At 40.6% G+C, this 144179-nt stretch overlaps 1 protein-coding gene and 1 long non-coding RNA gene across 5 annotated transcripts; one reads left to right on the plus strand and one right to left on the minus strand.

Annotated features, from left to right (window-relative positions):
• Positions 1-3569: 3569 nt before the first annotated feature.
• Positions 3570-79616, minus strand: SNAP25 (synaptosome associated protein 25). Of its 4 annotated transcripts, none has more exons than XM_084886793.1 (8): positions 79459-79616; positions 32695-32830; positions 30915-30956; positions 23900-23948; positions 17177-17294; positions 13129-13254; positions 10287-10431; positions 3570-4773 (listed from the first exon to the last, which is right to left on the minus strand). In XM_084886793.1, the coding sequence occupies exons 2-8, from the start codon at positions 32764-32766 to the stop codon at positions 4705-4707; spliced, it is 621 nt and encodes a 206-aa protein (XP_084742919.1). In that variant the 5' UTR covers positions 32767-32830; positions 79459-79616; the 3' UTR covers positions 3570-4704. The 4 variants fall into 4 exon arrangements, with proteins under 4 accessions (XP_084742919.1, XP_084742917.1, XP_084742918.1 ...); XM_084886791.1 differs by lacking the exon at positions 17177-17294 and adding an exon at positions 16892-17009 and having other exon boundaries at positions 79459-79615; XM_084886792.1 differs by lacking the exons at positions 17177-17294; positions 79459-79616 and adding exons at positions 16892-17009; positions 69368-69497.
• Positions 79617-107308: 27692 nt separating this feature from the next.
• Positions 107309-108939, plus strand: LOC311624031. The gene is made up of 3 exons (XR_014795237.1): positions 107309-107678; positions 108133-108266; positions 108568-108939. It is a non-coding gene; the product is annotated as an uncharacterized lncRNA (long non-coding RNA).
• The last annotated feature ends 35240 nt before the right edge of the window (positions 108940-144179 follow it).

The raw sequence follows: 144179 nt of genomic DNA on the forward strand, positions 1-144179 counted from the left end.
TTGACTGAGTTGCAGAGGAGGTACCCCAGCATTACTTAATGAAAAAAAATATAAGTAGCTTGTACATTGATTGCTTCATCAATCCTGGCCCCTGCTTCCCAAATGCATTAACTCTGGACATATCATTTTAGTTATCCCCAAACATGAAGAATTCTCTGCTTAAACTTATCTCATCTGTGAGATCTTTCCCCATCACTCTATTTTAAAATAACACCCTCTTGCCTATGCCTCCACTGTTTATCCCCTTCATCCTACATAATAAGAGTAATATGCAAATTAACCATCACTCCACTATGCTCACAAGCCACTAAGAGTGAGTATGCAAATTAACCCCAGCCAAGATGACTGCCACCACAGAGAGCAGGAATGAGGCTTGGGTTTCCCCAGGAATGGAAGGAAGCCAAGCTTTTCACACACCTTGGCGGGCCCAGGCCTCCACTCAAGGATACAAAGTTTCAATTATAGAAGATAAGTCCCAAGAAAAATGGCTGCAGCCATGGAGTTGGAGACTTATTTATTTATATATTATTAAAGAATAAAGTTATTGAAGGGAAAAAAAAGTTTCAATTATAGAAGGTGAGTAACTCCCAATAGAAATGGCTGCAGCCACAGAGTGAGCAGAGGGCTTGGCTTTGCTCCAGGCTACAAAGTTTCAATTGTAGAAGATAAATATATTCCAGATACCAGGGCCTCCGCTTGGGTCGCTGGGAGCATGGCCAGCCTGCAAATCACCACAGGCCCCTTATCCAGGCCACCCCATGCCCCAAGGGAACCCCCACCCTGATCTGGGACACCCTTTAGGGTAAACCAGCTGGCCCCCAACCATGCACCAGGCCTCTATCCTATCTAATAAATGAGTAATATGCAGATTGACCATCACTCCAACACACAAGATCAAGATGGCTGCCCCCATGTGGTCAAAGATTCTGCCTCTATGTAGACACAAGATGGCCACCACAAGATGGCCAGCAGGGGAGGGCAGTTGGGGGGGACCAGGCCTGCAAGGGAAGGCAGTTGGGGGCAATCAAGCCTGCAGGAGAAGGTAGTTAGGGGTGGCCAGGCCAGCAGAGGAGGGAAGTTGGAACAAACAGGCTGGCAGGGAGGCAGTTAGACATCAATCAGGCTGGCAGGGCAGTGGTTAGAGAGTGATCAGGCTGGCAGGCAGAAGTGGTTAGGGGCAATCAGGAAGGCAGGCATGTGAGCAGTTGGGAGCCAGCACTGCCCTAAATGGGGTCCCAGATTGGAGAGCGTGCAGGCTGGGCTGAGGGACACCCCAACCCCCTGTGCACGAATTTCATGCACCGAGCCTCTAGTTATTTTATATTTCTCTTTGACACTTACCATCTGATATACTTTATATTTTACTTGTTGGTTTAGCTATCTCTCCCCAGCTTGAGTGTAAGTTCAATGAATGCAGGGAATTCAACCCTCCACCCCCCACGTTGCTCTTAAGTCTCAGGACCTAGCATAGAAGCTCAGAAAATATTTCACAAATTAATAAATGAATGATGAAAGGCAGGTTCACCAAGGCCTCCTGCTAAGAAGTCCAGTACATTTGTCTTTGCTGTTCTTGTGAAGCCAAATATATTCTGGAGTTTCCTGTTTGAATTGAGAGAGGCACCATCCTGAATTTATTTTTCAGGCCTCTCTAAAGCTTTATACACATTGGGTTTGAATCATAACTTACTAGCTGGGATAACTTATTTAACTAAACTATTATCTTCTGCAAAATGAGCTATAATGCTCATTTTACAGAGTTTATGAATCTAACTAAATAAGGCATTATCATAGCACCTTGGCATGGACTGGATGATTACAAAGTATGAACTTTCTTTTCTTTCTCTTAATTTCCATTGCAATCATCAACTTGCTGACAAAGCACTGAGACAAAGATTAGGGAAAGTTGGTCAAATCAAATGTGGGGAGGATATGGAAGGATACTAGAAACTAGAATGGAAAGGCAAAAGAAAGGACTCTGTTACTAGGACCCAGGATCACCGTTCTCTGCTATCTGGCCTTTTGTAGAAAGATCATGGGAGAGAGAGATGGAAGATTTAGCTTGTACAGTGTTCCTTCTCATTACATTTCTAAGTACTTCCTGAGTTGGCACATTACGCAGAGCTGATTCATCCCCGGGGAATATGTTCTCCTTTAGCCAAAGGAGCTGACTGCATTAGAGCTGAAGTTGAATGAACTCAATTATCTAAGAAATATGCTTCAGAATGAATTATGGGATGGATCTTAAAGCAAAATGCCCATATCATACCTTACTTGTATCTGGTGTGGGATTTTAATTACTCAGACTATGAGGTGAGGGAGGTAATGGTGGTTTGGTAAAGGTGGTGAAAGAGATGGAGGTGGAGGCAATGGTGATGATGGCAATGGTGATGGAGGTGATAATGGTAATTGGGAAGGTAGCAATGATAAAGGTGGAGGTTGTGGAGGTGCTATTTAAGATGGAGAGGTGGTAAGATGCAGTAGAAAGGTAAAGGTGGTGGTAGTAAAGGCAGTGATTATGGTGGAGGTACAGGTACTACAGGTAATGGTGATACTAGTGGAAGTGTTGGTGGTAGAGACAATTATGATAGAAAAAAATGATAGTGATGTCAAGAAAACTGAAAACACATGTCCATACAAAAACTTATATATGAGTGTTCATAGCAACACAATTCATAATAGCCAAAATGCAAAAGTAATCCCAATCTCCATTGATGGTTGAATGGATAAACAAAATGTGTTTTCCGTATACTATTTTCCCTAAAAAAGGAATGAAGCTCTGTTACATGTTTCAACATAGATGAACCTTGAAAACATTATGCTAAATATAAGAAGCCGGTCACAAAGGATCACATATTATCTAATTCCATTATATGAAATGATGAAAATAGGCAAATCTATGGAAACAGAACATAAATTAGTGGTTGCCTACAGCTGGGGGAAGTGGGGTGGGAGTGATGACTAATAAGAATCAGGTTTCTTTTTGGGATGACATTATTCTAAAATTAGATTGTACAACTCTGAGTATACCAAAAACCACGAATTATATACTTTAAATAGGTGACCTGTAACGTATGTCAAAAAGTTGTTAAAAAGTTGGGGTAGCAGTGCTAGTGGTTGTGGAGGGCTCAATTTTGGTGGGAGTATACTGGGTGGAGCAAGGAAGAGTAAGAGTTGATTGACAGCTGATATACGTAAATCTATGTAGGGCCAAGTCTGAACACCATAGATTCCCCCCCCCCTTTTTTCTATTTTCTGGAAAACTATATATCCCCCCCCACAGCCAACAATGAATCTACACACACATATTTCTGAAACAGATTATAAAAATCAAGCCACATTTCAACTGCCATTGAAATTGTTTCTAAAAGAGACGCGTTTGTTTTTTCTATACAGTGTCCTCAGCACACAGAATTGGCTTCTTAGAAGCAATAGGACAGGAGAGCCAGGTCTCCTCTTCCTATGTGAGTGCAAAGTCAGATGGGGTCCAGGAAGAAGTGAAAGCAGACATTTGGTGTCTATAATTTTTAATAATTTTAAACTAGCTACAAAATGTCAATCACTTCACAAACTGACAGAGGAGACAGAAGGAATTTAATATTACATGCTGTAATGATATTTATCTCACAGTTTATATTTCATTCATTTATATTATTTTTAAAGGTTTATCAGCTACTAAACATCTCAGCAATTTGGTGTGCATAGCTCTAGATTAAGCAAGAGAGAACTGTACTGATAACAAATCACAGGGAAAACGGTGATTAGTAAGAGTCAGCCTTATAAAATTTACATCTCCACACTGTTTCAAAGCAAGATTGCTTTCTCCAAACACAGTCTTCAAAAGCAGCAAACAAACCCTATATTACAATCATTTGACATAGTTTCAGCCAAATGTTTATTTTGCTGGAAATGATTGAATGGTGAGTGTGTCAAATTCATCTTTTTAAAAAATTCTTTTTTTTTTAAAAAGGATGATGATGATTAATAAGACTATCTTGACAGAAAGGAAGTGACACTACTGCAGTTTTGCTGGTATAAATTAATCTTGACAGTCTCAATACTGAACATGCTTTGCTGTTTTGTTGTTGCTGTTGCATGTGTGTGTGTGTTTTCATCAGTATGCTGCTGTCATGGAAAGATTTTATTAAGTAGGAATCTAAACTCTATTTAGTTCTCATGCATAAATGCATAAATCACATCACTTTTAGTGCAATGCCTGTTATGTAATTCCACATTTGTCTAATCGTGAAATCATAAAGACAGATGACAGCCAGGAGGAACCAAAGACAGCAAATTTTGAGAGTTTCAGAGCCCAACACCCAAAGAAAGGACCGTGGCAGCAGCTCTGTGGAATGTCACAGTTTTACAAGAACAATACTCTGTATTGAAAAAATCAACAGCACATTCCTTAAATTGTCATTCAGCAAACGCCACTGAGGAGAGAAAAAGAAAAATGAAACCCAAGACATCTTACATTGGGAGTTAGAGCCACCAAATGACCACTATATACAACCTTTGGAAAGAGAGAGACTCAGAAAGAACAAAAGACAATATTTTTGGGAAGTTGATGGATGACACAAGACAACATTTACAATGGAGGTGGACTGATGTGTGTATGTGTGTAGACCTACTAGGTAATACCATGAGAAAAGCATGAAGGTGCTGCCTTGCCTGACAGCATTTGGAAGAGAACATAGGTGGGCACATTTAACCGCTCCCGAGCATCTTTGTTGCACGTTGGTTGGCCTCATCAATTCTGGTTTTGTTGGAATCAGCCTGGGAAAAAGAGAAAGAAAATAAAATTGAGGTTAACCATTAACATTTCATTCATCCTTGTGGGTCCAGCTCAAATGCCCTCTTTTGGGTGAAGGCATCTTGAAACTTCAATCAGAATTGACGATCCCTTGTGTGTGTGTGTGTGTGTGTGTGTGTGTGTGTGTGTGTGTGTGTGTGTTGCTTATGACTGTAAGTGGACATGATCATAGATACTTGATTTTAGGTCTCATGGCTGTTTTCTCCACCAGAGAGTATCCTTTTTAAGACAGAGTTATATCATTTATTGTTCTCTCCTGAAGTGACACCCACTGACCTCTAGGGTAGACAGTCACATCTGTTGGATTGAGTTGAATTACTACCATTAGTGTTGTTGGGGTCAAATCATGGATAACTTACTAGTAGTGTCACTTTGAGTAAATTACTTAACATGATGGGGCCTCAGCTTTTTCATCTTTAAGTCAAAGGCAACAAAGATTACAGCTAATGAGAATGAGTGTCTACTAGGTTTCATACATTCAACTTTAGTAACATCAAGACTGACATCATCTATGAGGTGTATATTTTTAGCTCCTTTCTCTAAGTGAGAAAACCAAGAATAGAGGATTTAGGCAGTTTGTCTAAAATCATAAGTCCCCATAAATGGGGACACCAGAGCCAAATGCAAGCAGCCTAGAGTCCGAGTCCACACTGCCTATCATTATGTCACTAATTTTACTTCTTAGGTTTGCTGTGAGGATGAACTGTGTTTATACACATAATGTGCTTAGAATAAGGTTTTACTATTTCATTACCTGGTTTTCTCATCTGAAAGATAATAAAAGGATAGTTCAAACCTTGGATCAGAAATTAGCGAATTAAGTGCTTGCTATAGCTTATCTTGCTATTATTGTTTGGTGAAAACGTGGCTTGCTTGTGAGATGTCTAATATTTTTTCAGCCCCATTTCTGAAGATTCACTCCTTTAAGTTTGAAAACTGACTTATTTTAAAATGGGTGAATTTACCATAATTTTTTACCTTGATTAATCTCCTCACTGCTTGAGTTACCTTTGCTGTTCATACAGCATGAAACCTGGGGCTGCTACCAAGCTAGACCTTTAAACCCCAGAAAATAAATTATTTCTAACATCACTGAGAAACATATGAAGCAGCAAGTAGAAGCAAAGACAAATGTTCCAGGAAACTGACCTGTTTTTCTATCAATAGTATTTATTCAATGATTACTGATTTTGCATCTAGTACTGTTTGTGTTCCAATTTCTTTCAAGTTGAGTCTTCTTTATTCAGTTTAATTGTGAATTCCTAGGATACTAGAGTTATCCATATTCAAACATCAGTTTGTGAGTGGAAATATAAATATTTTAGGTTATTCATAACTCTGAATTATCTGGCAATGATTCCCTACCATATGTTTGGATTATCAAGAGTTGACTTTCAAAACAAGTGAGAGCATTAATTTTCCTTGATTGTTTTGATCTATAGACTCATATTTTGGGCCTTGGGTTCCGAATTTGAAAAATGATATTCTCTCCAATTTTACTTGGCTCTCAAATCTTCCTTCTTCAGCTACAAATCCTATCAGAAACAATGACACTTCGATGCAAAGGAAAATTACAAGCTCAGGTCAATGTGCAATGCTCTGCAAGTTGAATTGTGCTATTTTTCCCAGCCTGAGAAAAGCTCAATGAAAAAAAAAAATCCATTTCAAAATAGGTGGCATTTCTGGAGGCAAATGTTCTAGGGCCTCCTGCATTAAAAATGCAGCAGTGAGCTTCACCTGGTGAGGCAAGAGGATAATCTGAAGTAGAGCACATGATCACTCTGGATATCTTTAAAGGATTTGGGAGGAGCTGGAACAGACCTGAGTTCAATGAGCATCTGATTTCCACTTAAATTCTTTCTGAAGCAAATCAAAATTCCGGCCCATATTATATCTGACACAAAAGGTACCATTTTATTATTGGTGTAACAAAATTAGTACTTTTTTTGGGGGGAAAATCCTGAGATAACCTTCTTCGAGGTGTCTTCCTGGTATTTGGAGAATGCCCCATGTTTATTCTAATTATACTAGAGGCCCAATGCACGAAATTCATTCAAGGGGCTCGGCCCTCTCAGCCCCAGCTTCGTCCAGAAGGTGATCTAGAAGGTTGTTTGGCTGGCTGCCTAATTAGCATATTATGCTTTTATCATAGGTACTTTAGAACTGTATTTGTGGAATGCAGCCCCTTCATTTTCTTATTTCTATTTAGAGAATCCTGAACTTGCCGGCATGCCCAAGACTTGCCCTTGTGGAAAAGTGAAGATGCCCACTGGAAAGCCAGTAAGAGAATTAGAAGGAACAATTTAGCCAGCCCTTCTGAACACTCTGGAAATCTCAACTTCAGACCATGACAGGTAGTTTTCGGGCCACAGCTGAGACCTGCGGAACTAGGGGCTCATTACCTATCATGGCAGCCAGTTCTGATCCCAGGTTTGAATTATTCTCATATTATCTTTCAGATGAGAAAACCAGGTCATGAAGCAGGAAAACCCCATTGGACCCAAGATCTTAGTTTTCAAATGCCATGTTTGCTAGTTGATGGGAGAATCTGAGGAGTGCTACGGCACCCTCACTATATTTCATCGGGTGTGACATCTACCACTGACAACTTCATTTATTTATTTTAAAAAATATATATATATACATATATATATATATATATATATATATATATATATATATATATATATATATATATATATTTTACTGATTTCAGAGAGAAAGGGAGAGGGAAAGAGAGGTAGAAGCAACAATGATGAGAATCATTGATCAGCTGCCTCCTGCAAGCCCCCTACTGGGGACCAAGCCTGCAACCGGGGCATGTGCCTTTAACAGAATCGAATCTGGCCCTTCAATCTTCAGGCCGAAGCTCTATCCACTGAGCCAAACTGCCTCGGGCTCACTGACAGCTTTAACTGAATTTTGCATATCTATAAGTTTTTTCCTTGGCAACAACTCTATAAAAATATCTGATATAGTCTTGCCCCATTTTAGTTTTCTGAAAGAATGGTACCTTTTTAACCTTGTAAGAGTTTATACAAGGGTGGACAAAAAAAAGTAGGTTTACAGTTTATTCTTATAGTATTTATTATTGTATTACTTTCCATACAAACTGTAAACCTACTTTTGCCTACCTGCATATATAAATATCCTGAATTAGAAAGCAAAGTTTTTAAAAAGGCAAAGTAATTTCTCGACAGTCCTTGGGGATATAGTGAAAATTGCTTTGAACTCCCCAAATTTCATTATTAATCAAGATGATAAGGAAGGATCATTACTGATGGAATTGGATAAAGGTTGTTTTGGGGTCATGAGAGAATATGAGAAAAACATCATAAAATTCTCTTTACTTCTACCATGTAATTTTAATTTAATCTTAGGTATTCAAGAGATCTTTGCCCAACATTTCCTATTAACAGAAGTGCAAACTTACATGAGAAGGTGAAAGTCTGTTAATAATTGTGAAGCTCATATAACATGTATTAGTTGAGGGCAATGCTGGGTTAAAAATGGGTTCTAACTAAGTCATGTCCAGATTGTAATTGGATGGGGTTGGGGAGGGAGCTAGTTATTCAAAGGCAACTAAACCCCTCCCTACTTTTTAAGCAATTTAGCATTCAAGGAACAATACAAACCATATGACTATTTCCCACCGGGACTTTGGATTAAACCATGTAGCTTTATATGTCTTTGTTCTCATAGTAAATTTGGGCCCAGAATGAAAGGGTTTCCCTGAAGAATAAAGCTAGAATTTTGAAGTGGCAGAATTAAAGTGCCACTTGCCTTTCCAGGAACATTTTTTTCTTGCTTCGAGTTCAATTCTATCAATAAAGTTTGACCCCTCTCTCTTAGTAAAAGTTCTCCTCTGGAACTCTAATTGAGTTAGAAATACATTATCCCCCTACATCTTTTGAGTAAATTGAGTCCATGAATAGAAAATGACTACTTGTTTTTTAAAATCATTTTTCTGTTGGAAGGTAGTTCAGCAATTACTTCTTAGTGTATTTTTCTGGGCCATAAAGGGTTAGGTCAGTTTGTGTTAGGTCCAGTGCTTTTTCAAGCTCTCAATATCATTCTAAAATCTATTGATTTGCTCAGCCTTAAAAGCTTCAGCATATCAAAGGCTCTAAACAATGGTAAATATGTCATGACTTATAAACATAAGTAAAGCACAAGCATTTCGCCAACCAACACTGACATTTGTGTAGCTCAATATTGATCAGGCAAAATATTATGCAGTCAGATACTTTCAATATGGAGCCCTCAGGATACAAAAAGACAAAGTGTTTCCTTTATGTCTACTCATTCCTTTTTCAAGTCAGTGGAGACTTGAAACTGAGTATTTAGCCTTATGATTCAAGAGATCTCAAAACCATCCTTCTTTATTCATGAAAGTAGAATGAATTGTTAAAAGGAAATTCAGGGGCTCAGGTGGAAAACTTCAATATCTTCCAGGGAATAAATTTATGCATTTTAAGCTCAGCCAACTAGAATTGATACACAATTATGATTACACCTATAATGTGTCTATATATATATATATATATATTTTGAATTAGGATATTTTAAGAAATTTTAAGCATTAATCAAGATTCTCCTGACGGGGGAGGGTTGAAATACAAGGATATAGAAACAATGTCAGATTTATATAATGTGTAATATTAGGTTTTGGTGTCCTTTTTATAAAAGCTCTCCAATGTTTCTTTCTCTTTGCTTCTAATCTCAAGCCCCCACACACACTCCTTCCCATTCTACTCTTGCCACTCTTCCTTATGCTTCTTGTGACCCTATTGGCTCAGTTACAGAGTCATATCTGGTGTCCTTGTGTGAATTCAACCTTGTCACATTATGTTTCTCATGTTGAAAACTGGACATGTGTATTGTTGGCTGGAAATGGAACCTGAGCCTTTTAGAACTATCATTAAAACTTTGGCATTTATAAAAATCAAAGCTTATATTCATCTTCTGCCTAAACTAATTACTCTTTTCCCCATTTCCTGATTTTATTCCTAAATCATATCCACTGACTAGTTACTAATCATCCTTCAAAACTCAGTTCAAGTTCAATTTTCTTTTTCTTTTTAGATTTTCCCATCCTCTGAACCTGGAAATCTTCCTTCATCTAACCTTCTTAGCATTTTATGTGTGGCTCGCTCAGTGAATTATATTTTCTGTGGCAGTAAATTCATCTGGAAGATAACAGTCTCCCCTAGGCTGTGAGTTTCTTGGCAGATGGATGGTATTTTTCTCATCTCTATATGCTCTGTGATGCTGAGCACCATGCTGGAAATAGAGATGCCTCTGAGGAATATCTGCTAAATTAAATTCTATCTTCTACTTATCTGTTGCTGAATTTTTCCATCTACCAGTGTGTCTGAATCCAATGTTTGAGGGTCTCATTAGGACCCTCACACTTTCTCAGTGTTTAGTTCAGAAGTAATGAACAATGGAATCTTGCTGACTGCCACATGCTTACCTTCTCCATGATCCTGTCGATCTGGCGATTCTGTGTATCGATCTCATTGCCCATATCCAGGGCCATGTGACGGAGGTTTCCAATGATGCCGCTCACCTGCTCCAGGTTTTCATCCATTTCATTTTCTCGGGCATCATTTGTTACCCTGGAAATGAAACAGCAATTTTTAGTGGATAGAGGGTGAGGGAAAAAAACTTGAATACCAAGGATCCAAAACTTAGGAAAAAATCCATAGACTTCTAGGTATCAATCTTACCTATTTAAAATCTCCATTCAATATGATAACATGATTTAGCTTTTATACACTAGAAAATAATTTTTATTTATTTTATTTTATTGTATTCGAAAATAATTTTAAATGCATTTAAACCCTTGAATTCCCATTTTTAAAGAATTTCTATTATTAAATAGATTACTTTAGCTACCTCTTTCATTTCCACCAACACATTATTTTCTCCCTTCAAATGTGTATCCCAATTTTCATGTTTAAAAAAGAAAATTATTTTTAGTTGTGATGTTTCTTGGTCAGAGAGTGAAGATGGAACTAGTTAGAAACCATATTTTTCTTTCTGAAATGTCAACCTAAATCTCCAAGAGTCAAATTCTAAATGAGAGAAAAGCTCGTTGTGTGAAGTCAGTGAATTTCTCTGCTCAACTTCTTTCCCATTTGGGAACAACATCAATGGGAAGAGTAATGTTCATTTCAATCTACCCCTTAATCCCACTTGCTCCCAAGGGCTCCACAGGGAGCTACTTGTTCAAGATGACTTTTATTTGCTCAGATTTCAATGCTATGGCATTTTTGGTGGCATTGTGAATGGATGATTTCAAACGAAAAAAAAAACCAAAAAACTGTGCTAAAAGGTTTTGTTCCAGTTTGGGTGGGGAGAAAGGAGTGGGTTCCCTAAGTGCCTTACCATCTTTTTTCTATAGCTCAGCTTGAAAGTGAAAAGCAGTGAAACAGTAACTCTTTATTGCAAATGGTAGGTACTTACTCCAGAATGTTCTGACTAAATAACATTTTCCCGTACAGATGGTGATGGGCAAAAAATGATCAGAGGGCTTAAAATCCGCCCCCCCCCCCCCCCCCCCCCCGCACATTGTACTCTGTTAAGCATTTGAAAGCAACCTTGTCCAGAGAAAATGAAAGGGGGAACTTCTAGTTTCTTTTATAAGAGAAGCTTATTTAAATGATCATCAACAGCTAAGGCATACTTTTCCGTTCAGTAGTTCTCGGCCCCGATTGGAACCACCTGAGGAGTTTAAAAACTTATAGATACCTGAGTCCCATTTCTAGAGCTTCTGATTCAATTGGTGTAGATTAGGTCCAGGCACTTGTATTTAAAAAAAAAAATCTCCCCCAGTCATTCTAATATGCAGCCAGGACTGAGGTCTCCATCTATTATAGTTTCTCTGGGAGCAGATAGAAACAGGAATAGAATTGCCACCTGTGAGGCCTGAGGTAGATATCTCGACCTTATAGCTGAGAGTGAACTATCTCTTGAACCTGGGTTACTGGTGGGCAACATTGTGGCCTGGGTAAAGATAACTGTACAAGCAGCTATCATAGTTGCTGCTGAGTCCTGGTATAGTAGCATATAAAAAGAGATCATTTTGTTTTTTTCTTTTTAACAACAGGAATATTTGTTACTATATTTGTTTTCTGGTCTCCTGAAAGCTGAGTTCTGAATTGGTAGATCTGTGTAATTTAAGATTTTTAAAAAATATATATGTTTTTGTTGATTTCAGATAGAAAGGAAAAGAAAGAGAGAGATAGAAACATCAATGATGAGAGAGAATCATTGATTGGCTGCCTCCTGCAAGCCCCCTACTGGGGATGAGTGCGCAACCCAGGCATGTGCCCTTGACTGGAATTGCACCCAGGATCCTCAGTCCACAGGCAAATGCTCTATCCACTGAGCCAAACCAGCAAGGGCTAATTTAAGGTTTTTAAAAATCAATATTTAAGCTGGCTTTGGTTTCCAGATCTCAAAAGAAATGATTAATAAGAAGCCAGGTATGCTCATTATTGTCTCTTTGCCCAGACCTGTTCTCTGGCCATTTCTCTCTGCCCCAAGAGGCTGACTTTTCTACAACCACATCACTCAGGTTTTCTTACCTTCTGACTTCCAGAGGGCTTTGCAAATGTCCAGTGAGCAACTGGAGGGAAAGAGGAGGGAGGTGCTGGCACATCTATTGCCTTTCTCATTTCCTGGTAGATTTGGCAGTGACTGCATTTCTGTACCCACAGCTATCATTCTTCTTGGGTTCTGATAACAGATATCTTCTGTCTCTTCAGGACTCTTCCTATTATTGCTAATCCATAAGTGCTTTACCATTGCTTGTCATCAACTTTGTCCACACCTCTGTAACCAACTTCTTTAATAAGCTCTGTTCAATTAAACCCATGTAATGAGGTGCCTGTTTGCTGCTCATGTGGTCATGTGTCTTGCTCTGACTGGTGAGACTTTGGCAAATATGACACAAGCAAAGACTTGATAAGTGCTTGTGGATTGGATCCTGCCCCTTGGAATGCTTTCACCACCATGTAAGATGCCTGAGCTGTTCTGCTGGAGAGGTGATATGAGAACAGAGGTGCTCTGCTGACATCCCCCGCCAACCCTAGTAGATGTTGACAGCCCCAAAAAACAAGTGGGCCATTTTGCATCATTCCACACCCAGTTGCCTGTAATGAACGAGTCCAGGCTCTCAGAAGCACTACCCAACCAACATACAGATTCATAAGTAATAAAATGGGTGTTGTTTAAAGAACTACTCAGTTTGGGGTTGTTTGTCACTCATAAATAGACAACTGTTACAGTGTTGGCTGTGCAAGGCTCACCTGCGGATGAAGCCACCGCTGATGGCCATCTGCTCCCGTTCGTCCACCACACGAGCAGGCTGGCTGGCCACCACTCCATCCTGATTGTTGCCCCAGGCTTTTTTGTAAGCATCACTTGACTTAAGCCTATGCAAAAAAGAGGGTGAGTGACAAGGCAAGATGGTGGAGAGTCAAGCTCATAGCAATGGTTATCTCTTCAAGCCAAGAACTGAACCAAGCGAATGAGTTTTAAGTTGAGGCATTAGAGAATACCGATATATCATAATAAGGACCCAAACAGTTGGCCACCACCATGCCTCAGCTACTCAGCATTTCATGTCCAATTGAGTCAATTGCAATTGTCAAGACTAACCTTTGCCCACAATTTGTTCTTGTTTTGGCATGTTTTTGTAGTTTGGATTTAAGACAAGGATTAAGGTAGCTGGAGGACATTCAGTTCTATTTCAGTGACATGGTTATATTTTGAGACACAAAACACACAGGAAAACATACTGGCAGACAGACACAAAACAAGACTGCCAAGTAGAGTGTGTACATCACACCACAGCAACACACTGTCATAAAGATAAACATATTCAACCAAGTTTTTATACACTATCATGCAGAATTCCCTTTAATTTCTCCCCCCACCTCCAACACAAGTGCGGAACTAACCATTCCAACTCTGCATGAAGGACATAAAGGATTGGTGGTTGGCCAAGGGTGACGGTCTCTGAGTTGCCTCTAGCATGATCTGAATTAGATAATATATCGGTACTTCCAAACAGTCACCATACATCCAGAGTTGATGTACAAACCTTTGTCCACAGAGACAAAAAGTAAAAGAGGCGTAGTGAAATGAATGCAGGAAAATAGAAGAGAGAACAAGCCATCTAGCACCAAAAAGGGTAATCCCTCTACATCTTCTTCATGCACCAGCTACAGGCATGAGTAGAAAGTGAAGCATTCTCATTTAAGCCAAACTACTCCAGAAGTTGATCATTCTCAAAAAAGGCACTAGCAGGACAGTAATAGCCTTCATGAGGATTTGAAACGCAGTTTCAATAGCTTCTTTGTCGGGCTCAAGGGCAGGGTGGGAGTGAGTACAAACTCCTACCTCCAACTATCCTGGGATGTGGCAGGGGAAGTGGTCTGGAACTAGAGTGGCCTCCACGGGCCATATTTCACTGAGCTGCCTTGGAGAGAAACTTAAAATCCAGGCATACCTGTTGTGCCCAATAGGAACATGTGCAGCATATTTTGGTGGGTGGGTTGTTATTTAAGGCAATCAAAGATGTTTTTAGGTTCTTTGCATAGTAGAAACCATACACTTTTTAGTCCAAAAACAAAAGAACTTCCTTTGGTCCAATTTTTCACAATTTCTATTAAAGATATCTAATCCTCCAACCCCCATTTTTAGTTCAGAGAACCACAGCCATCTGTGGCTCTTATATTAATACTCGCAGATTGGGGATCAAACAACCCTGAAGACAAATTAGAAAACTCTACAAATGGTGCCTCAGTAGCTCCCACAATCTAGCGTAGAGCCCTTAGAGCAGTCAAAATTTACTGCACTAAAGAACCGTGGGACAGGATGCAAACACTAGTTTAATGGAGCTTAGCATCTGGTTTTGTTTTTTGTCCCCAACTCCCTGTCCCCTCCCTCCTCACATTAAAAGAAGTTACATGGACCTAGTGATGTTTTCTGCTATGTAAATGTCTGGTATACCATCTTTGGCAAAGTCAAGAGGGTAGGAAAAGTTTGCGTTTCTGAAAGAAGGCAAATCACTGCACTCACAATGCTGCACATAGACTCACATAACTGCCGTACATCTATCATAATCCTTGGAAACATGCCGAGACAGGGCGAAGCCCCCAGAGAGTCCAGGGCACCACCAGACACTGCATTGTGACACATGGTTTTTACAGCATTATTTACACACAATAGGGAACACTTCGGTCAAGCTTTGAAGCTCAGTGAGGGTCTCTTGTGCAATAAGGAATTGGTGCCAACTAATATGTGGAAATTCACAGGGGCCATCATCTCATTCAACATTAGAATACATCCTGGTGGTGGGGGCCTGCCTCCACCCTTTCTCCACACACAGTTGATAAATGGGAAGAATGTATGTTTTGGAATTATCACAAAACAGGTGTAAATCTCACCTGTGGCAAGTGGCCACTTATGGCTATACAGTTAAATCTTGACTAACTGGAATGCTTCGAAATGAGTCATTTTGGTGAATTATATAACTTTCTTCATTAATAGTGGCCATGAGGAAAATTTTGTTTCAGGGGTGATTGCTGATTATCAGTTAGATTCTTGAGTCACTTTCCTATTTTTGTCTTAAGGTAGTGAACGCGATTGAATCTTTTATTAATTACGCTTTCTCTTGATGTGTCTGATGGCCTTTACGCAGAAGATCAATCAACTTATTGTTTGGTCTTCTTAGATTGGAGGTTATAGAATGGAGACTGAGTGTGAGAATCCAAACTACCTAGATTGCCCATTTTCAATCCCTGATGTGATTTCTCTCTCCCCCTCCCTCGAATTGGTTCATTTGTCTCCTTTTGACAGTAATGGAAGGGAGCAAATCTATAAATACATTTGAGGGTTCCAGTTAGCTAGATTCCAGTTAATCAGGCTTTACTGTAAATCATTCTCTTTTTAAAAAAAGTTTTGAATTTATTTGTAAATTGAGCCCCTCCCCCTCCTAAACAGGAAGTGGGATATTTTAAATCAGCCTCAAAGTTTAAAGGATGTGAATGGTCATATAATCAGCTATAAATGACATTGATTTCTATTCTAAAAGTTAGGACCAGGAGAGTTTTTAGGAAAAAAGGTTTCTGTTCAAAGGGAAATGGGAGATGTGAGGGAGATCAGGTAATGGGTTTAATTTTCCAAATGCATGTTGGACAACCCACTCATGCATTTTTTCCCACTGCTAGTCAAATGAAACTATCTTCCAGAACCCTCATTTTCAGGTTCCTTCTGTTGCAAACCTTTATAACCACATGTCACATTTCTGCTACATTCCAAAAAAAAAAAAAAAAAAAAAAAGCGTTGCAGAACCTTGAGAACAGTTGAATGTTTTGTGATGTTGTGCATGCAAAATCTACACATTTCAACATTTCAGCCGGTGTACAGGTAGATCTTTCAAGAGGAGGAATTTGGGAGGGATGGGTCCAATTTGGGTGAGGCTTGAGTACTTCTTGCTGAAGGACTCCTCGCCTCTGTTTTGAGTATAATGGTGGCATCTCTTGTCTAATCGCTGATTAAGTTTGGCAACTGGTGGGCAGTTGAGAGGGTGAATCATTGTCATAGACTAATTTATAGAATGCTTACTTGGGCCAAATTACCTGAGTCTTGCTTCTGAAATATCAACCCTTGATATATGTGCTTCTCCTCTTTCAAATTTACCCCCAGTCTATTCTAAATCTGCAATTTTGGCTTTTGGGGTCATGAGAAAAGAAAGTTCATTGGGTGTCTCTTTCTTGAGGCTAGCCTCTGTGTCAAAGTACACTTTCTGGAAAATGTTGAAACGTTCGTCTATAAAAGTTGCTGACAGTGAAGCTTTCACTGTAGTATGCCTGATTTTTAATGCATAGACAGTAACTCCCACTAATATCATCTAGGCTATGAGATGAATGCATCGGAGACGGTATTGATCTGTTCTGCATGCCACATGCTCATCCTGCCTTAGTGCCTGGCTGGAATGAGCTTGTCAAGGCTTGGAGATGGGCCTTGGGAAACCAAAGCTTCAGGCAGGCAGGCAGCACCTACTTGTTACAGGGACACACACAAAGCCCGCAGAATTTTCCTAGGTCCGTCAAATTCTTTTCTGCTTCTTTCATGTCCTTATTGATTTGGTCCATCCCTTCCTCAATGCGTTCCAGTTGTTCTGATTAAATACAAGTATTTTATCCCCACAGAATGAAGCAGATGGAAAAGGACAAAGAAAAAAAAGACAAAACTTCAGACACTCACTTTGACATTAAAAAAAGAAAAAGAAAGAAAGAAAGAAAGAAAACTGGACGCCACAGATTAGAGCTGGTACCCAGTACCTACTTGTTACAAGGACATATGAAAAGGCCACAGCATTTCCCTAAATCTTTTAAATTTTTCTCGGCCTCCTTCATGTCTTGGTTGATATGGTTCATGCCTTCTTCGACACGATCGAGTTGTTCTGGTTAGGACAAAGGGATGACAGTGTGGAATGAATTTTTTGGGGGGTTTCCAACACAACATGAGAAATGACTACGTGAAACAGAATTTGGAAAAGAAAGATATTACAATGCATTGTCTGAGAGGATGCATTGCTGTAGACTGCTTTGGGCTGCCCTATACAGGCATGGGTGGAAAGAAATGAACAAAAAGAATGCTCAAAGTATTGTAGTTTGCAATTCAGACATGACAGGATGGGATAGCTTAGGCCTGTTCGATTCTGAATATCCAGGAAAAAACCCCACAGTGATTCACTTACTCAGATGCTAGTGAAATCCAAGAGAATGAAAAATGGTGTTAATTTATGTTAGGCATTCAGATTTAATGCTACTAGACAAAATATTTGCTTCAACCTTAAAAATGTCTCTATCTTGGTTTTAAGCATCCTCAACCAAGTAAGGGTAGAAAGTAGAATCTACCTATTCATCTTTTTCTTTTTTATCAACTAAAGTGATAATTAACAATGGTTTCCAGATCTTCTTCTTCCCTCTCTCCTCTATCTCCATCCCCCTCCCCCAGGTGTGGTCATCTAGCCAAAGGCAGCACATGGGCAGCTCTCAGTTTTGAGTGCTGTACTTAATTCATAGCAATTCACTGAAGATGTAAAAACAGGCACCATCAGCACACAATGTTACAAGTCCTGGGACATTTCAATTCATCCTCTCATCCTATGACTTACTTGCTATTGAGGCTTTGAAAGGCATTTCACATCTCTGCCCCCTGAACTCCCATTCTCTACCATGGGGGACATGATAGATCCCAATTGCCAGCAGAAAGCAGGGAAAATGAGTGCATGAGTCTTTGGAGGAGTGATGGATGGGAACACAGAACAGTACTGAGTCATCGCTGCCAGCAAAGCTGACCTTGGTGTATGAGAGACATAGATCAATAGCCATGGAAGTGAATTGTACTTCTAGGTTGCCAGAGTTACATACACAAACTTGATTAATTTTTCAAAAATTATGTCTCAAAATTGAGTCAACTACAAATTCAATGAAAGGATTTTTAAAACAGCTTTTAAGACCATTACAGGAAGGCAGCAATTGGTTGTCCAATTATAAAACCTAATTATATGTCCTTTCCTCTTTTCATCTATACTTGCGTGCATGCATGCCTATGCTTCCTGGAATAAGGGCAGGATTAGAATTAAACTGATAAATACACTTCTGGTTTCTGGGCATAAATACTCCCTAAAAAACAATTTCACATTAAATGGTACAGAGGGATTAACATTCTGAAAAACAAAGGTTCATTAGTGACCCAAACTGGGGAGACTGTCCATTTGGAAAATAAAAGCCTGTTGTTTTCTCTTTTGTGAGGTTGAAGAACAAAATTCAGATTATTAGGAATGTGCTGTTTCTGCTATGCTTTTCACATGACCAATAAAAACAAAATCTCAATGTTCTCTAGCATTGAGTAGCTGGAAGAATAACAGTGTAGTACTAGTGACCTTTTGCTGAATAAATACAGATATAGTAAGAAGGTCTTTAAGAAAATTCTGAAAAAAAGCCGCCCCCCCAATATATATATATATATAAAAAGCAATTCTTTACATCCCAGAAGATTTTGTATTTTTTAAAAGACTTCATTTCAATTTCCCTTTAACAATGCAATAAATTAGTTTGTAGATCAAATTAACTAACAAATGAAGAGATTGTTGAGGGGGAACCAATCAACATCATCAAAGGAAAAGCCATGTTAAGTTCAGACAAAAATAGGGGGGACCAAATCCCAATGGGATACTTGCTAATGGCTTCCTGGTATGCTGGGCTGAGATGCGATTGGAGAGTCTGGGCTCAGAGGGAAAAAAGCCTATTGGATTCAATGACAGCTGACGTTCATACAGATTTGTATTTGCTCTTGATCAAAACATTAATCTCTGACTCTATTTCAGGAGCCCCACTCACTGTGCCTTCAGGGGTTGGGAGATAACAGAAAAATCGGTCCACCAGCATTGGGCTTTTGAAGTAAATAATTCCAATGAAAAGATAAAACCAAGTGAGTCCAAAACCATATTCTGAGAGCTGGGTTCTGCCATGGCTGCTGGCTTGCTCGGCAAGGTCATAGCTAAGAGAGGATTCTGAAGTGCTTTTAGAAAAGTTGATTTAGAAAACTAGATATTTGAGTTAAGTATATCTTTATATACTTGTTAAGTCAAATGCTTAATTTAAAAAATATTGTGGAACCATTTTCTCACAGATAATTCTAATATTAGTTTTTAGGGTGTACCAAATTATATTTGTGGATATGTTAGGCATATGATGACTTCATAACACACCGATACTTTCTATGAAGGCATTTCTCGGGAAATAACCGATATCCTCATTCCATTCTGAGGGGCACAGCAGCATCTCAGAGGCTGGTGCAATGCATTGTCCAGGGCTGATTGCTCCTTCCCTCCCTAAGTTTGCTTTCTGGCTTGTTGCTCTTTATTCTTGGAGCTGGGGAGGAGAGTAACATTTTGGGTCAGAAGAGGTGTTCCAGGAGATAACACTATCTAGATAACACCTATTGGGACAAGAACTTGAACTTTCTTCTGTCATGTTTGGATGACTGTTTATTTGTGATAGATCCACTGATGGCAGAATATGCAGGGATCCAAGTTTAGGCATCTGTTCTACTCATCTTACTTAAGTAAAGCATCATGGGGCCTTTAGAATTCTAAACCTGATAAAAAATAATAGTAGAAGAACAGCAAACTATCAATGCTATTAGCCAGTATACAAGCCTTCGTGAGTATATCCAGTTAGAAGACAGATGCTGCCTGTATGGTTTTCATTTCATGAGCATTTGGAAACCATTTAAAAAAAATTTAAATAACCACATGTGGCTGCCACATTGGACAGCTGCAGCTTTAATCATTCATTACATATTTGTGAGTGGACTTTAGAAAGAGGAATGTTCTCACAAATGCTACCTTGTCGTGTCATGCACCTTTGCAGAAAGTCAGCAAGTGCTCTGAATGAGGCTTGACTTTGCCTTTACTCTTCCAGGCAAGGGGTTAGTAATTTTACTGTTTAGAGTTGACTCCATGGGATTTCCCCAAGAGCTGCAGCTTCAGCATCGAAACAAACATACACCCAGCAAAGACCAACAAAAGGAACAAGAGATAAGGAAGTGAAAGGTTAAGTCATCCCACATTAGTGTTAAGGTTGTTCCATGGGAATTTCTCTTGGAGAAAAGAAAAGTCCCAGGACTCAGTACATTTCCAGGGCCATCTGTCATGCTCCTTGGTGTCTCCTGAGACCTGGGTATAAAACAAGAATCCAGTAAGGAATTTCTGAATGCAACCATTTAGCTGGACAACCTGGAACGGTACTTCAGAAGGATGGCTGTTTCCAGAGACTCCTGTGCACCTGCAGGATTGAAATGGCCAACACCTTTGGTGTTCAGGCACAGACAGAAGTACTAGAGCATCACTGGAGAGAAATTTTAAAGCAGTTACTGATCTAAGCAACTAAACACAGCATATGCAGAATGAAAATGCATTTATTATGACAGTGAAGATAGTTGTTGACTTATGCTCATTTGTCATTTTAAAAGGTGCTCATTTCCTATGATAGTATAAATGGAGTGTGTGAAGTACATTTAACTGAGGAATTCAGCAGTTACTATGGTGTAGCCACATTTAAAATGTTTTAGCTGAGAACATTAACTATCTCATGGGGAAAATCTTCTATTCTGTTACTTCTTAGAGAATAATATTTAGATGTTTCTGGGAATCATTTGCTAAGAATAATATGTTTTTGCATTTGTATGGCAATTTCAGCAACGTTTTTCTCTATATTTTTTTCATAAAGTACAATGAACTTTGCAACTCAAGTAAGCATGCTATTACCTTTCTCTCTTGTTGATACCAGATTTGTATATATTATCTTCCATGTTTTTTATGTTAGTGCTTTATAGTTAGGGGGGGATAAGAGAAATTTTCCTACACTTTTGCCTAACCTTTCCTCCTATTGTAATGCTCCCTTTCCCATCCCCTCACATACAAAATGTTAACTATAGAGTTAATAAGGTGGAACTGCTAATTACTTGAATGTATATGTATCACCTTAGCTCTGGAAATGAGGTACCATTCTTCTATATGGGCATCTGCTGTTTAATTTAAAAACAAACAACAGTGTTTTGATGCATCTCGAGTTTCAAAGTCCGTACCACTGTTACAGAGATCAAGCCAGTAAATCTTACAATTATAGCAAATTCATTGGGTGAGTTCTGAAGACTGCCACAACCATTATAATTTCCTCAAAATACAATTCCATTAGACTCCTTTATTTGCATATGTATATTTTGATAATTTGTATATTCAAATTTGTGTGTGGGGGAGCATTGGGGTTGATTTTCAAAAAACTTTTTTCTTAATTTTTATGGATTGATTGGTGCATATTTATTGAAACACTTGAATCAAGTAAATAACATAGAACATAAGTCCTTACATGACAGCCATGAGGGTATGCCCCTCAGATGTTCCTTCAAGAGAAACCCTGCCAGGAGGAGTATAATTAGCTGACACCTCCAGCTGCTGCACCTATGGAATCTGCAACAGCATTTACATGGAAGCCATACTATTCCCAGGATGCTTCTTGCACAATGGGTTTACTAGAGCTGAGACACTCCTGCCCAAGATGAGGCTGTTCTCTGGGTAATCTTTGCTCCTGGGCTTCACACCCACCTGGCTGAGATGTTCTCAGAGCAGAACTGCTTTTGAGACCCTTCCTACCCAATCCTGATTCTTCCCTTCTCTTCTTCCATGTCAGATCCACATCATAGTCAGAAGGCTCTCCCTGCCTACTCTTCCTCCCTCTTTCCTTGACCCAGCTTCCCAGAGGACCCCAAAGATAAGCTTTTTCTCAGTCCCTGCCTGCCCCCCTCCCACCTGCCCTGTAATTAATGATTGCAGATTATATATTTTTATGGCCATACCATAATTCATTTAGTTGGTCTCCCTACCGACAGAGAGTTGGGCTGGGTCCAGTTTTATACGATGACAGGTTAAGGCATGTACATTTTTCTTCTGTTTTTTTTTTTTTTTAATATATTTTATTGATTTTTTACAGAGAGGAAAGGAAAGGGATAGAGAGTTAGAAATATCGATGAGAGAAACATCGATCAGCTGCCTCATGCTCACCCCCTACTGGAGATGTGTCTTCCACCAAGGTACATGCCTTTGACTGGAATTGAACCTGGGACCCTTCAGTCCGCAAGCTGCTGCTCTATTCACTGAGCCAAAACAGTCAGGGATACATTTTTCTTTATATAATTGTCAATATACATCTGTAGTGTACAATGCTGAGTGGAATGCTTTGATGAAAAATGGGTGCACTTCAAAATTTGAAGATATCAAATTATTCTTCAAGCCTTGGCTGGTTTGGCTCAGTGGATAGAGCGTCAGCCTATGGATTGGGGGGGTCCCAGGTTGGATTCCGGTCAAGGGCATGAACCTTCATTGTAGGCACATCCCCAGTGGGAGGTGTGCAGGAGGCAGTAGATGGATGTTTCTCTCTCGTCAATGTTTCTAGCTCTCTGTCTCTCTCCCTTCCTCTCTGTAGCAAATCAATAAAATATATATTTTTAAAAATTACTCTTTAAACATTTATTATTAGTCTGTAGTGCCCATCTGTAGAATGAGAGTTTCTGTTTTTCAATATATTCATAGGATTGGTTATTATAAATTTTAAATATTTGTGTCAGTCTGCTACAGAATGGTACCTCATTGTTGCTATTGCATGAAGCATGGTTTCATGTGTCTATTTGTAAACTGATGGTTTATAATTTACATATATTTTTATTTTAGTTTTTGCTCTTTTCACTGATGATATGCAAAGGCTCTCTGATTTTAGAAAAATGCTTTATGTCTCTTACCAGCATGGCAAACTTTTTCCCAGCTTGAGCTTTATGCTTCGAGTTTGTTTATGGTACCCCAATAAACAAAGATAAAAATGTAAAAATATTCTTAACAACTTACAAGTTTATTTATGATCTTCATAAACACACTTGTGAATAAATTATTGTGAGCTTTATATTTTTATCTTTGACACTATAAAACATTTTTGTGATTCTGAAGAATTTTTTTAATGCTTTCTTAAAATATGAATAAAGATAAAAAAAATTTCTTAAAAATTTTTATTATAAGAATTCAGAATGAAATCAGATAACTAACTTGTGGCTATATATATATATATATATATATTTATTTAGAAGAAAATCAAATTTATCAGAAAGATTTGGAATAAGGGGGTTAAGAAAATTCTCACATTATCCAAAATGCTATCATTTAAAAAATCAACCACACAAATAATTTTTGCTTTTAAAAATCTGTTACCCTATCATGTATAACTGGGAGAGTAGTGCTATTCATTTAATCATGAAGGCCTCAATATTTCCATACATCTACCTTTACAGTCTTTTCAACAGTAAAGAAAGGCAAGATGATGAAAACGCTAGAATCTTCACACTCATCTATGTGTTTCACATGTGTGAAAATGACCACCTGTGTCTGCACAATTTTTTTAATGCACTTTATTCAGACGAGAAATTGTTCTTACTGAAGAAATCTCAACTTACCTCCTTGTTCATCCAACATAACCAAAGTCCTGATACCAGCATCTTTACTCTATATTCCAATAATGGTAGCAAAGTTGAAAAAGAGTTAGAGAGAAAAGAGAGAAAGATAAATCAGTAAAGGGGATAATTAGCTCTATTAGAAATGGGAAATAAAGAAGGTCCCAAGAAAAAGAAGGAGGAAATATGGCAAGAGTCTTAGGGGCTCAGGAGGGACTCAGAGGAATGGGTTACCTATGGACTTGCTCTACCAGGGATTCTCAGGGTAGAAAAGGGGATTATAGCTCAGTGGGTAGGGCTTGGCACAAAATTGGAATACACTTACTTAATACTATACTGGGATTTTATATTGGGAAATAAAAATACCTTCAGTTTTCATAACACCCACCACAGAAAGCCAATCTTACAAAATCTTCTAGACTAACTCTTTCTGGCCTGATGTATCAGAAAGTCTCCATCAGTGAATTGGGTGGGGTAGAGGGGAAGATGCATAAGAACCTTAGGGGCAAGATTTTTAGGTTTACCAAAGGAAAAGGTTGCTTCACAGAGGATGAGAAACACAGCTCAGAAGGAAATTCACTCTTCTGTGAGATTTAGAGAGGGATTGATTGGCAGATGTGAAATAAAAGTCATTCTCATAAAATAAGAATTTCAGAATAATCTAAAGTAAATCTATTTCTTATTTCAGGTGAAATCCAAATTTCTTTATTCTGAAACTCCATTCTGCACAGTAATGCAGTATGAGAAAATCATTCATTCATGAGCTTTCTTGCAGTTCTTTATTATAGCTCTCAATGGAAGTAAAGACCTTCCGTTCCACCGGGTAACTGTTAATAAGTACAAAATGGCATTGCTTACAGTTTAAATGAATTGTGCTTTTTTTTTTCCATGGAAAGCTCCTATGTCTCTTAGAATATAATCTAAAATAAGCCATCTCTCATAGCCCTGTTTATTTTCTACTGAGTTATTTTAAATAAGAGAGATGTTAGTGGAGGTCAACAGAGAATTTTTAAAAAAATAGTATTTTAACAATTCAATTCTAATAGTGTTCCCAAAAATTAAATAAAACACTAACAGTGATTTTTGTGAGCTTTTATAATTGCCCATTTCAGAGAATGGGTCCAGCTAACTGCCAGACACCGAAGCCTGCCTTGCTTTTAAATATAGTTACTATAATAGATATGCTTCAGTTGTGAAATCAGGACACAGTCTGGAGAGTGACAGCACAGGGGGACTTCAGGAGTCATGATCAGCACAGGTTCTAGAGCCAGACTCTGCCCTGGAATCCTGCTGATTTCACTTCTTAGCTGTGAAACCTCAGGCAAGTGTCTTAATTGCTCTGTGCCTTAGTTCTCTCATCTGTCATATGTAATAATACAATAGTTAGTACGTCATTGAGTTGTTGTGGGAATTGAATGAGTTAATATGTGGCATGTGATAACATCCTGCCTGGTCTATAATTAGCATTACCAAAGTGTTTATAAAATAAATACCTTCAGAAGATGCATCTAGAGCAGGATATCTAGGCAACCTAAAAATAACATTACTACCACTAGCATCAGAAGCTTCTAGACCACTACTTCTCACACTTATATGTTCACCTGAGTCCCCTGTTTAGGAAATACCTTGTTAAAATGTGGATCCTGATTCAGTAGGACTGGGGAAAGCCTGAGATTTTTGCATTTCTAACAAGCTAGCCTGTGCTGCTGCTGCTGGTGTGAGGACACATTGAGCAGCAGGATTCCAGACCCCAGAAGACACTTCAAAATCTCTTTCTTAAATGTGTTGTGAAGGGACATTCATCTACACTAGCCTGTATTTGAATGATTTCTGTGCTTTTGCCTGCAAATGTTAGCCATTGTGTATGTTAAGAAATTTTAAAAAGCAGATGGCTTATTCCGACATATGGATGTGACAATGCAAGTTCTGGTGAGCCAAAGAGGCATCTCAGAGCATCAACTCAAGGATGTGCATCAAATCTTGGTTCCATTCTTTTGGGGCCCGTGGGTGGGAAATAGGTTAGTGATTTCAGTTTGGCCAGTTCTCATCTGTTTATACTTTTTTTTTTTTTTTGATATGTTATTATACCCTTTATTTTGTATGGAGCTCTGCAAATATAATTTCACATTGACTCTGTTTGGTACTAGATGTTTCAACACTAGACTAATTCACAGAACTAAACTGATGGGGCAAAAGTTGACCCCAGTTTGGGAGAACAGAAGCAGTGAACATGGACCAGGGAGTCAGGAAGGCTGGGTTGTGCTCTTACTCAGCCAGCAACTACTGATGAGACTGAGAGTCACCTGGCCCTTTGGGATGTTTCCCATCTTTAAGATAAGAGTAGATATGCCATATAAGATTGGGTGGTTAGTAGATTGGTTCAGTCACTCCCTTGCTTGCTCACTCATTCACTCACTCACTCACTCACTCACTCACTCACTCACTCACTCACTCACTCACTCAGTGTTTATTGAGCTTCCATTCTGCTCCAGGCACTAAGGATAAGAGGTAGGTAGACAAATGCATGGCTTCTCAATTGTGCTTCATAGTGAGAGACAATCTGGTCAGGAGGGAGGAGCGGGGATCTGGGAGTCAGTACCTCTGAATCTAGACTTATCTTTGAAATTTTGTTTCTAGAGTCACCTATTCTGTTTCTCAGCTTTCCCAGCTTCTGATGGTACTAGCAATAGCTCCTTCACTTCCCAGAGTACTTAGGGGGATAAAATGAGCTATGGAATGTAAAAGGCTTCTACAAATTCAACTCGATAAGAGACTGTGGTTCAAAACGGAACACATTAAGATAAAGGACTTCATTTATAAAGACTCTCAATCAGTTTAGAATGAGTTGCTTTTATTTTTGTTTGTTTTCTTAGATCTTTCTATTTGTGTGTGTGTGTGTGTGTGTGTGTGTAATTCTCAAAGAAAAAAAGTTAAAATAGCATATGAACAGGAAGTTAGGTTCTGTGCATAATATTTCACATTCACTCTGGAATCAGGTAGAACTGAACTTTAATTTCATCTCTGCCATTTTCACTTGTGTCTCATGCAAGTTACCTAAGCAGTGTGTACCTCCATTTCTTCCTTGGTAAAATGGAGATTAACATGCTGTCATTATATTCTGATTTTTGATAGCACAGAAAGTGGGGCATTGTTCAAGGGTCAACTGTAGTCGTGAAAAGTGGCTACAAGGATTGAGTCAGATAATAATGCTTAATGTTGACAGCTTTCAGCACAGTACCTGGCACATAGTCAGTTCTCAATAAATATTAGGGTGTACATTTGGTTTCACTGTTTTGTTGACAGCTTTTATAAAAATAACTGGATTGTTCTTTGCAAGAGAGAAGGGCAGGCCTGGGGGCAATATCTCAGGGGAGGCAGAATATTATTTTCTCCTCTTCCTTAGAGATTATTATGTATTAATAGCTAAGAATGAGAGGAGGTGATTCTATTTTTGTCTTGGTTTCTATTTGAAGTTGCTGGGGTAATTGTCAAAAGCAGGGCAATATGAGATGTGAGGGATTTTTTTTTTCCCATTCCCCCCCCTCTATTTTTTTTTTTTTCAGATGAACTAAAATCAGGTTTGTGGAACATTTAAAAGTCTTTTTTTTTGCCACTCTGAGATGCCTTCCCCCAAATCCAATACATGCGAGCTGAAACTAACAGAGGGCAGGCACTCTAACTGCCAGAATTCCCAAACACCCACATCTGCCTGACGGGGCACAGCTGCCCAGCCTGCATTTTCCACCTTAGCAGAAAGTCTGCTCTAACACAGCCATCGCTTTGGAATGCTTATTCTCTTCTTGTGCCCAAAGTGTCTCAAAATATAAATTGGCATTAAAAAAAAAAATGATGCTAACACAGGCCTAAAATGTAGGGAAGCCCTGAGGCACCACTCCAGGCTTTTGAACCAGCCTGCCTTAAAGTAGTGTGGCGTTTCCCAGGCTGAGTTTTCATAGCCCAAGGTATGCATGTGTAGACTGCTTTTAGTGTTAGCAGTGTTAATATTTTTGTCTGGAACCAAATATTCCCTCTTTTAGGATACATGCATGACTTTCCTACTAGAAGTAATTGTTGCCTCCTCTATGCTCTTAAGGCAGGTATGACCTTGAATTTGGAGAGTTCTTGGTAATAGCTGTTTTCCTGCATGATCTAAATTTTTATCTTTTAACTCACCCCCAGGGACAGACATTCCATACATTTTTGCTGAAATGCATCCATCAAAAGAGACAGTACCTCCCGGAGGGAACTAAGTGCTCTATCATTTCTAACCTTTCTACTTGTGTATGGCATTCAGCTCTTCTGAACTTTCCCCACTGACCTCTGTGTAACTTTACAACATCCTTAATGCTAATGTGGCTTCTACTAAAAATCGAGCTTTTTACCACACAACTCTGATGGCACAGTCGGACATTCCACAGCAGGTGATACTGTTTGCCTTAGGGAGACATCATGAGCTTAGTAACTTTTCCTGTCTTTGAGACTGAATCTCAATAGGAATCCTGCTCCATTCAAATTAGATAGCATTGATGCATTTGGGGATCGTGGGCAAGATCCTGGTATTTTAATGCTCAGGTTTTTCAAATCATTTCTGCCCTTGATGAATATTTAATGCTGGTTCCCTTTAAAGAGAATTTCCCTTTTTGATTGCAAAGCAGAAAATCATCTGAATAGCCAATTCCCTATACCTGTGGTCGGCAAACTGTGACTCGAGAGCCACATGTGGCTCTTTGGCCCCTTGAGTGTGGCTCTTTCACAAAATACCACGGCGTGGGCGAGTCTATTTTGAAGAAGTGGCGTTAGAAGAAGTTTAAGTTTAAAAAATTTGGCTCTCAAAAGAAATTTCAATCTTTGTACTGTTGATATTTGGCTCTGTTGACTAATGAGTTTGCTGACCACTGCCCTAGACATAAGAGGTGTTTGACCATACATGTACACTAACCCCAGAGGAAGTAAGAACAAGCCAGTCTACTCTAATCATGGCTTGCTCATCATTTTCTAAGGATGGAAAGGCTAAGAGCCTCCTCTCGTTCATTAGAGGAGGGAGAGAGCTTCCATCAGTTTTGCTCCTTGTTCTAAAGAATAACTTCATGCCCGATCATGAAACACTTTAGGAGAAACAAACAGGTATGATCTGAGAATCTTACATCAACCAATAGAGCTTTTAAGATTCCTTTCCCCCAGAATAAATCGGAACAGACACTCCTTTTTGAGAACCAGTGGACACTGTCTGCGATTTAAGACACAAACAAGATGTCTGTGGCCCAAACACTCTGCTGGGTGAGGGGCCGGTTCAAAGCGGTGCATTTTGATGCATTTGCTCCCACATATTCCATGTTTTGAGAAGTGTCTTGACATTGCACAGGTAAGCAAATTGGAGGTAGTTCTGCTACTGTAGAGACTGACTTCATTGTGCACACATGTAAGCAAAACTTTAAAAAATGAGCTTAGAGGCTGTGGTCGAAGGTAATAAAGACGCATCAGGATAATTATGTCAGCACTCCTCTGGGCTCCTTTCAGGTCAATGTCAGAGGTCACACAGAAAACGTTACTAAGGTTTGTCCTTTTGCTTGCTTTCAGATTGAGGAACAATCAGTCTACTCAGAGAGCCTCTCCAGCAATCCTGGATGTAGGTTATCTGCCTCCTCCTTGGTTTTCAAGGATTTCTGCGTGAATGGTGTCCCCAGGACAGAGCAAACAATTTCTCGTCCTTTAGAGAGCAAAAGCTGCTTTCCTATGCTGATGAGTTCCCCTGAACAGCCTGCCTCTCTGTGGGTGCCAATTTGTGCTACATTGCAGGCTCTATTTGTCATTTTTTTGTGATAACAGACTTTATTGAATCCACCTCCCTGCCCTTCCCAAGGAGCTCCTAGTTATCACCTCTCCCTGCTCCTCCTGTGGCAATTCACATCTAATCATTATATTTCCTTCCTAGCTAAAGCTGAAGAAATAAGGGAAGATGTTGGCTCCTTTGGGGTGAAAGGCAGTTGCCCTTCCTGTTAGCCTGGGAAAATTTATCTTTTTGTTTTTTCCCTTTCATGTAATTGGATAAGCAATTTACAGTGGTATCAGGAGAGTTGGCTCATTTAATTATTCTGCTACAGAACCTCCAAGATCTCTAAAAATGATAACCACACATGAATTTACATATTGATTATCAGTTTCAGACTATAGCTAAAACAGCATCTTACTGAATTAAAACTATTAGGCTTATTTTATTTATTTAAATAAATATAACCCACCCTATTGTTTTTCCATGTCATCTCTCCCAAAGGACATGTTCAATTAATCCTTTTATTCTTCCTGGTTGACTGCTGCTCTCCCAAATTGGAATCAGTGAGTTTTATTGCAAATGGGCTTTTGATTCCATAATTGCTATCTGACCTATTTTACCAATTTAAAAATAGTTTTGGGGAACTTATTAACCATGCCTCGCAAATGGATGTTTAATCCAGAGTTAGGAATATAAAAAAGTTTCTCTATTTACATGACTGGTCTTAATATTTCTCCTTTATTAAAGAATTATCTTTTTATTTCATGAATTTTATTTTATTTTCCCCCTCTTATATCATGCATTTTAGTGCCTGAGTCCAAACATAAAAGTTTCTGAAAATGTTATATGTATAGGGGTACATATTTTAAAAAGTCTTACATGTGGCTGAAGACAGAAGAGGATGTCAAGATATTAGATGCAACTTTAAAGGCATCAAAATCATTACAAATAGCTTTTGATGTAGATCATTCCTTTGTATATTAAAAGTCACTCTGATTTGTTTTAATCTGGAGCATTTACTCGAAAATTCTGTCCATCTCTGCTTCTCAGATTGTAAAGGTAGTCTGGGCTGGGAGGGGGCACTTTGATGACTACCTGGCAACTTCACTATAGCACCTCCCTCACTGTATGGCTTCCTGGTAGGCCCCATGAACACCAGAATCAATCAGCCCAGGAAAGGCAGGAGGGTCAGGGAAAGAATATGTGAGCCGTGGGATCAGTTTATCAGACAATATGGTCACTCCTTACCTCTTCAACCAGTTGCAGCATACGACGGGTGCTTTCGAGTGACTAAGACAAAAAAAAAATATATATTGTAAGTGCAGGATCCAGAGATCTTGGAAAATCAGAATTACATTCTTCCCTTGAGAAACACAAAGGGTTACTATTACATATTCTTTTATATGTGTAACTGAAACACAAAAGGTCTTCCCATTTTCAGTCTCTTTCCTATCAGGCTTTCTACATAACAAGATTCCCTGAAGCAATTAGAGAGCAGCTGATCTTCAAACAATCAAAACCATATGAAGCTGATCTTGATATCAGACAAAGTAATCTGGAAAATATAATTTTTCATGTGCAGGCTGCATGAAAAGTGATCTCAAATACTCAGAGGACTAACTTGACGACCCTGGAATGGGAATATTGCATTTTAAACACAAATATAATTTTTCATGAATTGAGATGAATCTAACATTGAGGTGTGTTTTTATTTTTTTATTTTTTATAAAGCCCCTAGATACACAATGGGAAGTTCTTATCAATACAAATTAAACTGTTGCCTTAGGGTGAAAAAGATCAAGCAAGTTTGAAATAACCAGCCCAGAGGAGGTAGGTATAATAATGATCTTCATCCTCAGATAAGCAAAAATGAGATGGGAAGTCTGGTCCCTCAGGCACAGTGTCATCACTTTTTTTTTCAGTTCCTTTCAGACTACTATAGAATCTAACAGCCAGTGTGATTTCTCAAAGCTGTGCTTTTAAGTGACAAACTTCTTTTTGACAAGATTCTGCAGAAACAAAGAATGTTAACTTTCCTGGAAGAACTGTGAGAAGCCTGCTATTCAAAATAGAATGGCTGTAAGCAGTGCGTGCTAACAAATGTTTCACATCTGGCCTTCCAGAACAAAAGAATGAATATATGTGATTTAAGTTTACAAACTTTATAAATAATAATAAAATACACAATATTCTTTATAATAAATTCCATATAATCAATTGATTCTACAGAAAGCTTCTGTGGATTTGTGCTAAGCTCTGTGCCCATAACTAAGTACAGGCAGAACAAGTTGTTTCTGGCATGAACGCTGGTTGATACTTTCATTTATGTGAATGACTAAGGAAAGTGAAGCAATAAAGACATACCTTGGAACTTTACTCATTTATCAATGATGCAAGAGACTTCTTTGCTGAAGAGAATCATAGTTTTTAAATACTAGAAGGCTTTTTCAATTTTTTCGTGCTATTTATAGTGTAATAGTTGCACATGTGCACACTTTTAAGTTTAATCTGCATTATTAGGATTTTCTCCCCTCTCTTAAATCTAGATAATCAACAAAACAATAAATCCACCTCTGATTTGTAGTGTTTGCAGGTTCCCACAGTAAAAATACTCTCACCTGTCTGATTTCTAAGTATATCATGGTGTCGCTGATGGTGAACTTGGCGAAGATTTATAGTAATGCACCTCAAACATGTACAGACCCCAAACATGCCAAGAACTTTGAAGGCATAGATTGTAGTAAAAATAGTAAAATGATTAAGAAGTGATGAGTTTTGAGTATTACCTCTGATTTTAATATAATTTATTTAATTGTCAGTTTATACAATTCAATTTTAATACCAGCTTGCAAAGTTCCAGAAAATGTATCGATCAGCTCTCAGAATTGAGCCTGCTCCAGCAGACTAGTGGTGTGTGTGTGTGTTTATTTTAATTGAGATATTAGAATAACCCCCTTTCCGACATGATCCCGAATAAGACAAACTACCCCGCCCCTCTTTTACTCCCTTTTCATTCTCCATCCCTCACCTCATCAGCCAGCTGGTCGGCCCTTCGCTGCATCTCCTCCAGCTCATTGCGCATGTCAGCGTCTTCGGCCATGGTAGTGGTGAGGGGTGGCTGGGCACCTGGGACGGGGTGTCAGTGATGGGTTTGGCCACCCAACCTGGGAAAAAGCAGATTTCAACATGTGAGAGCTTATATGTGTATGTGCAAATAGGGGATATAAATGGCCCCCACTTTGTCTCCTTGACTCAGTCATCCTCTGAGCTGAAAGCCATCTTCAAGCAGGGGTCAAGAGAATTATGCTATCATATTTTCCCAAAAGAAGCCATTAATGCCAGCTTTACCATGGAGGTAGATACATACCTGTATACTTACAAGTATATTTTGAGACACATACCACCCAAGAGTTAAGAATGATGGGATGGAGGGAAGTGGTTCTGAGTTAGTATACTTTTAACCTCACAGCTATTTATTTTTATTTTTAACAGTTTTATTGAAGTTTAATTGGCATACAATAAATTCCACATATTTCAAGTATAATTTGAGGAGTTTTGACATATACACATATGTATGTATATCCTATCTAATAAAGAGGGAATATGCTAATTAACCACCATGCCCTCACAAAGATGGTGGCACTCACAGCCAATAAGGAGGGAATATGCTAATTGACTGCTACTAGATTATGCACTTATGATGTGATGTAGAGCTTTAAGTGCTTTGTGTTTTGCTTAAATATGGGTCTCCATTTTAGAAATTAGGGATCTAGGAAAAAGAAACTGGAAGGAATTTACACCAAGTCATTCTTTAACCTTGAGATGAGCAGAAGCACAATTCCAATGTTCTCCTGAGTGAGTAGGATCTCCCCTCCAGAAAGAAACAGTGGATCATGGAAACAATGAATAGACTGTGGGTTGCAACTTAGTGGAGTGGATGAGGGCCCTGCATGTCAGAAAGACCTACTTGGTGCTGTGGGCTCTGGTACTCAGTTGCTGAGTGACTGGGCAAATCTATCACCGTTTCTGAGCTTCAACAAGGCAAATGATACCAGTCTCACAGGCTTGTTGAGGGGAATATATTATAGAAAGTTCTGATTTACCTTGTTTGTAAGGATCTGGGGGTTTGATAATTATAAAGCCTTGCTCATTCTGGACAAGCATGTATTCTTCGCTTAAAGTGGAACAAATCCATTATTTATTAATTAGCTTTCCTCTACTAATGGCTGGGCAGGAAGCATGCTGAATACCCATGGAAGCCTGAAACTAGGGAAACAAGCAGAGTGCCTGAGCCTCCAGTTCCTTCTCCTGGGATTAGCACCTGGGGACAAACAAGAGTGTCTTTTCGCCCTATTCTCCAGCTTTGCATTTTGCTGCTTGTTCCTTTATGGAATTTCTTCCTTCAATAAACAGCTCAGTTTATTAGAAGGCAGAAGTCTGTGTGCTTCCCACCCTCCAGGTCTATTTGCTGATGGATGCTCCCTCACACATGCTCTCTTCTGTCTCATTCTCTGTGGTTTCATGTCTTTCCTTGGCAATCTCCTCTCAGAGTTGCTATTCTCAGAACTGAAGAACAGCCATTGGGCCCGTTGGCTTCAAGTTGATGGCACCCTGTGAGGAGCTGGCTGATGGGCAGTTGGGGAGATGGCAGAGAAGCCACATGGCAAATACCCTTGTTTTCACCATTTTCATGGTTCCCCCAGAAGATCCCACACCTTTGACCTGCTCTAAAGTGTGGGGGTATGTCTGAGATTTGGGAGAAAAGCTGATGAGTCTGGCAGATCTCAAATTCACAGCATTTCAAAGCTGGAAAAGCAACATCCCCTCTCCTACTAAGAGGAGCACTAAAAGCAGGCATGGAGCACACACCTGGACCCTCTGTAGGGATGTTTACTGCTAGTGTTGGATAACTTGTCCCACAAAACCAAAATCCAAGCATACTAACATTCTCAGAGACAGTACTTAATGGTAATTTCAGTGACTGAAAGGATCTTAATATCGAAATGGCATTTATTATCTAGGCGATGTGGAACACTTGACTCATATCAAGTGCATTAAACCTCCTTCCTGTGTAGTGCCCAAGCTGGGAGTGTGGCCCCAGCCAGCAAAGCCTGCTGAGTAAATGAGGAAATAAGAAGCAGAGCCACTCAAAACTATCCCCTGGGGCCCTGATGTAAGACATTTTCCCATCCATTAAGGGACCAACAGTATTCTATTAATTATTTCAAATCATACTGTTCAGGGGTCTGGCCCCTAGTAGATGTTCAATTTATTCTAATTGGCTTATTGAATGAATGGCTGAATGAACTGTTCTGACACCTCCCCCTCCCCCAGTGGCATTTAATGTTCCCACATCAGCAGTTTTCCTTGTGTGATTTAGGGCAATGCTTCTAAAACTTCAAGAGGCATCAGAGTCCTTGGAAGCCTTGTGAGAATAGATTGCCGGGTCCTATTCCCAAAGCCTTTGAGTCAGTGCTCTGATAGGGATGAGATTCTGCATTTCTAACAGGCACCAAGATGATGCTGATGTTGATGCTGCTAGTTTACAAACCGCATGTTGAATGGCTCCTACTTATAGGACCCCCTATCTCTTGGAATGTCAATGTGTCATCAGGTGATGTAGGAGAAAGTTCTGTGGTCAGATGGAATAAGCTCTACTAGGGGTGCTTCAGGAAACCACATCAAAATCCAGCTCACTTCCTGTTTTTGTACTAGCCAAGAGCAAAGGATGATTTTTACATTTTTAAGTGGTTAAAAAGACTCAAATAAGAATACTTTGTACACGTGAAAATAACATCAAATTCCAGTTTCAGGGTCCACTGGAGCATTGGAGCACACCCATGGCCATTGGATTCCCTATTGTCAATGGCTCCTTTTATCTTTGGTCAGTTGATTTATTTTTTTTATTACAGTTGACATACAGTGTTATATTAATTTCTAGTGTACAACATAGTAATCAGTCATTTATATAATTTATGAGACGTCTAGTAGCCATCTAACTTGTCAATGGCCCCTTTCAGGCTACAATGGCAGAGTTGAGTGGTTGCAAGAGACCAATATAACCCTCCAAGCTGAAACATTTACTCTCTGGTTCTATATAGAAAATGCTTACTGATCCCTGGGCTAAATAAATTTAAACAGAAATCCTTAAAGCATTCCTTGTCAGCCTTTCATATTCATAAAAGCATCAAGTATTTCCTGTAGACAGACACAATGGGTAGTATTTTTTTTTCCTCTGTCTGGATTTGACTGTAAAATCCCCTTTTCATGGGGCTTTCCATGATGGAGTTTGTGTTTCCTGAACCATATTGTAAAACAAGAAATGATGCATGGAGTAAAATATAAAAACAAATTTGCCTTTGCTTGACCATTCCTACTTTAAGACTGCAAACCAGATCTAATCCATGTTATCAAAGGCAAGGTTCTGGGGTGCCCACACAGGCCTCACACAGATCCCTAATTTCCATGTCCAGCTGCAGATCAAGGTTCTCAGCCCCAGACACAGCACGGGGCTGTTTGCATCAGACACAGGGTCTGTCACTATTAAGGTATGTGGTACAAAGTGAGCAGGCTTCAGTTACTCCTTGATGTCAAGAGCAATTTGTAAAGCTCTGCATTTTCTAATGTTGCATCCAAGTCCATTTGAGACCCATAATGAACGCAGGGCAGATGGATTCCAGAGACAACCCTTTCTCCATCATCAAGGGGCTTACTTATTTTTAAAAATATATATATTTTATTGATTTTTCACAGAGAGGAAGAGAGAGGGATAGAGAGTTAGAAACATCGATGAGAGAGAATCATCAATCAGCTGCCTCTTGCACACCCCCTACTGGGGATGTGCCTGCAACCAAGGTACATGCCCTTGACCGGAATCGAACCTGGGACCTTTCAGTCCCCAGGCCGACGCTCTATCCACTGAGCCAAACCGGTCCCGGCAAGGGGCTTACTTATTTACTTATTTTAGGCTTTCTCAGTGCAGAGTCTGAACTCAAATACGAGGTTAAGACCTAGGAAGAAGAGGTGGGAGTGGCTACAAGAAGTGTGTTTTTGATATGCCAGGTGTACAGAGGCATAGATGGCTATTTTGCTGGGAACATTGGCCTATATTCCAAGATCCATAGCAGGAAGTCTTGGGGAAGGTGTAATTCTCTCTATGTTTCATCTTTTAACTAATAAAACAAACCATTTCTTATTTTTACTTCTCTTTTCTTCCTAACATGTATTATGGTTTGTTCTTTTTATTTCTTCTTAAATTAAGGAAAGATTCATTTTTTGTGTTTTTTTTTTTTTTTTTGGGTGGGTACAGTATTGCTATAAATTGTCTTCTATGTGTTACTGTGGCCCTATCCTATAGTTCTGAAATATAATGTGGCTTTTATTATTTATTTTTAAATAGTTTTGTATTTTATTTTAAATTTCCTTTTATTAATAGTAAAGATTAGTATTGCACCTGTATATCCCATTTCACTACATTGTTACGTTTCACATATTTGGCCAAACTCAAGGGACGGAAATATATATCTTAGACCTATCCCTTTCATCTTCATAAAACAAACCCAAACAGCAATAAACCAGTATTATGCATCGAAGCTATGGGAACTCTCATTTGCCTCAAGACTAAGAATCTAACAGTGGGGCAGTGGCTGATTACTCTGGGTTTTCACCCTCACCTTCTAGAAGGAGCCAGCACTTGGATGTCTGGAGGCAGGAGCTAATTATCTCTGTAGTGGTATGAGAAATGTGATCAAGAATGGGCCTAGTGCTTTATTTTCACTGAACAAAATCTCTCCTTGAAGTTAATGGAACCGTAAGACCCAAAGTGCCTATTTTAAGGGAATAGTGAAGCACAGCAACAGCTGCTGAGACAAGTCCTGAAGATTCCCCAATTGCATTGGGAGCATTTTCTATTCTGAATAATAAGAATTTGCCCCAGATTTGTAGAAGCAGTTCTCAACTAAGAAAAATCAGCTGCATTTGTTCCAACAGTCTATTTGTTCCAATAATGGTCATTTATTGTGAGCTAGCTATATAAAAATCAAACCAGAAGCTTTATATAAAACTGGGGGTTTATATAGAACCCCAAACCTTTGCTACTCCAAATGTCATCCCCAGACCAGTAGTGTCAGCCTCACCTGGGAACTCAAGCTCCACTGCACACCTATTGGATTAGATCACTTACTGCACAAGCATCAGAAGTTTGAGAAGTGCTGTTCTAAGCCACATTATTTCCACAATAAGCAGGAAAAGAATGAAGTATCACTTGACTTGATAACCAACTGAAGTGACAGAGCTGGTTAGTGGAAGAGGCTGAGTGTCACCCCCGGGGGAGCCTGTCTCTGCTTATATGTCCGCTACTGCACCGCAGGCCATTAGTTCACCCTGCCCACTCAACACGACCTGCAGACTTGCAGCAGCATTTGCTTCTCCAGCAGACTGAAAGCTCCATGGGCCATGGCTCTGAATGTCTTGCAGCAGTGTCCTGTCCTAGGAGGGTGGACACACTGGTTGATTTCCATGAGACAAAGTTTTTCATTTGGAAAACAAAGGGAAGATGCTTATCAGAAAAAGCATCCTAGAGGTTTTCCATCTTCCCCAAAATAGCTGATTGTGAAGTCTAAGACTTGATGCTTAAGATCATCAGAGTTCAAAAGGAAGGGAGAAAACACTGAGGACTTCGAGTATTGGAGATGGTGCTGATAAATTATTCTTCCTCTGAGAATGAAGATAATTAAAGTGCATGTCTTAATGCTAAACTAAGGTCCAGAGCAAAGGATAATTTTAGAAGATAACAGGTAGCAAGATTCTGTTTTACACTTCTGTTGTTAAAAATGGCCATTTCTTAAATTTGCTGTGTCTGTGTTTGTGTAAGACCTTTAAAGTGTGGGCTGGACTTAGCTTCCTGCTCTTTTAGTTGAACATTCTTGTGCATCAAATTCAACCTCCTTCTCTTTTCATAGTGGAAACTACTGGTTTTAATAACTTTCATGGTTGAATCAAAAGATTATCTTTCAAATATGAAGACTAAATGGTTCATGAATGACTGATTTACCATCTTATATCCATTTTATGCCCATTATCTGGTTTATGGATAAATCACAAGTGCTCACAGCAGGCTTCTCAGTAGCATGTCCTTGCATCTAAACCTTTTTAGTTGCCTGTTAAAATGTAGATACCCCATCGCACCACCTATGGAAAGAGATCTATGAAGGTGGGGCTGAAATTTGCATTTTTAACAATGACCACAAGTCCTTCTTATGTCTCTGAATAGGAGGATTTGTGCACAGCATCATGTAGGGTGGAAGGGCTTTCCAAGTATCCAATGGGAAACTGGTAATCCTATGATAAAATCATCAAGAAATGCAAGCAAATGGTTCTATAGCATTTAGGAAGCGATCTTGAAAAAAAAAAATTTATTGATTTTTTTTGAGAGAGAGGAAGGGAGAGGGAAACATCAATGAGACAGAAACATCAATGACAAGCTTCCTCCTTCACGACCCCCACAGGGGATCAAGCCTACAACCTGGGCATGTGCCCTGACTGGGAATCAAACCAGTGGCCTCTTGTTTCCCGGGTCAATGCTCACCACTGAGCTACACCAGCTGGGCTAAGAGCCCATGTTGATCAGAGGTGGCAACCTTCTTTTCTCTCCACCATGTTCTTTTATTTGATGTTATAGTATGTACCATCTTAAATAGTACATACTAATTGATGTCATAGTATGTTTCATGCTAAAAACACCATGAATGCATTCCTTAAAGGAAAAATTAGGCTTAAGAACCATCACAAATGACAGATATTTCAACCAACTCACAGAAGTGTCATCATAACCTTCAGTGTCTCTGAGGGGAGGCACTGACCACCATTAGAGCCTATTCCTTTCAAGCTTGGTTTATTTATTTTCTAAACCACCACACCCCACCCCAATCCTAAATGGGATGGTACATTTTGATATATAAATGTATACAGTCCTGATCTTGTCCCTTTTGAGAAGGGAAGTCTGACTTTCCTAAAGAGTCTCTGGGCTATTCTGGGATTGATGACAGCATAGCCGACAGGAGGCGTTGGCTTTGTTTTTGTGTTTTAGGGACCTGGGTCCAGGGTGGCCTGGCATTTCAATGCAGCTAGCTTTGGCATCTTGTAATTACAACAGGGCAGCCAGCCACAACCAACACTGATTATGCCTAAATTCTCCCTTTTCAAAAATGCCAATGTTGCCTTTGTCTGTTTTGCAAATGTGGCCAAATGGGTATTTAGCACTGAGGTTTGTATTATGCAACAGTTCCTGATTGTTTACTTGGAGCAGAAGCAAGGAGGACTCACTGACCAGGAGAGAGGGGAGGGCAGAACCGAACCTCAGCTCATTTACCCTGCCCATAGTCAAAGCAAACCACAGTAATCGCTTCATCCACTTAACCAATATTTCCTGAGTGCTGCTGTTAGTGCAGTCACATCTAGCTCACAGCTGGAGTGGACTGGCTGCCCCTACAGGAGGGCTGGAGGGGCTCTGGCTAGAAGCCTTTTGCTTTCAGGTTTTCTCCTCCATCTTGCCTAGGAGAGAACTGATGAAAATGTTTGTATTCCAAGGTACCGAACTTAGTTCCTGGGAGAAGAGCAATATCACGTTGGACTAACACTCAGTCACATGAAAACCAAGTTTCATTGCTCCTTAAATAAAATGATTCCACACAGTAGTGCATGAGCAGAGAGAATCCAAGACCAAGCAGAAAGACCCCACTTTCATTGAAACAAATGCTTTCTGAGCCCACAGACCAAGTCAACAGTGAGAAGGAAGCGGCTATACGTTCAGTAGTGGTTGATGTGTTCTGCTCGCACCCTGGGATCTCCTCACTGCTCCATGTGGTCATCCCCCTTTCTGCATATTCTACTCCTGACTTGCACCTGTGATTCTCTTTGTAAGAACACCCTAGGGCTGCTTCACTGATCCATGGAGAGCTTCAAGTACTTGGGTCTCTCCAGGGCAGACCCATAGCTGGAAGCTAACTGGCAAAGGAGTACAGAAACCAGAATTTTTTTTTTGGGGGGGGGTGGGGGGCATTAATGTGAGACACACCTTTGAGGTGTAATGGACACTGCAAAGATCCTCTTGGGTCATACCACTGCCTGGCTTCCTCTCCATCTTGCAGTCCTACTTCTCCCTCCCCTTTTCTCTCCCCCCGCCCCCAAGCCCTCACCTGGGAACACATCCTTAATAAATCACTTGTGTGCAGATCATTACCTAATTGAGTTTTGGCATTTTGTTATTTTTGCCTTTCTTCTGGAGACATGATGAACAAACATCATGACAGGTAAATAGTGCTAATAACTATGACCTCTATTCTCCTAGAAAGGTACACATGATGAAGACACCCAAGGCTAGGTCCTCTATATGCTGGACCCGTTATCTTTGTGAATAGTTTATCCAAAACCCTAGGCCTCTTGTGTCTTCATCACAACACAAGCATAAATGCACACCATATTATTAATTTACTTAATAATTTAAAAATTGATTTCAATGAACTCATGTTTCAAGCTTGACCTCATTCTAAGTAATAATATTTATAAAATCAGATTTTTAAATGTTATGTTTTCTTCCAATACATTAAAATAGGCATATAGATATACAACTGCCCTAACCATTTTGGCTTGTGGATAGGACATCAGCCTGTGGACTGAAGGATCCTGGGTTCTATTCTGGTCAAGATCACATGCCCAGGTTGCAGGCTTGATCCCAGTAGGATGTGCCAGAGGCAGCCAATCAATGATTCTCTCTCATCATTGATGTTTCTATCTCTCTCTCCCTCTCCCTTCCTCTCTGAAATCAATAAAAATATATTTTAAAAATAGATATACAACTAATAACTTCTAACAAACAAACTTTATCATCCTCTTAAATTCATTTGGTGAACCATTAGGGTGTGTGTGTGTGTACTCTTAATGGCCAGATTATTATGATCTCTGAATGCATAATAATCTGGCCACTCAGTGTATATCCTATATAATAAAAGGCTACATGAAAATTGTCCCCTTGACCAGGAGTTTGACCAGCAGGCAGGGCGGCCTGAAACTGCCAACTGCCCATGTCCCCTGCCCCTGGCCAGGTTGGCCAGACCCTACCCATGCATGAAATCATGCACCAGGCCTCTAATATATATATATATATATATATATATATATATACATACATACTAGAGATCATAATAAGCTGGCCACTCAGTGTAGTTGGTCCAGGACTATGCCATGGGCCTAAGTCTTAAATTTGGCTCTTCGTTCTGTCAGGGTTAGGGAATTCTCTTGGCCACTGATTCTCACCTGGAGAGCTTGTTAAAACTCAGCTTGTGGTTGCAATAAGTGATTCTGTGGTGAGGTCTGATAGTTTGCATTTCTAAAAAAAAACTCAAATGATTCAGGGAACACACTTTAAGAACCTCTACTCTTATCTTCTCTGGTTATGAGATCATCTTAATTCTATAATATTGTATCTTCCCTGGATAAGCCTTTTATGCAGGCTGCTTCCCAGTGTTCCCGAAGGAACAGAAAGCTGGAAACTTCGTTGTGTTGGTAGAATAGGTTGTCCAGCTAGGAGAGAATTCATCCTGAAGCTTGTTTTCCTTATTAAAAAAAAACAACCTAATTTTAAAGCCATGAGAGAGGAGATCTACAAATGTCATCTATTGTAACTACTGGATGCTGTAGATACCTACTAAGTAATTACTGAGATTTACTGAACAAGCAAAGGACAATTCACAGAAGACTCCAAGGAACAAAGCCATCAACAGGGGAGAAAATTGTATGAAAATAGAGTTTAGTTCAATAAAAAACATTGAAGAGATCTGTCCAAATTCGGATTGGAAGACTTAGATGATATGAGTTCCTGTTCTTGGAAATATCCAAGGAATGGCTAGTGGCCTCTAGTGGTTGAGATATAGTAATGAGAAGGGACACTGGATCATGAGAAGTGCAAATTCCTTTCCAAACCTGTGGTCTCTGGCTCTATGAAGAAAGTCAAGGTGTATTTATGGTGCTGATGCTGCAACCCATAGAGTAGGTTCTTTGTAGCCATGGGACTTGAGATTTCCTGAGTAATTGGGGCAAATCCTTTAACACAACTCATCAATATCCACTTCTCCCACAGGCAGACGTACAGGTGAGAATCTTGATGGAACTAACTCTGCCCTTTTGTCTCTTTTAGGAAAGGTTTGCTGTACGGGAAACAATGCCATCTGCTTCTTGATACTAAAGGATCTATTGTGGTTGGAATCAAGAAGAATATTCTCTACTGTGTTTCCCCGAAAATAAGACATCCTCTGAAAATAAGATCTACTTACAGGTTTCCTTCTGAGTGAAATATAAGGCATTCCCCGAAAATAAGGCCCCCCTAGGTTAAACATGAGAAATTTGGTCCACTGATTCTGAAAGAAATGGAGTCACAAGAAATTCACCAGGAAATTCAGGAATTGGATTGTTATGATGATGTTTCAGAAGATGATGACATGATTGTCATTGAATAAATGAGTAAATTCTTGATACTGTAGGATTCACAGTTTGTCTGGTTTATGTTGACAGCTACCGTACTATCGTGCCGTATACAGGTAATAAATTTCCTTTATTTTCATTTAACAATAAATGTGTACCGTATTCTTCTTCATGGAAAAATAAGACATCCCCTGAAAATAAGACCTAGCGCATCTTTGGGAGCAAAAATTAATAGAAGACACTGTCTTATTTTTGGGGAAACAGGGTAAGTGGACAAACTCCGAGGAACTAGCTGACTCACTTGCAAAATCTGCTCCATAGAGGTGAGAGAACCAAAAATGCCACCTACCATCATTTCTCAGATTCATCTAACGATCTCATATCAAGCAACGCAGGCATTCACGCTGGCCTTTAATTTCAATTTTGATGGAGATATTATTTTTTGGTTTTAGATAACAGTTCTTCTATATATCTCATTGAAGCAACCAGGACCTACAAACACAATTCCACTCCAAACAAACTCATCATGCACCAACTAAGTAATTACTCTACGAAACTCACAAAAACATTATTTGCTCTAGAAATGAATTCTCTGTGGAGTTTCTTAAATAGCAAAGCTGCTAGCTTACATTCTAGCATTTTATAGATCATTAAATATTTGACAAAAGAGTGGGAACCAAAAAAATTTTAAAGTCTGGCCAAAGTGTCAGGAGACCCAGCTGATAGCAGGAGAGCTCCAATTGATGTGAAAGGGTCTCTGAAATGATTATGTGGGTCAACAGGAACAGAAGACTGATTTGTAAAATTGGATTTACTCGACTCTCCAGTTGCTTAAAATGAGTAACTAGTGTGACTGTAACCACCCCAGTGCATAAATCTGGCTTCTCCAGTTACTCAGTTTGGCATTCGCTATTATTAATATGGAGTGGATTTAAAAAGCACTTTAGATTAGACTTTGTGCACAGAGGGCCTGGGGAATTTTAAAAACCACACAGAAAGCATGTACGAGAACATCAGAAGGAAGGAAGCTTTCTGTGGCCAAATGGTAAGGTGATCATGCTGAATAAATTTCTCTCATTGTGAGTGTCCTGTGTTCTTCTATCATTGAATGTATATTTGATCATTGGGTAGTTTTAAGGTGCAATTTCAAAAATGGGAAACATGACTGTTGAAAATATACAGTGAATACTAGGTATATGTCAAAGATTTATTTAACTCATTACTGAGGAAACCAACAAATGATAAAGCTGGTTCAAAGAAAATCTCTCTATATAAAAGCCTAAGCAACCATTACAACTGAACAACTGCACAGTCAGTGCACCATCGCTATGACATACACTGACCACCAGGGGGAAGACAATCAATTCAGGAGCTATGCCCTGGTGGTTGGTGTGCTCCCATAGCAGGAGTGCTGCTCAGCTGATAGACCTGTCCCTTCCCAGTGGCTCACCAGCCCACCAGCCCGGTGGCAGCCACTCCCTCCCTCAGTAGTCCTGCAGGTCCAAACACTCCTTCCTCAGTAGTCCTGCAGGTCTAATCTCCGGAGAATGGGCCAGGCACCAATGGACCAGATTGCTGGCACTGGCCTCCTGGAAGTCGGCCTCAGGCACTGCAGCTGTTTTCCCTCCATAGATGCTCCGCAAGAAAGAAACAATATAAAAGCAGCTGCCAGGTAGCTCCCGACAACCGGTGTGAATGTCAGCGGGACTGATCCAGATCTCAGGCTGGCAAGGGCATCCTGGCCCCTCATCCCCTTGGTACGGGCACCAGATACAGAGCTCATGGCCGAGGAGTGCTGCTGCTGAGCTGGTGCAAGCCTCTCCCAATCAGGACTGACTGGGTGTGAGCCAGTGGCAGGTACAGTGGGACCAGGATGAGCAGGAGGTACAGGAAGGAGTGGCAGGCTGCATTGGATTGCTTATTGCAGCCCAATCACCCATAGGCCATGCTGAGGGACCTCACCTGTGCACAAATTCATGCACTGGGCCTCTAGTTCATATATAATAATTCTGAAATGACATTGTTAAATTAGATAGAAAACTGCTTAATATTTTCTGGGACATATAACCTTTATAATTATCTTTTCTACCAGACAGAAAGCACTTAAATTTTTAGCACACAAAAATCTCCAATTTATCAAACATGTAACTTCACAGGGTCTGGAGTCTGATCAAAAGTGAATAACTGCAGCTCTAACTGGTTTGGCTCAGTGGATAGAGCATGGGCCTGTGGCCTGAAGGGTCCTGGGTTTGATTCTGGTCAAGAGCATATACCTTGGTTGTGGGCTCGATCCCCAGTAGGGGCATGCAGGAGGTACTATTTTTCATCAATGTTTTTATTCTCGATTGCTCTCCCCTCCTCTCTGTAAAATCAAGAAAAAAATTTATATATATATTCTATAAAGTGAATAGTTGCAAAACAAAAAATTATACAATTCTTGGATGAATCCTTTAATATATATTGAGCCTTTTTGCTTTATTTTCAAGTTTAGGATGATTTTTCTTTAAAATTTTTTAAAATTTTATTTCATATTTTCCCATCACCCTTTGGATAATTTCCTTATTAATAAAAACAGGTGAGATTTTCCCTGGACACTACACCATGGAATTTGTAACAGTCACCAGGAGAACTTCTGCTTTGGAAGGCTGAGTGGATATTCATGCTTCTCCTAGAATGTCCAGTGAAGAGTTAGGAAAAACTTATTCCCATGGTTATTGAATCTGAGGAAGAGCACATTAAAATTTCTTGGGGCGCTTTAAAAAATCTAGATGGCCAGATAACAGCCCAGACCAAATCAATGAGAATCTTTGAGAATGGGTCCCAGGCAGTAGTATATTTTAAAGTTCTTCAGGTGATTTTAATATGCACCCAAACTGAGAAGCACTGTACTACTTAGAATCGATATATGTGTGTATGTATGTATGTGTGCACATAAATTTATTTTTAAATTGAGAATATATATGGTGTCCCAAAAATGTTTATATACTTTAACAGCTGATAGTTCAATTTTGAAAATGAAATGTATTTTACTAAACACTGCCTTTATAATTATTCTAAGTTTGTGTATACATTTTTTTTTTGGAATATGTGTGTGTGTGTGTGTGTGTGTGTGTGTGTGATGTTTTTATTTTATTGTTAATTACATTTTAAATTTTTCATTAAACATTGCTCAAATGCCATTTTTAAAGACTGTTATGTTTGATCATTTAATATATTATGATTTATTTGGCTAACCTTATTCCTGAATTTTTAATTCTGATTTCTTTTGTTTTTCTCTTTTTGGCATTATAAGTTAACTGCCATCTACATGTTTATACAAAACCTTTATCTACATCTTAGATTGTTTCCTTACAATGAATTTCTGGGAGTGGAAATTTACAGGTCAAAGAAAATAAATGTTTTAATGACATATGAGACATATTACTAAATTATATACTTTCTAACTTATGATTTCCTCATTTTATATTTATAAAATATTTATATATCTTAATAACAGTTAAAAAATTATTTCTAGTCTTTCTCAGTGGTGATTTTTATGTAACTTTTTAATCTAGCTAAAGTTTATTTTAGGTGTATGTAAGGAAAGAGCTAAAACTCTAATTTTTTATTTTTCCAAGCATCATTTGTGGAATAATTCATAGATTCTCCATTAATTTACGATGCAAAGAAGTTGACAATATAATATGTAGGTTAGTTAAGTGTACTTTGTAATAGTAAAGAGAATCACAGAAGCACGGAGAAAGGTTGAAACTATGAACAAACTATGTTGAGTGTATTCCTGACTTGACTTTAACCATTACCATTTCTTAGTGCTTTCTAGTTCTGGTTTTAACTCTTACCCACTTAAAGAACTCAGATGCTGGAAAACAACTCAAAGCTCATCCTCTCTAAGATGGCTTTAATCTGTCCTCAAGCAGCTTGTAGCTTTGTGAATAACAGCCCTGCCTAAATCCGTCTGTTCTACTTTAAATATTCACCTTTATAATATTGGTTATACCCTTGCATTACCTATGAGTAAAGACTTTTCTACATAATGTCCAAGATAGACAGACTTATTATCAATTCTGAATTAGTGGGATCCATTTTTATATATTTTCATATAAATATATATTTAGTTTTTATATTATTTCTATAATTATTACAGTCTCATTGTTCTGTGCTTAAAAGCCCTATTTAAAATCATTAAATGAAGCCTGAAGTTATCAAAGCCACATTATCCAAGGAAAAGGAGACCAGAAATTTTAATTATGCTCAAGGGAACAGAAACATTTTTAATGAACCCAGTACTCAGTTTTTCTCCCTCCTACTAAGTTTTTTTTAATGAGTTTTGCTCCATTAGCACTACTACTCTTTATCTGCTTTGTTGAGTCTGAGAAATGGTTATTGTGCATCTCCCATTGCCAGGTAGCATGCAAAGAGTAGTGTTTGTGTGTTACAAAGAGGGGCAACTGACTTCAGTGAATTTCCACCCACAACCCTGAAAAGGCAGAGGAAGGTGTGTGTGTGTGTGTGTGTGTGTGTGTGTGTGTGTGTGTATGTGTGTGTGTGTGTGTGTGTTACTATTCCAGACACTGTGGGGAGCTTATCCTGACTCCACCTTCTCCAATCCAGCCTGTCTTGGCTAAGGGGTTAACTTCTTACTCGAAGGATACGTGGAAGATGCAAGGTGATGGGAAAGAATTAAGGGTGTTATCTATGACTAGGGGAGCTGGCATCACTTGATGGCCCTATAAGCAACCAGACTTTTAAGTGCTTTCCAGCACCAAAGAGTTCATGTGAGACCATTCTGACTTCTGAAAACCTGGCTAGTTGGTGGTCACGGTCATTACACTCACTCAAGGGCCCACTTGGATTTCATAATCTGGAAAACTCAAATAGGCAGACTTTTAGACTTTCTCTTTCCTTTCTCAAAAGCCAGGATATGGGTTGCCCTGTTAGGAAACGGTGCCTTGATGCCATTTCAAGTACTCTCAGCAATCTTTCACTTCAAATGAAAATGGCAGAAGCCCAGTTCCTGCCATGGCTGAGCAGGAGGAGGCAGCTGAGGGAAATTTCCTGAGGTCAAAGAGGCACAGAGCAGGCTGCCTCTGTTTTGGGAGAAGTTTCTGAGGCTTTGGGAAACCTCAGTGCTTGGGAAAAAGGTACCAGACTCCAGGCAGTCCTGACTGGATCACCTCAATTTGGCGCCACGATTACTCTCCTTGGAAGATTTTGAATGCTTCTTTCTCCACCCACTGCAAGTGCCTGGGCTTCCTATCCTGCTTCTTTTGCCCCTGCAGTGCTCACAAAGCAAGTAGCTCAAGATGGGGCCAATTGCTCAGAGCAAGCCCTGGCTTTATAGGAACTTCAAAGCAGGAGCCTCCTCCTCTATTTAGAGCTCCACAAGTTCTCGGCAGAGACACAGTTCTCTCCTGGCAGTGAGAATGAAGGGAAAAGGAGGTGGTCCTAGGCTGGCCTCTGCCAGAATCCAACCTGGAGCAAGAATCTGTGTAAAATGGGTTTCTTAGGGAGACCAGGCAGCGAGTGGAGGAAGTATGTCAACAAAGGGGAAGAAGCCAAGCAAACCACGCTTATGCTGCAGGGAGCTCTGGAGTGTAAAACGCACCTCAAGGCTGGAGAGCTGGGGTTTTAGACTCCCTCCCACATCAGTCAGTTATTGGTGAAAGCCACTGACTGTGGCAAGGGCACAGAAACTCCCAGGCATTTCTGACTCACTGAACAGGTAAGGCAATCTGCTATGGTGTTACACACAGGCAAGCCCCTGTGTGGGTAGAGTCATGGGCTGCCTTTAGCAGCAACACCTGCAGAAGCTGTGCAAGGGGCTGGTAAAAAGGACCCCAGGGGATCTCATGGGGGTTCCACAGTGACTGCTATAGAAACTCTCCGGGGACAGATTTTCTTGTAGCACTGGGCTGAGCATACTCCAGAACTAGAGAGGAGCCATCTTGCCAAAAGCAGGTGGTAAGCCATCTGTGGGCTCTGTGGGAACACAAGGGCACATCCTGCTTAGGAAACAATGCCAGTCAGCAGGGTGGCAGGCCTGGCCAGGTCACCTGAAACCTTCCTGGTCAGGCCCTTTGTGAGCATCCACACCTTTTCTCCTGTCCCAAGGTATGTGTGTGACATGCAGATCACAGAACGTTTTGGTCATAAACTGTACATGCAGCTGTCAGACAACTTGTGTAAGTACCCCAAATACCCCTTTAGAGTTATTGTTGAATGACACCCAGAGAGGGATTATTCTGCAAATACAAATCACATTCTCCACCCTCATCACTCTGAGTAGTTTAACAACACTCCCTAGTTTTGTTAAATGTCCAGGACCTTTGGCTGCTCAGCCACTCATTCACAGACACTAATAATAATAAAATGATCAGAGCGTTTAGTGTCTGCCAAGCCCTGTTTAGATCCTTGTATGTGATTCAGTGAAGTGGGTGCCTTGATTATCTGCTTCACAGATAGAAAACCAGGGCTCAGAGGGTTGAGTGGATGGGTCAGGGTTCCATAGCCAGTAAGTGGCAAAGTTGGGAGCTGAAGCCAGAGAGCCTGAATCCAGGGCCTTCACTACTGACCACAAAGTTAGAGTATGGTGGACATGCAGCCCTTAGTGCTTAGGAATGGATTCTGGATGTGAAGAAGCCAGAATTCCCCCAGGATTTGGTTCTGACCTGCTGATGAGTGAATTCTAGTTTAAGAGTTAGATCCTATTTTAGTCCTCACTTACTCTTCTCACAGTTTAAAGGTGAGGTTTGCAATATAAGGCAAAGAAAAGTGACTTGGTCAAGATCACAGTCCTTAGAATCCTTAGCACCTCAATGGTCTTTCTACCCACCATGTTGTCTCATTCAGTCCTTAGCTATCTTCTTCCTTAGAAACAATAATAAAAAAGTTAACACTTACTAGGCCCTTAGTATAATATGCATCAAGTGCTTTGCTAAGCATTCCACATGATTATTTTATTTAATCCTAGTTATATGCCTAAGACATAGGAATCTATTGTTATCTTCTTTTTCTTTTTTTCAGATGGAGAATCTGAGCTTCAGGGAGATTTAAATATTTTCCCCAATGCTACACAGTTAGCAGTGGCCAAAACCTAAATCTCTTTTATTTTAGATTCAATTGCTTTAATTAGTGTCAAAAAATTATCTGGGAACTAAAGCAAAAGAATGACAGCATCCTTTTATACCATACTGGATCATTATCTAATTGGCTCATCCAATGATTATGCAATTTCTAGGGGAAAGTGCTTTTGTTTGGCTTACTATTTTTTCTTCTCTTTCTCTCTTATCAGAGTTATTGAGTATTCATTGATATACAATAAATGAACATTTTAACTTGTATAATCTCACACATCTTATCATATGTGCATCACCATGAAACCATCCGCACAATCGAAGTAAGAAATATATCCAGCACCCCTAAAATTGTTACTATTTACTCTTAATTAAAGGCCAGGTTGTCAAGTTAGATGTTACTGTATAGGGGATTGAGTATATATGGTTTTTGTCCAGTACAGATGCAAATCATTTCTCTTTGGTAGAAAAGAGAATAAAACAAGTGTTATATTTTTATTGCCTTATAGAACATTAATCAGTTTCATACTTAACTGGACAAACTTATTTTAACATTCCTTTCCTGATTGTCTATATAAATCTTTGTTCTTTAATACTCTGTGGATGAGCTTGACCAGCCTACTGGTTTTCTCACTAACAGCGTAAATTAATCTTTGACATATACACACTATACATTGGTAAGAGAATCATGTTTTCACTTGTTGGAAATTAAACTTTGCTAATACTGTGTTTGTGGTTGTGTCTCAGAATGTGTTGATGTATACCTGTATCCCCATTCCCTTCCAGAGGGCAAATTATAGCACATATTGTCCTACCCACCTAAGAATGGTAAAGCTAGATAGTTCTAGAAGGTCATGGTAGCCATGTTAGAAGGCAACTTTGTGATTCTTACTCTTTCTTACTTGGCACATACTGGTAGAGGGCCCTGGCAAACAAGAGTAAATGGAAAATTTGCGCCTTGAGTCTCTCCAGGTTCCTGTTGTTTCCATTCCCCCAGATTTGAGATTTCTTTTTTTTCCTAGCTGCGCAAATATCCAAAATTTCCATAAATTCACTATCTAGGGGGCAGGTATTATAGGCAAACAGGCTTTTCTTGCCTGGAGTTCACTTAAGCTAGTACCTCATGGGGACTGATAAAAATGGAAGATTTCATGAATAACAAAATGGAAAGACAAAGGCACCAGGAAAGGTTAGCCTGCTTTAATCACAAGTGCAAACACTGTTCCTTCAAATAGATTTCCGTGTTTCTCTTTGGAGGTAGCAGCAGGTTTATTTAACATTTTCCAAGGATTCAGATTCATGCCTATTAATCACTGCTCCCTCAGGAGCAAAGCTGATGAAAATGCGTATCTACTTACTTTTACTGTAATCCTCCAAATCCCTGTTATTTCGTTTGCCATAGTATCACCTCTCAACTCTGCCCTGCCTTCTTTTTCTGGCTACCTTCCACCTAGCCTTCTGAAGTCAGCACAAGTATCATCTCCTGGAAGATGCTGGTGGCCTGGGCCGAGGCACCCCCTGGACCCTGTGTGCTCTCAAATGTCTTTCCTAGTCATTCTCAACTCATGCTACACTGACCTCGTTATGTATCTACATCCTCCTCCCCCATCCTATGACAGGTCCTTACATGGTACCTTACTGGTCCCAGGGGCTAGCACACAGAAACACTGAGTAAACATTTCTGTGGACAAAAATCACAGGTCACACTTCTTTAGAATATTTTTTGTTTGACTTGATGGTGGTAGGTCTCAAGCTTGAATAGGCCCTCCTATATATGGTACTTAATAATTTCCTGCAGTTTTCAGCTTCAATCTTCCTTTGACCATTTAAGCCTTAAATTTTAAGGCAATACATTCTCAATTAATACGAACATGTTAATATATAATGAAGAGTCCAATAGCAATTTAACAAAACACACACGCTTAATCATTGGCCTCAGTATCATAGAAGGTGAAGTACTGAGGCTTAAAAGTAAAGGTAAGTATTGGAGAAAAGCATTGAGGTTTTCTTTACAAAGAATCGGGAGACCACTCTTGGCCAGTTAGGTGTCACTTTAGTGGGCCTGACTATATAGCCCTATACAATGTTTCCTAGGGAGCTCTGGTTCTAAGCAGATGGAAGGTGATCAAAGTCTCCCCAACATGAAGTCATGCAGCTGTACCATATACAGGAGGAGGAGGAGGAGGAGGAGGAGGAGGAGGAGGAGGAGGAGGAGGAGGAGGAGGAGGAGGAGGAGGAGGAGGAGGAGGAGGAGGAAGAGGAAGAGGAGGAGGAGGAGGAGGAGGAGGAGGAGGAGGGGGAGGGGGAGGAGGAGGAGGAGGAGGAGGGGGAGGAGGAGGAGGAGGAGGAGGGGGAGGAGGATGTTAGCTAAGGGAGTGCTGGTTGGAGTGTGGTCCAAGACTTGCAGCATCCTTTGGCTTCCACAGAAAACTTGTTAGACATGCAAATTCATGAGTCCCACCCTAGATCTGCTGAACTGGAGGCTCTGAGGGTGTGGCCCAGGAATTTACTTTGTAACAGGCTTTCCACATGATTCTGGTGATCAGTAGTTTGAGAACATTCAGATTTAAAACTTTCCAGAGGGCCAGCTGTCCTCCTTTAAGGAACAGTAATTATCTCCACAGAGTTCTCAGTAGGACAGGCTTCTAAAAGTTTAGCCCCAGAAAAATCACCAGGAGAATTTGTTAAAAACACAGATTCTTGGGCTCCAACCTTAGAGATTCTAGGTTTGGAGTGGGGCTTAAGAATCAGAATTTCTATCAAGTGATTCTATTGCTCCCTGGACCACAATTAGAGCAATGATGACAGACATCCAGAAAGCTATGAGCTAATCCTACATAGCTACAACAGCTACACTGCATCTGGTCAGAACATCATGAAGCCTTGCTGATTACAAGGAGGTTTACCTTTTCCTTGTATGAAACCCAGAGAAATATTAGAAGGCTCTTTGCTGTTTAAAATAGCATAGAGTCCTTTAAAGCAGGTTCCTTTCTGTAGCTTCAAAAGGCAAAATCTTGGTGTATTTTTTCTTTCAGATCTTTTTTTGATGAGGACCATCACTTATATATCAGTATATAGAAGCTTCTGGGTGCAGGGCTTATAACACTGCCCATCCCAGAGCTTCCCAGTGAAAGCCGCTCCCCAAGGAAGTAAATGAATGAATGAGTGAGTGAGGGGTTAATGACTGCCATTTCAGCATCTCACAGGAATGCCCAACTCTCAGAGAGGGTGCATTTAAGTTCTGAACTATCTTCTTAAGCACCAGAGCCACATCAGAAGAAAAGCATGGGCTACAAAATGAGGTGAAAATTGCCTGTGCACATTGTTTTCCATGAGAGAAAACTGGAAAGGGGTATAATACAAAACTGGCCAGCAGTGTGTCATGGCCTACTCATTGAACTTCCCTGAACCTCTGTCCTTTCATCTGTGAAGCAGAATTAACAGTGCATACCTAATGCTGCTATAAACACAGCTATTCAGTGTGGTTCACAAACGAGCAGCATCAGCATCACCTGGAAGTCTGTTATAAATGCAAATTCTCAGGCCTCACCCCAGACCGACTGGATCATACTATTTGGAGGTGAGGTTTAGCAATCTGTGTTTGAATAAACCCTCCGGGACATTCTGACAAACACTAAGTTTGAGTAACACAGAATATGAGGACCGACAGTTGGTTCTCATGGTCAAGATCCATTTGAGGAATAAGTTTGCACTGCTTCAAATGCTGGCTCCACTACTTACCTGCTATGTGACCTCGGGTATGATGTTCACCCTCTCTGCACCTCGTTTTCCTTGTCTCAAAAATGATTGTTGTTGTAAGGGTTAGATAGGTTAATACATGTAAAACAGTTAGCAGAAGGCCTGACATGTAGGGCTCCTCAGATGATGTTACTGGTTATTTAAAAATAGATAGAAACAAAGCCAATGTTATACCACCTATAATAATAAAAGCATAATATGCTAATCAGACCAGACAGCCGAACGTCCTTCCTGATGTCCTTCCAGACAAAGTTTCAGCAGCTGTGAGGGTCAAGGACAGGCAGCTGTGGTGGCTGGCAGCAGCAGCAGCGGCGGCACCTTCCCCTGATTGGCCCAGTCATCTGCCACAGGGGGTGGCCAGACTGTGGCTTAGGAGTGGGCCTAAGCCTGCAGTAAGACATCCCCTGAGGGATTCTGGACTGTGAGAGGGGGCAGGCCCACCTGAGAGATCCCCTCCCCCTGAGTGCACGAATTTTCATGCATCTAGCCTCTAGTATGTATAATAAGTATCTATAATTATTGACTCTGGACCATGAGATCAGGATTGATTATTTTTTCTTTTTTATAATTTACACACTTTTTTTGTGGAAATTATCATAAATTGTTTTAATGATCAAAAGAAACACTCTCAAATTATTTGCATTGAAAAAAAGAAAATATTAACTGTTAATGAGGTACTGGGGTTGGCTATGGAATATTTTATGGATCCTTATGGGTATCCCTGCCTCCATGCCCTTATCCTTACTTAGAGTTAAGCATACCTTTTATTGGCTTCTGTATATGCATGTGTGTTTGCTCATTTCCATGCAATCAAGCCCATGGGCCTCATTACCCATGGGCATAGGCTCAGGATGATTGCCTGAATGGAAGTGTTCTCCATCCCTCCTTGAATCCATGCAACCACTAGGTGAACAAACCCAGGCTAGCCTCATTGATCCTGAGATAGACAATGTAGAACAGAAATGAGTCATCTTAGTTAAGGCCACTCTAGACCAACTAGCTCCCAGCTAACCCACCATCTGACCACAGAGCAAACTCAACCAAGACTGGAAAACCTGCCCAGCTAAGCTCAGCCCAAATTGCTGATTCGTAGACTCAAGAGCTAAATAAATGAATGTTATTTGAAGTTATTAATGGGGGTTATTTGTTACCCAGCAAAAGCTAACTGATATACTGGGTATACTGGGTATACTTTAGGAGTGCTGTAGTGCCATTATCCTGTTCTTTTCTCCACATCCAGCAGTGACATTTCTTTTCACTCTTTTATGTTAAGCATTTTACAGACAGATGGACTATCAGTATCAGTAAGCAGCAGGCAGCAAGTAGAGCAGAAGCAAAGCATGCTTGGAAGGCACGTCCGTAATGAAAGGTGCTGCCTTCCCGTCCTTTAATAAAAGAAGATAGACCCAGAGGGGAAGAAAAGCCTGACTTAATATAAACGTTTTATATAGCATCTCCAGAACAACCAGCAATTCTGTTCTTCATCTGTTTCTCTGTTGAAGCTGAAATTTAGTTCCAGTTTAATGTCTATCTTGGTCTGAATGGGAATGCTTAAGATGTGGGCTGGAACAGGAAGAATGTAGTTGGTAAATAAGTGTTGTCATCCATTTCACTCAAAGATCCTGAAAGAAATTGATGTAGGGCTGGACTGACTGATCTGACCAAGTGATTATTGATGATACTACTGTCCACTCTGCTAATGGCCATCCATTAATGAGAGCCCAGATGCAAACCTAAGGCGTTCTCTGGAACTCTAGGGAGTAAGAAAGACCCTAACCTTAGCCATTGAAAAATTACCTAGTCTTTTCTAGAGTGTGGGATACATGGGTTTAAATGAGATGAATTAGCACCATGGCTAATACACAACAATCTTATTATCATTACCCCTGTTTTATACATGAAAAAAACTTCGGAAAAGGAAGGTTGAATAGCTCCCCCCTAGATCTGAGTCCTGAGTTCCGCCCATTAACCTTTAAGTTAGAACTCAATCAAGTGTCAGGACATTTCCTGGGACATGGTGGGTGCTCAATAAATACTGCTTAACTGACCAGGTGAGCTCTAGCAAGGATGCTGCCCCTGGGGGTTATGAACACTCCCGGAGAATCAATATTAGTGATAGGTGTTTATGTTTTCTCCTCTTCTGTTCCTATCTTTCCACTTAAAGGGACACTTTCTTGATTTCAAGGGGATCATAAAATTATTTATAGCTTAAAAGTGGCAATTGGGTAGGAAGGTTAGAGGATTGTCTGGCAAGTGAGTTTTCCCAGAAAGCATGCAGTTTTCACTCAGGTTCTGTGGCTGCAGGATGGCTGGGGTATTGATGGAGAGTCTGCATATGGTGGGTGGCAAAGTCACCACCCTCACCTGCCATTGTCATGGTGGCTTGCCTCTTTCTTTCTTCTGTAGAAGATGTTTTAGCCAAACAGCAATATTTTGTGCCCTTATTCAATCTTCATTGCTAAGAAGAATCTTACAAGTGCAATTTTGTCTTCTTCCCTCCCAATAAATAGGTCGGCCCTTTTTATCTTTTACTTCCATGTTCTATCCCTATCCCCACATCATGTACAGATGTGCAAAGAACACACATGCCCATTATCTTTTTATTTGCTCTAAACCAGGAAATGCATTATGGCACTCTGAAATAGAATGGGTCAGAATCGACTCCGAACCACATACTCAATGAAACTGTTGGAATTCTGAGTTTTCCCAGCAAGCTTCAGACAGAAGTGGGGTCAATATATTCAAGTGTATGATAAATTCCAATGAGCATCACTAACCACATCAATGCTCAAGGACACTCGTTCCCTGGGCTGAAGCTTTGAGCTCGCAGGTGTCGGTAATAGTATGTTTAAAATTTCAATCGTGATGTGAATTAACACACCCTTATTCCTCCTCAAGTTTGGAAGCAGAAATATGCTCTTCTATGGGGACGAGATGAAGAAAAGGAAAGGACATAACTGATGACTTACAGATGCTCTTGAACTCTCAGATTTGGATGCAATTTCAAATATGTAATAAGTTGCAGCACATTATCATAAGTCTGTTTAATTATAAGTTCATTTAAAAACATGTACTGAACACCTACCGTGTGGGAATTGTCAGTGTGTGTATATGTAAAAGAGGGATAATATAACACTCCTGTCACCAAGAATTTTGTAGTTGAGTTCAGGTGCAAGAATATGGATCTAGGGTCTGGCTGGTGTGGCTCCGTGGTTGAGCATTGACCTGTACACTAGGAAGTCACAGTTCAATTCCTGGTCAGAGCACATGTCTGGGTTGTGGGCTTAATCTCCCTTCCTCTCTGAAATCAATAAAAAATATATTTTAAAAAATAGTGATTTGACTGGCTTAAGATATGGCCTAGGCTTTGGAATTTTTTAAGATTCTAGGGGACTCTGATGTACTGACAAATCTTAAGAGCTACACAGCTGAGAAGGGCACCAGGGGCCACTGCCTTCAGGTGGTCTGCCTGGGGTTCTTCCTGGGCCAGCTCTCCCTGCGAATAGGCCACATTTACTCGAATCAGAATCAGATCTCTTTGGTGGGACACTCTAAAGCATTGGTTAGGTGGGCCTAATCCTAACCCCTTTTATGTTGGCTAAATAGATATCCAGATGTAACCTTTATGGAACCAAACTAAACCGGAGTCACAAAGGGGATGGTCAACACAGGTACATAAAGGAAACTTAACCTAAGGTACAGCTCTTCTCAGAATTCAGAAGAGGGACACACCAGCCAGTCCCCAAACTCCACATCTGTTCTCTCCATCTCTGAACTCCCCGGCTTCCCCTCACTCAGCTACTCTGATCCAAACAGGGAAGAAAACCACTTGGCAACCAATCAGATGAAAAACCCAAATGAAAAATCCCTTCGATTGTAAGCAACTCTGAACTCGTTGCTCCCATAGCCTAGAGCTTCCCAACTTGCAGGCTGAATACCTTGAAATAAACTCCTCTTTCTGCTGTTTCATTCAGCGTGCAGAGCTTGGGTGCTGACACCTTCCGGCATGCAATGAATGTGTTCCTGAGAAACTGGGTGAATGGAACACCCATAAATCAATTCCTATTTTCAGTGCATAGTGGGAGCTGACTATTTAAAGGTGTTCTGAAGGGAACCGGTGGGCAATGAAGTTCCTCCTGTAACAGACCTCCCATGTTAGCTCATTTAATTTTTTTTTTAATTTTTGGATCCAATGTTTTCTTGCAACAGGGCATTGCATAGTCTAATCATCCCCCTTTCCTCACTCAGGAAGGTCGTGGCTACTATATAAAGGATGCTGGAGGTGCACTGCCCAGACCCGTTACACTGTGCCAGCAGGTGCACCAGTTCCCAAGACGCTGGGCTTGCTATGGCTCAGTGTATAGCTGTGACTTTTCTGGAGACCTGCCCTTGGTTGGTAGGGCCCACTTCCTCTGAGATGCCTGGGAGTTTACATGCCCGTGCACCCCAGGCTGGCCAATGACGGACTGATACAGGGCTACCTCCTTGTCTCAAGGCAGGATGAACTGTGATCCAATTTATACTTTGGAGCCCCTCCTGGGATCAGGCTGAGGCTGGTCCCCAACAGAGATCACTTCCTTGCTGGGATTTTCCCTGCCCCATCCTGCTTTGGTCACATTTTTATTGGCTGACCTGGGAATTCTTCCTCAGGGAATCACTTGCACACAAATCTCACTATAACCAGGGACTGTGACTTAAGTCAGCTTAGGATTCTCTGATGACCCCGCCTGATGCTGCTCCCCTGCTGGCCACCCCTTACTAGCTGGGAGCCCCGAAGTAAGTCTCCCATCTCCCTTGGTCTACATTTATTCATTCATAGCTAAACTCAGAGGCTGCGATTTCTCCTCCTGGGCTCCCTGTTTTCACTCTTGCTCCACCACAATCCAGAGTGACCTTGTGAAATGATAAAAGTAGATCATATCAACCCCCTTCTTAAAAGATCATATCAACCCCCTCCTCCCAGCCTGGCCAGCATGGCTCCGTGGTTGAGTGTTGACTTATAAACCAGGAGGTCACAATTTGATTCCCAGTCTGTCAGGGCACATGCCCAGGTTGCAGGCTCGATCCCCAGTGTGGGATGTGCAGGAGACAGGTGATCAATGATTCTCTCTCATCATTGATGTTTCTACCTCTCTCTCCCTCAACTTCCTTCTCTGAAATCAGTAGAAACATATTTAAAACAAAACAAGAAACACCCTCTTGCAGTGCTTTTTAAACAAATGCCAGCCTCTCCAGGCCATGCTGGTCTGGTTCTCCCTAACTTTCTGGCCTCATTTCACAGCACCTTTCTCCTGCCCGCTTCCCTCCAAGAGCATGGGCCCACAGCGTTCTGCAAACACACCAACTTCGCTCCCTTGGTGCCTTCTCTTCAGTAGCTTACCTGTCATCTCCGAGATGCCTTCTTTGATCTCGTCTCCCATTAACACCTCACCTTATTTTAATCTCCCTCTTAGCCTCATCCCCATCTAATATTATCCTTGTCTGTCTTTTGGTTCATTCGATATCTGTCTCCTCCCACTAAAATGTTATTTCCACAAAAAGAGTTCTTGCCTGACAAGTTCACCCCTGTTAGCGCAGTGACTAGAGCAGCACTAAGCATGGAATAGATGCTCAGTTAGTACATGGTGAATGACAGAGGAGGGAGGGAGAATCGATGTCTGCTACAGGCTCCTCCGCTGAATGAGGAGGATCCGCATTGTTGATGCCTTCTGAGCCAGGAGGCATTGCCAGCCTGCCTGTGATGCACAGAACAAAGACTCCACCCTTGCCCCCTGGTCGCTCTCCCTACGCCCCCACCCTGCCAGCCTGCTCCCTTGAGGTCTGTCCCAATCCCTGTCTTTTGGGCCAAGGCCTTTCCTGCTCTTTTTTGGCTCAAGGCAGCCCAGCTTTGGCAGGGCTCAGTATGCTGAGAGTCCCGCAGTCCACACTGGTCTCCCTTGAGCTGGGTGGGCAGCCCCAGCTCTTTTGTTGGGCTCCGTGAAACCTCAGGGAGCCTTAGGGCATCCCCATTACCCCCAGCAGCTACTCCACAGCAGTGTTTTTGTAGCTCATGTCAGGGACCCCCCAGAGTCCGCAGTGATTGCTGGCTACACATAGTGATGGCTGACTCCGTGCAGTGATGAGGTCACTCACCTCACTCCCTGGGATACTAACTGCAAACACTGGAAGCTGAATGCTCTCAGAGGCCCCTGCCTGCTCTTCCAGGGCTCTGCTGGCCTTGGCTCTTCTGGGACAATGATTGTGGATTGAGGCAATCAGGCTAGAAAAATGCCTGCGGGCACCAACTCAGGCTGGCGGGCAGGTCTGCAAACATCAAAATTACCCATTTTGGAAGGAGGCCTGGCCACTGAGAAATGATCATTAGGGAGGCCTCTGACTGTGGGACGTGGATCCAGGTGCCCTCTAGGGTAGGGACACCCAGATAGCTGAAGGAGGCAGAACTAGGCTTTCTCCAGTGTGAGGGTCAGAATTCTAAGACAGCTCTTAAGGTCCCCAAGCTCTGTGTGTAATCTCCTCCCCTGGAGTGTGGGTGACACCTATGAATGTGACAGGATGTGATGAGGTTATGTTATGAGAAAAGATTATGGGATTCTGCATGTGTAATTAAGGTCTTTAATTAGTTGATTTTGAGATAATCAAAAGGGAGATTCCCCGGGGTGGGCCTGGCCTAATCAGGAGGGACCTGGCCCTTCTAACAAAAATAAGTGGGGCATTTGACAAGGACCTGAAGGGGTCCATGGCTGAGAGTCTACCTCAGTCCTTCCATGCGAGGAACTGAACTCTGCCAACAACCTGAATGAACTTGGAAGTGAACCTCAGGCTCCAGATGAGAAAGCAGCCCTGCTGACCCCCGGAGTGCAGCCTGTGTGCCCCTGAGCAGAGAGAGCCCTGCCAGGCTGTGCCCAGACGCATGACCAATGGAAACTGTGAGACAATAAATGTGTGTTGCTTTCAGTTACTAGGTTTGCAGTAATACTGTTGCATAGCAATCGAGAGGGAATACACCTGGGTTCCAGAATGGCCCCTGTGGGTACCCGGTGCTGTCTCTCTGAAATCAGAGGGCTTCTACCTGCCTTGTCTCCCTCTGCTCCTCCACTTCAGGAAGGCTCATGGGCATTGTGAGGTAGCATGGGGGCTCTACCCAACAAGCGCGAATTTAACAAGGTGACAGCAGTGTCTCTGCTTGTGAGTGAGAGCTTTGAGGTGGAGGCTTCCCAACTTTCCTTGCAGCTCAACATTCCACGATTCCAGGCTGTAGCCTCACACATGAGGGCACAGAGATGGCTGAGTAGATCAAAGCACCTAGAGTTGGGATCTAAGATGGAATTCAAAACTAGGTCTGGCTGAAACTGGTTTGGCTCAGTGGCCTGCAGACTGAAAGGTCCCAGGTTCAATTCCGGTCAAGGGCATGTACCTTGGTTGTGGACACATCCCCAGTAGGGGGTGTGCAAGATGTTTCTCTCTCATTGATGTTTCTAGCTTTCTATCCCTCTCTCTTCCTCTCTGTAAAAACTCAATAAAATATATTATTAGAAAAATGTTAAAAACAAAACAAAATAAAAAAACACCGAGGTCTGGAAGAGTGGCCCCTACTCTCCCGTCTCCATTGGAACAATGTGGATTTTGTCCACAGGTCTTTGGACCCATGGTATGAAACCTGCTCTCCCTGATTTTTACCAGGGCATTTCCATCGAAGACTTCAGCCCCATTCTTTTAGTTCCTTCAATTACTGCTTTATTTTCTGTTTCATCCTGGGAGAGCTGGAGAGAATTGGCCGCTCACCGATATTGGCTTCAGAGCACCAGAGGCGACATTGATGCGCTATTGATATTGCTGTTCAAAATGATACTATGATGCTCATGAAGCCAGATCTATCATCTCTAAAGTGGAGCTGTGCAGCACTGCTTTGCGCCCCACCCCCTCCCTTTGATATATATGGTTTTGCCACCTGGCAGCTGAAGTTCTGTGTTTACTGCTGCGGTACCATCTCAGACCGTGAGAGCTGCCGCCTCCCTCCCACTCCTCTGGAACTAATTATTCCTTCTCCTGGTCCTTACCATGTGCCACTTTATTTTAAAAATATTCACAGCAGCAAATTGGGCCTTCCATTTTGTTCTGATGCTTAAAAACGAATCATTGGATTCCATTTGCTTTGAACTCACAGGTGAAATCAGCCCTAATGTCACAAGATGCCACAAGAGATAGTTTCTCTGATTCCTTCAGGAAGATACCAGAGGAGGCAGGACCTGCCAAAGCAGCTGACAGCTGCTGGCGGGAGGAGCACAGCTCATGGGTGGGCATGAGTTGGAGGATGTTTAAAGACTCAGAGATTCAAAGATGCAATGAGCTTGGAGAAAGTGGTCGGAACGCCCAGGTATAGTGTCCTAGAGGACGCTGAGAGAGTGTCCAGACACCAAAGGGACAGAAGTTAATTTCCTGGATCCAATTTGAGAACCATAGACACAGGGACCAGAGAGACAAAGAGGAGGAGGATTCTGGAGAAATGGTGGGGCAGGAGCTGGGCATGGTTGGGCTTTCTCTCAAATCAGCAGAATAGACTCTCCACCTGATTGGGGTGGTGATTACAGGGCACAGTACTTGGTCTGAATGAGAATCTCAGCTCTGCCCTTTCCAAGCTGAGAGACTTAAGGTAATTTACTTAACCTCCATCTTAGTTTTCTCAGCTGCAAAATAAAACTATGTTGCAGATTGTCATGGGAGTCAAATGAGATGATATACTCCAAAACCTTAGCTTAAGGGGTCTGCTAAGGGCTGAATAAATGGTACCCAGTAGGAGCCCAGTGAACATGTGTTGGAACATATGCTGACATATATGAATGCACCAAAGCCGGAGACAGCTGTTGTGATGCTTGGGTGTCTGGAGATGACGGATTGCAAAATTGTAGCAGCCATTCTTGAAGCTCTACCTACATCTCTTTGACACTCACCATTCCTGCATATTCTGAGGGCCTCTACTGCAAGCACCTACCACTCACTGCCTGAGGGATTTCTCCAATCTTGGGAGTAGGCCTGGCCTTACACAGGGCTTACACCTCTTAGCCACTGAAGGATGGAAGTTGGTGCATAAACAGCCCTGATTCTCTGCCCTTGGGATGGGGCAATTCAAGGGTAAGCCTCAGCAGGTGGTAACCTGCTCACGAATGTGAATGCCTCCTGTATTGGCTTCCTTCCTATCCCCTATAGTTTCCCTGCTTACCTACCAGAGCTTCCTTGGATCATCTCTCAAATAAAACAAATGCATTCATCCTTCTCTCAGGTCTGCTTCCAGAAGGACCAACTAAAGGGTAATTTAGAAGCCTTTAATTTCATTTGCTTTGGGAGCTCAGTAAACTGAAGCTGGTGCAGTATCTGACCTTAAGGGGTCTGCTCACTGATATCTAAAGGGAGTTGAGAAAATATACAGCCAGGACTCAGAATGTTGGTTGGAAATGCCTAGTTAGACAGTGTGGTGAGTCAGACATCCCCTGCTAATCTGTAGAGGAGCTAAAATGAAGGCTCTGGTGGGGCCTGCCTCGAGGCCCCAGTACAGATGCCTGGCTTGTTATCCATACCCAGCAGCACAGTTGAAAGCCTTCAGGGTTTTTTCCACTGCCTCCTCCCTTGAGCTCCCATTTCCAAAGTGCTCACTGGGCAGAGAGCTGGCAGAGAATTGTTTTTGCCATTATGGGGAGCTCTTGCAACTAGAGGACAAAGCAGGGTTTGCTTAAACAGTGGGCACTTCTGCAAGGACAGAGAGAAAAAAATTCAAATAAAGTTGCCTTCACTAAGACAAGACCAAGTAAAATTTCATATAAAGAAACATCATCACAAAGCAGTAAAAAGCTGATGGTTTTTTTCCCCCCAGTTTGAATCTAGAAACGCTTATTCACTTTCAATATTCAAAGAAAAAAAATTCTCTTTGTCCCCTGAATTTACCAGACATCTAGGTCTGTGATTGCTTAGCCTGGAAAAATGCAGAGAGATGTTCCTCTTGACCCAAGGATACCTTAAACTTAGACCCTAAGTCTCCAAGTTTGGCTAGAAAAGAAATTGAAGACCTGTGGTAGTAAGGTAATGAAAACACATCCTACGTCCCTGGGGTTGTGGAATTTAGTGGAAGTTATGTTGCACCAGGATGGACAACCAGAACCTTGTCCCCAGCCTGTGCTATGTGAAGGGTTTTCTCTGACTTAAGCTCCAAAGATTGGTGGGGGTTGTGGTAGATTTCTTTTATTTTTTTCCTTTTTCTGTGTGTATGTGTAAAAATGGCTCTAATAATTCCTCTCTCAGTATTCATAATCTTGGGTAGCCCCTCCCACACTGACTATATGCTTGGCCATGTGACCTACTTTGGCCAATGAGACAATAGCAAATCTGACATAGACTTGAAAGTGCTTACACATTGGAGAGTACCCTCTCTTACAGTCTAATCTCCTCTATCACCCTAGTCGAAAGCCAGCACCAATCACCATTCATCGACCAAGAATACCCCAGCCAACCTATCAACGGACTGAGTACCACCTACTTAATTCATAGAACCAGTAGCAATAAGAAATTGGATGGTTGCTATTCAAGCCAAATTTTAGGGTAATAGCTAGGAAATCTGGATGCAATTTTTTGTTGTATAACAAATTATGTATTTTACTTTATACATTAAAGATATCACTCTGAAAAGGGATCTACAGGCTTTACCAAATTGCCAGTAGGGTCCGTTGGAAAAATCAAAAAGCTAACTATATTCAGATTTTTAAAAATGTAAAACCTGGTTGATTTATTTTAGTGCCTATTTGCCCAATTCTGTCTCTAAAAATACTAACAAAACTTATGAAGACAACTGTAGGAAAATGTTGTGGCAAAATCACCCAGCAAACTTCTAGTTGTATCTGATCCTGGTTGTATCTGATGGTTTGGTAAGTGGCCTGATAAAAATTCAGTCTCTGTATATAAGACTTTTTTTTTTTTTTTAAGTTACCAGCTTGTTGCATCCAAAAGAAGCACCTCAATAATTATCAAAGGGTCCTTGCCTGTTCCACCCAGAGGCCAACTCTGATCTATTTGGCCAGGGCTGCAAGTAGATCTAGGAGAAAAAACAACAACAAACAAACCATAAAGGAGACACTCATGTGAGACTTATTTCTAATTTAAGAAACCAAAGTTAAAAAGAAGCTTAAATAGCACAAACAAAAGAAAGAAAAATCAGACTCCTGGAATGCTAGAGAAAGAAGGGATTAGAGCAAGTGGAATGAGAACATGGTCTTGAACTTGACTTTTGTCGTCTAGAAAAAATATCTTGTAGCCTAACAGCTTCTTTGTGCCTACTTCCTCTTTCAGGGTCTGTGTGCCTTCTTGAATTTTGTCATTCAATCAGATGCCAACCCTTCATTTTTACCTCTTCATTAGATCAAAAATGACTTGGCTTTCTACTGGGTCTTTTTTGGTGATTGATGGAAAGAGGAACTCCAGTCAATGAAGGCAGAGGCAGGAGGCTCTCCTTTTATTCCCCCTCCTTACTTCACTCCTTTTCCCGCCCCTTATTGTGTCCAAGGAAATTTGTAGCAAATTCAATATTATGGTTGGCTAGTACACTAGGACTTACTAGGTTCACTCATATCCCCTGCCCCTCCACTGGGCCACATACCAGTATGTCCTAATGAAGCCCACATGGACACAGATACAGTACTAATAGCTACAGTAGGAACTAGAAGGATGAGTTATAGGCTTCAAGGGAACTTCACCACTTAGTTAACGATCCTGTATCAATATCCTTGGTTTGGCTCTCATTTTTTAGTTCATCAGCCTAGCAGAGGCCATAAGTGCCCAGCTCATCAGGATATCCGTGCATATAGCAAGGTCATGTTAAGAGGCAAAGTGAGCCAAAAGAGGAAAAAGTTGGACTAGAGGTCCAAAATGCTCCATTTCTGCCACTGTGGGCTGTTTGGATTTCATAGAGTCACTTTCTCTTACTGTACCCTGAAGCTATAAGTGCTCCAGGTTTTGAAATCTGAGAGAAAAATGAGAAGATAATGGGAAAGCATATCTGTATTATTTAGACCAAGGTCCAATTTATTTTTATTGCTGATACATGATAGAATCAAGTGCCAAGGTTCTAATAAAGGTGTAGAGTGAGTGGGAAATCAAAATCACTGGGCTGCGGAAACAGGTTTGGCTCAGTGGATAGAACGTCAGCCTGCGGACTGAAAGGTCCCAGGTTTGATTCTGGTCAAGGGCATGTACCTTGGTTGTGGGCACATCCCTGGTGTGCAGGAGGCAGCTGATCTATGTTTCTCTCTCATTGATATTTCTAACTATCCCTCTCCCTTCCTCTCTGTAAAAAATCAATAAAATATTTTTTTTTTTAAATCACTGGGCCTTCAGGTGATTTGGTCTCTGCTTAAATGCCATGTCTCAGAAAGACCTTCTCCCATAACCCTCTCTAAATCAGCATTCTACTCTTGAGGTCATTACTTATCCCCTCTGTTCTATATTGTTTTATTTATAGTAATATCTGTCATTCTCAACTAAAATGTAAGCTTTGTGACAGCAGACCTTGATCAGCTTTGTTCTCTGCTTATTCCCATTGCTTAGGACAGTGCCTAACATATAGTAGAGGAAAAAACATATTTGATGAATTAATGAATTATAATGAGGAGAGAACATCCTACAAAATCAGGAAAGTCTGAGCCCAGAAAGATGTGAAAGAGCCATCCTTCACTTCAATTAAGTTATTCTATGTTCTTTTGGTCAAGTTAGTTTCTTCTTCTAAAGAAGCAAGTATTTCACCTATGGTTGGTTAACCACCCCAAGCTTCTGAAGCAGAGAAGGAAGGATGACTTACTACATCTACCTTGAAACTGATTCTTCCCCCATTTGAATTGTGTGGTTACAGTATGTAAATATACTCTTCCATGACATACCATGCCCACAATTGATTGGTGTAAACTGGGCAGCAAACCCAGCTGGACCAATAAGAGCCTTTCTCTGATATATTGAGTGTGGGATATAGACAACAAATGGCAGTCCTTTTTCCCTAGTGGATGTATTGGAAGAACATATTGGGTGTTCATGTTTCTGGTGTGTGGAGGGAGTAACTGGCTTTTTAGCTAAAGAAGTGAAGTTTGTGTAATGAAAGAAAAAGGGACAGGTGCAGAGAGAAAGCATCATCAATATTTAAACATTAAGTTATTTCTGAATTCTAGCTACCTCTTTATCCTTCCAGTGGTTTGATATTCAATATTTATTCAGATTTTTTCGAGCTAATCAATGTCCAGTTTTGCCTGAACAATTTATATTTTTATTTCTATCATGCACAAAATTTAAATAGATATAAGCAACATAACTAACTTTTTCAGGAAGCGCTGCCTGGCAGTACAGAATTATAGGAATGTTCATACCCCATGTCACCATTTGAGGCCAAAAGTCTCTGATAACAACAGCCTGAGAGGTTTCCTGTTTGGAGTGTGGCACTGTGCTGGAGAGAAAATTTGGAAGAGGTGGAGGCAGAAGTGGCAAGGCAGCACAGGGCAGTGGGAAGAGCACTGAACTGTGAGTCAGCAGCCCTGGCTGCAATGCTCATCTTGCAAGTTTAGCAAGTAATTTATCTTTGTGTCTAGTTATCTGTCATTTATTCATTTATTTATAAAGAAAGTGGAAGGGAGTGGAAGAGACACATCGATTGGTTGCCTCCCACACAAGCTTCAACTAAGGCTGGGAATAGAGCTTGTGTGTGCCCTTGACCAGAATCGAACCTGGGACCTTCAGTCCACTGGCCAACACTCTATCCACTGAGCCAACCAGCTAGGGCTATTTGTCATTTAAAAAAAAATTCCATTAATAAGGTCTGTTAGAGCAACCCAAATCTATGGTTCTATATGAGAGGAGGGCAGAAAAGGAGGGTGATGTGAGCTATGGAGATCCTTTTCCCAAGGTCAGTTGGAGCTCTGATCCAGGGCAGAAACAAGAAAATGCAGAGATGAATGGAAAAGGGCCAGGCCGCTTCCTTGCCACGAAGGCAGTTTATTGAGGGGCCCAGAGGAGAAGAAATGGGAGCTGCTTTATCCTTTGCACAGTGGGTATCCTTCAGAGGCTGCAAGCTGGGACTTTAGACGGAAGGAAGGAGCTACTGTACCCTCTGGTGAGATTTTAATATTTGGTACGTTTTTGGGGTGGGGAATTCTGGGAGCCATATTTATTGTTGCAGGGGGAAAAGGCATAACAAAGGAGTCCTTTGATCCCCTCCCAAGACCCCATCCTTATTCACTAGACTCTCACCTTCCTCATCCTTCAAATTCATTTGGATAAACAATAGCATCTTTATTACTAAGTCTATGCAGTGGCCCAGGACAGCTTTTTTCTCTCCAAGCACCTAGTTACAGCTTTGCAAGGTAGAAAACAGTGGAAAACCAAACATCCTCATCAGACCCAGTTTAAGATCAATGTGAACACTTGAAGAAACTGCTAAAATCTCTAGGACATTGGTTCTCGAACTTGAGCAGACACCAAAATCCCCTGGAGGTGATGAAAACACAGAACAACTGTATGGAGTGGGGCCTGAGAAATGTCTCTCTGACAAACTTTTGGGTGATGCTGATGCTGCTGGTCCAAAGGCCCCCGTTTGAGAATGTGTATCAGTGTTTCCCAAAGTGTGGTACGCGTACCCCCAGGGGTATGGGAAGAGTTTGGTGGGGGTACGCGTTGCACCGGAGTTTGGTGGGGATATGCACTGCATCATGCTTAGCTGTGCCTAATTCTATGTTCTCATGAGTACGAGGGTACTCGGCGTTACAAAAATTATAGAAGGGGTACACATATGTCAAAAGTACACTGTTGGAGGGTCAGTAGCATTGCACTTGGAATCTTAAATTCAAACTCAAGTTCTCTCTCTTATTAGCTGTGTGAAAGATAAGGAACCATTTAATCCCTCTCAAAGACTCATTAATTTCTACCTTTTCCCTTAGGATGGGAACCCCACTCTTTGGGAAGACCGATATTGGGAAGATAGCTCCCACCATCCCCTTCCTTTATGTGCCTCTCCCACCCCCAACTTAAGTGCACTGTGAGATGGGAAATAGGTAGCACGCAAGCATAGCTCGGCCCTCCACTTGGCTTTTTCTCTAGGATCTGTCTGCCCACAGCAAGCTAACATTTACTGCTCCTCCAAGCCACACACCTCCGGAGACAGGTTCTGCACCTCGGGAAGGATGGTGGAGAAGGGAAGCAGGGCGTAAGGTGTCCTAGCTCTCCTGTCTTTCTCCTTCGGTGAATCCCAATGTTTAGATATGAAGTAGGACTAGGAGTAGGAAGAGTAGGCCGATTCTGGCTCCTTGTCCTAACCGTTCTTTTCCCAATCAGGCTTTAACAAAAAGCCAGATTTTTATTTATTTTTTAATCACTTACCCCGTCTATGTATCAGTAGGTTCAAGGAGGAAGTAGCAGTGGCGATTATCTCCTTGGAATCTTTGGTAGAACCTTTACCAAGTAGTATCCTCTCTAGTCAAGTGTGGAAAATAACAGTCACCACTTAGGAGGTTGCTGTAGAAATTAAATATAACACTAGCCACAGTAATAGACAGTAATATAATAACTAGCACATGGTAGATGCTCAAAAGTGCTCTCTTGTCTTGTAGGCCTGGATTTGCATGAAATTTCCCCAAAGCAGAATTTTAGGTCATTGCTGCAAAAAGGGTTGCTTCAGAATTCTTTTCCAACTATGAAGGTAAATCCTTCTGTAAATATATTATAGTTTAGGAGCATACAGTTTTTAGTTCATATAACTAGCAGATGCAGGTTTTATTGGTTTATAAATAAAACTAAAGGCTCTGAATGACATGATCCATGTAGGAGGCTGACTGTGAGAAAGTCTGTGTTTGCACCTCTCTGTCTGCATTTTGTATGCAGGTCCAAGAACACGCATGTGCATACACAATATTTAATAAGGAACCCAACCCTCCCCCACAAACCTTAGCACAAAGCTGAATACAAAATGAAGCCAACAGATAGATGTAGCTTTAATAATGCTTCACTAACTAGCTTATGGCAAGTTTATTTTTCTTAAGCTAAGGAATAGCAGGAAATTTTGCATATCATCCCTTTTAACTCCTTGAGGGCCTTGAAAATCCAAGGCATTGAGCAAAAGGGGATCAGTGTTTAGCTGAACCATAACCAAATATCTTTGGTCTCCAAATGTTATTCTGAGAACTATGAGGCCATTCCCAGAGATACTATTCAAAGGCATTTTAAAAACCCTTCCTCATATAGAAAAATCAGGGACTATTAACACATTTTCCCATTTTATCATGCATGCTATTCAAGCTAAAAAAAACAAAAAAAAAATGTGATTCCAAGACTTGTTGTTTCATAAAGCAAAGTCAACATAAAAAAATGAAGCATAGAGCCCTCATGTAACCTATAATGAAGAACATTGGAAACCTGGCATGGCAAATGGCAGATAACAAAACATAGAAGCAACCGTCCCTTCTTCTCTCCCAGAATGGTGCAGGCAACAATACTTTACTAGCATATCTCATTTAGGTTTCATGACAACCATGTGACATAAGCATGACAGCTACTTTTTTTTTTTTTTTTTTTTACAGATGTGAAAACTGAGGCTTGGTTCAGGTTAGAGTCATACAGTTGAAGTGGCAGAGATGAGCTAAGTATTCACCCATCTGACTCTCAGTCTAGGACTCAATAGCTTGTCTGGATACTGAGTTTCTCTTGGTCATTCATACTATCATATCTGACCTGACTTTTCAGCCCATAGGACCGAGTCCTTTGGATTTTTCTGTCTCATGTTCTACATGCTAGGAATATGCTTTCTATTAGAAAATCTCATTGGATTGTGCACACCTCACTGAAAAGCTCATGGGGTGGTTGGGAGCAACATGGATTTTGTAGTCGGAAAGACAAGAATTCCAAACTGTTTGAAGGTTGCCATAAAAATGAAATGAGATAATGCATGGGAAGGGTGTAGTAGGGCATACCATAGGCATTCAATAAGTTAATTACTTCCTTTCTTATGGTTATAATAATATCTTCATTCTAAGCCAAGAAAGTAAGGTGCAGAATAACTGACCAGTGGTTTTTGACTTGGTTCAAGAGAAGAACCGGGGAAAAGAAATGCAAAATTCAATGTTCACTTGGTGATGGCTTTTTCTTAAGGATAAATGGGTCTATAGAGGAACTGTTAAACATATATATATAGTTTAAAAAAGATAAATGGGACTGACTTAGCATATAAACTAGGTTTATTTTTATCTCCTAGGCAAAGAGGCACTGAATATTTTTTTGGGGGGGGGGAAGTTGGAGATTGATGTGTTCGGAAAGCAGGGTGACTCTGGTCTCAGGGAGCACTTAAGAGACTCATTTTCTTACATCCTGTCATCAGTAAAGGACAGAAGCACTAATTCAAGCCTACAAGCATGAAAAAATCATCTCCCAAGTTCAAAATCTATGACTAATTTGGATATAGGAAGTGATGGGGAGGCTGAGACCAGATGGTCATTTGATTGAATCTACCATTTTAGCAGGAAAATAAGCTTATTCTTCAAATATAAAATGGGCCATCTTGGAGGACAAGGTGAGATGAGTCAGCAAAAAGTGCAAACTCTCAATTTAAGATACGAGAATTAGGCATCTTCCTATAGAAACAAAATCAGTTCAATAACAACAAAACCCAAACACAGGAGTAAAGATAAGTGAATTGTTGTAGTTTTCCCTTCAGTGGATCAGAATTCAACTTTTATTACCTAAGAGGATCAAATGTATTTTTTCCAGACCAAAGAAAACAATCAATAAACCCTAGAGCAGCTGTCACTAAGCATCAATCTGGTGCAGACATGGGAATTCACTTTGAGTTTCTCTGAATGGTTGTTAATCATTTAAAAGGAAACATTACAGCAAAGTCCTTTAAATAGGATTTTCTCCCCTCCCTGATTTGTTCTTATCAGTTAGTCACCAGTGACGCCAACCTCTGTGAGTCAGCAGGAAGAAAATCAGCTAGGATCTCCTTTGGTAACATCAAGCTTTACTCTGGAAAAGATGCTGACATCTGTAGTAGAAATGAGGTTGTAGCAACAAGAACATGGCTTTTTGGAAACATGTGAATTATGAATCTAATAATATCATACTGCCAGTTGCTAGCCTCTGACCTTTAAAACGTCCTCCTCTTCTCATCCTTTGTGCTTAAAGCTCTTTTGAAATGTTATTTTGCCACTCCCTCCTCCCCCCTGCATCCACTAGATTTGATTAGTTTTCTTTTAAAATATATATATATTTTATTAATTTTAAAAAATATTTTTTTATTGATTTTTCACAGAGAGGGAGAGGGATAGAGAGCTAGAAACATCGATGAGAGAGAAACATCAATTAGCTGCCTCTTACACACCCTCTCCTGGGGATGTGCCAGCAACCAATGTACATGCCCTTGACCGGAATCAACCTGAGACCCTTCAGTCTACAGACCGACGCTCTATCCACTGAGCCAAACCAGTTTCGGCATTTATTGATTTTTTTTTTTTTTTTTTTTTTTTTTTTAACAGAGAGGAAGGGAGAGATATAGAGAGCTAGAAACATCCATGAGAGGAGAGAAATATCGATCAGCCACCTCCTGCACACCCCCCACAGGGGATGTGCCTGCAACCAAGGCACATGCCCCTGACCGGAATCGAACCCAAGATCCTTGAGTCTGCAGGCCAATACTCTATCCACTGAGCAAAACCGGTTTTGACTAGTTTTTTGTTTTGTTTTGTTTTTAATATATTTTATTGATTTTGTACAGAGAGGAAGGGAGAGAGATAGAGAGCTAGAAACATCGATGAGAGTCATCAATCAGCTGCCTCTTGCACACCCCCTACTGGGGATGTGCCCGCAACCAAGGTACATGCCCTTGACCGGAATCGAACCTGGGTCCCTTCAGTCCCCAAGCCGACACTCTATCCATTGAGCCAAACCGGTTTCGGCTTGACTAGTTTTTGAGCTGGCTACTAATATCATGTAATTCAGGTCATATGGAAATATCACTTTTTAAGGACATAAGGGCTCACAGATTCTATAAGAGTTTCTGTTTTCTCTTTTCTAAAGTGACAGGAAGAATTAAATTACTTTAATTCAAACTTAAAGTGGCTATAGGAGATGATCAAAAGGGGTACAGAAAATAATTTTAAAAAGTTAATTAGCTGAAAAAGAATGATACAATGTTTAGGCAAGTTGTAGAGAATAGTCTGTGCCAGACAGCAATGAATCTGATTGAGAAGGATGGGAGATCCCTAAAGCAGTGATGACTCAGAGCAGAGATGTGGGAGAAAAGACAGGACTTTTTAGGCTCCACCAGAAAGAAGACTCCAGAGAGAGAGAGGGAGAGAGAGGAGAGAGAGAGAGAGAGAGAGAGAGAGAGAGAGAGAGAGAGAGAGAGAGAGAGACTTTGAGTAAGAGAGAGGCTGTGGATGTAATTAATATTATGTTGGGGGAGGGAGTCTGGTCAGTTCTAAAAGCAGTACTAAGGCAGTGCCAGATGAGACCATCAGGGCACAGGACCTAAACCTATCAGTTTTTAGCACTGATTTCACTGACTTCTGAATGCTAGGAATATTAGAAACCATTAGTTCAGTTCTGTTATTCCACAGATGAAGAAAATTAGTTCAACAGTGGTTGAGTGACTTATGTAAAGATGGTGTAATCCCCGAACAGGAAATTACAAGCAGTTGGTTCAGCACTAGAACCAGTCTCCTGTCTCCTGGTCAGCATCCTTTGCCATCACGCCCTGCTGCCCAACTGAGGGGAAAAGATGCTGCCAAAAAGTCATGCCTGTTCTCTGTGCCTCCTTTGACCAATCTGAAAAATGTGAATGAGCCGAAACCGGTTTAGCTCAATGGATAGAGCGTCGGCCTGCGGACTGAAAGGTCCCAGGTTCGATTCCGGTCAAGGGCATGTACCGTGGTTGCGGACACATCCCCAGTAGGGGGTGTGCAAGAGGCAGCTGGTCAATGATTCTCTCTCATCGATGTTTCTAGCTCTCTATCCCTCTTCCTTCCTCTTTGTAAAAAATCAATAAAATATATGAAAAATGTGAATGATACAAGAGGTAGCATGGTATGTAGTTAAAAGCTTAGTCTCTGTCAGAGTGGCTGCATCTAAATCCTGGCTCCGCTCTGTGATGTTAAGCATGCTGCTTAGCCTTTCTCTGCCTCTTCCCAATTTGTAAAATAAAAATAATAATAATACCCTGACTACAAGGTTGTTAAGAGATTTAGTGAGCTAGTACAGATAAAAGCTTTCAGAATTAGGGCTGACTCTTCTCCACATAGTCCAACTTTGATTAGTCACTGCTTTGGATATCTCTGTTTTTCTAAATCAGGTTTATGGCTTACTAAATGTTATCTGATATTATATACTAGTAGCCTGGTGCATGGATTTGTGCACATTGAAAGGAAATTAATTAGAATAAAGATTTGTGTGATAATTACATTATTGCAAAAAAAAATTACATGTCAAAATAGTATATATAATATAATGTTATAAAATCAAAATACAAAATATCTTAATATCACTATTCACCCTTTCTCTATAATAAAAGTGTGAGAGTCAACATTTATTTTTAAATTGCCAGTCATATATACTGGCCAGTAAGTCAGCCAGTCAGATGTATGTATGGTCGGTCACTTAGCCTTTTATATATAGAACTATAGTTGGCATCATTCATTTACATATCAGAAACTTGTCTTTTATATTGGGTAAAGTGCTATGAGATCCCTTTGAAAAAATTATGTAGAATTGAGTAGCTACAATCATTACAGCAATAACCAATTTTGAAGAGTTTAGAGTGGAGCTGGGGATCTCTGGAAGTCTCTCTTAAATCTCTTTCCTCCTGCAGGACTAATTTAAATAAATAAATAAATAAATAAATAAATAAATAAATAAATAAATAAAATGAAAATTAAAAAAAAAAATCTCTTTGTCCACTCTCCTCCTCATTTCTATGCCACATCTCCTCCCTCCCTCTTAACTGAGATTTGAAAAGCCCTCTGCACTCAGTATAACACCACCAGTGTGACCTCCTCTAAAGTATCAAACATCACTATCTCCAGATTTCCCCCAGAGAGTCACTTGAAAATCACAACGTTATCCTAAGAATGTCTTTTCTGCAAGCATTTTGGTAAAGAACAGATGAGCGTAGTCCCTTGACGTTTCAGAACCAGAATTGAAATACGAACAAGATTTATGTCTGCAATCGCCATTTCTTCCTCTACACAAAGTCATTGACTATTTTGGCTCAGCAGTTTAGTCAGCATTTGGGATTCTGATGCTCCGCTGTGAAAGATTAAAAGGGAAATAGTATGATTCAGACCTCAAGGTAGCCCTTAAGAAAGGGTAATCAGCCAATGTCAGCAAGGATGATAGGAAAAGAAATACTGTAGTATTAAGGCCCATTTCACCTCTGTCTTCCCAAATTTTACTATAGTATCTAATTTTTACCCCCCTGACTTAGTCACTTGGGGCTGTTTCTATGTATCATGATGCCTGAAACATGCACAGAGAAACTGGTATATATTTTATCCATCAAGTCAGTAGCATACTCAGAAGGTACAAGAGAGTGTTATGCATAATTATTCAAATAGATTCCTTATGGGTACCCCTTATTACTAGATTCCTGGCCTGCTTGTCAATCTCTCTGGTAGGTGCTCATCTTGAATAATTTGTTTTAGTTAGTAATGGAAAATTAAAATTTATAATTAACTTCTGGGCAGGACATATAAGTATATCTGCATCCTGAAGAAGGATCCTAAAAGTTGCCAAAATGAGGACCGATTATTTTTTAAAAATTAATTATCCTTTATGATACCAATTGCCTCCCTCTGTTTCTGGAAGAATGCCAATTTAATCCACTCTGTCAGTAACAACTCCTGGATATTAAAAAAGAGCTGATTACTTTGCTACATCAGCATCTGCTCAGAAATCAACTTTAGAGGATAAAGCACCAAATCCTGAGCTTGGCATTCAAGGCCTTCCACAGAAGCTCGAACTTTCCATTCCAGCATATTCCCCTACACAAGCTTCATACTCCACCCAAATGGATGGGCATTTTTAAGGTTTGCTGACCGTAACTGGGGCTTGCCTAACTTTAGCTCTGTCTATGCTGTAACTTTTCCTTGCAGACCTCCCCCTCCTCTCTTTAGTTTCCAAAAGCCAGCTTAAGTCCTGTCTCCTTTCTCACATAATAGTAGTCAGCTGTCCATATAAACATGAGACTTTATATCCTCCAGGGGGTTCATTTATGTATCTGGTGTTCACTGAATGATCAATAGCTTCCTATCAGGTTGGTCCCTGCTGACAAGGGATGACACTGCAGAAACGTATCTAGCATAGAGGCTGTAAACACCAATTTTCTTATCTTTAGAGCATTGTAAAGCAGTTCCATGATGTGGGAAAAATAGTTCATTCGTAGTATATCATCTAAAAATCAGATTTATCTATTTTATCCTTCATCTCCTCTCTCAACTTGTTTCTCAAATTATCTCTCATTTCTACTAATCATCAAAACCTAAATGTTCTGTTGAAGGCCAGTTGCTACAGGAAGAGGTTCTACTGTCAGAAACATCAATCCTCTGATTGATAACCATCACTCCAGGCTTAACTCTCAGAGCTTAGCAATGCCCTTAGACAAGCTAATTAAGGGGCAGTTTGTATTGTGTTTGTGCATGTGTGGTTGTGCAAGTTTAACAAAGTAAAAATAAAATTGTGAATTCTCGGGATATTTTATTATGGAGAGGTTAAGGAGATGATTGTTTTGTATTCTGAATGCTAAGGTGGTAGTGCAGAAAATGCCAATAAACAAAAAAGCAGGTACCATTAAGAGGGTCTGCGTGAATGTTTGCTGGCACATCCCTATGTCCATCTGCCCCTGCTTCTTCTCTGTATATTCCTCTGAATGTTTTAAATTTAAAACAAGAAATCTCTTGATTTTTCCCCCTGAAGCTTATCAATAATGTAAATGTTAAATTCATGCTTCAGTTATGTTCTCCTTTAATTCCTCAGTAAGCTATTCTAGAACTAGCTCGATAATTGTGCACATTGCCACTTCCTCCAAGATCTGTGCCCTTTGCCAGCTTCATTGCAGTCTTCTACCTCCGCACCCTCCTGCCCCCACTCTCCAGTCCTCCACTAGCAAACAAACCCAGCAGTAATTACTAATGTCCAAGCACGTAATTCCGGCAGCACTAGGCTTCTTCATTTGACGCAACTACGCAGAGAGCTGTCTGGACATGCAACATAAAGTCAAAGCTTTCTGATAACTCCTACCCTCTTTCTCTCCCCTCTTCCCATCACTAAGGCACAGTTGTTTATTTCATCTACATACTGAAGAGTTATAAAACGATTCCTGTAGTTATATACTGTTGAATAATAATTTCACAGCCATACACAATCACAAATCAATATATACTTACATGGAAGCATATGGTTACCCATAAAAATAATTATAAAACACTAGGAAGTAAATAGCCAAGAGAAAGTATCTTCTCTATGTGGACAGGGCATTTGAGCATGTTTTAGTATATAAATGAATGGAGTTATAACTAACCAAACACAATCCAAAACCTCGAAGCTTTTCAAGAGATCATAATGGCATTTCTTCAATGCGTTGTATATGTCCTTACATAATATACTGTTACTGTTATTTAACTACTCAATTTTGCTCCTGATCATTATATGCATACTTTAACTGTATAAAACAGCTGGAAATATCCCTGTGATAATTTGTGTTCACTAAGAGTCTCCAAGTCTCAAGAGTAGACAATGGTTAAAGTATTTATCACCGGCCTCAGCAAAATTCTGCAGTGCTATAACAGAAACTGCAGTAGATCTGTAGGTCAGAGTACAATTTCAGTCTAACACCATGGTCCATTCACATTACTGTGAAGGACACAGTTGGATTCTCCAAGGAAAACCAGTCTTAGTTTTCTGTCGAAATCAGAAACTATCTCCTGAGATAACCAATGTCCATAAGAAATCCTTCCACTCACTCTGAAACAATGGCCAAAGAGGTTAAATATATATCCTCTAAGACCTGCAATATTTCTCAGGGATGTATTTTTTTGGTTATGTGATTGGGTTCATGCCTACATATAAGCATGAGGGAGAAGGAAAAGGATGAAGGATTTATTCTTAAAGTTGATTCTGCTTAAACTACCCATATATTTTTATCAAATAAAAATACGTATGGAGATACAGCTCTCCTATAAGCAAATCCTATTTGCATCTTCCTGTATATCTCCTTTATGCCTACCAAAATCTATAGATAGATCTACTCTGTGTTAAAACAAAAACAAATGAAAACCTTGATATTTAACTGCAGGATAATTGAAGGTTTTTTTTTTCCCCCCCAAAAAAGGTAAACAGGGCCACACATAAAATTTCCACAAGTGGATATTATTTATTTATTTATTTGTTTGTTTGTTTATTTATTTATTTATTTATTTTTGAAGCTATGCAGGAGCTGAGAGGATGAGAGAGCAGGTAATTGCCTGCAAAGGAGTACCTGTGAGCAGGATTTATTTTATTCTTTATTTCTTTATTTTTACCTATGTCTGCTTTATTAGGGCGTCTCTGTAGGACCCAAGTCTGAGAGAGGCAATTTGGCCTGCAGCCCTGGAACATCTAGCCATGCCTGGCCAGGCATCTCTGCCGCAGATGCGGCACTGGGGCCGGATCGCTGTCCGCGGTGCTGAAAGGTCGAGGGACCCAGCGCTGTCCCTTGGTATTGCTGTCCAGGGTACTGAGTGATGTCGTCTGCAGTCCCGGGGCAGCCCACCCCTGACCTACCCCCCGCCCCGACAGCTCTCCGCAGAACCCTCCCACCCAGCACGACCCGCCCGCCTCCTGCCAGCCCGCAGTTGACAAGGAGCAGGCGGCATAAATCAAGTTCGCAGGGCATGAAGGCTGCTGCCACCGCGGCTGCGGCTCAGCTTGCCCGGGGCGGGAACTCCCCTTTCTCCTTTCGCCTCCTCAGCGTCCACACCCTGCCTTTCCCCCACAATTCTTCCCTAGGTTATAGGGCCCTAACCTCAACAGTCATAATAATAGGGTCAGAACACCCGGGTTTGTTTATTTTGGTCTACAGAAAAAGAAAAAGAAAAACCCCAACAGTCGGAACATCTCTGAAAACTGCATCGCAAAATGGAAGAGAGGACCCTCACTGCTGTTTCAAAAGAGTAAGTTATATTATTGAGTACGTATCCTTGCGCTTCCTCCGAATTGCTCCATCAGCAGCGTCTCCATTCACCTCTTCCCCAAGCAGCTCACCTAGAAAACACTTTTAAAAAAGCCCCAGGCAGGAGGTCTAGCCAGACGCGCACACACGGAATACCGCACCCTAGGTGCACAAATTACTTGTATTTGCCCAAGTTCACTTGGTCTGCCCAGCTACCAAGATCCCTGTGGGTCTGCAGCCATCCAGCCAGATCTGCGACCTGGGGATCGGGCTCCTTCCTTACCTTGGCTTCTCCCGAGGGTGGTGTTCTCCCGGACCCAGCAGGTTGCAAGTGTGGAGGAGCCACCGGGCTGCGAGAGAAGGAGAGACAGCGCCTGACCTCCCTGAGGTTTCGTCTTCAGTGCAACGTGAGCTCTGCCCTCATCAAAGATGGCCGTCCCTTTTGACGTCAGCAGCTTTTAATAGCCTCCGCCTGGAGGGGCGGGGGAGCGCATTACCGGGGGAGGGCGGGGGGAGGGCCGAGCCCGGGGGTGGGAGGAGGGGAGCCTCACGGTGCCCAGCGCGAGACTCAGCTCCCCGTGCACTTTACTGCAAACCTTTGTATTTTAGTCTTTTATAAACAACCGAAGGGGACGATTCTTCTAAGCCCATTTTAACAGCCGGTCTCAGGAACAAACACGTTTATCATCTCGCGACTGGTTTTTCTGATATTCTTTGTATAATGCGCTATTTATGTATGCGTATGTAATGTGTGTATAGGACATATAGGACATATGTGTATGTATGTACGTGTGCGGTATATAGGATATTATATACTAAACATTCCCCGTAGTGAGTGGAATCTTTGGTTGAGTCATAGAAGCGGGGGGCAGAGGAGGAGCAGACGGCTAGGGCTGGATGAGGGTAGGGGGTGGAGGGCGGAGGCGTGAACATTTCAACTGCAATTTCTTTTTTTCTAGGAGAGGGTCCCAAGGGGCATTCCTGTCAACCATCACTAGGTCCAAATATGGACAGGCTACGTAGGTTGCTATTTTTACAAGTGATTTTTTTTCTTTCTTCTTGTTATCAAAGCAGCATCGAGGGCGTGGAGTTCGTGTTAATGTAGTCAGTGGGGGGGAGAGCTCGCGCAGGCTATTTTAAAGTACGTCAGAGCAATTCTCTCTTGGCGATGTCAGATGAGTTGGGGGGAGGGGGAGGGAAGGGTAGTTAACCCCAACAACGTGGGTTTGATGGAGTTCAAGGATGACGAGTTGAGAGTTGTTTGCGGAGGTCAAAATAGATGACCCTGTTTCCGGTTGAATTTGCAATTAGCACCTGGGTTTTAATGTTGGGTTTCTTAGGCACAGTCCACAGAGCCGCGTACACGCCTTAGAGAACCGTCCAGACTTCCGGGGGGAATGCAGAGGGCTGCGGGTTCAAGGATCGCTGGGACGCTACAAAATTCTGGTAGTTCATTCAAACCTGGGTACTAGTCTAGGCTGGCTTGGGGACCCCCAGATGCTCAAAACAGGCGTTGGGGAGAAGCCTGCTTGTGTGGTCATGTGACAGATTAAAAGAATAATCATAAAGCAATAATCCTAACTGCCCTTCTTTGTGGCGCCTTAGGCAACCCGGGAGGGGGGTTATGCAAATGGCTCCCCGGTGGCAGCCTCTCGGATGAGTCACAGGTGTTTGGGAGGCTGCCGCGGGGTTCTCCGAGGGGAGGGCGGGCTGGGAGGCGCGTGGGAGGTGGGGGATCTCGGCTGAGGAACTGCTTGTACTTTTCCGGGAAGGATGTGATTAGAAGTCGTGCCTTGCGGTGTTGAAACTTGGATTCTTTTAGGCAATGGAAAATCCTTGTCTCCACCCCTCCCTTCCTCACCCGCAACACACACACCCACTCTCTCTCTCTCTCTCTCTCTCTCTCTCTCTCTCTCTCTCTCTCTCTCTCTCTCTCTCTCTCACACACACACACACACACACACACACTTAGAACCAAGCTTAGCCTTTTAATTGCTCACTATACCAGAGTGGTGGTAAAAGAGGGAGAGGGAGTAGAGTAGGAGGGAAGGAGGATGGGGGAGAGGGAGAGAGACAATGAGAATAAATCTCAGGACAGGAGGAAAGCAGAGTTGTAAAAGGGTTGGGGAGGATAGAGCGAGCAGATTTATAAAAATTTAATAAAGGATACCTTTAATTGACATAAATAGAAGGCATTGTTTCATAAAGATTCCCTGACCCAAAGGGTATTTGAAATATTAATGTTTTCAATAATAATTAACAAATAACGTTTGAATTTTTATTAAAACTGCATTCCTAAAACAGGGCATGCTACTGCAATTTGTTTGCTTAAATATTCATTAGACATTTAAGACTCTTAGACAATAAAGAATAAAATCTGCAAGGTCCCTAGACACGCAATGGCCAATAAAACTCCTAGTTATAGTTCTTTCATTCTGAAGCAAACTGGGATGAGAGAAGTGGCCAATGCAATGTTACTACAACATCCTTTATAGTTAAGATTTTTTTTTTTTTCTAAAATGTGCTGCTTTTTTTGACATGTGGAAGCTGGAGGGAATAAGCCTGCAGTGAGGGAGAAATAAAACATGTTTATGGCCCTCAGATTGAAAGTTATGTGAAGGAATGGAGGAGGTGGGGGATTTTCCAGAATTAAAAAAAAAAAAAAAAAAAAAAAAAGTAACCACGTCAGTGATGTATTTTCGTCCTGCAGGCAAAAGCTGTATGGCAGCCATGGGGGAGAACTGGCTCTGTATTCTGAGTTTTTAACTGCTGATGCTCCACACTGACATCTTAAAAAATTACAGATAAGAGGAGAGAGGCTGATTCAAAGCATCACAGAAAATACTACAGGCCCTACAGGATTATCTCATGGTGGCAGCAGCATTTTGCATCCTCCTGTGCTTGTGTTAAAAATGATGCTGTTTGAGAGGTGCTTTATCTTGTTCTGGGAGAGGTAGAAGGCTCATTTGAGAAACATAAACACTGGATAAATATAAGTCTACCAAGGATGACCAGGTAGCCCTTAATCTATTTTTAATATAATGAGACTTTCCATGTAGGGTTTTCTCAATGCTTGTTTAGAAAAACCCAGTCATTCTTGGCAATAGGGAACCAGCAGGTTCATGTTATTCGGGGTCTATAAAGCCCTAAATGCCACAGAGAAGGAAACTGATGAACAAGTTGCTCAGAAATGACTCAGCTGCCTGTGAGTTATTTCTACAAAGAACCAGGATACAGAATAACTAACGCTTAGGAACTCATTTGATGAGTAATGAGAAAATCACCTGCTTTGCTCGATGGATATTTACACTATGCTAATTCGGTCTCTGAAAGCTTTTTTCTGGTATACCATGCCCCAAAGTAATATAGCTCTAGATCCAAAATATTTAACTGGTATTTCCCAGGTAAGGTTCAAGATTTACATTGAATCAATAACTCCATCTTCATAAAGAAGAACAATAATAAAATATATGATTTGTAAAATATCATACTATCTTTCCAAAGTCAATTTGAAAGTAGTTTAGAAAGAGATCAACTCAGAAACCCCCTCTCCAAGGTCCTCCTTTGGGGCATGCCTGGTACCCTGTGACAATATTTCAACACTATGAGGGCATAGGATGTAGGCAGAAGAATATAAAATTTGACAATCAATTGTTTTGATTCCTTGGTTTGCTTTCCACATGACTTGCTTGCCTCTTTCTCTTTATAGTTCTTCCATTCTTTACCCCAGCCTCCACCCCCATTGATCTATAATGACCTAATAGCACCCGTCAAAAACATAAATGCTTTAGATATAAACTCCCCCTAGGCTGTTTCTGTTCCTTGAGGCCTCCGAGGTAGGGACGTGCCTTGTGAGAGGTAGAAAGACCATCAGGAATATTGGTTTCTGTTTCTGGCTTGTTGTGTTGAGAGAGAGAGAGAGAGAGAAAGAGAGAGAGAGAGAGAGAGAGAGAGAGAGAGAGAGAGAGAGAGAGAGAGAGAGAGAGGGAGAGGACACCCAGAATTTTAAATAACACTTGTTGTTTACTAAGAACTGCATTGTAAGAAGGAAGGAGAAGAGTGCTCAGCAACCAGGTGCTTCCACATTCCTGTTCCTTAATACCTCAAATTATAGGCTCTCTTTTATACAGGAATGCATCTAAGGACCACTGTGATGCTGAAACATGCCTGTGGTCAAGTAGGAAGGAAGAACCTTGTGACATTCAGGGATAGAGGGAAGGAGAAAATAGTAGCCAAAATGAACAAACCTCAAAAAGGCTCTTTGAAAGGGATCACAGCATTCCTTCAATAAGTCTTTTAAGAATATTATTAGCTCTGTATCCTCTCTGTACCTCAGTTATCTCAGAGGTAAAATGAGGACAAGGAAATTGTGAAATAATTTAAGTCATCATGTCTGGCATTATGAAATATTGGTTAAATAAGGTAAATATATCAATTTGATGAGATTTTTAACATTCTCTAAGTAATGATATGAGACTGCTTTAATATGGAGGGTAAATTTTTTGTTTCATTTTGTTAGTTACTAACTAGATATGTATCATTTAATGGCTCTGGACCTTGGTTTCTTCATCTGTATTAATTTACCTGCCATTTGCTTGGCACTGGAATATATTGGGATTTAGATGAAACAGAAGAGGGCATTCAGAATTAGGTTAAACAACCTGAGCAAGGGCACAGCTAATATATGGTATGGCTGGAATTTGTGCCCCAGTGTCCAAGTTCATAATCACTATGCTTTAGTGCAGATTCTTCAAGCCCCTCAGACTCCTCCCCTCTATATTAACTAGGATTCTCCAGAGAAACAGAAGCAATAAAATTTATCTCCCCCTCTTTTCTCTCTGTGTATACAAAGGAGTTTATTATAAGGAATTTGCTCATGTGATTGTGGAGCCTGGCAAGTCTTAACATCTGCAGGGTGAGTGGGCAAGCTGGAGACCCAGGAGAGCTGATGGTGAGAATAAATCTCAGGAAAGGAGATTTCATTTTCCAGTCCAAAGGCCAGCAGGTTCAAGACCCAGGGAGAGCAGTTGTTTCAGTTTGAATCTGAAGGAAAAAGCCAGTGTTCCAGTTTAAAGGCTTTCAGGCAAGAGGAACTTTTTCTTGCTTTGGGGAGAATCAGCCTTTTTGTTCTATTTAGGCCTTTAGCTGACTGGATAAGGCCCACTATATTAGGGAGGGCAATCTGTTTTACTCTACTGATTTAAATATTAACTCACCTAAAGATGCCCTCACAGAAGCACCCAGAATAATGTTTGACCAAATATCTGGGCAGCTGGCCCAGTCAAATTGACATAAAATTAACTATCACAGCTTCACATTATAGTTGACCACTCTGCTTCAACATATTGTGGCTTGTGTATGACTTTTTTCATTAGTAGCTTTAAGGGTCTAAGGGTCCTTTGCTAATGGGATGAGTTTTTAGGACACTGATCACAAGGTTTTGTGGAGGTGAATTCCAAGAGAGGGATCTAGTCTGGAAACGTGATTACCTGGAGTAAACAGAAACACCATATTCAAAGGAAAAGAGTGCCATGTGCAATCAAGAAGAGAATTTGGAGATCAATACCTAATAAGGAGCATAGATAAGAATTGGGTCAGCAATTGCTCAAAATATCCAAGGGACTCAGCCAAGAGTCATAACAGAACAACCATGTTGACCACTGGTTTTGAGGGAATGATATGAAGTCTTAAGTAGGAATTAAGGGCCAACAACTCCAGCAGTGAAAATCAGGCTGAGATGGATTGAGGTAAATAATTCAAGATTTTGGCTGGAAATCGAGCAAGGATATCTGGGGCCATTCTATTAATGTTGGCCATGAAGGGCAGAGCAGTTCTGCCAGCTAACAGGCACCAGGCTGGGCAAGGCACATTCTAATATCTCAGCAGATAGCATCAATGATTTCATGGTCCCATTCAATGAGCTTTCATCTAGCTTAACCTCTGGCTTCACCTAACACTTTGCACCAATCATTCCATTTCTTATTACTCTACCAGGTGTCCTCACCTCTTTTTCTCTCTGTTATTGTTGGTTTTTCATGTTCCATAGCAGATTGGTTGAAGTAGAAAAATTGTGATGCTTTAGCAGGTTTAGTTGGACATTTCCCTGAGCCAACAAGCCCTCTGAGAGTTCCATATGTCCATGGAATGGGTCCTGTCTGTCCACCATGAAACTTCTGTACTCTAAGCCAAAGGGAAGAGTATCGAACAGCCTTGAACAAATTCTAAAGCACTGTCATATACATGATCTCATTTTATTATCACAATTCTGAGGTATGTATAAAAGTAATCTTTATTTTAAATTCCAATTAATATATGAACATTCTGATTGATTTTCCAGACTCCTGTACTGACCAGATACACCAAGGGAACCCAATGTCCCATTCCTTCCTTCACGTCGTTTTAAAAGAACATGATCCAGGACCTTGAGTTTAACCATCATTTATATGTGTATGATTGTTAATTATATATTTTCACTCCCATCTTCTCTCGTGAGCTTCAGAATGATATTCCTAGCTGGATCAGGCATATCAGATGATTTCCTCTACTCTTCTCTTCTTACATTTGCAATTAACAATCTCACTGGGAGTCCTGTTTACTGAACTAGCACTTAGAAACATCTTACTTTCATTATCTCTTTTTTTGGCTTCTCTTGATCTCTATACTCTCATTTCATGGTGATTTTATCCAATTCTAGAACCTCAAATGGCATCTATGTATTAATCTATAATAATAAAAGCATAATATGCTAATGTCCTTCCTGATGACATTCTGGACTAAGCCGGGGCTGAGAGGGAAGCCTGGGTCCCAGGTGCCAGAGGGAAGCTGGTGCTGGCAGCCAGGGGAAGGAAGACCTACTCTTGCACAAATTTGGTGCATCAGGCCTCTAGTAGTCTCATATTTACATATTCAGTTCTGATGTATCTCCTAAACTCCAGCTTGTATATCCAAGTTCCTACTCAATAACTACACTGAAATATAAAGCAAATATGGATGTGTAACCTACCATATATGAAGTAGAATTTAGGACTTTTAACTCCAAAATGGCTTCCCTTCCCAGTGTTACCTATATTAGTAAATGGCAGCTAATTCCTCAGGGTGAAAAACCTTGTCTTATTTCATTGACCTCTTACACATGCACATCTAACCCTTAACAAAATTGCTCTACTTTCAATACATTTTCTAAGTCTAACCACTTCTCTACCTTCCACAGGTGCTACCTTAGTTTAAGCCACCATCGTGTCTTATTTGGGTTGTAATATAGCCTCCAAATTTGTCTTCTACTTCCTATTTTGCCATGTAGCTGCCACAATAACGCTTTAAAAAGACAAGTCTTCCTCAAAAAATGTTTAATGGCTCTTATAACACTTAGAAATCCCTGTCTTACCTTATAAGATCAGGCTCCTGGCCACTTCTCCAAACTCATTTCCTAGTACCTACTTATCTCTGTAATGGTCACATTGGCCTCGTGTTGTTAATTGTATAATCAAGCTCACTCCCACCTCAGGACCTTGGCATTTTTGTTATTTTTACCTGAAACACTGTTCCCCAAACTTCTCATGTCTCGTTTTCTCAAATGCTACTTTTTTCAAAGGACTCTTCTGCAATCTAAACTAGCTAAACCACTAATTTCTCTTACCTGGAATTATCTTTTTTTTTTTATAGAACTTTTCTCATTTTGAGATTATATGTTTGTTTATATATTTTATCTATATTTTATTCCAAAGGCAACAATTTTCAATGACATTAGCTTTTCTTTTTGGGCAAATTCTTTTTGTTTCTAAATAATATGCAGACATTGCTAATTCTTGACTTATAAAACAGACTATCATTGAACTTCCTAGTATGGTCGATGATAATCAAGCTTTCCTATATCATTTCTTTTTCTTTGAATCATCCTTTTAATACCAGGACTTGTTAAATAATCACTCATCCATTAATATGATGCAGTAAGCATTTTTCACTGATGAGTTAGTTCCACATAATAAATATGCTTCTTCTTTTGAATAATTTTCCACTTTCTTTGGGGAAGATTTTAAGAGCCTCTATAGAGGAGAAGAGGATGGTTGCTTACAAAGAAACATGAATCACACCAATATCAGACTTCTCATCACCAAATCCAGATGGTAGAGGGCAATGGAATAAGTCTTCAAACATTGGAAGAAAAATAAATTTTACTCTATATGTTTATACCCAGCCAAAATGTTAATAAAGAATGAAGGACAAAATAAAGGCATTTCCAACCATAAACAGACTTAGGAAGTTTACTTTCTCTGCACTCTGTCTGCAAATAAAAACATTTTCTGAGGATTGTATGTCAGCAAAGACAATAACTCACAAAAGACTCCACAAAATGTAGGAAGACAAGGAATTTAGTAAATGTTAGAACTAATGTAGAATTTCTTTCCTAAAATAAAAACTAGGAAACAAGTGTGAAAATAAATCAGTTCAGCCTTTGTTGGTTTGGCTCAGTAGATAGAGCATGGGCCTGTGGACTGAATGATCTCAGGATGTGATTCCAGTCAAGTGCATGTATCTCGGTTGCAGGCTCCGGGCCTTGGTTAGAGTGTATGCAGTAGGCAAACAATCCATGTGTTTTCCTCACATCAATATTTCTCTCTGTCTTTCCACTCTCTCTCAAAATCAATGGGAAAATATCCTTAGGTGGGGATTAAATAAATAAATAAATTTGAATTAGAGTAGTACTTATATAATCATAATGCTGTAAATATAATTTATTTATTTTTAAAGTTTATAATCAAGTTGAGGATAAGCACAAAAGATAATGACTTTTACCTAATGGAATATAAATGTTATGAGGCCTAACATAAAAGCAGTGGTAGAAATCTCAAAATGTGCTAGTTAAAAGAGGTTGCTGGGGAGGGTACAAGGTGAAGAGGTGTTATTTAATGTCAATGCCCCAATTTACTCATTATACATGGTAAAGGTTTAAGAGAATTGGCATAAAGTTGATAGAAAAAAAAGTTTAATTATATTATATGGATATAATAAAGTTATATATAATTTAAAAATAGCCAACAGAAAACCAAAAATTAATATGTGTAGCAAGGTTTGTGTCTTAAAATAAGAAAGAAATAGTCAATTAGATCATGTTCTAATCTTTAAAAGAGAGTTGATATATATTATCTAAAGTTGGCAAATCAAGAAATAGAAACATATCATTTAAAATTAAAATTATAAACACCAAGAAGAACCTAAAACTGAAATGTTTAAAGATGGTCACTTTGAGGAAGGATAAAGACTAAAATGCATAATTTTATTAATTTTTTTTTCATGAAACTATATCAATCTTCTAAAAAAATTAAAACAAGAAAAACATGAGAAAAAAGAATCACCAAATAGAGAATACCAATCAAGAGATTGATATTATTTTAACAATTGAATAGGAGTGAAAGAGAGCTCAGTCAGGACTTGTTTTGGGTCAGCAAAGTTGAAACATACTTTGTATTTTAAGACTATTTTGCTTGCAAGCTATAGAAATCCAAATCATAATAATTTATGCATAAAGGGAAATAAATGGCTCACATAATTAAAAGTCTGGGATCAGATCTGGTTTCAAGAAAGTTTGGATTCAGGTGTTCAAACAATGTCATTGAAAATTTATCTCTTGTCATCTATGTGTTGACTTCACTCTCAAATAGATTCCACCAGCTGTGCTCAACAGTAGGAAAAAAATGCCACTTTCCCAAGAGTGGGAAATTCCAAACTACTTTTTACAATGGCCAGGCCTGGGTCATGTGCTCCTTCCATAACCAATCACTGTGGCTAGAAGGCTATTGTGCTATAAATGGCTAGCCTGGGTCAGAGCCATGGTAAGTCCCATTCCAAATATATGGACTGGGAGTGGGAGAGGGTGTTGTCTCAAACAAAAATCAGAATGAGCTAAACAAGAAGGGGCATGAATTCTGAACAAGAATAAAAAATAGCAAATGCTCATTCCAGAGAGTGGGCCAGTTGATTAACTAAAGGCGTTTAAAGCTTGGGTGGGAAGTCAGAGGCTCAGCAAGGAGCTGAGACTTGAAGTATTAACTAACCTGTGAGAACAAGTCTGACAGCAGATGCTATTCTAGAGGTGTTTCCCTATTGTGAATCTTGCTAAAGGATTGCTTCTCAGATTCTGATTTGTGAGGTCTGGGTTAGAGTTCAAGGGTCTGCATTTCTAACAAGTTCTCAAAGTGATACTGATGCTGCTGGCTCATGGACCACAGTTTGATATGGGGCCATGCTGAAGTGTCAGGACATCTCCATTCAATCATCTCCAGCTGTGGTGAATTCACCATCTTGATTGCCCTTCTCTTGAAATGGTGGCTCTGTGTGCCCTTAGTAGGCTCTGTCCTGCTATCAGTCACCTCTCTCTGGATAGCATGGGGATTGAGGCAGCCTTTCCATCAGAATCATAGACCTCCCCATTTCCCTACTCCAGGCCTGCACTGATTTTAAGGCATTGGACCAAAGGAGATTCCTGGCTTAAGGTTCGGGGAATATTACTTAGCAAGCCAATGATTACCATTTTACTCAATAAAAGAGCCAAAGAGTACTCTATTTCCTGCTACTTATTTATAGCTCTTATAAACTAGAGAATTTTGCCAACCCCCTGATGACTGCAATTTTATGAGTGGACCATGATGAGGCCAATTCAAATCAGCAGAACTGCCCAGTTGACCCACAGATTAATGAACCATACCAAATGGCTATTGTTATGATACACTGAGTTTTGGGGAGGTGTGTAATACTGCATTATTGTGACAATAGATTACTAAAATATTCTGTGTAAGAATTTGGTCAACTTTTTAATTCTCTCTAAGCCTCTGTTTCCTCTGTAAAATGCTGGAAAACTTACAGAATTATGTGAATAGTGGATGATAAGGAAGGTAAAGAACTTAACAGAATGTTCCAATAAATGGCAGAATTAGGACTGCAATTTGACCTTCTACAGCTAGTCTTCAAGAAGCTTTATGAAGAAAGAAACTTTCTGGTAGAATTAAGCAATGGTATGAGTGACAGAAGAAACATTTTGTGATTTCTGCTTGGTGTCCTATTTTATAGCATTATATTTTTCCTACCAACTTGTAAGTTTTATTTTCCCCTTTTTATAAATGAGGAAACCATGACTCAGAACATTAGCTGACTTTGTCAGAATCAGACAGCTAATAGAGGAGGCCCTGGAATAAGAAACAATTTAGGTCTTTTCACTCTAATGACCTTGTTCTTTCCTCCAATAAAATCCAGTTCAAACATTACTGTTTTTATTAAAATATTATAATACATTCAAAACTCCCACTACAGAATAAGAAAATATATGTCTTAGCCAAAATTTTCAAAGATTATTTTTTCTTTTTCCATTTGATTTAATGTTTCTTTTTTCTTTCTAGAATGAGTCTCTCTTCTCCCTCCCCCTCTCCCTCCACCTCCCCCACTGCTGCCTTCAAATCCCTGTAGTTAAAATTTAAGCAGAAGGCAAGTGACTCAGCAAGTTGGATGTTAATCTTGATGGTTTATTTATTCGTAAAGGACAAAAAATTGTCTTAGCATATCCAGAAAGAAGACAATGAAAATGTTAAGGCCTTTGTTCGAAAAACATCTTAGAAACACACAGCTCTTCCTCCCTTCCTTCCTTCCTTCCTTCCTTCCTTCCTTCCTTCCTTCCTTCCTTCCTTCCTTCCTTCCTTCTTTCCTTTTTCTGGCAGGAGAAGAGGCCTAAGCTTAGAGCAGACTTTAAATGAACCTCTCTACATATTTTTTTACTCACATGGACAAGGTATTATTTGTTCCTGCACTTAATGCCTATAGGAAATCAGGCCTAGAATAGACTTTGTCAAATTTGATCCCTTGCCTCTAAATCTTGGTCTGACTAGACATAGCGTTTCTATTTTTAGTCATAGGAACAAAAGACTCAAACCCCATTGTTTCCATTTTGAACCACATGACCTGGATTTGGATGATGTATTGTCATAATGGGCAAGATTATACTGCAATAAGAAACACCCTCATGTTCAAGGCTTGACCTAACAAAAATTTATTATTTTTCAAGCTATTTGTCCAGTACAGATAAGCATGGACTTTCTTCATTACAATCACTGACAGATTTCTTCTGATGTGACTCTAGTATGGGCTTCCACAATTGTCAATGTTGGGAGAAAGGGGGAATCAGCCAAGCCCAGAAACTTAAATGCTTCCACAGGAAGAGGCATATGTCACCTCTACTCATATTTAATTGTGCAAATCAAGTTATCTGGCCTCTTCTACTTTTCAGGGTGGGAAAGTAGAGTCCACAGTGTTCCTATAGAAGTAGAACTGGAGGTTTTACAAACAGTTCTAATAACCACCCCAGATAGCCTTTCTGATTGTTAAGTATGGTCCTTGCCTCTTCTGGGCCAATGATGAAATAGGATCCTGGCCAATTCACTTTCTTCTTGGGTTGACTAACTTCTTCCCTAGAAAAAAACATGCAATATCTTAGAGGTGAAGATGTATAAAATGGCAATGATATACTCATAGGGAGGTGTCAGATTGGTAAATGAATGCATGTCTATTTGTAAGTCTAAGCTAGTGCATCAGTTAGCTATTACTGTGTAACAAAGCACACCTAAAGTCAGCAGCTTAAAATAATAACTATTTTGTCAGTTTATATCTCTTCAGTTTGGTTAATTATCTTGGGCCATGCTGGTAGTCCTATTAGGTCCCACCTTTCCCAGATACTTCAGTACTCTGCTGTAAGTTGTCTATGTTGTCTATGTGGCTTTGCTTTTAGAGGTTGGTTAATTGTCAGATAGTATAATGATTTGTGTGCTTTTTAAATTCTTTAGTGGGCTGCCTTGAGCTTGCTCACATGATAGAGGGATGGTTCTAAGATTAAGCATATCCTTAAGCTAATAATTTCTACATCATCACTTCCCCAGAATTCCATTGACCAAGGAAACTTATAAGACCAGTCCAGATTCAGTGGGTGGAGAAACAGACTCCACTTAGTAATGGGATCTCTTGCAAAGTCACATTTCAAAGGGGTCTGGACAAGAGGGCCTTTACTTGGGTCATCAATGCAATTAATTGACTATAGTACAGGTTATAATTAAGTCTTCAGAATATAGATATATCAGTGAGAACAAATGAGCTTAACTAAAGAGAAAGTATAGATAAAGAAGAGTCTTCAGAAACTCCAGCATTTGGCCAATGGAATTGGGACAAAAAAAAAAAAAAAAATTGCCTTAGAAAGTAAAACAGGAAATAGAAGTTGTAGAGCATGAATAAATGTTTAATTAAATGAGTCTGAATATAGTTCATATTCATTTATTGAGCATATCCTCAGTTCAGGGTACATAGCTAGCTCTGTGGTAGAAAAAATAACATATAAAGTATGGTCTTACTGTGGAAATTATGTAGAATGTATAATTTTGTTGGAGGAACAGCCTCATCCTATAAAATAAAAGACTAATATGCAAATAGACCGAATGGCACAACAACCAAACAACTGGTCACTATAATATGCGCTGAACACCATGGAGTGTGTGCAGAACATGGTGGGTGGTGGCAATGGTGGGATGGTGGAGCAGGTGAACGGGGGTGCCAGACTAAGTCAGGGCATGGTTGCTGTCATTGGGGCAAGCCTCTGGTGGTTACTGGAAATTCTTTGCTTCCATGTGCCACAGTCCTGCCCAGCGCTCTCTGTGCTATCAGTGGGTGCAGATAGCAGCTACTGGCCCAGATTGCCCCTCAGGGATTCTTGACCTCTCCCTGCTCCTGAGGGGCGGTTGGGGCTAGCAGCCACCATCCCTCTCACACCCACTACCAGTGCCATCCCTGCTCACATCTGCAGCCAGCACCAGAGCTGCCGCTCATACTTGCTGCTGGTGCCTGGTGCTAGTCCTGATTGCTTGGTGCCATCAGCAGTTGCAAGCAGGGCTGCGGGCCCTGATCACCCCTGAGGGCTTTTCCACCTCTTCCTGCTCCTGAGGGGCAATTGGGGGAGCAGCTGTCACTTGCACCTGCTGATGGCACCAGTCCCACCCGCATTCACTGCCGGTGCCCAGCTTTGGTTCCAAACACTCAGCACCGTCAGTAGGTATGAGTGGGTCTGGCACCATCAGTGCATGGGAGTAGGGCGGTGGTGGGAGGGGCCGGGTGGGGGCACAGAGGATGGCCCAAGACCCACCCTTGAGCCAACCACGGCCTCATGACCCACGGTTCCTTTCAAGATACACAAATTTGTGCACTGGGCCCCTAGTACTTATATAAATTTAATAACAACGTATGACAACTACACAGGTGTTTCTCAAGAGCCCATCACTGAGAATTCTTCAGAAAGATTAAAAAAAGTCAACCCTTTGGTAGGTTACATGGGTATTTTCAGTTTGTGAAAAAAAAATCATCAAATCATATCCTTACTATTTGTATAATATTCCATATGCATATTGTATTGCAAAAATAATGCTTAACAAATGCTGACCTCAACTTTCTGGGTTGATAACTGATAGTGATTTAGTTTTATTGAAAATACTAAATGTCTTTTCTTAAGAACTTACTTTTTATGCTAATTTATACATATGTAATATAGTTACATATATTTCTGGACCAAAATTTAGAAAAAGAGGCTTGAGAATAAACAAAATAATTTTTCTCTCCTTATAAACAATTTAATCACAATTGATTTGAAAAACTTTGAATAGTTTTGAAAAACAAATATAATCTTTGTCTTCTATCCCAGCTTAAATGAACCCACAATATGTAAAAAAGGGACTTTAGTTCTCTGCTTCAACATACACTGTACTTTATCATAGAACAAAAGAAAATTCAAACAGAGAGATTTCTTTTTGTTATACATTTATGCTAACAAAAGGTAAGAAGTTTCTTTTGAATAAAGCAACGGAAGAAAAAAAGAAATGGAACAGTTAGAAAGAAAAGAAGACCTTGCAGGAATTTAAAGAAAGGTCAGATCAGATAGGAGTGTGCTTGCAAAACTGGAATGGGAACAAATTGGCTAGGTCAAAAAAGCGCAAGTAGCTTTGGGAAACTTGGCTGTAGCAATAATCATAGCATCTAAAGTTGGTTTGGATGCTTTAGGGATGTTGGGGAGGAGGGATGGCAAGAAAGCTCAAATCTTTGTGAAACTTATCTCATACTTTAAGATAAGTTAAAATAGAAAAGTCCTCATATAACTTATGCAACTAAAGATTTATTATAAACTATATATTCATGGCCTGTGAGCCTAGTCAATGACTGAATTCTCACAGAGGTGACTAAATTGCCAGGCACTTAGAGAGGATGCAACACAAGGACTCTTAATTCATATGAGGAAGCGGAGTCCCAAAGTGATTAAATAATTTGCTGAAGGCTATTTAAACTAATAATAAAGGGATACAGGGCTGGTTTGAGTTAATCACCTCAAAGTCTAAACAGACATGCTTGTGTTTTTGTAGATAAACCATGGGACATTTGACCTTGTGGAAGATATAATTGGTATGGATTTTTAAAAAAATATATATATTTTTTATTGATTTTTTTACAGAGAGGAAGGGGGAGAGATAGAGAGCTAGAAATGTCGATGAGAGAGAAACATCAACCAGCTGCCTCTTGCACACCCCCTACTGGGGATGTGCCTGCAACCGATGTACATGCCCTTGACCGGAATCGAACCTGGGACCTTTCAGTCCGCAGACCGATGTTCTATCACTGAGCCAAACCGGTTTCGGCGATTTTATTTTTATTTTTATTTTTTAATATATTGGGCAAGGCCTGTGACTAGAAACAGCGGGAATGCCAAAGGAAGAGTTTTACAATGGTGCCAATTTCTGTAAGAGTGAGTGCAGCAGTTTTTTTGTTTAAATGGCAGCAAATTCTTTGACACCTCTTTCATTGAGAGCTTGGGGGTCTACATTGCCTCTCCTAGATCTGGGCTGGCTTGTAACTGTCATCTTAAGCATAGTCTTAGGGATTGGGGAGCAAGAATAGAAGCCAGGTCCCCAGTTCAGAGACTGTTGCTGCCATACAGAATGATGGCAGCTTGGACTGGAGGGGTGACTCTGGAAATAGAAAGAAAGAAAGAAATTCTAACTATATTCTGGAGGTAGAATTAACTGGACTTGGTGGTAGAGTGGATGTGGGAAGTTATGGCTTGAGCAATTAAATGTTGCTAATTTTTCCTAGATGGGTAAAACTATGCATAGAAATAACACGTCTTATTTTAGCCATGTTCCATTTGGGATGACTGTGAGATATGCTAATTTCTACTGGTGTTTGGATAGCCAGTGGACAATTGGATCTACAAACCTGGAGCTTATGGGAGTGATCTGAGCTGGATATAGAACTTCTCTTATAATACAAAAATGAGTTTTTGCAACCTGAATTATTATTATTATTATTTTTTTTTTTTGACACAGCTATGTTGGCTTTTCTCCAAACCCATGAATCTCAGTGTGCTCTTGGACTTTCTAATCACTTCAGATTTGGGCTTCTTCTTGCAAAACCAGGGTTATCTTCCTGCATCTCTGTTTTTGTACCTATGAAGATTTTTTATTTTTATTTTTTTTTTTTTTTAGCTTTCTCCTTTTGTGAAGGAAAGCAAAGGCTATCCAGAATTCTGGACTTGTAGCAACAGTATCAGGGAAAGAAAAAAAAAAAAATCAAGGTTTGTAGCTTATTTAAGCTCCACACCATACATTTGCAACTTCATAGCAGCTCTGAGGAATTCAAGAAAAGTACTGAGACCCAAAATCTGAGCAAAAGGTAGTGCCTCTCATGAGTTTTGACTGTAAAATTCTATATCCCAATGTGGTGGATTGCATCCATTTTTCAGTATATAAAAGCCTTAAGGAATGACTGCTTTTGCTTCTCCAGATCTATTAATTAACTCCCATTAGACTGTAGTGCTGGCTGGTACCCTGCTCCAAAATTCACATTGTCCATCTCAGAATTGCTGTTATTTTCCTATTAGGTCATTTCTAGTCCCCCAAACTTGTTAGCCTGATCCCATTAAGTCATAGTTTTGGAAACATACAACTGTTTAACTCCTTTCCTCAGAAATCTTTTCTATAATTTCTGCAATCTTTGTAATTGGTCCTTGTCATAGAAAATAAAAAGGCCTAAAAGAGTGGAAAAGGATGCTTTCCTCCAAGATATACCACACACTTACAGGGATCATTCTGGATTCTTCCTTTAGGAATCTTAACTGTGACATGCCCCACTAACATGTTGAGGTAGTTTCTATATAATTGGGCAGGGGGAAGTCAGTTAGAAAGTGTCAACAATTTTTTTTTCTTTAGAAGACCAGGACAAAATTATTACCAGAGGCAAAATTAGCATCTTTCACAAATAGTTGAGGTTGTAAGCTCTGGGAACAGACCAACCTGAGAATATAATTCTAGCCTGACTCTTTACTAGCTCTCTGACCTTGAGCACAACCACTTAATATTTTCATAAAATGCTCCTTTTATCTAGATTGTTGCACTTTTAGCTCCATCTTTATCTTCAAGTCTTAACTAAAATGTTCCTCACCTGAGGGTCCTTCTCTGTCTGCTCTGCTTTTAAGGAAACCCTCCCCATCTCTGGCTAATAATATCCTTATTCATTCCTCTATTTCCTTCCTTGTACTCATGATATTATTTATAACTGTCTTATTTACAAAGTTTGTTTGTGTGCTTTTATATTTTTCAGTTGCTACTTTATTCCTAGCTCAGAATAGGTGCTCAATTAATGGAATTCCTGAGCAAAGCCAAAATTTCCAGCCAGTCTGGTAAGAAAACTCAAGCTGTCTTCTGCTGAGCACTATTTGATAGAAATATAATGCAAGCCATTTAAGTCATTTAAAATTTTCTATTCATCACATTAAATAAGTAAAAACAAACAAACCACACAGATGAAATTAATTTTATAATGTGTTCTATGTCACCCAATATATACATCACATTTTAACATATACTCAATAAAAATTATGAATGTAAAAATTATTGAGAAAGTTTACATTAACTTTTTTTTTGTAGTAAGTCTTTAAAATCTGGAATTTGATACTTAGAGCACATCTTAATTCAAATGTTAGATTTTCATAGGAAATCCCTGATCTGTATTTCAATTTCAAAAACTTTATAGTTCAAAAAGGAGATTCACATAGTATTCCAATTGTTACAAACAAGCTTAAACATTTTCCAGTACTTAAATTAAGCATTTAATGTATGTTTAGATAAATTAAAATGCAATAAAATTTAAAATTCAGTTTCTAATTGTGGTAGACACATTTCAAGTGTTAATGGCACAAGTGGCCAGTGGGTGGCAACCATTTTGCATCTCTATAGACATCTTACAAAACTTTTCTCATTGTGTTATCTTATGAAATGTTTCAGCTTATGTTGTTCCAAAAGGAAGAAGAAAAAGAAACTTGTACACATTCAGTGGTGGTATATGCCAAATAATTTGGCAAATATTTTCTGAATAACACTTTATAATGAGCTTAAGAAACTGGTTTCCTTATCCCCATTTTATACATTAGGAAATGGAAAGCTGAGAGAGAGAAATTGCTGCAAACACATGGCATCTTTCTCTCCAGTAGTTTCCAAAACAGAAAAGAGTAAGCACACCTTCAGTTTCCTACCCTGTCCTCCTCCTTTCATTCTATGCATTACCCCAAACACCTGATTCAATTGTGTACCAGAAGATCTTAGCATTTTCCAGGATTTTTATTATTTTATCTTATTTTCCTACTGGATTTATTTTTATTCCCCTTGTCTCACTCTCATCCACTTTTTTGGGTTCTTTTTTCTACATTAAATTTTCTTGTGTTATCCTTCACAGAGGTGCAAAATGGGACTAATTACCGTGGGGAGTATTTCTCTGGTTAGAGAAGGGTGGTACAAGAGTTAAACAGAGAGAAAAAGACTGGCTTTCTGGACTGTCAGAAAGTGATGTAGAATGTTGGCCTCATTATCCCAGCCTGTTTAATAATGCACAGAGACACATGCAAAAAGTGAGTTTGTAGGAAAAAGAGCGAAAAAAGTGCCCAAATTGAAAGCAGTGGTTATCCTTGCGGGATGGGATAAAAGATATAAACACTTTTTTTTTCTTATATACTCTTGAATTATTTGCTATTTTTTCCTTAGAATGAGAGTATTTTATTCTACAGTTTGAGAAATGGAAATGACAACATGTCCACAGTAAAGAATTAAGAGTTGCTAATGATGATAAGGCCATAGAAGCTAAGAAATGTTAAACTTTGCCTCCATCTGAAGGCATGCACAGGTCAAGACCACACTTGAAAACCTTTGCTCCTCCTGGATCTGCACTTGGGCCTTTTAGGAGCTTCTCTTCTGTTTAGTCAATATGAGGGAGTTTTGCTAGGTAAACAGTAGGAGGAGATCTGGGCCAGGCTGGGGCCACCTACAGACTAAATATCCATAGACTTATACCTACACACTTATTTCAGGTACTGATTCATGAACACGCTTTCACTTTACTATGACACTGTTTTATGAGCTACCTGAAATATCCAATTCCTCTTAATGGCTAGCATTTTGCTGTTCTTTCTAAGAACCTATTTCTCTGTATGGCTTCATGGTTATTGGATTATTATTGGAGACTGATTGTATTAATAGACACAGATTTCCATGCCTCTCTTTCTCCGAAATTTTGGTAAGTAGCCTTCCACACTGGTCCTGGGCCTCACCATGAGGTGTATTTGATTAATGAGAGAGTAGTCATCTAATTGAAAGAAAATGCTTGAAAAAGAACATTTGCATTTTTGCTTTTTCTCTGCACCATGAAGAGAATGTGTCTGAGCTAGCCTGCTAGGAGGATGTGAGGGATCATGGAGCAGAGCCAAGTCATCCCAGCTGAGGCCATCTTAGGTCAACCAGCTGACAGCCAACCTGGCAGCTCATAGTGGACACCTGAGTAAGCCTTGACAAGATGGGTCAAAGCTATCCAGATTTGCTGAACTTCCTAGTGGAACCAGTGGCTGATGAAAAATAACAAATTATTGTTGTTTTTGCCACTAAGTTTTGGGGTAGCTTGTTGCATAACAATAACCAATTTATTCAATTGCATACTTCCTTCCCCACATGCCCCTCTCCCCCCTCCTTACCACAACCAGATCTACAATTTACCATCTATATAACTATATCAGTTAGTTTTCTGTGTAACAAACAATCCCAATTTTGGGGGGCTTAACGCACAACCATTTATGCATGATTACTCATGAATATGTGGTTTGGCTATGGGTTCTGCTGATTTGAATTGAGCTCATCTGATCTAGTGGGTCTTGCTCATGCATTTGTCATCAACTAGGGGTTTGGAAGGTGCAAGCTGATTTATTAGGGATGATGGGGTCTTTTTTCACTTGGTCCCACATCATCCAGCAGGTCAGTCTGAGCTTATTCACATGATGGTCACAGTTCCAGTGGCAAATCCTAACGTGAAAGCACTTTTCAAATCTCTGTTTACATCACATTTGTTCTATCCTATTGGCCAAAACAAAACATGGTCAAGCCCAGAGTCAGTATGGAATAGCACTACCAAAGATGTAGCTACAGAGGGCATGAAAAATTAGGGCCACTAGTACAATTGGTCAACCATAATGATATCACACAAATCTGTTGGTTTTTCTGAGTCTTTGCTTCTTCTTCCAAAAAATGGAGCCAGTGATAGTGATAGATTGATTTGTATCTCCCAAAACAATATGTAGAAGTCCTAACCCCTGGTACCTGTGAATGGTATCAGACATAATCGTTAAGATGAGGTCATTAGGGTGAGTCCCAATCCAATATGGCTGGTGTCCTTATAAGAAAAGGAAAACACTATCTAATGAAGAGGGCAGACATTGGCATGATAGAGCTGCAAGCCCATTAATGCTGAGGATTGACAGCCTAGGAGCTAGGAAGAGGCAAGGAAGAATTCTACCTAGAGTCTCAGAGAGAACATTGTCCTGCCAACACCTGGATTTTAGACTTCCAGCCTCCAGAGTTTTGAGACAATACATTTCTGTTGTTTTAAGTCACTTATTTGTAGCCCTTTGTTACAGTAGCCCTATGAAACTAATACAGAGCCTAAAACCTCTGGCAAAGCTTTTTTTTCAAGACCCAATGGGAATAGTGATTGCTGATGGATGGGCTCTAGCCTTATCATAGGTAATATATTCTGAGATAAAGCCAATTCCATTTCTTATTGGAAGAAGTTCTGGGAGCAGGGATGAGGTTGTACAGCTGTTGCAGCACCATCAGAACTACCATAGATCTATGGTTTTAGAGGCCTTGGGGTTTCCAAGGGAGGAAAAATCCAGCAAAGCCAGCTGTCTTGGTATGTAGTCAGCCTCCTCCTGGTATGTGGTCAGCTCTCCAGGCTCCTGATAGATAGCTGCCTCCACAGATCCCTGAGCATGGAATGGGGCATGCCCACAGGGCATGGGATGTTTTCTTTTGCTGAAGGAGAAGCCCTGAGCTCTGAAGGCTGGCTTTGTTCCCAAGTAGCTCTAGCTCCGGAAGACAGAGGCTAAAATTAATCTCCCTTACCTTGTGATTTCTATACTGTGTCCTTCATTCAGACTCATTTATTATGCAGGAAACTTGGTCTGGGCAATGCTAGAGGCAGTAGTAGCTAGTTTTGCAGACAAACACACAGAGAAAGGCTCTCTTCTCCTCTCTTGTAGGAAATCTCATATCTCCCCAGGCATTTTATGGGGTTAAGAACATGTAAGTGCTCCCAGAATGCACCACCAGATTTCTCCCAGAATTCTCCCTGTTGCCTCACAGTTCCATAATATTGCTCATTCGGTTCTCTTTGACCAGAGAGAACTTTCCTACCTTCCCTGCCTATAGTAGTGGTTCTTAAACTTTAAGAACTTTAAAGTGTGAGTTAGAATGGAGAGAGCACAAAGTTTGAGACAAAAGACCCAAGTTTGAGATTCATATGGAACACTCAATGTGTGTCTTTGAGCAAGTCGCTCAACATCTCTGTACCCTAATATTACTATCAATATTATCTGGTGGAGAGAGTAACTTCATTCTTAGAATCAGCTAAGATAGTGAACCTGAAAGTGCTAAATTGTGTAAGTGGCTATTCTATTTAGAAATAAAAAAAAATCATTAATTTATTCATCCAACTAATAAATATTGGAAACCTATTTTTTCCCCCAGGTCTCTGCTAGATGCTGAGAACAAGGTAGTAAACAATGTAGTTGAGGTTTCTACCCTCATAGGTCTTATATTCTAGTGCAGGAAATCAACAACGAACTAGCAAAAAATAAGGCATAATTGCAAATAAATAGGTAATTACATGTTATAATGATTTCTAGAAAGGAAGCCAATATACCAATGAACTGGAGAAAAATTGAGAAAAGCCATTTGGACTGCTTATTAAACAACATGACAGAGTTAACATCATCTGAGATTGGAAGGGTCTAATCCTCGATGCCTGGAGAAAAAGGCAGGCAAGTAGAAGTGTGATAGGGGAAAGTGGTTTGTTTTTGTTTTTTTTTGTTTTTTACTATCTTACTATAATACTTTCTGAATTTTCAGTAGATCTATTTGTCTTTCTGTCTTGCTACTCTCTATTCATTGGACAACTGATATCTACTGGTATATTTTCATGGGAAAGGCATCCACCTGGTAGTCAAATGTTGAGTGCCATTGAATTACAAAGGGGGCCTTCTTAAGTCTAAGGAAACAAAATTTTAGAAAGCTTATTTTGGTTGGCAAAAAGAAATTTTTAAATGTTAAGCATTTTCTTTACATATTAAGAGCAACTGGAGTCTGAACACAGGGATTCACATTAAAGCAGATGTAGAGAGAATTTAGTTTATATTTAAAGAGAAGTTCAATGAAACAGAAGGGAGAAGATATTTTTCCACCACTAAAAGAGGGGGAGAGAGAGGAACTGAAGAACAAGTGGTCAAATAAAAATATACTGGTTCTTTTTAGTAGATATAAAAAAAAACTTTTGAAATATGGTTTTAGGGACATTATTATTGAACTGCAAGCATCCATAATTGCCTGTCTCCTTACTGAAGATTTTGTTATGTGTTTATCATTACCTCACACAGTGCATGTGACTAGAGAAAAACTGAACTGCCCTCCAGTTTCAAGGATGGGGCTTGGTCAATGCAAATGATAGTACTGTAATCTCAACCCTCTTGATGGCAATTGGGAAATCCAGGCTTTAACCAATCAACATATGACATTCCTCTGTCCACTCATTTGTTTTGAGTTGGTCCAATCAGGCTGAAGGAGAAACCTTTTAATACAAGTTTACAAAGTTCTCCTCTCCCCAATTGATGATGAAGAAAGGAGGCTGGCAGTAGTATTTACAGCCAATTCCTTCCCATGTAGAAACCAGCTGTGGTATTAGACCAACAATGTGGCTCTCAGAGTGAAGAGACATAAGGGACTCATGTCCCAGCTGATATTGCTGAGGTCTTGAATCAACCAACTGTAGTGCTAAACTTTCCACTTTGTAATATAATTTTACTTTTGTTTAATCAGTTAGAGTTAGGCTTTCTGTTATTAAGAGCTAAAAACATCCAAGATTATACAATGGTACAAATAACCAGATTGTTTTGGAGGGGTGCCAAAACAGGGGGAAATTTTTCTCTTTTACTAGTAAGAGCAGACCTTAGAAAAATTTCTAGATTATTATAAGAGTCTTATGCCAACATGGGGAGATGAAGGCAGAAAAGACATAGGCATATGACAAGAAAGCTTATGACACCTGCTTTAGTCTGAAAATGCTTTTTAAGGAATTAAGAATTTCCTGGGTGATCTAGGAGATAGGGAACACAGGAACTTGTAAGACAGTTGAGGAAGCTGGGTTATGACCCCATCAGGGGACAGTTGCAGTTAAGGGTGTGTATATTTTGTAGTAGAGGGCAGCAGGGTGGACCACACAGATAGATTAAGGTTGAATGGAAATCATTGCCATGTCCCAGAGAAGAAGTATAACCACTAAGACCCACAGAGAAAGACAATTCAGTAGGGACAGACCATGTATTGTACAGAAGAGAAGGACAATTCAGTAGGGCAGACCATGTATTATACAGGACCCATCAGTATTGATAAGGCATCTGGAATTGGAAGTGATTAATCATTTACCCAAAAGAGACTAGGTTAATCATTGTGGTATATTGTAACATTTGCCCTAATTCTTTTACCAGGCTGCATCCCTATCCTTTGTCATGTGACCTCATAACTCCTCTTTCTAACAAGGTAGAGTCTGGGGTAAACTTTCTTTCCTCACTCATGGATCTGAAGTTGGTTATGTGACTTGCTATAGTGAATAAAATGAAATTGAAGAAACATGTCCTAGCTCTAAGCCTGCATCTCAAAGACCTGTGTGTTTTCATTTCCTTGCACTTCCATGTCTTTCCTCAACATGAAGATATGCCCAGGGTTAAGAGTTGTGTGGTCATAACAGCTGAAGTCATCTTAGATCAGCTGACAGCCCAGATGTATTCATTTTTTATTGCCACTGTAACAAATTACCACAATTTTAGTGGCTTAAAACAATCACATTTATTGCTACAAATCTGGAGCTCATAAGTCTAAAAGGGGTTCACAGAGCTGCATTCCTCTGGAGACTATAGGTCTTTTTCAGCTCTTAGAGGCTGCCTATATTCTTTCATTTATGGACCCTTTCTCTATCTTCAAAGCCAGCAATATAGCATCTTCTTTCCTGTGTGACTTTCTGCCAATCTTTTATAAGAGCTCACCCAGATAATAAAAAATAACCTCTTCATCTCAAATCTGTAAATTAATCACATTTGCAAAGTTCCCTTTACCATGTAAAGTAATATACTCACAGGTTCCGAGGATTAGGACATGGACATCTTTTGTTACCATTATTCTGTCTACCATTCCAGGTATATGAGGAAGCTAGACCAAGATCATCAGATACAAATGTGAGAGAAATAAATGCTCATTGTTGTCTGTGACTGGGGTTTTGAGATCATTTGTGATATGGCATTGTCATATAAATTGATGACTGAAACACAGTAGAGACTGAGCAACCTTTAATAAGCAAGTTTCAAATTATATCCTCTCAGTTAAAATGAAAACTATAGTATGAGAACAAAAGAGCAAAGCAAGTTACTTTCCTTTTCTTTTTTCTTTTTTTTCCTTCTACTTTTTTTTTTCATTTTGGAAAAAATAAGAAAAATAAAAAGCACTTCTAATCATATCATTCTGAGATAATTATTATCAATATTTTTATGCATATCTATCCAAAAATTTTCAAATATTCAATCCTATGAATTTCTGTTCTGGGACTCTCAATTGAAGATTGACCTGAACTAAGAAATTTTTCCTTCTACCTTAAACATCTATGAATACCAAAGCAAACATATTGGAAAATAATAGGTGAAAGAAGGTCAGAGTTCATAGATTCTAAAATATTGTACTGTTTGAAAGAAGAAGAAAGATGCAGAATAAACTGAGATTTCTTTAGATTCAACAAAATTCAGAGACAGGAAAAAGAAGCAAAGAAAAATCTCCTAAATGAAATGCACAAAACCAGATGGCAGAGAGAAGTCCAATCAGTAATTACAATAATACAAACAGATTATATAAAAGGCAGAGATAATCAAACTGGTTTAAAAAATCCATCTATTTGCTCCATCAATTTGCTACTTTCCAGAGAGGTACTGAAAGGTTAAAAACAAATGGATGGAAAGGCATTTGATATATCAGGCCAATACTAGAAGTGTGCTGGCATTGCACATTGCTTCTATGAATATGAACAAAGTTACATATACACTGCAGTACTGTTTATACTAGAGTCAATTTAAAAATAACCTAAATGGCTGTAAAAAATGGAAAGGATAAATGGATTATATACTCACATGATGAAATGCTATATAGCAGTTACAATGAATGAATTAGAAGCATATGAATCAACATAGATTTTTAAAATGTTGACTGGAAAAGAAACAAAAAAAATGTTACATTCAGTCTGATAACATTTGTCCATATAAAAACCCAACTCTATGTTTCTTATATGTATGTGGCAAAAATATAAAAATGTGGGCTGGGTTATATACATGATAGTTATAAGAGTCAGTTTGAGAGGGGAAAAAGATGAGATGGAGAAATAGAATAAATAAGACATTAGCTTTATCTGTGATATCCTAATTATTTTCATTAAAAATTCTGAAGGGGTTATAATTAATTAATGTTTGTTACATCATCCTGTCTAATTTTCTGTTCTAAAAAAATCTTAAAGAAAAGTTCCTTAAAACAAAGTGAAAGATATTTTCTGTAAAGTCTCTTTTAGTGCTAAAATTCTGATTCTACTGAAATATTTAATATATAAAGGAGAAGAAAAAGAAATCCATAGTGCTTTGGAACTTTCAGGAAAATATTGAGCATTGTTTACTATAGAAAAAAATTGGGAAAACCTTAAATGTCTGGAAATAAAATTGACACCTACCTTGGGGGGAAATATTAAAGAACTGTTAAATTTATGTTCTTGAAAATAGTTCATGACATGGCAAAATATTCACAATAAACTATCAAATTATGTAAGCAGGGTGCAAAAGGACATATACATATATTAACATATATGCATATAAAATTGATCTGCTTTGTGTTTGCTGGCATTACGGGTAGTATAGCTATATTTTCTACAATAAGCATGTGTTACATTTAACTTAAATTTATGTTTAATGAAAGGGGCTGCTTTCATTGCAATCATAAAAATTATATAGTTAAAAATAATAAAAACACTGCTTTTTAAAAAAATGTACTAAGTAGCAAGTGTTAACATTCCAGCTCATTAGAAATTATTCAGATTTGAGTGTTATTACGTTATTTTCTGCCTCTACCTTTTCACCTTCGGACTCATTATTGTGGATTCAGGGCAGAGAAAGATAAACTGGCTGATTAAGACAATTGATAAGCCCCACTGTGGCATGTACAGTCCACACTGCACTCACCTGCCACCAGGATAAGAAGGGTATGGGCCAGTATAGACATTTTTATCTGACAGAGATGTACCGTAGATGCTTTTGTGGACTGGTACAGCCTGGTCTCACAGAACATTGTCATCCAGACCACTGGGGGCAGCATGGCATTCGACCCAAGGAGTGCCTCCTCCCGGCTAAGAATCAGACTGTTTCTGATCTCAGAAGAGGCTTTCCTTAGGGATAGTCTTCCTCTATGGTTTATAGCCCACCCCACTCAAGATTTTGACGTTGGAACAAAGAATTTTATTTTCATTCAAGGGAAACAACTGAGGGCCCAGGAGTTACCTCAGTGAGGGCTCTGTGTAGTTTGGATCTAGGTGATCAACATATTTCAGACAAGAACTCAGTGTGGACTGATAGTCTTTCTCCATCTCACAGCACAGATGGTCCCAGGAACCAGTGAAAACAGCTGAAGAGAGAAATCCTGTCTTCTGGCACATAGGTGGCAACCTCTAAGTGGTTTGCTCCGTTGCTATTGATGGCATTTTGGACACTAGTATGTAGATAACAAACAGTATTCAATGCCTTCATCCTAATAAGCCATCAGAAAACAAACCAATAAAAAGCTGCATTTGGCACCACAATGTCACTTGGAAACTGGTCTCCGTGTCAGAGTAATTGTCTGAATCACTAAGAGGTTGTTGGCTTGTCCCAGGCTTATCACTAGTTCTAACTGTTTAAAAACTATTGACATTTCTTTTTATCCTTTAGGGACTATGTTTCTTAAATTTACATTATGAGCACACAGAGGCACAGAGGACTTTTGGGATGAAACAGAGCTTGGCTGATTTGCTGCATTTCCTGCGGCCACAGCTTGGACTGGAAATGAATAGTGGAAAGGGGCACCTGTTCAGTGTTCTGCTTAGGCCTCCCAGCCAAGCATCTCTGTGGATACCTGCCAGACTGTTAATGGGTGCCCTCGGAGGGTCCAGCAGCACATGCCTGGGGGCCTCTGGCAATTCTTAAGAGAGGACGGATTTGCCAAACACCTTGTTAAGGCGGACAGCAAGGTTCTTTCTGATTATTTCTTCCCTAAGCATTTAAATCATGCTTTCTAATGGAAAGACTACATATTTGGTCTCCTGCAACATGCTGGACTGCTCAGTATAAGTCATGAAGCTTTATCTTTGGGCACAGGTGCACAGAACGTGCTGGAAACAGCAATCACAAAACAACCAACCAGTTAAGAGGCTGTCGAGTAGGGAACAGTCTTGTTCTCCGTGGTTAAGTCTTTATTATAAGTTTCCTCAGAGATGTAGTCCAGAGGCTTCTGACTGTGTGTGACCCAGAAAACATAGGTAACGTCCTCTCCAGGTACTTCTCCGGAGTTTCCTGGTAAGAACAACAGTTACAGTTTCTCCCTCTCTTCCCACCCATCCCTTTGGGCATCAGGTAGCTCACCATTTCCTGATTTCAGACTCTCCAATATGCCTGCCCACCATGCTGAACATGGGAGCTCCTGAGCCAACAGCCAGTCAATTCCAGAAACAGTGCTGCTTAGCTGATCAAAGCTGACTGCAGAAACGAGTGAGCCCAGATGGCAGCAGAAGAACCAACCAGTAAGACCACAACTCCATTTGCTGATTTATTGCTGAGACAAAGAAATCATTTTTAAGCCATCCAGTTGAGGGGCAGTTTGTTATGCAGCAATTGCTAGCTGATATAACTTTCAAAGAAAAAAAAAAATTCAGTGAATCAATTACTCTTTATTCACTTGTACCTGCAGACAGGGGGCCTGTTTTTCAGGGAACTTTCCCTGACCGAGAAAGCATCTAATGCATTGTCTTGAGGATCTGTTGCCTGCTTTTGTTTGGCCATATAACTTTCTGTAATATTGTTAAACTGGCCACTTAAAAACCGCTAAGGACCTGGATAAAATGTAGTGCACACGTTGTCCCTGTAGTCTATTCATTTATGCCTCAAGCTCTTTCTTATTTAACCAAGACGGAGCTACTCCTGACATTCACTGAAGGAAAGAATGAAGTAGGACGTGTCTGCCTTTTGTGTCTGCAGCCCTCTCCTCTGAGAACTACCATCTTGAGGGTGGACCACATCCTTCTGCTGTCTTCAGATGCATTCACCATGAACACCGAAACTCACTTGTTTGGTGACCCTTCAGATCAGAACCCTATTCTCTACATTTCAAGGTAACGCCTGGTTATGTAACAGATTCATTCTGCCATAATGTAGCTGCTTATAGAAAACTCAGCTCAGATTGGCTTGAGAGAAAAGTGGGAGGAGGTTTGCTTCTGTTATTGAAGGGTATCTGGCTTAACACATGGTGTTATTTTTTTAATTTTTTATTATTTAAAGTATTACTAATAGTAATACATATGTCTCCTTCTCCCCCTTCTCCCCCTTCTCCCCACTCGTGGTTTTAATTGGGTTTCAGATCTTTTTCACTCCATCAGTAACCTCTCTTTTCCTCGGTGTTGTCTTAATTTACAGGCAGTTTTCTCCATGTGGTGACAAAAATGGCCTACTCCCACGTTTTCTGCTGAATAACTGCTGAACAAAGAGACGTTTCTCTTTCCAGTAGTTTCGTCAGAAGTCTGGAGGCCGATTCTCACTGGATCTCCTTGTGCTCAAACTGGTAACCTGCTAGCCCCCAGTGAAAAGTGTGGTGTGGGAGGTGATGGTGGGGTTAACGCCACTCAGTCCAGAGAGAATGAAGATTTCAAGTAACACCAGATGCAGTTACTAGAGAGGAGAACAGATGTGGGCAGGCAAAACCAGCCATTACCAGGAGAACAGGGGTTTTTCAATCTTATTGTACATTATGGCCACCTGGGAGAACTTCTAGAAAACACTTGCAGAAGTAGGGATTTACTTGGTCGGAGGTGTGGCCTGGGCACCAGTATTAGTATCGGTATTAGTTCAAAGTCTCCAGGTGGTTCTAGAGCAGCCAGGGCAGAGAATCTCAACATGAGGGATGTTAATAGTGAAGTAAGCCTTATCCACAGGGAATGCCTTGGAGGGCTATGGGCCATATGGAGGGCTATGTGTCCAGGGTCCCTGCCTGACAGACTGCATCTCTTAGGCAGGGACACTGGAGAAAGCTGGGAGTCAGTGTGGTGCAGTAGCTGTGGAAGCAGACTGAGGTAGGCAGACAGGAAGCTCCAATTGCCCTCCATTCTAAGTATGTTAGCTACCCCCTTCTGTGAGCACAAGCTGCCGGCCCTGATAGCTTTTAGAATTCAATTTTGAGGTACTGTTTGCTCCAGAACATCAAAAATATCCACTATGACACCCCCAGTTACAGAATGAAAGGTGCAAGGTTAGCTCCCCTCTCCTCCAAGGCCAAGTGTAGAGACCCTTGGGGTCCCTGGCATCATTCTGCCTGAGGAGCCCACACCTGACTCCCCTGTACCTGTCAGAGGGGTTGGAACAACCATTTCCATTCTTTGCTACTGCAGTGTTTTCTCCCAGCTGGTTGTAGGAGGCAGATTCTCCTCATCTTGCTAGCGAGGAAAAGTTCTGGCCAATCACAAGAAGCCAACTGGAGACTGCAAATGTGGGGATGAGATGGCAAAATCTGTTTTTGGAGCTGCAAGAGACACCCCATCTCGGAGCTGAGCTGCCCCAGAAAGCTCGTTTTCAGGCAGGCGCTGGCAGCTGCTCACAGCCCAGGGGATGGGCGGGGTGGGGGTGGGGGTGTCAGAAGCTGCTGGCTGCCTGGATCTCTGCACCCAGAATTCTACATCTTCCATTTCCAGGGCCCCGAACAAACAAATTGTGGGGCTCCCCCCAGAACTTTTCTTTTGGAGAAACCAGGAGGGGAGAATGCTCAGGGAAAGGAAGGGACTGCAGTGGGCAAGGATATGGATCGGTCCAATCTCTAGCATTGCTTCCTGCCCTGTCTTCCTTGATCTGGGCCTGTGACAGAGCCTCCCTGGACCTCAGTTTCCTTATCTGTAAAATGGGGTTCTAGCTGCCAGCTGAAAATCCTCCAGGCTCTGAGGTTTTGATAAGGAAGGGTGGGGCCGCCTGCTTTGCTTTGGGGCCAGCTGGTCTTCTGAGGCCAACGGGAGTGCTTATGATCCCCTCCCCATTTTGTTTTAACTTTAAAATGTCTTTATTAACAAGAATCACGTTGTTCATTCCTCTTTGCCCTCTTCCTCAGCGGCTTCCTGGACGCAGTTCACCTTGACAACTTCAGTCCAGCAAGTTGTGGCTTTCCCTCTTGTTTGCTTCATGCTATGGGTGGTTTGAGAACAAATATAAGCACCTTTGTTTTTTAAGAGCAAGAGACGCCCCCTTTTCTTCTTGTCCTCAGGCCCCCGTTATTGTCATTCTAGGAGCATCAACCCAGGAGAGGATGCCCCACGGGTGAAAGGGGCATCTCTTTCCCAGGGCGTTAATTCCGGTGCATTACACACTGGGGCCTGTTCTCCATTTAGCAGATATGGAGGCTGAGCCCGCTTCCTTTTTTGTTGTTGTTGTTCTTTTCTCCTACCCTGTCTCCCTCCTCCGGGCCCTCCCCCTTCTTTCCACTGAGATTGACTGATCCCCCAAGTGACGATGATGTGCCAGGCAGTGTGCCAAGTGCCAGGGCCCCCTGACTTCATCCAGGGGTTCATTGGAAAGCTCCGCTCTGCAGGAGCCTCCGGGGGGCAGAAATGGAAATAAACAAACAGTGACAACACAGCGCCCCAGGGCTCCCGGGGAAAGGAGCACGGCTGTTTGGAAAGCCCGCAGGAGGACCCTGCCCCAGGGGATGCCCCGCGGGCGCCCCTCTTCCAGTAACAGATTGCAGGAGGAGGAGGGGAGGAAGGGTGCGGGGGAGGCACCGCCACAGACAGCCCGCCAGCCCGCAGCCCTCCCAGAGCCACAGTGAGTCAGGATCCCCGCCTCCCCGCCTGCGGCCGCGGACGAATCACCGAGGCGCAACTCACTGCGGCAGAGCCTGCCCGCCCACGCCCGCCCGCCTCCCTCCTCCTCCTCCGCCTCCGCCTCCTCCCCTCGCTCCTGCCCTCCCCTCCCGCTCCCGGGTCTGGCTCCCAACCTTCCGCCTGCAGCACCCAGGGCGGCCGCAGGAGCTAGGCCTGGCAGAGCTATGCCCTCCCTGCTGGAGGGGGGCGATGGCCCAGACGCAGTGTTCCTCTGCGTCAGGAATAGTGAGTGAGCAGGGACAGGGGAGAAACAGAAATGGGGAGACATGACTCAGGGATCTTGAAGCTGCAAAGACACAGCTGTGCAGAGAGAGAGAGAGAGGGGAGGCCAGGAGCCTGCGGGGTCTCCAGGGGGCCCTGCTCTAGCTAACCCTTAGCTTGAAATTCTGCAGGCAAGTAGAAACGGAGCTAGAGCATACTGATGTTATAAATATCAAACGGATGTATTCGGATGCATTCACACCAAGCATGTGACCCAGAAACAGGAAATAAACGACTCCAGAGGCTTGAGCATCCAAAGAAGAATCACTCTGCTGGCCAAGGGCCAAGGGCCTTAACCCCATGGCTTTCCCAGATGACCTTTTGTAGGGAAAACACTGGTTGGTGGTCGGATGGGAATGACAAGCAGCCCCCAAAGGCTCCGTCTTAGAAAAGCCAGCCACCCTGAGCTCCGGGACCTGCTGATGGGGCCACCAGGTTCCACGGGCACTTCTGTTGTCCTCCCCAAACAGGCTGGTGGTGGAGAAACGGTGCCGCCCAGGGCCTCCAGAATGAAAGAACTACCTCAGGCCTAGATGCGGTTTGCCGGAGATGGGCTTGGTTTGTTCAGCAAAGCATATGACTTGGGCTCTCAGAGGATGAAAGGTCCATGAGGAGCCCTCATTGTTTCTCTTGTCCATACCAGTTTGCTTCTAGATAGGGAAAAGGCTGTCCTTCCTTCATAGAGAAGTCCAAGTCATGCTCCTGGAACCCAAGTCAGGTGATACTGCCTACTCAGATCCCTCCAATGACTTCCCATTCCCAGTCATAACCAAGCCTAAAATCCCTTCCACAATGGGTCCCATTATTTCTCTCTTCACCCCGCCTTCCACTCTCTCCCCTCTCTCCCTGTTCCTTGAACACATCCTACCTCAGGGCCTTTCCACATGCTGTCCCCTGAACCTGCAACTCTCTTCCCCCAGATATTTATTTCTCTTTACTTTTCTCAAAAGACCATCGAATCCAAAATAGTATGTTGTCTATAGCACCTCTCCTCCATTCTCCTCAAACTTCTTCACTGTTTCATGTCCTCGTTATGTGTTTATCATATATCTTCCCTAGAATGTGAGTTCCCTGAGGGCAAGAACTTTGTCTTTGTGGGCTGATTATAGGTGCTCAATATACATGTCTGGAAAGAATGAGGTCAGGATAGGCCAAGGAATTTGCTCAACATCACATACTAGTAGCTGGTTAATGGAATCCCCAGGAGCTGAACCCTCATTACCTTCTCCTGACTTAGACATTTTCTAGTATCTCATGCCTATGCTAGCTCTTTGGAAATGACCTCAGGATGAAATCAGGATGGACAATGGCCACAAGAAAGCCGGGCACCTTCTCAAGATGCAGTTTTTAGGGTCCTTCAAAAGCCCAAAGGCCCCATTATTCACTTCTGGAATGTGAATATTTATGAAAGTAGTAAGTTCTAATAGATGTTGACAGTTAGTACATGCTGAGGTGCCAACCTTTGGTCTTTCCTGACATTTCTTCTTTAGTCACCTTTGAAGGCTTGGCTGGAAGCCGAGGTTGATAGTTTAGGATCTATGTACTGAAGCTCATCCTATCCATTAAGCCTGGAGGTATTTTTGGAAGAGTAAGTCCTGCCAACTGAACCCAGAATCAGATCTGTATTGAGGTGTTGAAACAGGACTATTGGTCCTTTGGGCAAAGATGGCCATGCAAAGTGATTCATGTGGCCATTTTTTTGTGCTATAACACCTAGTTCTTTTTCTTAACAGTTATTTATTTTCTCACCTAAGTTTGAATATTATAAATTGATGCCTGAGAAGTTTCATAGCGATAGTGCTTTTTAAACTAGCACGATAAAAAAAAAATTCCCAGAATTGGAGGCAGAAAAACTGGGTTTGTGTCTTGATTGCTCTACATACAGACTCCATGGCCCTCTTTGTATTCCAGGTCCTCTTTTGAACTGTAGGACTCTACTTTCTTCCTGAAGCACTGTGGAGAGGGTCAAATGAGGTAGCATGGAATAAAGTGCTTTGTAGGTGGTACAGCTTGAATAACAAGCATGCTGCTCTCAGAAAGAATATTATGAGGGAAATTGAGAATGAAAGTTCATGTTTCGGAGTTTATAGCCAGGGAGGGGGCTATGTAGAAAACAGTGCATTGGGGCACATTAAGAAAGGGCTTAAGAGTTAAAATGGGAAATGTACAGCTATCAAGAGTCTGAAATGACCTAGGGACTCAGGGGGAATGTGATCAGTGAAGACACTGTGATGACTGAATCATAGGGCTGAGAGTTGGCGTGACCAGACAAATAGATGACATTTGATCAAACAGATAAAATAGAGTGCAAGGATAGAGGGCAGGGTAGGACTGGCGCTGGTTCCTATCTTCCTCTGTTCTTTCATTTAGGATTACAGCTGGCTCTTCATAACCCAGGGTTCTGCATCCTTAGGTTCAAGCAACCTCAGAGCAAAAGTATTAAAAAAAAAAAATGCTACATTTTTGCTGATGTGTATATTATGTAGTTAGGCCTAGGATGGTTGTGTCTGTACTGAACATGTACAGACATTTCCTTCTTGTCATTATTTCCTAAACAATACAAAATAGCAACTGTTTGCATAGTGTTTACATTGATATAACACCTCAGGTATTATAAGTAATCTAGAGATAATTAAAAGTATACATGGATGCGCATACATGTGGTGTGCAGGCTATGTATAAATACCTCATCTATATATAAAAGGCTGATATGCAAAGTGTCCCCATGGGAGTTCAACCAAGAGACAAGGATTTCTATTGTTCGCGATGATGTGTGCTATCACCAGGGGGCGGTGTGGAACGAAGGGAGCCCCTGGCCAGCAGCTGGAAAGCTTCAATCGGCTCTGATCACTGGCCAGGCCTTGGGGCCCTGCCTGTGCATGAATTATGTACACTGGGCCTCTAGTCCTCTATAATCTATAATAAAGAGGTAATATGCAAATTGACTCTCACACCCTCACAAGATGGCTTCCTATAACCAGGCCAGCAGGGGGGTTAGTGAGGGATGAGCAAACAACTGAACAGCAGGCTATGTTGGATGACCAGGCTGGCGGGGGTTGGGGGAGAGAAGGGGCAGTTAGGAGCAACCAGGCCAGAAGGGAGGGGGAAGTTGGGGACAACCTGGCTGGCAGCAGGGGGCAGTTAGGGGCAATCAGGCTGGCTGGGGGAGGGGCAGTTACGGGCAACCAGGCAGGCAGGCAGGTAAGCAATTAGGAGCCAGTGGTCCAGGATTATGAGAGGGTGCAGGCTGGGCTGAGGGGACCTGCTCCCCACTCCCACCCCCCCACCCCTGCACGAATTTTGTGCACTAGTCCTCTAGTTTTATATAAGGACTTGAGCATTCTTGGATTTTGGTATCCATAGAGGATCCTGGAAACAATCTCTAGTAGATATTGAAGAATGGATGACTTACTGAATGCTGGCCAGGTGTTAGGCATTGTCTTTTCATTGTCTCTAGGAAACTGTCCCCAGGTAACACTTGAATAGCCAAGTCCATCTTCTTATAAGTGGGCTAGTATTGGAGCATGAATTATTACCCTAATTTTATCGATGCGGAACTGAAAATTGAAAGTAACTGTATATGCAAGGTACAGCACCCAGCTTAGAATGGTTGAGTAAAGAACTAGGTGATTTGAATCTCCTAAACACCTAGAAAAGCATGTATTTTTCTACAGATGGAAACTTGTTGTAGGTTTCTAAGGAGGCAGAAAAATGGTTTCTCTAGGGCTTTGGAGATTAGGTTACATCCTACAAAGCTGAAATGGCAGAATCAGCCAAGTAAAATATCTACTCTTTTTTTTTTTTTAAATCTCAGTATTTTTATTTTTTAAATTTAAATGTTTATTTTTCAATTACAGTTTTCTTTTATAAAATATATGCTCTTACCCTTTTATTATCAACTAGGGGCCCAGCGCATGAATTTGTGCACCTTAAAAGGAACTGTGGGCCACGAGGATGCAATGGGCACATGGGTGGGTCTTGGCCCATCCTCCACATCCCTGCCCAGCTCCTCCTGCCACAGCCCTCAGTCCCCTGTCTGCTGGCAGCCCTGGTCCCACTGCCATTGCTCCTATGTGCTGATGGTACCGGAGCCATTGGGGCCTGTGCCAGCAGTAGGTGCAAATGGGGCCAGAGCTGACAGTGAGTGCAAGCAATGACTGCTGCCCCAATTGCCCCTCAGGAGCAGGGGGAAGTGGAGAAGCTCTCAGGGGGGATCAGGGCTGGCAGAGGGTGCAAGTGGGGCTGTTGCTGGCAGCAGGTGCAAGTGCCGGGAGGGACTGTAGCATGCAGCAGTAAAGGATTTTCACTAATTAACAGAGACTTGCCCCAATGACAGCAACTGGCACCCCGCCTTGGTCTGACACTTTCACTGACCTGTTCCACCATCCGTCCTGCTGCCAATGCCTGCCATATTCTATGTGTACCCCCTGGTGGTCAGCATACATCATAGAGACTGGTTGTTTAGTTGTTCTGCCATTCAGTCTATTTGCATATTAGCCTTTTATTATATAGGATAACCTAATCTGTTTTCTACCAGTTGCCTGCCTCTGGTTGTCTGTTTTAATCAATAAGCCTGCCTACCTAGCACACCAGATACCAAGGCACTATGTAAAGAAGCACATAGAAAATATTTTCTAATGACAATGCACTTTCACTAACATACTAACTACAAAAATAGACTTCAATGCCTAAAGTTTTTAGTCATTCATTGAATATTCACCTGGCACTTACAGTATTCTCCTTTGTTGGATATACCTTTACTTACCTTATTTTTACCATTATTTTTACTGGTAGCTCTTCATAACTCTGATGATACAAATCCTGATATTGAATCCTTTGCTAAGAGGTTTCTGGGAGAGGAAAAAAAAAGTAATGATGACAAAACACAGACCCTATTTGTATTGAATGGGAAGATGAAAATAAGGTATCAGTCAGCTAATCTATATGACAACTCAGTCCAAACTGAGTAGTTTCAAATAATGTGTTTTTTTTCCCCTTGCTTATATATCAGTGATTGGATCATCTACTAGTAAATTTGGCTTAGATGGACTTGGCTTAAAGCTGCAGATTGGGTCTTTATCTATACACAGGCCTTTTTACTTGGTACAGCAAGCCAATTTGTGTGGATAACCGGAGCATAAAAGTGTGCACCCAGCTAAGTAAGTTTATGTCAAGACTTTGTTGTATCATGCTTACTAATATTTTATAAAGCAAGTCATACTGTCTCCTTCATTATCAATGAAGAAGGGGAAAATATTCTGCCTCTAGGGGGAAGAATTGAAAAGGTCATGGTTACAAGGAAAGGTGAAACACTAGTATCAAATAATGCATAAATTAGAATTTAGTTTTTGTATTTGGGATGTTCCCAGAATACGGGAATATAACTTTATTCCACCCTCTGATGGTCTAATTCTGTGGTCGGTAAACTGCGGCTCACGAGCCACATGCGACTCTTTGGCCCCTTGAGTGTGGCTCTTCCACAAAATATCACTGCCTGGGCAAGTCTATTTTGAAGAAGGGGCATTAGAAGAAGTTTAAGTTAAAAAAATTTGGCTCTCAAAAGAAATTTCAATCTCTGTACTGTTGATATTTGGCTCTGTTGACTAATGAGTTTGCCGATCACTGTTCTAACTCATTAGAATCAGTTAATCTAAGGATTAGGCTGCTTCAGCAGCAATTGGAATCATTCCCCAGTGAAGGCCTTTTTAGCTGTTTATTAATTAATTGGCAAATGCTAAATCAGACACATTGCTAGACATAGAACTAAAGAGTGTTGTGTTCAAGTTCCAGTAGCACCACTTATTTAATCTGTGTGTCTTCGAGTAGTCACTGAACCTCTCTGAGCCTCCATTTCTTCATCTATAAAATGAGGTGCATCAATTCATGCTTTATGTATCTCATGGGGTTATTAAAAAGGTCAAATTAAGTGAGATCATGTGTTTGAGAGTGTTCTGAAAATTGAAAGTAACTGTACATGCAAGGTAGTATTATTATTGTTAAAACCTTCTGACAGCTACTGTTTGTAATGAAGATTTTTTGAAGTCCAGATTCTTATTTCATTTCACTGATTTAGTGACTTTCATTATTGTTATTGTGCCCCCTTAAACCTTGTTCTTGAGGTAGCCAGAATGGAGTATGCATAGTTTAAGTTGGGGGTGGGCAATGGAAAGAGGTGGTAATGTCAAGAAGAAATTCTGCCCACTTCTTGTTCTGATGAATGCCAACTCTCCCATCAGTGGCCTTTCTAGGGACTCAGAGCATAAGGTTCTGAAGTCAACATCTTTTGTTGGTGTTTTAACTTTACTTTCTGGTTATTTTCCAGTTTCTGTGGAGGTTGGAACATGCTGTGGAAGCCAATGCCAACAAATACAGAATAATGCACAACTTTGAACAGTGCCTTGTTGTTTCCTTTGCTTTGCTTTCATTTTAGCCATAAAATTCTTGATTTTCATGAACTCAGTTAAAAGTACATACTAGCAATGAGTGGATGGAGCTTCAACCTGTGAACCCAAAGGTCCCACATTCGATTCTGCTTAAGGGCACATGCCCAGGTTGTGGGCTCGATTTCTAGGAGGCAACCAATCAATGATTTTCTCATCATTGATGTTTCTATCTCTCTCTCCTTCTCCCTTCCTCTCTGAAATAAATAAAAAATATATTTTAAGAAATACATACTTATTTAACAACCTTAGCAGTCTGCATTAGGCATACTAATATCTGGAATTCCATCTGTTCTATCCCTTGGAGTGAGTCGGTTTCAAGGTGTACACCATCCAACCTCATACAGGAGGTGGCCTGGGAGTCCATATGGCTTCTGGCATTTCTCTGGCCACATCAGCACCTGGGCTCAGGCCCAGGAAGTGGTTTGAGATTAGGGATGAGCATCACACCAAATGGATTAAGGTTGGATCTTAAGTATAATATGACTTTTCTGGCCATATCTGAAGGGAGAAGGAAAGTCCAGGAGGTATTTTTTGTGGCCTCTAACTAGCTATGAAGTCTTGATTTGTGCCTCAGTTTCCTCATCTGTGACAGGAGTGAAATGAACAGATGCCCTTATAGGCCCATCCAGCTTTGTTGTCTAAGACCTTCATGCCTTTCCTGTCCTTATTGGTAAAATGAAGGGGTTAAACCATTTTTCTTCAAAGGTGCTAACTTTTTAATGTCATAATTGTAATTTCTAATAAGAGTGAAATGGAATTGCACTGGGCTCAATGCAAGCCCTGTTGGCCATATGGGTTCTTTGGCAGGAATTTAGGATTAGACGATGGAAAGGAACACAGAAGAGACATGGACCGTTTCCCATTGGCATTAAAGTGAATGTTTGGTTTAAAATGCCCCAAATAAAAATAAAACAAAGGAGTATGCATGTTAACACTTTTTCACGTAAATAATAGACAACATTCCATTAGTGAGACTAGTCAGAGAATGCATTATTTAAAAGTGCATTTTTCATCTGTCAGGTACCATTTGGAAAGCAAATGCATGTTTCTGGCAAAGCCCCATGCCTGGCAATGTTTTTCTTAGCATAGAGGGTTTAGGAACAGGGGGAGAGACTATGCAACAGAGGGAGTATATAAAGAGTTTAAACATGTCTGTGTTGCTCATCTCTCAAGACCACCAATTAATAAGCCCAGTGATTCCAATTCTTCCAATGGAAGAATCTAGACAGTTCACTGCCACTGCTTGAGCCTAAGGATCAATGAGCATCATCTGCACCTTGGAGTGTTTGTGCCTGTACTTCTCTTTCTCTCTTAAAATCTTCTGTCTGGTATACCATCCTCTGTTTGGCCAGCACTGATAGGAAATAACACACTGGCTTACAGGCTTTTGAATTCATAGCTTCTTTCTAGACTGAGTCTATGCCAAAAGGGTCCTTGTATATATCAGTCTGTTTGGGGGTGGACATATGAAAATTATGTAAGCTGGACAACTTGTGAAGTGCATTTTTTAAAGTTACAAGTAGATGTTACTTGTGAATTTCTGCAGACCAGTGTAGCCTTCCTTTGTTGCTCTGTGAAATGGTGTCTCAGCATGCAAAGACACGAATGCAGGTAATTTACTTAGAAGATGATGCCAACAAGCCCACAGAGAAGTGAGGAAGTGAGAGAAGGAAAGGCAGGCACGAATCTTTGCCAGAAACCTTATCAAACAAATTAGGCCCAATCCCACTGGGAAATTCTGAGAACCCAGATAGAGAACATATCTCAGAGTTATCCCAAGGGATCAAGGAAGCTGGAGTATTTATCTAGGAGCCCTTGCCAGTCATTGGTTGAAGGCTTCCTCAGAGGGATATTAATGACCCTTTGTACTAATATTGTACTAAAGCAGAAGCACTAGAGTAAGCCCTCAGAAATAGGCATTCAGGTAGGAGAGCATTACAATGGTATACATGGAGGGATATGGGCCTGCACTTGCTACAAATAAACACTGCAAGGAGACTGCATGTAACAAATAGGTAAATGTAGATTAAGGTATTAGAATTCCCCACCCAAAGTTAAATAATAAAGGAGCGATAATCATTTGAAACTGAAATATGTGAAGATCTGTGTGTCTTCAGGTAAAGCTTGGTCTAGGCTCTTCAATGGTTTCTTTGCTGCATTTCTTTGCATCATTTATCATGTGCTGGCTCTTTTCTCAGTAGTTTCTACCTTCATGGTTACAAAATAACTAATAGTAGCTTTTTGGGATTGCATTTTCCAGGTTCAACATCCAGCCAAGAAGAAAATGTCTGTTTCCCAAATAGCTTAAACAAGTCCTGGAATTAAGCTTTGGAGCTGTGATTACCCTGATTAGGATCATGTTTCCACCTTTAAACCAATCACTGCATCCAGGGCCTTTAAGTCTATCAAAATTCTCTTCTGAGTTTTTAAAGCATAAGGGAATGGTAACTCTAATTCAAAACACATGGCTGAGAAATTTAGTCTGTGGGTCAGAAATAGGAAGTAGTTAATACTGAGGCCCTTAAATCTAACAGCAGAGGTGTTAGTAAAGAGCTAAATCAATAATATTGTATTTCAGCTCCCTGATGTCAGAATCCAGCTGAATGTCCAGTGAGGAAGTGATTAACTGTGGGGTAAAGGGTGGGGATAAGGGGGAGGCAGGAAGAAAAAGTACTGGTGAAAAACTTGGGTACCAATAGCCACACAAGGGAGCTAAATTCAGACTGTATCTTTGACAACACTAATGCTGGGTAATATTTATTTAGCTGAGCCTAATAAGCAGAGTAAAGAGTCTCATCTCAAATTGGCACAGCAAGGGGCCACGACAGCCAGGGTGCTGATAATTAACAGCGAAATGCCTGGCATGGTCTCTCCCTGCAACACCAAGGGATGTCTGGGACTGCTGGGCAAATTCATTTTCCTCTTACCGGGTGCATTATGGATGGAGCTTGCTGTAGAAAATTCCTGGAGCAGCCAGCCAAGGGCAGAGCAAAATGTCTGCTCTGAGCAGGCAGGCTCGGCTGAGGAGGGCAAACCACCTCTTACCTGTGATGAAAGATCACTTACATATATTGCTTTCTCAAAACCCACAAATGTAGACCAATACGGGCAAAGGGGAGTGATATTGTTTTTACTTCACAAGTGCTGCATTTGAAACAGTAGTTGCAGAATCAGAGACTGTTAAAACTCAATGAACCCTGAAGATTATGTAGTTCAACCATATGAAACCGAGTACAGATGTGTGGTTTGTCTAACCTCACAGTGAGTTCATTGTAGAATTAATGCAAGAATTCAACTCCTTTGCACCAGTTCACTGTTTGAGATCTTACTTGGACACAGATCTTGTTCCCCTTTAATAGCTGAGTCATTTGGTGGCATTCATACTGCAAGTCAGTAGATGATGGAAGACTCCAATCCTATTCAGCATTGTCCATGGGTAATTCTGGAAGCTCTCTCTAATGAACTAATAATAGTGGTGATGGGAATGATAAATAATAATTATTTAGCTCTCAAAATGTACCAGGCACTGTGCTAAGTAATTTACATGCATTATTATTTTGAATTTTGATCCTCAGAAACTCTTTGATGTGAGTACATTATATGATGGAGGAAATAGAGGCTGTAGATTTTATGGACTTGCCCAAGAACACAAAATTAGTAAATAGTGAAGCTAGGATCTGATTTCATGTGGTCTCCAAGGGCCAAGCCTATGCCTGTAACCACTACTGACTTTAACTTTTCCTTCTCAGTCCTGCAAGTGTTTCAATGACTTCTGCTGGGTTTTGTTTCTTCAAAAAGAGATTCTATATAATTAGTGATCTGGTATTTTTTCCTTTATCTTTAACCAAACGTTTTTTTATACTTTGTAGAATTGCTGTTAATGATTTTGGAGATTTGGTATTTCTTTTTAGAGGATCTCAAAACACTGTATTTGCATATTGAAAGACAGTTTTCCAAAGAGTCAGTTCAAAATAGAGATTTATGAGGATTTGACAATGAAATAATTTTCTCTTATTGCTGACTCTAAGCTTTCAGGACTGTGCAGGTTGTATCCCAGAATAAGAGCCCTGAAAAGGCATCTAACCCCACCCAAAGGATTCCTGCCAATCTTCTCATTTTCCCATCCTGATCTGCATGACTTCCAATTCTCCTTCCTCCAGTTTCTCCAGATGGCAGACATCTTTCAGCCTCCTGGCTCTTGCAACTTTTTCTGACTGAATTGAAGCCAATTCTTGAAATCGAACTTCCTCCTCTTCAAAGGGTGTGCATAGCTTCTATAAGGATGAAGCCATCTGACTCCACTGCCTGTTGTCTTCTCTTGCAAATGTCCTTATTTGACCTCAGTTTTCCCCCCCAGCTGATCCCCAGAGAGAGCTGACTATTGGCTTAACTTGTCTCGAGTTTCCCTATTGGTCACTCTCTCATCTTAATTCTTGTTTTCTCAACTTCTTCAATCAGATCCCACTCTTTTCTCCTTTCGGGCATTATTATAACTTAAGGTGGGTGGATTAACTCTGATATTTTAAACTTCAAGAAGTTTTGGCAATTATATCACCAAAGAGCAGGCTCAAGGATGACCAAGGAATTGACCATTTACCTATAGGGGTACGAGAGAAATTGCTTAGCATAAAGGAGCAACCCATTACAAAAGAATGGATGATTGAGGAAGAGGCAAGGATAACATAGAACATACCTGAGTCTAGTTTGTACTTTTTTTTAATGTCCTATGTTAACATGTTAAGATCTAAATTTACCTCTTTTCTGCCTTAAAGCTATCACTGTCTTATATGATACAATCTAAGCTTTTCCTACACTATTAATAAAAAAATTACCATGCTCCTGTCTCCTAGAAAATTTTAACCTATCTGAATATTTATGAGACGTATAATTGAGCATTTTCCAAAAGTATGAAGAATCAATTAATGGGGGCTTTTACAGCTCATTAGATCATCTTAAAAAACAACAACACACAAATATTTATTCTGCTGAATCTTTTCTTTATCTTCAATATGAATACTTCTTACTTTCCCTCTGCATAAGTGCTTATATTTTAATTTCCCTCTACACAGGAGGGAGCCCGATCATGTGCCTTGAGTGTCTGTCCCCTAGTGGTCAATGCATGTCATAGCAACTGGTCATTCAGTAGTATTTTTTATTTCTTTTATATTGAATCTTGGTGAAATCTATGAGTTATCTCTCTTCAGTAAAATACACAAATATCACATACACCATTTTGGCCAAATCTCAAAGTGCTCATACCCACAGAAATCCTTTCCTCACACTGCTGTCAGATTAACAGTTCCATAAAATGAGTGACAAAATCTTACTTTCCTAATCCCTGTCACCTCCAGAATACAAATTAAGTTCAAAGTTTTTCATGTCTATTGTTCAAATTACTCTGTATTTTCATTCATCTTCTTTTCTAACATGTTTTGTGTATTCCTATTTCTTGATGCCTTTGCTCAGACTGTTCTCTTGACTTGCAATAACTTTACCTCATCTGCACCTTGAAAAATCACATACACCTTTCTCAGTCCCACTAATGGCATTTTCTATGAATGTTCCTATTATCCCATCTGACATAGATGACACAAATGCAATTCTTTCTTTACTTACAACTAACTCCCTAAGGCTTTTCTCTTTGATAGTATTTAGGAGCATGTAAATCTGCAGATTAAGTAGAACATTAAAAATAATGTTATATAGCTTTTTTTGAGTTTACCTCATATTATTCATATTTATAAACTAGAGGCCTGATGCACAGATTTGTGCACCGGTGGGGTTCTCGGCCTGAGCCCTCTAGCAATCCAGGACCCTTCAGAGGATGTCAGATAGCCAGTTTTGGCTTAATCCCCACAAGCCCGATCATGTGCCTTGAGTGTCTGTCCTCTGGGGGGTCAGTGCATGTCATAGCAACTGGTCATTCAGTTGTTCAGTCACTTAGGCTTTTATATATGAGATAATAATAAAAATTTAAATTTACTGTGCAACTGTTGGATGCTAGGCACTGGTCCAGACACTGGGTTAAAATAATAAACAATGCAGATAGAGCCTCTGCTCACATGGAACTGTTTTTAGAGTTTAAAGGGAAAGAAAGTTTATTAATGAAGCAATAAGACAGAAAGAAGGCTAAACCACAGACAGAGAAGCCCCTCCCTAGTGTTATTTAAGGTACTCTGATTTCCTGTACCCCATTTAATCAAGGTGTAGGGCATTCAAGAAGAGGGATGAATGTTTGAGTTATTTCCGAAGAAAGGGGTGGAGACTTCTTGGAAGGGCTCCTTTGTCCACATTGTGTCATTATATGGGCTTTCCATTTTTGATCTTGGCTGTGGGGGGTATGCTACTTAGTATGCTAATGTATTATAATGTGTATATAATGAGACTAAGGGTTACTGCAAGGCAAAATTAGTCACCATGTTGAATCAAGCTGGTCTTTTGCTGGTTCTATACCATAAGTCAGTTGGTCTTACTATCTGGAACTTTATATTGAGAGTAGAAAGACTGGAAATAAGTTAAACAGATATTTACAAATATTGGTATTTTGAAGAACATTACTTTGAAAAATGAAGTAGAGAATGATTGGAGGGAGAGGGAAAGAACATTATTATTTTCTTAATTGGGATGTCAGGAAGGAATCTCTGACATTTGAATTGAAACCTTAACGGTAAGAAGGATTTGCCTGGTAGAGATGGGGGTGGAGGGTGAGGGGAGCAGGAAGGCTGAGAGAATGTGAGGTAGAGGATACAACAAGTGCAAAGGTCCTGGGGTGGGAGCTTGCTAAAGCAAAAACAGGCCTGTGGGTGTTGGGAGAGATGTTCTTAGATGGGGTCAGAGAGGAGGAAGGAGTTTAGAATTTCTTTTCAATGACATAGAGATTTCTAGTTCTGCAAACTCCTTGAGAACAGATACACATACCTGTGTGGCCCAAAATAGTGCTTGGCAAAATAAATAAATGCTGTAAAATAAAGTTTTGCAACCAAGTTATTTTGAGCCTATTAAGATTCTTCTTTTTATAAACTAGAAAAAAGTTGTTTCATAGGCTATGCAATAAATGTCCAAGGTCACCTTTGGCTAAGATGAAATTTAGTCATTAAGTAACAACCTTTGAATTTCAATTTCCTTCAAGGACCATTGTGGGGACTTTTATGCGTTCCTAACAGTCCTACTTGTCCTGCAAGTTCCCATTCATTCCACTTTCTTCAATTCTATCTTATTGCTAAAGTGGTTTGAAGCTTCAGGAGTTTTACAAGCTTCAATCTGCTCTTGGCTTTTTGCCTCCTGACATTCAATTTTCACACCTACTTTTATGATTTCAAGAATCGTATGAGACTGGCTTCCTCTGATGGCATTTTTTTTTTTCTTTCAACACATTTCCAAGCATTACTTATTTAGAAAGTTGTATAAAATGTATATTTTCAGTTTAAAGAATAATTACAAATACTTGTGTAACCTCTACCAAGGTTAAGAAATAAAATGATGCATTTTAGCAAATGGAATGTTAGAATTGAGAGCAATCTTTGGAACTAAAATCACCTGGTTTGCATGCCTTTTTTTTTTTTTTAAATCAGTTTTTTAATATATATTTTTATTGATTTTTTTACAGAGAGGAAGAGAGAGGGATAGAGAGTTAGAAACATTGATGAGAGAGAAACATTGATAAGCTGCCTCTTGCACACTCCCTACTGTGCCCGCAACCAAGGTACATGCCCTTGACCGGAATTGAACTTTTCAGTCTGCAGGCCGACGCTCTATCCACTGAGCCAAACCGGTTTCGGCTTTGCATGCCTTTTATAGATGAAAAGTCTAAGGCTTAGAATTGGCCAGTGGTTTTATACAGACCATACAGCAGTTACTGACAGACAATCATGAACTCTCCACTAGCAGGCCCATAGAGAACCAGTACCCAGTTTCTTAGACCAGATTGTCTGGGCTTGAGATAAACATTTTCAGTCTGAATTGAGGGGAGAGGACCATTGTTTTCCTTTCTAAAAGCTCTTTATGAAGGCAACACTCAAGGTGCTTGCTAATTTCATGTTTTTGGATTTTTGCATGGGGTCCTCTCTCCCTCCCTCCCTCCTTCCCTCCCTCCCTTCTTTCCTTATCCAAGAATTTCATTGATTTTTTTTTTTTTTTTATTTAACCAGGGACCTAACCTACAATTTAGATATGTATCCTGACTGGGAATCAAGCACACAACCTTTTGGTGTACAGGATGATGCTCCAACCAAATGAGCCTTGTAGAATTGCTGTTAATGCATAGCAATGGGGTTCTTTCCTTTTCTTTTTATCACCAACTTAGCTGATATTTAGAGTTAATATTTTCTAAGTATCGTGATATTTTTTATGAGTAGTGGAATATCATCAGTGGTTTGGAGTTTTACCTCAGTGGCTTTCATTCCAGAGACAGATTTAGTGGGAAGGGCGGTATGTTATAATCATATCTGATCATTTCCCTAGTAGGGTTGAAATCTGAACCTGGGTGATTCTATAGCATTAGCCTTGTTTCTCTTTATGAGCCTAAAGACATTCAAACATTTAAAAAATACCTTGTGAAGACCTACCTACATACATACATAAATATATACATACATTATATATATATATATATATATATATATATATATATATATATATGTTAAGTAATTAACTAATTGTTGGTGGAACAAAGTTCCTAGCCACTGTTAACCTAAAAATAAAAGGTCAACGTGGAAGGCAACAAGCATTATTTGAAATTTTAAAAATAGCTACTTGGGAAGCACTGGTTCAGGCAGAAGTGCAAATAGTGATATATTTATGAGAAAAGGAAGGGGAGCAATTACATCAATAGAAGGAAGGATTTTCTGTTGGTGGAGATAAGCTAACATAGTGACAGTTATTCTCAAGAATGTCTTTTATTTTCTGTCTGGTAGCCATCAGCCTGGTAGTCATGCTATCTGCTTTTTCATTATCTTTGTAAACAGTCCTTTGAGTCATAGGCCTGCTCCAAAAGTTATTTTGCCCTGTTTTAATATTCCAAAAGTTTGAGGCCTACGTTGTGCAAGGCTGTTCTTCTGGGATGGCAACACTGGTTCCCTTTGAAAGTGATATATTATTTAAATATATATATTATTTTTTATACTACTTCCTTCTAAGTTTGTTATCTTTAAATCATTTAACACAAGCCAAATCAAATTAAAATTGCCATAAAGTTAGTAAAATTGCTATAAAGTTAGTGTTGGTGAGGGGAAAAGTTACAGAGTGAATGTATATTGGTTCACAGTACTGGTGGTGATGATAGTGAAGAAGAAGGTGGTGAATAGAATGGGGGCAATGTAGAGAAATTTCCTACAAAGGAGTTTGTTTCTGGGAAAACTAGTGTGATTTACTGTTTCATTCTCCATGCTTCATTTGGGTTATTTTTTACCCCAACCTGTCTTTCAGTTCACAAATCCTTTCTTCAGCTCTGTCTGTTCTGCTGTTACAATCATTCATGACTTTTTGCTTTGGCTATTGCATCTTTCAGTTCTAGAATTTCATTTTGTTCTTTAAAAAATATTTATAATCCTTTATCATATTTTCAACCTTAATTTTTATACAGTAAAATGTAAAGTCTGTTTCTTATATTCATCTGTAAATTGTCCCTGTGGTTTTCTTTCTGGTTGTCTGAAGTTTTTGATGCTTCTTTTTAAATGATCTTCTATTTTTATCTGATTTTATTTAATGTAAGACATTATATTTGAAAAAAAAATATTTGTGGAAGTTATTTCAATCTAGGATGATGTTATTTTCTCCAGAAAGAATTTTTATTTATTTCTGTCATACACTTGGGACTCCAGCAATTTTGAGCTCACCATAATCCATTAACAAATTGAAATTATCTGGATAACCCACATGACTCAGAGCTAAACTGTATATGAGGGCTAGGTGGCTTTGATTCCAAGCTTTGTCTTCCTGGTACAGTAAGATTAACAAAACCCTTTACTGTCTCTGGGATGCATCTTCCATCTGGGCAAAAAGTGGCACAAAATACTGGTTCACCTCTCTGGATTTCCAATTTCCCCTGGATGTTTACTTGGTAATTCTTCACTATATTATTTATTATTTTATACTTTTAAGATGACTTTTAGTATTAATTTTTAAAACATATTTTCCAGCCTTTTCTAGTTGTTCTTAGTAATAATGCTAATCCAAATTACCTCGTCTCCCATTATTAGAGGCAGAAGAATTAAGTTAGTGTAATTTATAAACTAGTCACCTATGTATAAACTTCAAGGGCTGGTTATATCCTTGCTAAGAGAATAATATCTAATCTGCCACCTCTCTCAGACATTGCCCTATTTTCTGTTCTTTGGTGATTACCTCATTTACTCTGACAGCTACTTCCTGCCCTCCTTCTCCTACCTCTTTGCTGAGCCATGCTCATAGATGCAGAACTCTCTCAGCATTACATGACTTGAGCTAGGAGAAAAAAATATATCTGTCCATTGTCATCCTTCCTCTTCAGTTAAATATATATATATATATATATATATATATATATATATATATATATATATATTAACATAAATATTTTAAGGAGTTAATATGATTTGCTGAATGACCAGTAGAGAAGGTACGATATTTCAGAAAATGTATGACCTGGGATACTGAAAACCAAGCCATTTTCTCTCTAAAAAATGTGAGGTTCAGCTGAAGATTCTTTTTTTTTTTTGAGGTTCAGCTAAAGATGCAACTTCCTTTCAACACATGCTTCTGATGGGTTTGAAAATTGGCATATCAATCTGTGAATACTTGCAAAAGAGGCTTTCTTAAATTTCTTGGATTAAAATTAAACACATGAAGAAATTTTTAAATAAACTTTTATTGGAATATAAAATAAATATGGGAACATGCACCCATAAGTGTCATGGGTCACTACCAGCACCCAGAGGCTCTTTCATGTCCCCTTCTGAGTCACTAAAGTGTAACTTCTATCCCGACCTCACACTCTAGATGAGTCTTCTTGTTTTTGAAACTTACACATAGAATTATTTAGTATATATTTTTTTAACTGATTGTTTCCCTTCACTCTCTCAGCGCTATGTTTGTAGTTTGTATTAATATTATTGCATGCAGCTGTAAATAATTCATTCGTGTTTTTTTTTTTTTTAATATATTTTATTGATTTTTTACAGAGAGGAAGAGAGAGGGATAGAGAGTTAGAAACATCGATGAGAGAGAATCATCGATCAGCTGCCTCTTGCACACCCCCTACTGGGGATGTGCCCGCAACCAGGTACATGCCCTTGCCCGGAATCGAACCCGGGACCCTTCAGTCCGCAGGCCGACGCTCTATCCACTGAGCCAAACCGGTCCCGGCCATTCGTGTTTTTTAAAAATATATTTTATTGATTTTTTACAGAGAGGGAAGGAGAGGGATAGAGAGCTAGAAACATTGATGAGAGAGAAACATCAATTCAGTTGCCTCCTGCACACTGCCTACTGGGGATGTGCCCGCAACCAAGACACATGCCCTTGACCGGAATCAAACCTGGGACCCTTGAGTCCGCAGGCCAATGCTCTATCCACTGAGCCAAACCGGTTTTGGCATGATTTGTGTTTTTTTTATTGTAATCCATTGCACAACTATAACCACAATTTATTCAGTAATTGAAAACAAATTTTACAAGAGAAATTAAATGGACTATTTGAGGTTACAGAGCTAATGGATGTTTGCCTCAGCATGTACAGCTTTATTTTGCCTCCTCTCTAATTGTTACATTTCTGAAATCCACTAATTTCTCCTTTTCTGTGTAAATTCTGAGAATATGTTTCTAGTTATAGATCCATAAGACCAGAATTTACTACCTTCACAGTTTTTGTCATATGAGCCATATCACCAGGGCTCAGTGAAGGAAAGAGAAAGCACTCTAGGTATTTCAAGCAGAAGGTGATTTAATACAGGGAAATAAGTGCTTACAAAATGGGGGGAAGAATGGAAGTAAAAGGCACCAGTGGAATTTTGGTTCCAATGTCAAAGTAAAAAACAACAACACAAAAACACGTGGTTATCACATTTTCTACTCTTGCTGCCTCCATAGTCACCTCATTCCCATGAGACTGTTGACTACAGAGGTAAATCTGATTCTGATTCCTACACACACTCGAATCTCTCAAAGGTCACAAATCACCTGCCTCTCCTGCAGCAGTACTGCCTCCACCTTATTCTCCCTTACAAAACCCAGGCAACTTCATCTAATGGGTACAATGTAATTTACATCCAGAACCCAAATAGCCAGGGTGTCTAGAAAGTGTAATTTTAAGACTTCCAACCTCTTGGAAAGAAAACAGGAGGTTGAGAGAACCAACCCAAGAATATCCCACTTGTACTCACTTTACAAATTAAAATTTATTTAAAGAGGAGACCTTATATTGATACTGTAAATGAAAATACAGGAACATTTTCCATTATTAGTAGGTATTTGTCAAAGTAAATGCAAGGACTTTTATTTTATTTTATTATTATTATTTTATTTTATTTTTGCCTTAAGTTTCCCATAGATATTTTTTTCTTGCTGAGAGAACAAAGTAACTCTAAAAAGGCTCTTCTCCCAGGTTACCCCAAAACTGCATTGCTTCCCCACTCTGCCACCCTCTACCTACTTTGTGTGAGCCAAAAACCAGTATTTGCAATTAAATTATAGGAGAGGTCTGAAGTAAAACAGGCTTCTATGCAAGTCATAATCAATACTTTCTTCCCCTGGTGGAGGGATAAAGAGAACCACACAGAACCTCTTGGTCCCACCTGCAGTGCACATCAACGCACTTTGGGAAATATTTTATTAGTTATAAGCACCTCAAAGGTGCTTTGATCTCCTTTTTTTTTCTTAAGTTCTAGGATGGAACTCACATTTCAAAAATCCATCCTGGTGTTACAAATCCAGGAAAGAAGAAAACCAGGAAAGATGACTAGGGATTTCAGGGAGTGGGGGGGAAAAAGACCAATGATCAGTGAAAAGCAAGGCCTTGTTGCCTTTGTTGAGGGCGGGCTTGGGGGATCTGTGCTCTCTCCTACACATTGAGCTACAAACCCTGGACAGGAGTTATCCATTTAACCCAATTCCATGCCTGGTGCTTTGGGCCTAACTTTTTGTTACCAGATGACCAACCCTCCGCTGCCATGAGGACCATAGCTTTTTCCACTTCACCTTGCTCTGCACACCCCTTACCCTTCCATTCCCAACTCTTCTTTCATTTTTCTTCAGAGTAGTTTCTTGAAAACTCCATTACATATTATTGCCCACCTTTCTAAGAGCTCCACGATTGTCTATTTTGATCACAGAAGAATCTACAGTATCTAGAGCATTGCTTGTTACAAACACTCAACTCCCACTGGTTGAACAAATACAAATTGTGTGAGTGGACTGTCAGCCTGCTTGGCTCAGCCAGGTGAACCCCAGAAAGAAGCCCAAACCCAGCTCAGTCTCCCTTCAGACCTTACTGTGTTTCACTGAACGTCAGATGGATCAAAACTGTTTACAACAGAATGCACTCAAACTCCAGACCACCTGCATCACACAGAGGCCTTCATGCTGTTGTAAACTCAATTTTGAGATGACATTGGCCATTTCCTCTTTTGCGTTAGAGGATGAAGAATTGGGTTGAGACCTGACTCCACCATCTTCTTGATGGCAAGTTACTTTAATTCCCTGAGTTCCCTATAAATAGGAATGATTTACTTTTTGCTTCATTCACAACTAGTTGCATAGGTCCTATAAAATTAGGCTCTTATCATGTATTTCATCATCTGAGAAGTAGTTTGTAAGTGCCTACTCTGTGGAAGAACATCTTCTCAGTGTGGTCCTTTATAACCATCTTATGTGACATTTCAGCCCCTCCCTCCTCTACTGTTCATTCTCCTTCTCTGCTTTTATTTTTTCTCACAATTGTTTTTATTTTTCTAACTAAATATGTACTGGATTAATATTATTTATTATAGGTATCAATTTAATTTTGTATTATTTGTTACCCCCTATTAGGGTTTAAGCTTTAGGAGAGAGATGATTGAATAATTTTCTTGGTGGGTTTTTTGTTTGTTTGTATGTTTGTTTGTTTTGCTATTGTTTATCCAGGGCCTGCCCCATAGTGGGCACTTAATGAATAATGTTTAATGAATAAACGTCCCATGCTCAGAATACAAGTGCTGATACAAACCAAGCTAAAACTCAAATTTATTTTTTATTAGAGAAAACTTGCTGAAGAATGTGTGTTCTGGACAGATGGGTTGTACAGAAGGGCTGGAGTTGGGCTGAGAGAACAATTAGGAAGCCAGTACATAATCTAGGCAAGAAATGACAAAGTAAATTAACTAAATGCCTGTGATTGAAGGAAAAGGGACAGTTAGAAAATATTGGGAATATAGCATTGCAGGGCTTACATGTGAGGTGAGATGGGAAAAGTGAAACCTACATCAAATATCTATTTTCTGGATAGTACAATTGAGTGGATGATGATGGTGTTTACTGAGATGGGGTACTGGAGAAGGAAATGGTTGTTTGAAGGAAAAGCATGGGGAGAGAACTTGTTGTCAGGTGCCTATTGGACAACAGATGTTCACCAGGAGGTTGAGTATATAGTTCTGGGTTTAGAAGAAAAATTAGGCTGAGGATAACTATTTGAGAGCCACAACCTTAGGCTCTAAGACCAGCATGCAGAATGGGGAGAAGGGAGGGCCAAAGGGAGCACCAGAGTTTGGGACAAATGCAAAAAAGAGTTGAAAAGAGAATTTTGATTGATCAGAAAAGCAGGAGAAAACCAGGGGAAATTTCTGAAAGTGGGAGAAGCCAACCACATCAGATGTCAGAGAGAATGAAATGTTCCCATTGGACTTGGCACATGGAGGCCCAGGTGACAGAACAGACATTCTAACTTAAAATCTGAAGATCCGCACTTGCATTCTCATAGCACTTCTCCATAGATGGGACCACTGGGGCGGCCCCATTATTCTAAAACAGAAGCCTTTTGCATGGTCCATTTGAGACCCCAAAGTTCTGCACCTTGGTTGATGGAAAAGGTATTTATTTACTTAAAATCTGAGATTACTATGGTTTCCTTCAGGCAAAATACCCACAATTCCCTTACTTTGTTAACAAATATGGTGAGCCTGGGAATTCTGAGTTTAGAGCCAGAAAACTAGCTTAAGATCTGCTTTGCCTAAAGGGTGACCTTGAACAACACATAGATTTTTTTTTGTTGTTTTTAATCATCACCCGAGGATATTTCTCCATTGATACTTGGAAAAAGTGGAAGAGAGAGGGAAAGACAGAGAGAAATAACAATGTGAGAGAAACACATTGGTTACTTCCTATAGGAGCCCTGACAAGGGCCCAGGCTAGGAAGGAGCCTGCAATCGAGGTACATGCTCTTGACCGAAATCAAACCCAGGACCCTTTGGTCCACAGGCCGAAGCTCTATCCACTGAGCAAAACTGGCTGGGGACACAGATTTTTTAATAAGATTTCATTTTCCTCATCAATAAAATTATGGGGTTGTTTCCCTGGAAGATGTATCAGGGGTAGGTGAGCAATCTTTTAACTTTGGATTAAAAAAATTCACATTAGATATTTATTAAAGATCCTGCAAGTATCCAATTTCTGTTCCCCTACAATAATAATTGTGCTGTTGGACTCATTCTAATTCCTCTCTATACTCTTTAAAGCACATAGCACCTAAACAGTCATGACTAATGCAGGAGAATATTTAAGAAGGTGGAACAAACTGAGACTCCTGTATTTCTCTGTTTTAGGCTGCTGGCTGTGGTGAAGCTGCTAGTGATTTATTTAGTATTCTGGTTGCATAGAAACGAGGTTAAATCATTTCATCGATACTTAAGTTTCCTTTTAAAGTAATTAGCCCAAATGAAGACAATAGGTCCTGAAAAGAAAACACAACAAAAAAAACCAGCAGTCTATGGGTTTTATAGTAAGATTTCTTAAAGGAAGCCAAGACAATTTTGGTATTTATGTTGTGCATTTTCCCCACTAAAATCTTACTGTGTTTTGTAAATGTGATTCAAATGTCAGTGATAATTCTCCCTTTCTGCCTCTTAAAGCAGTGGAACCAATGAGAACTGAAAACCATGGTTTCTTTCCAAGGTGGTATTAAAAATGGGATCTTTGAAGTTCATGTGTTTAACTATAGTAGATTATTGTTCAGCTATCTCCACTCCTTCCCTACAACATCCAAGGGAAGTATGGATCTCCTGCCCAACTGATATTGGCCTTGACTGCATCTTGCTCAGGCCAATGGAATGTGGGTGGAAATGACAGTGTCACTGTTGCTTGATACCCTTCCGACATTTGACACTGTTGGCTTTCACCTATTTGAAATGGTGTCTAATACTGAAGGAGACAGTGCATGTTTCTGCTAGTGTTTCTGGGAGCTTCTTCCTCCATTGTGAGAAGGACTTACCCCTCGTAGCTTCTCCCTTTTCAGCCTGAGTCCCAAAGTTAGACTCATGGAGCAAAATTGCCCCAATGAACCTGCAGACTCAGAGTGACCCCAGCTAACTAGTAGACTCTAACACATGACAATAAATTATTGTGATTGCAAATCTCTGAATTGCATTATAACGCAACATGACTGTGTCAATAGTTAATTGAAAACTGTATCATTTATAGTATAACAACCTTTCTTGTAGATTCAATGCCCTTTGAGATGTCTGGTCTCTATAACTACTCTATTCAGGGCCTAATTGACCTGGGGCAAACATTAAGACAGCCGTAATTAGAGGAAATATTAATTCACTTTTTTTTTTTTTAAAGCCCAGATGTCAATTTTACCTTTATAGCAGTTGGCCATTTTTAAGGTCTAAATCATCTCAACCAAAGGCAGTTTTGTCTCCTAGGGATATTTGGCAATGTTTGGATACATTTTGATTGCTATGACTCAGCATGGGAGTGCTATGGGCATTTAGTTGGTAGAGGCCAAGGACAATGCTAAGCACTCTACAATGCACAGCTCTCTACTACAAAGAATTATCCAGTGCCAGATGTCAACAGTATCAAGTTTGAAAAGCCCTGGCCTAAGCACATATATCTTCCTCTCAGGGTATATTAAATTTTATATTTGGATAGTACAGCATTAAAGTTGATATCATTCATTAGGAACAAATAGGAAAACTTGGCCAAGTATATATATCATTCTCTGCCTTCTAAGCAGAAAGCAGAATTCTTCTCGTGTTTATTTATCCATTAAAAATGTAAAGCAAAAATAATTATCTGCTTTCTTTTGAGATTTAAAAAAACTTTAATTGGACTTAAATGTCTCCATGAGGGTTTCTGTTTTCACCAGCAATTCAGGAGAATTCTGTACCACTCAAAATCAGAGACCTTTTATTTTGGTTATGTATTTACTCTCATTCATTCAAATTATTTATGGAGTACCTGCCATGTGCCAGGCAGGCACTCTTAGGATTTCTCATTCCCAAGATGTCAGGTTTAATTTTGTGTTTGTTTTGTTTTGATTCAAATTGAGTACATAAGAGTGCATGGAAGTTCACATTTATTTTAAAGCACACAAATAGTGATTATAATCTTTCTGTTCACACTGCACCTTTGAACACCTTTTCCTATGTTAAGAGTTTGGCAAGAAAGTAGATCCTACCCCTCACTAGATATATATATGAGAAGCATATTCTCACCCCCTTTATCAAACACAACTATGTAAGATTTTGCATTAGAACCTAGCAGATTTTGGTGAAGGCTAGGGGTGGGTGCAAAAGTTTTAGTGGTAGGATTGTAAGCACAGGTTCACTTTGTATTGCATTTTATTTAGTATAGTTATTATCTCAGTGTATTTTATGTTAATATCTTTTTTATAAACAAACTAGAGGCCCAGGCATGAAATTCATGCATGGGTAGGGTCCCTAGGCCTGGCCAGTAATCAGGGCCAATCTGTGCAGTGACTGGTGGGGCAGTTGGGGGGCCCACGCTGGCATCCACCTTGGCCAGCCTGGCACTGCCCACTTGCTAGCTAGCCCTGCCGCCCCCCACTGCCTCCACTGGTTGCCTCCCTCTGCAGGGTGACCGGTGGTGTGATTGAGGGCTCCCATTGGCACCCACCTGGGCCTGCGGACTGAGAGCAGCACCTGCATTGAGTGTCTGCCCCCCTGGTGGTCAGTGTACATCAATAGCAACTGGACATTCTGCTGTTTGGTTGATTTGCATATTAGGCACTTATTATATAGGGCTAAAGGCCTGGTGAATGAAATCCATGCACTTGTGATGGGTCCTCTCTCACAGTCTGGGAGCTCTCCAGGGATGTCTGACTGCTGCAGAGGCAGGAAAGGCTGCTGTGGAGACAGGAGAAGCTATCACCACCACCACCACCACCACCACCACCACCACCACCACCACCACCGCCGCCCCGTGAGCCTGGCTTCTGGCTGAGCAGCTTGCCCCATGGAAGCGCACTGACCACCAGAGGGCAGCTCCTGCATTGAGTGGTCAATTCATGTCATTGTTAATGGTCATTCTGCCATTTGGTCAATTTACATACAGTATTATGTAAATTGATATATATATCCTATATATATATAGGATATATATCCTATATATATAGGATATATATTATATATCCTATATAATATCCTTATATTATATAGGATATTCCGTATGCTTTGTTAGTAAAAGGCATATCAGCAGATCTGATACCATTAGGTGAATGATGGTGATATTTATTGTAAAGAACAATGGTGACCCCAAGGGAGAACATATTAGGTTGAACCTGAAACTGATGTGCAACAGGCTTTTGTTGATCTGAAAGAGAAGGAATTTCTGATAGGCCCAACTGGGCCCTCAAACAAGTCTATCCTAGTGAAAATGTTCCCAGATCCCACTGCAGATCCCAGGAGAGGAGTTGGCAGGGCGGTCTCCAGTCAGGAAAGCTCCTGCCTCATCACTCTCTTTGCCTTGCCCCTTTGAAGCCACAGTGAAGGACATCCTGGTGATCCAGGGTGTGGAGAGCTGAGAACTTGAGCAAAAATACAGTTAAGGGCTTGACCCATAGATCTGAAGATGCAGACAACACACTTTCTTGGCCACAGCACACTGAAATGTTCAGATCTTTTTGCTAATTCAACTTTGCTGTTATGGATTCAATCCTAATAGCTCCTTCACATAATGGTTTTTTTTTGGTACCCCACCACAGAAAGAGTAGAAAGCAGCTAGCAAGAAAACAATGGTTTGATATTTAAAGAGAAAAATCGAGGGTCACAGTTTTTGTTCTTTTTTTTTTTTTAGAAAACATGGTTTCTTCAAAGAGTCCAATGAACTGAAGCAGAAATGTGTGTGGACTCTGGAACCACATTGCTCAAATTCTGATTCTTCTATTTACTCACTGTATGACCCTGGGGATGTTCCTTCACATCTTCAATGTCTCAATGTTCTCATCTATAAAACAGACACATTTATTCATTCCACACATATGTTCTGACATGTGTCACAACTTGATTCCATATGCTGGAACAGAACACTGAGCAAACCCAACTAAGTCCTCTGTTCTCATGGTGGAGACAGGTGATAAACAGAGCTATGTGTAACATAATTTTAGATTGTGCTAAATGCCATAAAGTCAAATGAAGCAGGGTAGGAGATGGAGAGATGGGGGAAGAGATGGCTACATTACAAAGGGCAGAAAACAAAGTTTATTAGAAGAGATAAAAGACCAGCATAATGTGAAGGAGATGAGCTATACAGTATCAGACAGAGAGAGCAGAAATAAGTGTGCCCTTCTACTGGAGAACTGTATGTATTCCATGGAATAATACGTATAAAATAAGACCATAGAAACTACGTTGGGAAGGTGAACTCTGCATGTATCATAGAATCTCAGAGATGAAAGCATGATAAAGTTCTTTCCAATATTCCCCTTATAATGCAGTTGTCTCAAAAAAAAAAAAAAAAAAAAAAAAAAGACCATGGATCTTTGCTTAACTGTTATGATGAGGCTGTCCTACCTCAGGAAGTAGGGCCTTGCTTCCACTGTTGGGAGGCTTTTTGTGTGTGTGTGTGTGTGTGAGGAAGTTGCTCTGTTCATTGAACTTACATCCAACTCGCAGGAACCAAAAGGAACCCACCTGGTGCCTCTTTCATAGGACAATGCCTCCAACATTCAAAATAATTTTCATCTCAGCTCCATCAGCTCCTTCAAGCGTCCTTACTTGTATGGCTTTCAGGTTTCTCACACTTTCATTTGATCATTTAAAAAAAAATGCAACACAACATGCTCAGTCTGAGACTCGAACCTCCCCTACTCAGAAGCTCCTTCTTAAAAGCAGAGCCCCTAGATAAAGAAATGTCTGTCTACCTTTCTCAGTCTGGGCCTTCCGCTTCCTGCCATCTTGCTTAAGTAGAGCCCCAAGTTGCACTAACTTGAATACAAATTTATGGTAATGGCTAAGAGAACTAGTTGGCTGCCCAGTGCTTCCAGTTTTCTGGACACTGGGGTGGAGAAGAAAGAAGACAGAGCAGGAAGTGTTGGGGGTGGCAGTGAGTGGAGGTGGAGTCAGGAGAGATCTTGCTGCTGTGTTATTAATTAAGCATCAGATCAATGGGATTGGATTAGAAGTGATGAGTCACAAGTCCTAGGAACCAATTCCTGTGAGTCAGCCAGTTGGGTGCTGCTGCTACCCAGCCTCAGCTCAGCTTCTACTCCTGGCAATTTGCCTCATAAAACAAACCATGGCTGCAAAGTTAGAGGGCATAGAAGGACCTTCTATATGTTATTATTTTCTGCTAGAAAATAATGTCAAGGATAAATCTGTCCAGTGGTAGATGCCTGAGGCTGTGTTGTCTTTAGAGCTTACCTGCTATAGAATAGACTCTCCTTGGCACGACTTGTAAAATGATGGGCACATTTCATCACTATCGAGCAGAGGCTTAGCTTTTAAACTATGCATTCAATGGAGTTGTGAAGTTCTGCATAATCTTTTTCTGATTAAATTTTTGAACAAATACACATGTTGAGCAGTATGTAGAAACAGGACATCAACAGTAAACAGTCATGTTTTGATCTGCTTATTCATTTGTTTTAGTTTTTCCATTTAAAACAAAAAATCATAATTCTTAAATTGGATCTGGGAAGGGCGAGTGAAAGAAAGATTGAATCACCCACCCACACAGGCCTGTAATCACAACTTCACAGTGATTTATCTGCTTTCCTGGGCTGGTTTGATAAAGCAGCCACGCCACCAATGTTCCATAGGATGCCACTACAGAGCTCAATGTGCTGGGAGCTGCCAATTGGCTGAGAAACTGCTGCACAATAATGAGCCTGTTTCTCATTGGTTGATTTACTTCACTGACAGGCAGGCTATTGTCTAGCCAGAAATATTGTGTGGGCAGGTCCATTCCAGGACACCAGGCAGACCGACCTTGAAGCTGTCCTATCCGGGCAAGTCGCCATTTGGGGATCCTGACATCTATAAGAATTTGCAGACTCATCCTACCTGACTCACAGCTTTTGCTGTTGTGGAAAATGGATCTGCAAAATTTTACTGCATTCTGCAGTTCGCAGACTTTTTGTTTTTTTTCTTCTTCTAACTCTGTGGAGGCGGGAGATTACTATTCCTTCAGTCCTCTGTACCTAGTCAAAGCTTAGTCATTCCTCAGAGGCAAACTCCTGCATGAATATTTTCTTGACCACTGAAGTGCATAATAATCATTCTCTCCCCTAAACGCCTACAGCTTCAATTGTCTAGATCTGTGGGGTCTCAAAATCACTGTGGGGTCTCAAACCCCCTGGATGTTCAGTGAAAATGCAGGTTATTATTCAGCAGGTCTGGGGTGGGGCCTGAAACTGCATAGCTCACAAGCTTTCAGGGATCCATTTCTGTGACAATGGAAATGGGCTGTCTATGACCTTGCACATTTCTCCCAATGTATCTGAAGCTTCTTGAGAACTTGTATGCCCTTTTCCTTTTTATTCCCCAACCCTGGCATCTCACACAGTACTGTCAGCAGGCCGAGCCAATACATATTTGCAGACTACAGAAGCTCCTCTATGGCAGAAACTCTGCCAATTCCTCTATGAATACAATGACTCACATATGACATACACTGATTAATTATTAATTGAATGAATGAATGACTTGTCTATCTAGGAGGCTGCTGGAAGAATAACAAAAAAGATGAGGCTAAATCGAAGAGGGATTTTTAAGTTCTGTTTGTCTCAATGAAATAAAAAAGGAGGAAAATATCGATGTAAATTCAGAAAATATAGTGTGGGGAGTTAACTGCTTAACATGCTAGTCATGTTGCATCTAGCATATGCATTGCTAAATCATTTCTGTCCTGAAGATTTTTAAGAGCATTTCCACAGTCACAGTAGGGTTTTGAGTGTATTTGCTGATTGGCGCTGCTGTGGGGGCTGTGTGGAGGTGCATGGCAGGGATAGAAAAGAGTAGCATTTTTTTCTGCCAAAGCTCCATGGGAAGTCCTGGGTGGCCTGAGAAGCAGTTAATCCTCCAACAGTGATTTTTGACATATATTTTTAAATGACGTCTGTCTCCTTTCCTACTACTGGCCATCCCCCACATACATCCCAACACACAGACCAGTTTTTGACCTTGCCCTGGAAACCTGACCCTCTTTCTTGCATAGCTTCATCTGCTGGGAGGTTGGTGGACCCTGACTAAATAAACAGGCTGTCGCTGTTTATTATAGAGGGGTAGTCATCTCCCAACACTGGAGACTGAAAACCATTGAGGTAAGAAAGGTGAAATGTAGGGAAGTAAGTTGGGCAGCCAAGAGAACCAGTGAGGCTGAAGACCAAGGAAGTAAGGAGATAACTGATCTCACACTCCATGGGGACAACTCAGGACACACGGTGTTTTTACAGACCCACAAGCTTCCTCCCCTGCCTGAGTAGCTCACTCACCAGCCTGTGGTAACCCCATACCCTTTGCCTGTTCTGGAATTCCTTCCATAAAGAGCCATCCTTTTGCCTTAGGAAACAAAGCAGTGTTGGGAGGCTACTGTTAACTGTATCTTTGACATTTGGCAGCTGTGGCGATGGTGAGGGGGAGGTTGTAGGTGTCTTTGGAGTCTTCTCATGTCAGCACCCAGGCAAGCAGAGCCCTGGGTATTTTTCAGCCTCCCTCTGCTGGATTTGAGGGGAGGCCACCGATTCCAGGAAAATTTCACTGATCTCAGCCCCGAGCCTTGCTGAGCCAGAGTCATCCTGGCTATGGGACTGTCACAGGGCTCAAGGTCAAGGGGGAGCATCCAGATGAGTTCGGGTCAGGAGAGCAAATCTGAAACCTGGAGCTACTTCCTAGAGGGGCAGCAAAAACAAAAAACACAAAATGAAACAAAACAAAAAACAGGTTTCCCAGGTTCAAAAGCCTAGGGTCCTTGAACCCTGCCGGTGTATACAAGCATGTCCTGAGCTGACCTGCTCAGTTACTGCACCCAGCTTCCCAGCCAGCTCTGCAGTCTGGCTGCCTTTGTTTGTGGCAGAGCTGCGTCCTCTCTGGCGCAGATGGTGTTGATACTCTGTGGGGCCCAGCAGAGGTGTGCAGGGCACCTCCAGTCTTCCTGCAGTGAGGGCCCAGGCCAGCTCTGGGATGGCTGCCAACAGCCTCTTGCAAACTGCGTCACAGCACACACTTCTGGCTTTCAGGCAAGGGAGAAGGAAGACAGCAAAGCCAAATGTCTCTGGCACTGCATCCTCCCATTTTCCCTGCCTTTCTGCTGTTTTGTGCAATTTCTGATTCCTCTTCCTTTCCTCCACCCCGCCCGCTCCTTTCCACGCTGCCGCATTTGTGTCCTCTGATGGGTCCTCAGGCCAACAATGCAAACAAAGTGACCCAAATCGTAGTGCATCTTTTCAGGACAGTGCTCTCCGGGGAGAAACAGGCCATGCATGTCACTGAGTATCTGAAGGCATGGCCTGATTGGGTCATGAGTCTCTCATCATGTCTCCAGCAAGCTACTCCAGGCATTGTCACGAAGTGATAGCAAAGGGTCTGAGAAATAAAGGTACTCAAGGATTCTGGAGGCCAGGCTTGGGACTGGCAAACCATTCCTTCTGTTTCATTCTATCCATTAAAAGAAGTCACAGACCAGCCCATGTTCAGAGGCTGGGAAACACTTTACCTCTGGATTAGAGGAACTGCAAAATCACATTGCAATGAGTGTGCATACAGAGAGGATTAGAAAAGCAGGGCCTTTTCTAATCCTCTGTGTGTGTGTGTGTGGGGGGGGGGGGGTGGTGGTAATGAATGTACACGTAGCTGGGGCATTAAGACAGTAGCAATGAGAACTGGACCTTTTCCCTGCCGCAGAGCATCTGTGAGGTAGCAGCTGTCATCCAGGTTTCCCAGGCTTCATCCTGCCCTCACAGTACCAATCAAACCGGTTCTCCAGCCCTCTTTATATATTAGTCCTTGAGGGCTCAGCAGGCTATTTAATTAGACTGATCAAACAAATGTGTGCAATGTGGGCAAGCATGTAAAGAGAGCAATATTTTTAAAAATATACTTTTATTGATTTTTTTACAGAGAGGAAGTGAGAGGGATAGAGAGTTAGAAACATCAATGAGAGAGAAACATCGATCAGCTGCATCCTGCACACCCCTTACTGGGGATGTGCCCATAACCAAGATACATGTCTTTGACTGGAATCTAACCTGGGACCTTTCAGTCCACAGGCCTATGCTCTATGCACTGAGCCAAACCGGTTAGGGCAAAAGAGAGCAATCTTAAATGTTTCTGCTCATCGGGAGATGTTTTGGGTCAAGTTTCCTAGAAGAGCCTGAAATGGGGATTTTTATCAAGTGATTTGTTGATGGAAGCTTCTCAGGAAAAGGGAAGTGGCTAAGGAGGTATAGATGTGATCTCACCTGACGCTGTTTTGCTTCCATCTCAGCTTGTTATGGCCCTGGCTGCCCGTGGGTGAGGAGTGGCACACATCTCCATTGCTATGGCTCCCATCTCCATTGTATGGATGTTTTCCTCCAGAAAACATCCATACAGTTTTCTAGAGGAGGATGTAGCTGTGAGCTCTTAACAGCCCACATTCAGAGCAGCTGAGAAATCGGAATGTTGTCCAGGAAGGGGGGCATTTGGGAGGGACCCCACAACATTTCCTGCAGAGAGGCATTATTTAGAAAGTGAATTCTGAACTCAGAACTAGAGAAAACTTAGAGGAGGCCTGATAACTGTGTTTAAAAGTTTGATGAATTGTAATATCATGTGGAGAAACTCATTCTGCAGTCTGATCTAAGATCCATAATTGGGCCTTCCATAGAAGCAGATTTGGGCTTACCATAAGGGGAAAACATTGCATAATTAGAGAAATCTGAAGATAAAAAGGAATGCCTTGGGAGTAGTGAATTTCGGAAAAACAGACTAGGCTCCATTTGGCAGGATGATAGCTTCTGGAAAGACAGAAAGAGAGATGATAGCTAGGAACCCACATCCTTGAGTCTTCAATGTTCTGGCCAGAGATCCAAGAGGGAGATGTGCAAAGGGGACATTCACTCAGAGCAAATACACTTTTTCTGTTAATTCAGGTCTTTGGCCTCAATCCCCCTTTCCTCACCCCCAACTCTGGCTGGCTGGACCACATGCCAACTGAGAAGTAGATACATGGGACCTTCTTAGAGTGAGCCCTGGTGCTCTTATAGCACCAGCTACACAGGAGAAGAGAAAGGTGGGCCCTAAAATAAAAGCCAAGACAGGCCATAAGAAGAAGGGTCATTGTGTATATCCCTCCTAAAGCAAGGTCAATCCTAAAAATAAAACAGCTGGTTAATTCACCAGCAAAATGGGTTTACTCAGGGATAGTATAGAAATACAATATGGAGGGAGAAGCCAGCTATGGCAAAACCATAGGCAAGTCCAGAGAACAAAGGAGGGCTTGCTTTTATTAGGGTTTGGGAGGACATTGGGGAGGGTTGTTTTGAACAAAAGTTCTTTGGAGAAGAGCAAGAGTTCAAGGTTGTGGTGGCAGCGGGTGGTTAGTAGGTTTTCCTGGAGCAGGGAGGGTTCTTTCTTTCTTTTCTTTTCTTTAAAATATATATATATATATTAGTGACTTTTTACAGAGAGGAAAGGAGAGGGATAGAGAGTTATAAACATCAATGAGAGAGAAACATTGATCAGCTGCCTCCTGTACACCCCCCACTTGGGATGTGCCCACAACCAAGGTACATGCCCTTGACCAGAATCTAACCTGGAACACCTCAGTCCACAGGTGGATGCTCCATCTACTGAGCCAAACTGGTTTCAGCTTTTCCTTTTCTTAAAAGCAGATGAAATTCCCATGTGATTACAGTAATGTCCTCCCTGACAAAATAATTCTTATCTTTCCCTTCCAGCTGGTTATGCTGACTGCACTGAGTGGTACCTGTGGGAGATGTTCCCTTCCCAGGGCTTTCTGACTCCATTTTAAATGTGGTTTCCTTTATCTATCTTCATAGCAATAAGGTTCAGTACTGG

This window comes from Pipistrellus hanaki, assembly GCF_964339955.1.
Source record: "Pipistrellus hanaki genome assembly, chromosome: 6".
NCBI classification, from domain to species: Eukaryota; Metazoa; Chordata; class Mammalia; order Chiroptera; family Vespertilionidae; genus Pipistrellus; species Pipistrellus hanaki.

Excerpts from the sequence above, each read along its gene's own strand:
- SNAP25 (XM_084886793.1), bottom strand. The coding sequence starts at position 32,766 with ATGGCCGAAGACGCTGACATGCGCAATGAGCTGGAGGAGATGCAGCGA. Across the intron at positions 13,255-17,176 it reads TTCATATGTCCTTGTAACAA|GCTTAAGTCAAGTGATGCTT; the intron begins GTAGGTACTGGG and ends TTTTTTGCATAG. Across the intron at positions 10,432-13,128 it reads AGCGGTGGCTTCATCCGCAG|GGTAACAAATGATGCCCGAG; the intron begins GTGAGCCTTGCA and ends TTTCATTTCCAG.